We start from the raw sequence: 144,179 nt of genomic DNA on the forward strand, positions 1-144,179 counted from the left end.
CTCTTACCCTGCTCTCTCTCTCTCTCTCTCTCTCTCTCTCTCTCTCTCTCTCTCTCACACACACACACACACACACACACACACACACACAAAAGTCATCCCATGATTTTGAATTCTCCTTGACACCATGAACCCCCAGGGGTGTAACCCTAACTAATAAATGTGGAATTTGGACATCATGAAAAACATCTTATGCCAAAATGTATGACATTAACAACAATTGCTGTGGCTGTTCAGGAAAATATTTGCAGACTATATGGAGTCAGATTTGAAAAGTATCGGTCAAACTGCTGCCAGTGATAGAAGCTGTGTAACACAGCCATTTTTTTTTCTTTTTTGCCTATTTTTTAAAAATGAGGAAACAAATCATTTTTAAAACAAACATATATATTTTTTAATAGAAAGGCAAAGTACATATGCAATAATACCAGAAATAAACATCTTCAACTCTGGGCTCTTTTCAAAAGACACAAGATCATTTTTTCAAAAGATACATGATGCACAGATAAACCACATTCATACCTTACAATGTTAAATAGCAAACAATTTAAATTCATAATGAACAATGACTATTTTTCAGTAGCTTAAAATTTTAGTTATTCATCCCATAATTCTTATGAGTAAAAAAAGAGAAAGCTAATCATGTACCTTAATGTTGTCATTTATGAATTACTCCAAAGTACAAACAACCCTGAAGATAGAGTTCCATGCTTATCATGGGTATTATAAAAATACCAAGACATTTATCAGGCATAACTAATGTATTAAAAGCTATATTTTAGAATATGTTTCACAAACACAGCTCCAACATTTCTCTTTTATTCAAAAAATATAAGAGGTAGGTTCAAATAAATGCCTATTATGTCACTAGATTTTCACAAAAAAAATGTTGGCAATTGATAACCGAAATCTCTAGAAATCAAACTACATTAAAAAGCTACAGAATAACTTCAACTAATAAATATTTGTCTAAGTCTTAATCACACAAATAAAAAAAGATGATTGCCTACAAAAATGCCTTTAGTAAAATAAAAATATGCCATCAATCTTACAAATTTTCTACATTATAATGTGTTCCTAAAACTTGGCACAAGGGAGAATAAGAATGTATATGTTTATAAATTGAGCCTTTCATTTAAACATAGGTACCTAACATATAATATTAATATACACTACTATTAAAATGCACTATTCTCCCAGGTTTGCACTGCCCAAGTTGAGAATTGTAGGTTCAAACAAATTTAACACTGAGGGGAAATGAAGATGTCATTCACCCATGATCAACCTACTTGACATAATTAAGAAATGTTCGATTACCAAGAATGCTCCCTAGAAGCCTTCCTGATTAAAAGAGAATCTGATTCAAGTAGGAAACAAAGGAGGACAAAGATAAGACAGCTGTTCTGCAGATGCTGATATAGGTAAAAGGTTTTGCTTCCTGGTGCTTTTCAAAGCAATGACAGAATAAATAGAATCTTTCAAATAAGTTCCCTTGCATTGATAATTTAACAGCAATATACTGGCAATCAGTGTGTCACTCCAGGAACCAAATAACAGTGCAAGGAAAATGGAAAGGGGCACATTGAAGTAAATACTGTTTCATCACTTCTCCTTATACAAAAAATGTAAATGGACTAGAGTTATTTGCATGCCCTGGAATTCTGCCACTTCAGTTCATTCTCATTCAGCTTAAAGAAACACAGTGATATAAGCCCTATACTTACTTGGCTGCTGTAAGGTATGTTTTCATGCAATGATTTTCTATTAATGGTTCTACAAGGAAATTTTAAGAAGTCTACAAAGACATTCAAAATACATTAAACAACTTAAATTTCAAGGTTTTCTGATCATTTTGTTTTTTAGAAAAAGACATTTAAGTATTAAGGAACTGGCATAAACTTGAACCAACCAAAATAAAGATTAGTAATTTATAATTACCACACAAAACAAATTTAATTAAAGCAATACATTTTTCAGATTTAGGACTCAGGGCATAGCTTTGTCGAAAGGCACTAATATGAAAAGATAAAATACAATTTTGTGGCCTTTTCAAAATTGTGTGAGCTTATCAAAACTATGATTTTTAACATTTCTGTATATATAAAATTGAGCCCAAATATTTGAAGTAATCATTGATATGCTCTTCCTTTTTGTGACAAATATATGGTTTCTTTTGCCATAGACCTGTAATTCTAGGTGGTAAAAGTCACTCCAGAGGACTGATGAAAATTTCAATAATCACCCTAAAGCAAAAATTTCAACATGTCATTTCTGGGTTACTCTTAAAGTTTGCTTCATATTTTCATAAACCACATAACTGATGCCCACAGCAGGGAGCACCTTCATAAAGTTTGGGGTGATGCCTCTGTAAAGTCCTGGTATTCCTTCTTTGGAAATTATTCGTCGAAAGAGGCCAACCATGTTCATTTGTTTGGTTCCTTCTATCATGGCTAGGAAAAGAAGAAAAGAAAAAAGAAAGAAATAAAGAAAGAAACAAGGCTAATTTAATATTCAAATATGTTTTATTTGTGACTCTGAATGATATTCTAGAATATATAAAGTATCCCTTTATATATAAATCTCCTTGCATGGCACCTAACAGTGAGTTCCGTAATTACGGTAACAATGGTAACAACAGTTACTAGTTCAGTAATTGCTATGGGTTAGATACTGGCTTTATTACTTTATATACCAATCCTGCAAGGTAAGTATCATACCTATTTTATAAATGAGGAATTGGAGATTTAGGAAGATGGAGAAACTTGGCCTAATATACTTAGCCAGCAAGTGGCGGGGAGCTAAGAGTAGACGGTCTTTCTGACTCCAAAGTTCACACACTTTCTACCACCCCACACTGCCATGGCCAGCCCTCCTCATTAACCAAGCACTGAAAAGAGAGTAGATCAATCCTTGTAATTAAGGGGAGCATGGGAACACTTTGAGGAGCTTAAGAAAATGTAGGGTTCCTGGGCCTTGAAAATGGCCTCAAGAGTCAAGAAAGGGAGGAAGGGAAAGCCCATGCTGCTGACACCACAAAGAAAAGTGAGGGCACATGGGGGCACTACATGGGGACTGCTGATGTGGTTATTACACAGAGGGTATCCAGCGCTGGAGGTGAGTGAGGCAGGGGTGGGGAAATGGAGAGGAGGAGAAAAAACCAGATTACTAAAGGCTTTGAAATTCCCACTAAGAACTTGGGAATTTATTCTGAGGACACTGAAGAGTCACAAAGATTTCTGAACAGGAATCAAGTGAACAGACCTTGACTTTAAAAACAACAGATCTGGGTGCCTGGCCAGCTCAGTTGGAGGAGCGTGTGACTCCTGAGTCTGGGGTTTGAGTCTGAGCCCCATTTTGAGTGTAGCGATTACTTAAAAATAAAATCTTTAAAAAAAGAAACATAGGTCTATCAGCCACGAGAGGACTGGATTGGAGTTGGCAGATGGGAGAGGGGGACTTGCCAGATGAAGGTTTCAATCAGACTGTCTGGGTTTGAAGTCTAGCTCCACTATTTACCAATGTATAACCTTACGGAAGTTACTTTATCTCTTTTTGCCCCAGTTATTCACCTGTAAAATACAGATAATACTAGTATCAATCCCAAAGATGGTTGTGATGGTTAAATGAGAGAATACAAATGAAATATTTAGTTACTACTTTCCATTTTTCTCTCCAGGCATATGATTTTCTTTCAGCTCCTCAAATGGACCCCATTTTCTCCTGCCTCAGTGGCTTCACATATGCTTTTCCTCAGGCTGTAAGGCTCTTTCTTTTCCACCTCACCCCACCTTTGACCAGCTAACTTCCACCTGTCTTCCCAGGTTGAACTTAAATGATAATGTCCTCTGACTCCCAAGTAAGGTTAGAGCCCCTTGTTCTGTACTCCCCTGACAAAGGGGAGGTGATTTAACGAGTTTGTTTACTTGCTGCATGTGTGTCTTTTCCACTCCACAATGGCAGGGACCACATGTGACTTGTGGACTGCTCTAACCCTAGCATCTGGCAGAGTGTCCAGCACCTGACAATGGCTTTGAAAGTATTGGTTACTTAACGAGTGACCACTTGGTTGGGGGCAGTGGGGTGGTTGGTACTTGAAGGAGAGACTGGGAATAGAGCTGTAGATACCCAGGAGGTACTGTTTAAAGAAATGATAGTAGGTGGGTGAGACTGGCCAGCAAAGAGCAAAAAAAGGAAAGAAAGGCACAGGCTACATACTTTAAATAGCAATAAAAGCCAGCAAATCTTTTAAGAATAGAGAATAATCAGTAAGATGGTAGAAAAGCCAGGGGACACAGTATAATCAAAGCCAAGGGAGAGGACAGGGTCACAATGAGGAGGGATCCCACAGTTCAAAAGTTGTAGGGTCCAATAAGAGCAAACAATTCCAGCCACCATTTACCAACAATTTGCCAAAGGCCAGGTGCTTTACATATATTGTTGCCAGTTCTCACAACATGCACAGTTCTCATTCCCATTTACAGATGAGTAAAGGAAAATCCAAAGAGGTTTGGGGCAAAGAGGAAAGTCCAAAGAGGTCTGAACCCAAATCCGTCTAGATACTTAAGCTTATATACTCTTAAAACATGCATTCTCAATATGGGCAAAACCAAATCTCGCTGTTTACCCATAAAATGCAGATATACACAGAGTACATGTGCAGTGTATTTGTGATATTAAAATTTCATGAAGAGGGAGTGATTAGGAAAATAATTTATGAAAGGGTTCCCTAGGGAGGCAGTAATGAAAAAAATAAATAAAGCTTGTGAAATACTATCTTAAAAGCATATTCTGCTACCTCAGGAGAACCTGAAGCTCCAAAAGCATGTTGCTGATAGAGTACTTTTATCAGCATCATTCATCCATCAAAAACTCACCTTGAGGGGCACCTGGGTGGCTCAGTCAGTTAAGCGTCTGACTGTTGATTTCAGCTCAGGTCACGATCTCATGGTAGTGGGATTGAGCCCCGCATCGGGCTCTGTGCTGAGCATGAAGTCTGCTTGGGATTCTCTCTCTTCCTCTCCCTCTGTCCTTTCCCTACTCATGCACACGTATGCATGCATGCATGCACTCTATCAAAATAAATAAATAAAAACATTAAAAAAAAACTCACCTTGGGCCTGCATGCGTGTTTTCACCAAAGCCAAGGGGTAGCTGGCCAACTGACCGCAAGTACTAGATACGATGCCACATCCCAGCAACACGATGACTCCAGGGTTTACAGAGTCTTTGGCGTAATTATCCAGCCAGTAGGACTTCAAGAGCTGCCAGAGAAACAGAAGAGAAGAAAAACAGTGAACAACTAACATTATAACTGCTTTCGCTCAACATGAACATTTTCACAGACACCCTCATCCTTATGAGAGACAGGCCGCACATCTGTGAGATCAGGTAACACATTCCCAGCAGCGGCAGTCACTGGAAGAGGCAGCAGCTCCGCACACAGGTGTGGTAGCCACTGGGGATTCAGAACACATGAGCTTGCACAGGTTGCTCCTTTTCTTCTGAACAAATGTTAAGATCAACAGCACTCCAAATGTAGGACCTCAAGCACATTTCCAATGGTATTAATAAAAACAATGTAATTCTACTAACTGCATCTAATTGTATACTTTACACACATGTTATTTCATTTAGTCCTTTCCCTGATGTGGAGCTATTCTTCCAATTTTAGAATGAGGAAAATGAGTCTCAGTGGAGTTATTTTTAACAAGAGTGCAGAATCAAGTGTACTGATCCCCCGGCCATGCCTTTTTCCCTGTCATCCTATATCCTTGTAATTCCATTAGAAGGTGATGATTGAGAGTAACTGTATAAAACACATATGCTAACCTACTTTTTAAGTATACAATATTTTAAGTATAAGAATCTATGCACATATGTGGGAAAATTATTGTTATGGTAGCACAAGCATAGTAATACACTACTTAAAGCAATCTAAGGATTCAATGCAATCCCTACTCAAATCCCAAAGGTATTTTTTGAAGAAAAAGAGAAAACTACCCTAAAATTCATATGGAATCTCAAGAGACCCCAACGGCCAAAATAACCTTAGAAAAAAAGAATAAACTTGGAGGCCTCATACTCCCTTATTTGAATAGATACTACAAAGCAACAGTAGTCAGATGGTGTGGTATTGCCATAAAGACAACATATATAGATCAATGGAACAAAAACAGAGAGCCCAGAAATAAATTGTTGAATATATGGCCAAATGATCATCAACAAGGATGCCAAGACTACAGACTGGAGAAAGAACAGTCTCTTTAACAAATGGTGTGGGAAAAACTGAATATCCACATGCAAAAAATAAAGCTGGACCTTTACCTTACACCATGTACAAAAGTTAACTCAAAATGGATTAAAGACCCAAACATAAGACCTAATACTATAAAACTTCTAGGAGAAAACACAGGTTAAATGTTTCAGGATACTGAATTCGGCAATGATTTCTTGGACATGATGTCAAAAGCACAGGCAACAAAAGCAAAAATAGATAAATGAATTTCACCAATTTAAAATCTTCTGTGCAGCAAAGGAAACAATCAGCAGGTGAAAAGGCAATCTATGGAATGGGAGAATATATTTGCAAACCACACATCTGGTAAGGATTAATACCCAAAATATATAAAGAACTCCTATAACTCCACAACAACAATTAAAAAAATTTAAAATGGGTAAAGGCAACAGATATATGAAAAGATGCTCCACATCACTAATCATCAGGGAAATGCAAATCAAAACCATAATGAGATATCACTTTATACCTGTCAGAATGGAATCAAAAAGACAAGAAATAACAAGTGTTGGTGAGGATGTGGAGCAAAAGGAACCTTCATGCACCATTAGCAGGAATGCCAATTGGTATGGCCACTGTGGAAAACAGTACAGAGGTTTCTTGAAAAAATAAGAGTGGAACAACCATATCATCCAGCAATACCACTACTGGGTATTTACCCAAGGAAAATGAAAAGACTAATTCAAAAAGATATATGTACCCGTATGTTTACTGCAGCATTATCTATAATAGCTAAGATATGGAAGCAACCTAAGTGTCCATGGACAGATAAATGTATAGAACAGATACACTGTGTGTGTGTTCACGTGCATGTGCATATACACACATATATACATTCATACATACACACACATACAATGGAATATTACTCAGCCATAAAAAATAATAAGATCTTGCCATTTGCAACAACATGAATAGACCTAGAGAGTATTATGAGGGTATTAAGTGAAATAAGTCATACAGAGAAAGACCCTTACCACATGATTTCATTTATATGTAGAATCTAAAAAGCAAAACAGGGGCGCCTGGGTGGCTCAGTCAGTTTAGCGTCCGACTTTGGCTCAGGTCATGATCTCACAGTCCGTGAGTTCGAGCCCCACGTCGGGCTCTGTGCTGACAGCTCAGAGCCTGGAGCCTGTCTCGGATTCTGTGTCTCCCTCTCTCTCTGCCCCTCCCCTATTCATGCTCTGTCTCTCTCTGTCTCAAAAATAAATAAACGTTAAAAAAAAAATTTTTTTTTAAATAAAAAAATTTAAAAAAAGCAAAACAAATAAAAAAAACAACAAAAAAAGGCAGATACAGACTTTTTAATGTTTATTTATTTATTTTGAGAGAGAGAAAGAGTGCACAAGCAGGGACGAGCAAAGAGAGAGAGAGGAGAGAGAGAATCAGAGAATCCCAAGCAGGCTCCATGCTGTCAGCTTACAGCCTGACACAGGGCTCGATCCCACAAACTGTGAAATCATGACCTGAGCCAAAATCAAGAGTTGGCGGTTCAACTGACTGAGCCACCCAGGTGCGCAGAAACAGACTCTCAAATACAGAGAACAAACTGATAGTTGTAAAAGGGTGGAGGATTGGGGGATGGGCAAAATGGATGAAGAGGAGTGGGAAGCACAGTATGGAATAAATAAGTCACAAGGATGAAAGGTACAGCATAGGCAATATAGCCAATGGTATTATAATAGTGTTGTATGGTGACAGATGACAGGTGACACTACTGGTGAACATAACACACAGAGTTGTCAAATCACCATGTTGTACACCTACAATTAGCATAACATTGTGTATCAACTATACTTCAACAAAATTGGCAAAAATTTGGATAGACATTTCTCCAAAAATATATATAAATGGACAGTAAATGTATGAAAAGATCTTCAACATCGCTTATCATCTGAGAAATGAAAGTCAAAAGCATAATGAGACACTGCCTCATCTCTGTTAGGATGGCCACTATTTAAAAAAAACAAACAGGGGCACCTGGGTGGGTCAGTCGGTTGAGCATCTGACTTCGGCTCAGGCCATGATCTTGCAGTTGACAAGTTTGAGCCCCACATGGGGCTCTGTGCTGACAGCTCAGACCCTGGACCCTGCTTCAGATTCTGTGTCTCCCTCTCTCTCCCTCTCCCCCGCTCATGCTCTATCTCTATCTCAAAAATAAATATAAATGTTAAAAAAAATTAAATAAATAAAATAAACAAACAGAAGCTATCAAGTGTTAGCAAGGATGTAGAAAAATTAGAATTCTTGTGTACTGTTGGTAGGAATGAAATAGGGTATAACCATGGAAACCAGTTTGACAGTTCCTCAAAAAGCTTAACATAGAATTACCATAGGACCCAGCAATTCTATGCCTCAGTATATACCCAAAGGAATTGAAAGCAGAGACTTGACAAGATACCTGTACCCCAATGTTCACTGTAGCATTATTCATAATAGCCAAAAAACAGAAGTGAGCCAAGTATCCACCAACAGATGAACAGATAAGCAAGATGTGGTATATACATACAATGGAATCTTATTCAGCCAATAGGAGTGAAGTTCTGATACGCTACAACGTGGATTAACCCTGAAAACATTATGCTAAATGAAATAAGCCAGACAAAAAGGGACATGATTCCCTTGTAGAATACATGATTCTACTTGTATGAAATAACTAGAATAGGCAAATTCATATAGACAGAAAGTAGATTAGAGGTGACCTGGGGCTGGGAGGAAGGGAGAGTGGGGAGTTATTTCCTAACAGATACAGAGTTTATGTTTGGGATTATGAAAAAAACACTGGAAATAGTGGGGATGGAACACAGTACTGTGAATGTAATTAATATCCCTGAATTATACCCTTAAGGATGATTAAAAATGACAAATTTTATGTTACACACATTTTACCACAATTTTAAATTAAATTTTAAATTCTAAAGGCCACTGAACTGTACACTTTATATGAATGAAATGTATGGCATGTAAATTATATCCTAATAAATCTGTTTAGAAAAAAAGGTAAAGTCCTCTAAGAAAACTTTCATTACACATGCCACCCTTCCTCTCAGCTATAGGTGGGTCTCTTCCAAATGCGCCCAGGCTTACTTCTATCACAGCACAGCTAACCACACTATGCTTTAGTAGTCTGCCTATCTCCCCGACCAGAATTTCAGTTTTTCAAAGGCAAAAACTGAAACTGTTTGTCAGATTCATAAATTGGCAGAGTTGACCCAAATTCAAAAATTTGGCAGAGTTGACCCAAGATTTGCAGTCTAAGTTGTCTTTTCAGTACCAGGGGTGAATCTGTGCCATATACATCAGTCTCTCAGCTTTATCAATGTCAGATTTTAACAAATCAAAGAAAATGCACCCTTCTTGCTTATTTTGTCTCCCCTCAAAAAAAAAAAAAAATCCTTAATACCATCTTCTCAGCTGAATAACTATACTTGAATGTGAGTTTGCTCACTTCATTAATAAAAATAATTTGCAGGGAAAGGCACCTGGGCGGCTCAGTCAGTTACTAAGCTTCCAACTCTTGATTTCAGTTCAGGTCATGATCTCACAGGTTTGTGAGTTCAAGCCCAAGTCTGCACTATCAGTGCAGAGCATGCTTGGGATTCTCTCTTTCCCTCTCTCTCTATGCCCCTCCCCTGCTCATGCAGTCTCTTTCAAAATAAATACATAAACATTAAAAATTTTTTAAAAAATAACTCCCAGGGAAATCTGATACAAAGGTGCCCAGGCCCTGAATCTGCTTCTGGTCACAAACTATTTCCTGGTATATATGTGCTTCTTTATATGAAGTCAAATTCTAACAATAGGAACTATATTAACTACATTTTCAGATTTAAAACATGGCTGCAAACTCACCTCATACACAGCAAGATCTATACCTGCATAAGGTACGATGCCTAATAAATTGGGAATATAACCTTTGTAAAAAGCTCCCACGCCTTCATGTTTCAAAATCTTCTTGGCACAATCAAATATTCCATAATATTGTCCAGTTTTGCCTACAGCCAGCCTGGTTTTTATAACCTAGTTATAAAAGAATATAACAAAATGTTATTATTTATATTAAGTCCATCATGGAATTCCAAGTATTTTACAGAGAACAAATACCCAGCACATAGTGTCCCTCAAATGACTGTCTAGTTTGTTGATGTGTTATCCCTCACATAGCATGACTAGTGAAGGGCTAAGATGACACCCAAGAGGACCTATTTACTTTAAAGAGGATCTGAATGAGGGTAGTGGCAGAGGAAATAGAAAATAATTTACAGAGGTCTTAAAATTAGATATGGAGGGTAAGGGAAATGGTAGCACACAGAATGATCCCAGTGTTTCTAGCTTGAACACAGGAGGGAGGCAGCAGAGAAGTGGGAAAGTGATGCTGTTAACTGAGATGGAGGCTATAAGAGGAAGACTATGTATTCCGTTAGGATATTTTTAAGGGGTTATGGGAAATAATATGAATAACCATATTAAGATGCTTGCAAGGGGGGGCGCCTGGGTGGCTCAGTCGGTTAAGCGTCCGACTTCGGCTCAGGTCATGATCTCACGGTTCGTGGGTTCGAGCCCCGCGTCAGGCTCTGTGCTGACAGCTCAGAGCCTGGAGCCTGTTTCAGATTCTGTGTCTCCTTCTCTCTGTGACCCTCCCCCGTTCATGCTCTGTCTCTCTGTGTCTCAAAAATAAATAAACGTTAAAAAAAAATTTTTTTTAAATAAAAAATAAAAAAAAAAGATGCTTGCAAGGAAAGCTGTATTAATATGCATAGCACAAAGGTGAAAATGAAGGGTATTTTTTGCTTAGATCTTATTATATGCTGAAAACCCCTTTGTCATACCAATAAAGATAGCCACATCTGTAATATTATTTTCGCTCTAAAGCAAGAGTTGGCAAACTTTTCCTGCAAAGGCCTCATGGTAAATATTTCAGTCTTTGCAGCCCTAAAATATCAGGTCTGTTGCATATTTTTTTAACCTCCTTTTAAAAATGTATAAAATCATTCTTAGCTCAAGGGCTATACAAAGTATTACACAGGTACATGGTTTGCCAACCCCAGGCTCTAATGATAGGATGCCTAGTTAGGACTACCATTACCTAGTCGAATCTTGAGGTTCCATTATTAAAAGTATGGTACAGAACCTCTTTGGAGGGAAATGAGTGCTATAATTCTTATCAACACTGTGGCAGCCAGCCTCCAAGAGGGGCCCCAACTATCCCTGCCTCCTTGTGTTCACACGGTGTGTAGTCCCCTCCCATGCTCCACCAGGGCTGGTCTGTGTGACCAACAGAATATAGCAGAAATGACAGAAGATTGCAGCTTCCATCCTAAGTGCTGGCTAAAACATTCTCTCCCTCTCTCTCACTCTCTCATATCACCAACTTGGAGAAAACAGCTACATGTTGTGGGGGTACTCCAACAGCCTATGGAGAGGTCCCTGCGATAAGGAACTGATATCTCCAGCTAATAAACAGGGAGGCCCAGCAACAAACATGTGAGCAAGCTTGGAGGCAGACTCATCTGCAGGTGAACCCTGTGGTGGCTGCGACCCTGACCCACACCTTGACTCTAGGCTCAGAGAAACCCTGGGCCAATGGCACCCGACTAAGCTACTCCCAGACTCCTGACCCACAGAAATCCTGAGATAATAAATGCCCATTTTAAACTGCTAATTTGGGGGGCACCTGGGTGGCTCAGTCGGTTAAGTGCCCGACTTTGGCTCAGGTCATGATCTCACAGTCCCTGAGTTCTAGCCCCACATCGGGCTCTGTGCTGACAACTCAGAGCCTGGAGACTGCTTCAGATTCTGTGTCTCCTTCTCTCTCTCCCCCTCCCCTACTCATGCTCTGTCTTTCTCTGTCTCAAAAATAAATAAAAACATTTAAAAAAATTTAAACTGTTAATTTGGGGGTAACTTGTTACCCAACAGTAGATAATCAAACAAATAGCACCCACACAGTCAGACTTCAGAGTGGTACTTACCTCCATAGGATAAATAATAGTCTGTGCAGTTGCCCCAGCCAAGGAACCAGAAATAAATCTGTCAAAGATTCCTATTTTTTGTCCTTCCACAGTAAGCAACTTCTTGTACTGTATAAATACATATTTAAATGTATATTAATACCTGCTATAGACTGAATCATGTCTCCCCCTCCCAACAAATTCTTATGTTGAAGCTGTAACCACCACTGTGATGATACATGGAGATGGGGCCTCTGGGAGATAAATTGGAGTTAGATGAGGTCATGAGGGTGGGGCTCTTTTAAGCGGCCAACTTCCACTCAGGTCATGATCTCGCGGTCCATGAGTTCTAGCCCCGTGTCGGGCTCTGTGCTGACAGCTCAGAGCCTGGAGCCTGCTTCAGATTCTGTGTCTCCCTCTCTCTGACCCTCCCCTGTTCATGCTCTGTCTCTCCCTGTCTCAAAAATAAATAAACATTAAAAAAAAAAAGAAAAAAAAAAAAAAAGAAAGTGTCCTTAAGAAAGATACCAGAGAGTTTTCTCTCTCTGCCTCTCTTTCTGTTTCTACACACACATGTATGAGAGAAAGGCCATGTAAGCACACATGGCAGCCATGTGCGAGCCAAGAAGAGAGCCCTCACCAGACCAAAACTAACCAAACTGGTCAGCACCCTGGTCTTGGATCCCGCAGTTCCAGGACTGTGAGAAATTAATTTCTGTTGTTTAAACAATCAGTATGGTATTTTGTTATGGCAACGCGAGCTGACTAGGTAAATATCAAAATACAAATTAGCTCCTAAATTGACAATATGATGATGCTTTTCCAAATACATACAGTGCGTTAATACCTCACAGAAAAAAGCAAGGCTCAAATGCTAATACATTCAGTTTACTGGACAGCGGTTTTCAAGTTAGATTTCCACAGAACACAGATGTTCCACAGACGGGACCCAGTTGTTCTTTTGCTAAAACACAATTCATAGCACTCATACAGGGTTGATGAAGTGTTTACAATTTTTAGATGTTTTTCTCATAGTTTTTCTTTTTTAAGATGAGTTTATTTTCACCAGTATAAATAAAATAAGTGACAAATATTAACAAAACAACTTAGAAAGATTTCTGTAGGTAATACATATAATTACTCTACCACATCAACCCCAGAGCCCATCTGGCCCACTGGTACTAAAGCAACCAACACAGCCAATCTGGCCAAGGGTAAAATCTGACCCCGATGCATCCAAAATGTCCACAGACCAGGATGATAATATCACAGGCTCCAGATACAGGCAGACCTGGGGCTGGAACTCCAGAAACATGTGGCCCTGAGCAAGTTCATGAGCATGTTTCCTCATCTATGATAACAACCTATCTCACAAGGTTGCTAAAAGTATTAAATAATATAATACAGCAGAGCGTTGAGGACATGGCAAATGTTCAGCAAATGTGATCACTATTACTCTTTACTTCTTACAACTTGGAAAGAAAAGCTGTGCCCAAACAGACTGTGGTCATAAACCAGGCAAATCAGACTCCTTGTTTTAGAAAGGTAAGGAGAGTCTACAAAGGTAATTATTAACCACCAACCCTGGAGGGAGAAGTGGAATAAATCAACAGAGAGAAGCAGGAGACTAACTGAGCCCTCAAAGCCACACTAAAATCCTTTTGTCTGTCCTTTTCCATGTGTTACAACACCTATTTCAATCGTTTCTATCCTCCTCCGGCTTCCAATACCACTTCCTCCCTCATTCTCAGCGACTGTCCTTTCTTGGGAACTCAAGGAAGAACAGAGGCTACCAGGCAAGGGTATTCCTGCCCATTCTCTGCAAAATTATCCACATCCACATATATCTTCTTTCTTCCCAAAGTGACATAAGAAGAGTCCCCCGTACCATCAAAGCCAATCCTTCCCAGGGCATCTGGATAGCACCTATGTCTCCCCAGCCCTTCCACCCCCATCCCCTCTTCCTGTGAACACCTGCTGCGTTTACCAGCCTCTCCCACCTATACTTTTAACTTCGTTCTTTGTGTTGACATGCTTGCTTCAGCAATAGGCACATTAAAATAAAACATATCAAAACCCCCCCTCTGTCCACCATCTTTCTATCACTCTCCCTCATATCTTCTCCTTCCTTTCACTCAAGTCCAACTTCCCAAAAATGTGTCTACACTGTACAATTATTGTCACCCCCTGGTTTACAGTCGTTTCAGAATGGTTTCTCATCTCTTTACTTCACTGGAACATTTATGCCAAGTTCTCCTGTCTGTGTGTTGATAAATCCTAAAAGACCCTTTCCTTATTGTATTTACCAGCCTATAGCACTTGACCCTTCACAAAACCCTGTTAATCCTCTGACTTCTAGGCCATCACTCTCTGCATTTCCTCCTGTCCTCTGGCTATTCCTTCTCAGTCTTTTCTGCAACGGGCTCCTTTTACTTCTCCCTGGCAGATTCCCAGAATTCTTCCATTCTATAAGCCTTCCTCAGCAATCCATTTCAATGGCTGCAACTCAAAAAAAACCTCTCCATCAGAGATCAAAAGTCCCACTGGACAGCAACCTGCTCGTGTTGCAGAGATGTCCCAAATTCAGCTTGTCCAAAATGGAACATGTCACTTTACCCGAAAATCTATTCCTCTTATTGTATTCTCTATGTATTTTAGTCGTTCAAATTAGGAACCAGAGTATCATCTCTGATTCCTCTTTCTTTCTCACTTCAATATCTAGTCAGTCAGCAAGTTGTGCTGATTCTATTTCCAAAATATTTTTCAGTTCATTTCCTTCTCCAATTTCTCCAGCCACCACCCTGCACTGGTGATCATCATTTCTTACCTGAATTATAGAAATATTTCCTTAAATATTAGTCTCCCTGCCTCCAGTCTGACCTCACTTGCCTCTAATACAGCCTCCATTTTTTCCGGGTTGGTCTTTCTTAAATGTAGATATACTCATTTCACTTCTCTATATAAAATGTCCAATAGCCCCTCACCCTATTCAGGATAAAATCAAAATTCCTGTTACATTTGGCTTCTGCCTACCTGTCTAGCCTGCTTTCATCATTATCTTCCCAGAAACACACTCCACTGCACTGGAGTCAAATGAACCACCTTCAATTTCCTAAGTGAATGATGCTCCCCTGTGCCTCCATTTCTGCTTCTGCTTGAAATACACATTTCCCCTTCACCCTAGTGGACTTGAGATGCAGGCAGGCTTGGGCTCAAATTCCAGCTCTGGGAGCTCTGTGCTTTCACTCATCAGTAAGGACTCACTGTCACCGGGCAGAATACTGGGAATATAAACCTGCAAACAGATATTGCCTAAGGAAGCTCACAGTCTCATTAAGGAGAGAGAGAAGCACTGAGATAATCAGAATTTAGTGTGATAATTCTAATAGAGGGAAACAAAGGAACTGTAACAGTGAAGAAGGTTTCCTGGAGGAAATAACTCCTGAGTAAAGTCCTGAAGGATGTTCACCCACTATATGACACTCATTTACAAACACTTATTGACCACTTCTCACAGGCCAGGCTCCAAGTGCTAGAGTCCATGGAGAAGAAGCCAAAACCCTGCCCTCATGGAGCTTTCATTCTAACTCAACTCCACTTTATGACAATGTCAATATACAACTTAAAAGTTTTCCTCCCAGATCTTAGATTGGGATACTTTCATAAAACATACGTTAACAGGCAGCTTCTGCTCTGAATTCAAAATGAATAAACAAGGGGCACCTGGGTGACTCAGTCAGTTAAGGGTCTGACTTTGGCTCTGGTCATGATCTCACTGTTCGTGAGTTTGAGCCCCGCATTGGCCTCTGTGCTCACAGCTTGGAGCTTGGAGCCTGCTTCAGATTCTGTGGCTCCCTCCCTCTCTGCCCCTCCCCCACTCACACGCTGTCTCTTTCTCTCTCATAAATAAACAAACTTCTTAAAAAAATTAAGAATAATGAATAAGAAAAAATTCTACATTTCTTTTAAGAGCTACTAAGGAAAGAGTACAGAATTCTTTTTGATCACTGAATAATACTCCACCGTATATATATACCACATCTTTTTTATCCATTCATCTGTCAATGAATATTTGGGCTCTTTCCATACTTCTATAAACATTGGGGTACATGCTGCTATAAACATTAGGGTACATGTACCCCTTCAAAACAGCACACCTAACTACATGGCAATGAGAAAGAATGAAATATGGCCCTTTGTAGCAACGTGGATGGAACTGGAGAGTGTGATGCTAAGTGAAATAAGCCATACAGAGAAAGACAGATACCATATGTTTTCACTCTTATGTGGAACCCATGGAGGAGGGGAAGGAAAAAAAAAAAAAGAGGTTAGAGTGAGAGAAAGCCAAAGCATAGGAGACTCTTAAAAACTGAGAACAAACTGAGGGTTGATGGGGGGTGGGAGGGAGGGGTGGGTGGGTGATGGGTATTGAGGAGGGCACCTTTTGGGATGAGCACTGGGTGTTGTATGGAAACCAATTTGACAATAAATTTCATATACTGAAAAAAAAAAAAAAACAGCACACCTATATCCCTTGGAGAGATAACCTTGTAGTGCAATTGCTGGCTCATAGGGTGGTTCTATTTTTAGTTTTTTGAGGAACATCCATACTGTTTTCCAGAGTGGCTGCATCAGTTTGCATTCCTACCAGCAGTGCAAAAGGGTGTTTCTTTCTCTGCATCCTCACCAACATCTGTCATTACCTTAGTTGTTCATTGTAGCCATTCTGACAGGTGTGAGGGGGTATCTCATTGTGGTTTTGATTTGTATTTCACTCATCATCAGTGATGTTGAGCATCTTTTCATGTCTGTTAGCTATCTGGATGTCTTCTTTGGAAAAGTGTCTATTTGTGTCTTTTTCCCATTTCTTCCCTGGATTATTTTTTGGGTGTTGAATTTGAAAAGTTCTTTAGATTTTGGATACGAACCATTTATCTGATATGTCATTTGCAGGTATCTTCTCCAATTCTGTTAGTTGCCTTTTAGTTTTGCTGATTGTTTCCTTCACTGTGCAGAAACTTTTTATCTTGATGAGGTCCCAATAGTTCATTTGTGCTTTTGTTTCCCTTGTCTCTGGAGACATGTTGAGTAAGAAGTTGCTGCAGCTGAGGTCAAAGAGGTCGTTTTCTATTTTTTCTTATAGGATTCTGATGGTTTACATTTAGGCCTTTCATCTATTTTGAATTTATTTTTGTGTATGGTATAAGAAAGTGGTCCAGGTTCATTTTTCTGCTCTATCCTCCAATGGAGTATTACTCGACAATCAAAAAGAATGAAATCTTGCCATTTGTGACAACGTGGATGGAACTAGGTATTATGCTAAGCGAAATTAGTCAGAGAAAGATAAATATCATATGACTTTACTCATATGTGGGATTTAAGATACAAAACAGATGAACATAAGGGAAGGGAAGGGAAGCAAAAATAATATAAAAACAGGGAGGGGGACAAAACATGAGAGACTCTTAAATACAGAGAAAAAACTGAGGGTTGCTGGAGGGGTTGTGGGTTGAGGGAGGGCTAAATGGGTAAGGGGCATTAAGGAGGACACTTGTTGGAAAGAGCACCGGGTGTTATACGAAGGGGATGAATCACTGGATTCTACTCTTGAAATCATTATTGCACTATATGCTAACTTGGATGTAAATTTAAAAATAAATAAATAAAATTTTTAAAAAAGAGAGAAACAGAAGAAAAAAGAATGAAATACTGCCATTTGCAACAAGGTAGATGGAAGTAGAATGTATTATGCTAAGCGAAATAAGTCAGTCAGAGAAAGATAAATACTTGATTTCACTCATATGTGGAATTTAAGAAACACAACAGATGAACATAGGGGAAGGGAAGGAAAAATAAGATAAAAACAGAGAGGAAGGCAAACCATAAGAGACTCTTAAATACAGAGAACAAACTGAGATTTTCTGGAGGGGAGGTGGGTAGAGGGATGGGCTAAATGGGTGATGGGCATTAAGGAGGGCACTTGTTGGGATGAGGACTAGGTGTTGCATGTAAGTGATGAATCGCTAAATGCTACTCCTGAAACCATTATTATACTATATGCTAACTAATTTGGATTTAAATAAAAATTTAAAAATATAAAGAAAGAAAGAAGGAAAGAAAAGAAAGAAAGAAAAGAAAAGAAAAAAGAAAAGAAAGAAAGTCTTTTTTTTTTTTTTTTTTTTTTTTTTAGGGGCACCTTGGTGGCTCAGCAAATTGAGCCTCTGACTCTTAATTTCGGCTCAGGTTACAATCCCAGGGTCGTGAGATCGAGCTTAGGATTCTCTCTCTCTCCCCCTCTGGCCCTCTCCCCAGTTCATGTGTCCTCTCTCTAAAATAAAACAAATAATAATAATAAACGTCTTTTTTAAAATAAATCATATGAAATTAAGAATCCTAGAGTTTAGGGACGCCTGGGTGGCTCAGTCAGTTAAGTGTCTGACTTCAGCTCAGATCATGATCTCACAGTTCATGGGTTCAAGCCCCACATCAGGCTCTGTGCTGACAGCTTGGAGCCTGGAGCCTGCTTGGGATTCTATGTCTCCCTCTCTGTCTCTGCCCCTCCCCTGCTCACGTTCTTTCTCTTAAAAATAAAATAAACATTAAAAAAAAATCCTAGAGTTTAGTCATAAGGAATTTGAGTTTATCTAGTCTAATCTCCTATAAGAGAAATTCTTCCTGGAGTAGATGTGGAAAATTATTATGCATTACAACAAGAACCCAAAAAGCACTGTATGTTCACTGCTATTGAATCAGTTTATTAACTCCTCTTTGTTAACAAATTCCACAGGTGATAACAATTACCTGTTCATATGACCAGAACTTAACAGCTGTCTCAGGAGCAATTTTAAGGACATTTGTACCATTTCCTCTCCAAAGGGAGCGGATACCTCCTTCCTTCACCATCTGTCGAAAGCCATCATATATGTTCATTTTGCCTGATTTTGAACCGTGGACCTAAAAATAAAAGCAGAGTGATACAAAATACTGGTGGCATGTTACTGTTACTATTTCTAAGGTAACCATACAAACCACCCTCTTTATTTCAACACTATTTATTACTGCAAGAAGATATGTTTAAAAATAGAATCTAGAAAAAATAAAAATAGAATATAGAATATAGAAAGCTCAGAAAATATATAATGATGGGAAGAATTATTACCACATTGTAGAGGCTGATTCCAAATCTAAAACTAAGAAAAATCAGTACCCTCAGTGTGGGAAAGCAGGCAGACAGGACATGATCAAAATTAAAATTATTACAGACAACAATAAGATAACATGAACCAAAGTATGTATTAGACTACAGAACTGCCCTTGGAATGTGAACAAGTTCAGTTTAAGAGACTTTTAACCATACACTGCAAGTAATATACTATCTCTCCGCCCCCCCAGAAGCAATACCACCATGAAATATAAATGGGTCTGAAAACAATTTTGTATTTTGTATATCAGAGCCATAGACAATGGAATGCACACAGCCTCCCACCAAAACTTAAAATACCTTCTATGGCTTATCTCAAAGCCTCTCTAGGCAATAAATTCATGGCAACATGTACCACTTGCCTCACCCAGTGACTACTTGGTTTATACCACAGATGTGATCACTATTTAAATACACTAGACCTTATAACTGCCTCTGTATAAAAATGACAAAATCTAATAAGCCAAAAACAGTTATAGAAATCAGCTCTTCTTCTGATCATTTTGGTTATGGTATGAGTGGCTACTGAATGAGTGGCTACTGTAAAAAACAGAAAAACAATATGTGAAGGGCTGAAGAATAAAGGTCAGCCACGTGGGCAATATATGATCGATCCACAATAAAAACTCTGGACATCAAAGACTCAGGCGAACTTTCTTGGTTGGTTTGCAACACTGTGCATATTGTCATACATCAATGCTGGAACATAACACATGGCAACTCTACAGGGAGAAGAAAACAAAAACTCTGCATTTGGTGCTTTCCCAGACTTGTCCTTATATGCTTTTTTCCTTGGCTGATTTGAATCTGTATCTTTCCTTGTAATAAACCACATCCATGAGTATTAAAGCTTCTAGTATATTCTGTGAGCCTTCCTGAATTATTGAACCTGAAGGTAGTTTTGAAAAACCCCACCCACCTACCCCACAGAACTTGCAGGAAATAAAGTCCAGAGATATCCATTTTATTTTAAATGAACTTCACAATAAAATATGACAAAGGAAAAGATGAATGCTTATTCAAGCTCTCTCAAAGTCAATTTACTATCATTCCTAAAGAAAAACACAAACACCAATTCCTTCTTATTCTTCTTTAATGCACTATTTTTACCCCTAAATATATCTTGGGATTTAGGTACATTCTGAATGGATGCTGTTAAAAATATTGTCAGAAATGTTTTTATACCTAAATCTAATGACAAGTATAAAAAATGTTGACCACAGGTATGACAACACAACTTGTAAAAACTCATTTTTAAGCAACTACTATATTCCAGTAGGGTTTTCCAGTTTATCAGGCATTTGCACATACTTTAAATCATTTAATTCTTACAACTAGCCTTGTTAGATATTCTTAATCCCACTCCCAGATGAAGGAAAATGAGACCTCAGGGGTTCCATGCAGTGTGAGAACCACAGCTCTATAGCCAAAGATACTCCATTCCTTGTCTAATTTGCTATAAAGGAAAAATTATTTACTTCTCTGAGCCTCAGGTTCTCCAGAGATAATGTGAGGATATAATACCCACTTGCTATGAAGATTAAATGGGTTACCATAATGAGCACCAAATAAATATCAATTCCTTTCCTTTCTCCTTCTTTCCACTCTGATCAGCCAAAGCCACATTGCAGGTAAATAGCAAAGTCAGTCTATAAATCCAGGTCTTTTCTACTAACCTCATCTTTAGAATGATTTCAAAAATCACATCCCTGTTCCCAGATTCTAAAACTTGGAAACATTCCACTTTGAGAAAGTACACAAAACAGAAGGAAAATATAAATAATTTAAGGAGAATCCTACAATAATGGCCTAGAGATTTTTTTCTCATTAAACATTTGAAAAGTCATAGAATGCCAAAGACTAAAAGTTCATCACACAACAATTTAAGGTTTTACAGAACACTGAAATACTTACATGGACTGAATTCAGGATTAATAGCAACAAAATAGAGCTTTCATACTTTCTTTTTTAAGGTATGAAAGAATATTACTAAGAAATTTTAAAACTTCTTTTTCAAACCAGCACATTTCTCACTGTCTCAGAATATGTAGGAGAAACTTAGACACAAGATCATAAAGTTCACCTGCATCATGACTTTCAGACGGTCCAAAGGGGCAGTGCTTGTTCGAGAGACGGCACCAGCAATACCTCCTGCCAAAAGCTGCCTCCACCACTGTCCGGACTTCTTTTCTTCTTCAGTGAACTCATCCGGAATAGTTAAACTGTCTCCTATGTCAATACCCTGTTAAATGGAAAGATCCCCATGCCCCTTCAATTAAAAATAGATCACTCCAGAAGGTTTCTCTTGGAGAAGAATCATGTGTTAGTTTATAGTTAACATCAACTTCATTCCTTAGAAAGTATACTAAGCCAAAGTCCACAGAAGATGGTGGAGCATCATGGAGACCCTGAACTTGTCTCCTCCCTGAAACGCAGCTAGGTCAGCACCAAACCGTTTTGAACAATTAGGAAACTGATATGGGGACTAACGCAACAATCTATGTAACTTGAGCCACAAAACCCTGCAGGAACGGGGCATGAAGAGGTGAGCTGGGGTCAGAAAGGCTACAGAGGGTAGGGAGCCATTTTCGTGGAAAGAGGACAGAGAGAGAGAGACAGAAAGGGGAAGAGTGTGGTGCATCAGGATTGCACAAGAAAAGCACACCCCTTGAAAGTAGCTGGAGAGAAAGAGAAAGAGTGTAAACACTCACAGGGGACTGAACAAGAAATCTTTTCACCCAAACCATTGATGGGGAGAAAGGAGAGGGTTTCAATACCACTAGGATTCTATAAACAGTGGACCATAGAGTCTGAAGTTTCGTCTGAACTAGAGCTTAGAACCAGGATAATAAGAATACTAGCTGGGGTTGAAAAAAGCATAGAAGACACCAGAGAATCCCTTTCTGTGGAGAAAAAAATAAAATCTAGTCAGGAGGAAATTAAAAATGTTATAATCAAGATACAATCTCGAATGGATGCCATGACAGCAAAGATGGACGAAGCAGAACAGTGAATAAGAGATATAGAAGATAAAATTATGGAGATTAATGAAGCAGAAAAAAAAGAGGAAAACAAAGGCAAAAGATCATGATACAAGACTTAGAGAATTCAGTGACTTATTAAAAAGGAATAACATCCGAATCATAGGAGTCCCAGAAGATGAAGACAGAGAAAAGGCGCAGAAGGTTTATGTGAGCAAATTATAGTGGAAAACTTTCCTAATTGGGGAAGGACACAGACATCAAAATCCAAGAAGCACAGAGAACTCTCATTAGATTCAACAAGAACTGACCATCACCAAGGCATATCATAGTCAAATTCACAAAATCCACAGACAAGGAAAGAATTATGAAAGCAGCAAGGGGTAAAAAGAGTCCTTAACCTACAAGAGAAGACAGATCAGGTTCACAGCAGACCTAACCACAGAAACTTGACAGGCCAGAAAGGAGTGGCAGGATATATTCGACATGCTGACTCAGAAAAATATGCAGCCAAAAATTCTTTATCCAGCAAGGTTGTCATTCAAAATTAGAAGGAGAGACAAAGAGTTTCCCAGACAAACAAAAACTAAAAGAGTTCATGACCATTAAACCAGCCCTGCAAGAAATTTTAAGTCAAACTCTTTGAGTGGAGAAAAGACAAAACAAAACAAAACAAACAAACAAAAAACAGAAGCAACAAAGACCAAAAGGACCAAAGAACATCAGCAGAAACACCAACTCTACAGGCAACACAATGGCACTAAGTTCATATCTTTCAGTACTCACTCTAAATGTCAATGGACTAAATGCTCCATTAGTCCAGTGGACTAAATGCTCCAAAGACATAGGGTATCATAATGGACAAGAAAACAAGAACCATCTATAAGTGCTTACAAGAGACTCATTTTAGACCTAAAGACACCTGCAGACTGAAAGTGAGGGGATGGAGAGCCATCTATAATGCCAATGGTTATCAAAAGAAAGCTGGAGAAGCCATACTTATATCAGACAAACTGGATTTTAAAAATAAAGACTGTAACAAGAGATGAAGAAGGGCATTATATCGTAATTAAAGTGTCTATCCAACAAGAAGATCTAATAATTATAAATATTTATGCCACCAACATGGAAGAACCTAAATATATAAATCAATTAATCACACATAAAGAAACTCATTGCTAATAATACCATAATAGTAGGGGACTTCAACACCCCCACTTACAGCAATGGACAGATCATGTAAGCAGAAAAGCAACAAGAAAACAATGGCTATGAATGACACACTGGACTGGATGCACTTAACAGATATATTCAGAGCATCTCATCCTAAAGCAGCAGAATACACATTCTTCTTGAGTGCACATGGAACATTCCCCAGAATAGATCATATACCAGGTCACAAATCAGCCCTCAACAAATTCAAAAAGATCGAGATCATACCATCCATATTTTCAGACCACTGAAATTCAAAATCACTATGAAATTCAAAATCAACCACAAGGAAAGATTTGGAAAAACCATGAATACTTGGAGATTAAAGAACATCTTATTAAAGAATGAATGGGTTAACCAAGTAATTAAAGAGGAAATTTAAAAATACATGGAAGTCAATGAAAATGAAAACAGGACAGTCCAAATCTTCTGGGATACAGCAAAGGCGGTCATGAGAGGGAAGTATACAGCAATCCAGGCCTTCCTAAAGAAGGAAGAAAGGTCTCAAATATACACCCTAACCTTATACCTCAAAGAACTGGAAAAAGAACAGTAAATAAAGCCCAAAACCAACAGAAGAAGGGAAATAATAAAGATTCGAGCAGAAATCAATGCTTTTGAGGGAAAAAAAAAAAGAGTAGAACAGATCAATGAAACCATGAGCTGATTCTTTGAGTTAACAAAATAGATAAAATCCTATCTAGACTGATCAAAAAGGAAAAGGAAAGGACCCAAATAATAAAATCACAAATGAAAGAGGAGAGATCACAACCAACACTGCAGAAGTATGAACAATAATAAGAGAATATTATCAGCAATTATATGCCAACAAATCGGGCAATCTAGAAGAAATAGACAAATTCCTAGAAACATATAAACTACAAAAAACTGAAATAGGAAGAAATAGAAAAATTTAAGAGAGCCATAACCAGTGAGGAAATTAAATCAGTAATCAAAAATCTCCCAACAAACAAGAGTCCAGGGCTGGATGGCTTTCCAGCGGAATTTTACCAAACATTTAAAGAAGAGTTAACACCTATTCTTTTGAAGCTGTTCCAGAAAAAAAGAAATGGAAGGAAAGCTTCCAAACTCATTCTATGCGGCCAGCACTACCTTGACTCCAAAACCAGACAAAGACCCCGCTTAAAAGGAGAACTACAAACCAATTTCCCTGATGAACATGGATGCAAAAATCCTCAACAAGATACTACTAGCCAAACAGATCCAACAATACATTAAAAGAATTATTCACCACGATCAAGTGGGATTTATTCCTGGGCTGCAGGGCTGGTTCAATATCTGCAAATCACATTAATAAAAGAAAGGACAAGAACCACATGATCCTCTCAATAGATGCTGAAAAAGCATTTGACAAAATACAGCATCCTTTCTTGGTAAAAAACAAACAAACAAACAAACAAACAAACAAAAAACTCAAAAAAGTAGGGATAGAAGGAACATACCTCAAGATCATAAAAGCCATATATGAAAGACCCACTGCTAATGTCATCCTCAATGGGGAAAAACCGAGAGCTTTCCCCTTAAGGCCAGGAACACGACAAGGATGTTCACTCTCACCACTGTTATTCAACATAGTGTTGAAAGTCCTAGCCTTAGCAATCAGACAACACAAAGAAGTAAAAGGCGTCTAAATTGGCAAGGAGGAAGTCAAACTTTCACTCTTCGCAGATGACATGATACTCTATGTGGAAAACCCAAAAGACTCCACCAAAAAATTTGCTAGAACTGATACATGAATTCACCAAAGTCTCAGGGTACAAAATCAAAGTACAGAAATTGTGTGCATTTCTATACACCAATAATGAAGCACAGAAAGAGAAATCAAGGAATTGATCCCTTTTACAATTGCACCAAAACCATAAAATACCTAGGAATAAACCTAGCCAAAGAGGTGAAATATATATACACTGAAAACTATACAAAGCTTATGAAAGAAACTGAAGAAGAAACAAAAAAATGGAAAATTTTCCATGCTCCTGGATTGGAAGAACAAATATTGTTAAAATGTTGACACTACCCAAAGCAATCTACATATTCAAATCAAAATAACACCAGCATTCTTCACAGAGCTAGAACAAACAATCCTAAAATGTGTATGGAACCAGAAAAGACCCCGAATAGCCAAAGTTATGTTGAAAAAGAAACGCAAACCTGAAGGCATCAAAATGCCAGACTTCAAGATGTATTACAAAGCTGTAATCATCAAGACAGTAAGGTACTGGCACAAAAACAGAAACACAAATCAATGGAACAGAACAGAGAACCCAGAAATAGACCCACAAATGTATGGCCAACTAATCTTTGACAAAGCAGGAAAGAATATCCAATGGAATAAAGACAGTCTCTTTAGCAAATGGTGTTGGGAAAACTGGACAGCAACATGCAGAAGAATGAACCTGGACCACTTTCTTACACCATACACAAAAATAAACTCAAAATGGATGAAAGACCTAAACGTTAAGACAGGAAGCCATCAAAATCCTAGAAGAAAAAGCAGGCAAAAACTTGTTTGACCTCAGATGCAGCAACTTCTTATTCAACATGTCTCTGAAGGCATAGGAAACAAAAGCAAAAATGAACTATTGGCACCTTGTCAAAATAAAAAGTTTCTGCACAGTGAAAGAAACAATCAGCAAAACTAAAAACAACCAACAGAATAGGAGAAGATATTTGCAAATGACATATAAGATAAAGGATTGGTATCCAAAATCTATAAAGAACTTATCAAACTCAACACCCAAAAAACAAATAATCCAGTGAAGAAATGGGCAAAAGACACGAATAGACACTTTTCCAAAGAAGACATCCAGATGACTAACAGACACATGAAAAGATGCTCAACATCAATCATCATTAGGGAAATACAAGTCAAAACCACAATGAGATACCTGATACCGGTCAGAATGGCTAAAATTAATAACTCAGGCAATGACAGATGTTGGCGAGGATGGGGAGAAAGAGGATCTCTTTTGCACTGCTGGTGAGAATACAAACTGGTACAGCCACTCTGCAAAACAGTAAGGAGCTTTATCAAAAAATTAAAAATAGAACTACCCTATGACCCAGCAATTGCACTACTAGGTATTCATCCAAAAGATACAGGAGTGCTGATTTGAAGGGGCACGTGTGTCCCAATGTTTATAGCAGCACTATCGACAATAGCCAAAGTATGGAAAGAACCCAAATGTCCATCGACTGATGAATGGATAAAGAAGATGTGGTATATATCTACAATGGAATATTACTCAGTGATCAAAAAGAATGAAATGTTGCCATTTTCAACAATGTGGATGGAACCAGAGGGTATTATGCTAAGCGAAATTAGTCAGTCAGAGTAAGACAAATATATTATTTCACACATATGTGGAATTTAAGAAACAAAACAGATGAACATAGGGGAAGGGAAGCAAAAATTAGATAAAAACAGAGCAGGAGACAAACCATAAGAGACTCTTAAATACCGAAAACAAACTGAGGGTTGCTTGCAGGATGTTGGGTGGTGGATGGGCTAAATGAGTGATGGGCATTAAGGAGGGCACTTGTCAGGATGGGCACTGAGTGTTACATGTCAGGGACGAATCACTAAATTCTATTCCTGAAATTATTATTATACTATATGTTAACTAACTTCAGGATTTAACTTAAAAAAGAAAAACAAATGCAAAAGCTGCAAAAATTTTCAAGTAAATATTTTAGTACAGTAGATTACTAGAAGAGAATAAAAATATTTAGAACTTTTTTATTCAAAAAAAAGTACACTGAACTAATTTGAGCATATAGATAATTATAAATAGACTATCCACACTAAATGAAGTACACTATCACTTCACAGGAAATGAAAGTTAACAGTAATTACAAATTTACAAAACCAAAAACTACAGCTTTCTTTCTGAATGGATTCAGAACAACTTTTCTCTTCTTGGTCTAAGTTAGAATGAAAGATCAGCCTTTTGTCAAGTGTTGTGAATCCTTTTTAGCTACAGAAAGAAATTAGTTTGTCAATTCTTCAAAGGTATTCCCTTTATCTCAAAATTATAGCCACATTATTCTTTATACCATGATATATGCTATAGACCTGTAAATAAAAATTAAAGCTATATATGTGAACACCTCGAAACTCATCTGCTATACAGACTGTCTATAAATATTTTTATAGACTTGTCATTTAAAACATGCAACAAATTCTTTATAAAATTTAGCTAACAAGGAAATACTGTTTAAAAATAATCCTTCATCCTACTCACATCACCATAGATTAAAAATATAGCTTGAGATAAATTGAGTTCTTTTTTTTTTTAATTTTTTTAATGTTTATTTATTTTCGAGACAGAGAGAGACAGAGCATGAACAGGGGAGGGGCAGAGAGAGAGGGAGACACAGAATCTGAAACAGGCTCCAGGCTCTGAGCTGTCAGCACAGAGCCCGACGCGGGGCTCGAACTCACGGACCGCGAGATCATGACCTGAGCCGAAGTCGGACGCTTAACCGACCGAGCCACCCAGGCGCCCCGAGATAAATTGAGTTCTATAATGATAGTATTTCTACAACTTTATCAGCTAAGTGCTTCTGGTGTAAAAGATTTTATAGGTAAGAGTGTAGGGATAAGAGGCTACACTATAGTAGTAACCCTCTCTTTCTTAATTTTACTATCAATAAAATGAATACATGACTGTAGCCTCACCTGTTATCAACTATCTCCAAAGATACAGTAAGAGTCTGATTATGTAAATATAACTTCACATAAGTAGAAAATTTATCTAGGCAACTGAACTACTAATATATTTTCTATACTCATAGAAATGAGGCATTAATCATCAATCATTTTATAATGTTCTATTTAAGTTTAGGCATTGCTACCAGCAGCAATGTGAACCCTAGACTTTATTTATTATGTATAAAATTTACTGAAATCCACGAATAAGCATAGCAGACAAACCCATTAGAAAAATTAAAATTCCCTCAGAGAGTTCCCATTGTTTTAGGGAACAGATTTAACAATAACGTGAACTTCAGGGATGCCTGGGTGGCTTACAAGGAAGTATAATGTAATGCACATAGCATACTTACAGTAGAATGTTTCCAGAAACGGATAATTTCCTCAATGTCTGTAACAGGATTAAATAAGAAATAGTCCCTCCATTCATTCCAGTCTACTGTCATTGTCCCATCAGTATCAATACTGAAAATAAAAAGAAGCAAATTAAAAAACAAAATAAAATTTATAAGTAAAACATTATTGGCCACTTTGCAGAATGATAGTTTCTTTTCAAACTCAGTATTCTTATTAAAAAATTCCAGTTCACAATAATAGATTGTTGGAAATGGCAGCAAGTTTTTGATGTTCTGTTAGATAGTTTTAATTATTTAGATAAAGAAGGGTCCCAAAGTTAGAGAGCTCTCACTGAAGACTACTTTTGGCACTGTGTCAAACTCCAATCAGTGAGCTATCAAACACTAAAGCTTGAAGATTAAATATTGGGAGGGAAATGAATAGATTTATTCATAAGGATCTATCTTTTTTTCTTGCACTGGCTCAGGAAGATATTTCTTTTTTTGTTTAAAGTGTTTATTTTTGAGAGAGAGAGAGACAGAGAGGGAGGGAGGGAGGGAGGGAGAACAAGTAGAGGAGGGGCAAAGAGGGAGACAGAGGGTCCAAAATGGGCTCTGCATGGACAGCAGAGAGCCCAATGCAGGACTTGAATTTACGAACTGTGCGATCATGACCTGAGCTAAAGCCCAAAGCTTAACTAACTGAGCCACCCAGTTGCCCCAGAAAGATATTTCTTAACGCTCTGTTAAAATATTTGGATGTGATTTGGGAATATACGCAAAATATTCTATCAATTTCCTTCTCTAACTTCCTCAAAGCTAAGAAAATTAGCAGTATTTATAAAAAAAAATCTAACTTGCTGATTGGGGCTTTTGAATCTTAAGAAATCTGGGTACCTCATCTTCAACATGTAACATTAATATACTGTAGTCTTAGATATTTGTCATTAACTTTTTGCTTGTTTTACAAGTGTCTTCATAGTGTGTCATTTAACCAGCTTTTTCCTAAGATCTACTCTGTTGCCTGCCAGGATTTTGATTGTTTTGTTCACTATCTATACTCAAGACCTAAAGTGGCTGGCACAAAGAAGGTGCTCATTTATTTGTTGAATTAATGAATGTCTCTGAAGAAAAGTTTGAGTGTCTCCTCCAAACTTTATATTTATTCTATAATTTGTGTGAAAATGATACATAAAGATGGCAGTCAAATAAAAAGTAATTTTCAGGCACTTATTATCATGTTTTCTAGTGCCAATTTCTAATTTTGACCTCCATGTGTGAAATTACACTTAAACTTTCATTTGTCTCAGCACATGGGTATTAACATTCCACATGTGCATGAGAGTCCTAGTTACTACTTATGTTTATAACATTGTTGTGGGCTGCAATACTTATAGCCACTATTTTCCATTTTAATGCAATTGTTTATCATCTGACCCTACCCCTCCACCTCCCACACATGACTTCATAAGTATCTTCCACAAGGCAAAGATTTTTGTTGATTTTGTTCACTGATATGACCCAAGTGTCTAGAACAGCCTAGCAGAGAGAATATTTATTGAATGAATACATGAATTCCAAATTCTGGAGCTTAAAGCAACAGAACACTGATAAACTTAAATAAAATAGTCTCATTGTGGTTTAAATCACATTTCTCTTCAAATCACTAATGATGTCAACCATCCCTTACCGTATTCATTTGCTATTCAGGTTTCCTTTTACTTGAAATGACTGTTTGTGTTTTGCCCATTTTCCTACTACATTAAGTGTCTTTTTCTTTTATATGTACAGTTCTCTATATAGTTGATTCTTATACTTCAAGTTATAAATTAGCAGATACCTTCTCTTTGTCTATTCACTTTGTTTATGGTATCTGTGAAAAGATGCTCTTAATTTTAATATAGCTGAATTTATCAATCTTTTTATTTGCACTACTGCCTTTTGTGTCTTTTTTTTTTTTAATAAATCCTTCCTTACATGAGATAAAGACATTTCCTTTTCTTCCTCTATAAGTACTCCCAGTTAACTTTGACATTTAGGTTGATTTTTGTGTCTGGCGTCAGGTAGGCATCCAGTTTCACATGTGTCTGCACGGACAACCAGATGCATTAGCCCCACATACCACATAGTCTCTCCTTTTCCTGTCTTCTGTCTGACAAATCCTAAATATGGATGGGTCTGATTCTGGGATATTATGTTCCACTAATCACCTTGGCTATCTGTGTACCACCACCACTGTCTTAACTATAGCTGAATAATAATCAGTATCTGGCAGAGCAGGTCCCTGCTTCTCACAGCTCTTCAGGAATGTATTGGTTATTCCTGGGCCTTTGCTCTTTGGTATAAATTTGATGCTCAGCTTGACAAGTTTCTTGACAAGTTTCAATGGCACTGAATCATTATCAATTTGGAAAAAAGGTACAGCTTTTCTGTATCAAGTATTCTAAGAAAAGCCCACAGTTAATATCATCCTAAATGGGGAAAAACTGAGAGCTCTCCCCCTGAGATCAGGAACAGGACACGGATGTCCACTCTCACCACTGTTATTTAACATAGTGTTGGAAGTCCTAGCATCCACAATCAGACAACAAAATGAAATAAAAGGCATCAAAATTGGCAAAGAAGTCAAACTTTCACTTTTCACAGATGACATGATACTCTACATGGAAAACCCGACAGACTCCACCAAAAGTCTCCTAGAACTGATATATGAATTCAGCAAAGTCACAGGGTACAAAATCAATGTACCGAAATCAGTTGCATTTTTATACACCAATAATGAAGCAACAGAAAGAGAAATAAAGAAACTGATCCCATTTACAATTGCACCAAGAACCATAAAATACCTAGGAATAAACCGAACCAAAGATGTAAAAGATCTGTATGCTGAAAACTATACAAAGCTTATGAAGGAAATTGAAGAAGACACAAAGAAATGGAAAAATATTCCATGCTCATGGACTGGAAGAATAAATATTGTTAAAATGTCAATACTACCCAAAGCAATATACATATTCAATACAACTGCCATTCTTCTCAAAGCTAGAACAAACAATCCTAAATTTGTATGGAACCACAAAAGAACCCGAATAGCCAAAGTAATATTGAAGAAGAAAACAAAAGCGGGAAGCATCACAATCCCAGACTTTAGCCTCTATTACAAAGCTGTAATCATCAAGATAGTATGGTATTGGCACAAAACCAGACACATAGACCAATGGAATAGAATAGAGAACCCAAAATTGGACCCACAAATGTATGGCCAACTAATCTTTGACAAAGCAGGAAAGACAGTCTCTTTAAAAAATGGTGCTGGGAGAACTGGACAGCAACATGCAGAAGAATGAAACTAGACCACTTTCTTACACCATACACAAAAATAAACTCAAAATGGATGAAAGACCTGAATGTGAGACAGGAAACCATCAAAACCCTAGAGGAGAAAGCAGGAAAAAACCTCTTTGACCTCAGCCGCAGCAATTCTTACTTGACACATCTCCAAAGGCAAGGGAATTAAAAGCAAAAATGAACTATTGGGACCTCATTAAGATAAAAAGTTTCTGCACTGCAAAGGAAACAATCAACAAAACTAAAAGGCAACTGATGGAATGGGAAAAGACATTTGCAAATGACATATCGGATAAAGGACTAGTATCCAAAATCTATAAAGAACTCACCAAAGTTCACACCCGAGAAACAAATAATCCAGTGAAGAAATGGGCAGAAGATATGAGCAGACACTTGTGCAAAGAAGACATCCAGATGATCAACAGGCACATGAAATGATTCTCAACGTCATGCATCATCAGGGAAATACAAATCAAAACCACACCGAGATACCACCTCATGCCGGTCAGAGTGGCTAAAATGAACAACTCAGGAAACAACAGAGGCTGGTGAGGATGTAGAGAAACAGGAACCCTCTTGCACTGTTGGTGGGAATGCAAACTGGTACAGCCACCCTGGAAAATAGTGTGGAGGTTCCTAAAAAATTAAAAATAGAACTACCCTATGACCCCGCAATAGCACTGCTAGGAATTTACCCAAGGGATACATACAGGAGTGCTGATGCATAGGGGCACATGTACCCCAATGTTTATAGCAGCACTTTCAACAATAGCCAAATTATGGAAAGAGCCTAAATGTCCATCAACTGAAGAATGGATAAAGATGATGTAATTTATATATATATATAATATATATATATTATATATATATTATATATATATTATATATATATATAATTTATATATATTATATATATTATATATATATATTTATATATATATATTATATATATATATTATTATATATATATTTAATATATATAATTATATAATATATATATATAATATATATATATAATATATATATAATGGAATACTACTTGGCAATGAGAAAGAATGAAATCTTGCCATTTGCAGCAACATGGATGGAACTGGAGAGTATTATGCTAAGTGAAATAAGCCAGTCAGAGAAAGACAGGTATCATATGTTTTCACTCATATGTGGATCTTGAGAAACTTAGCAGAAGACCATGGCGGAGGGGAAGGGGAAAAAAAAGAGCTACAAACAGAGAGGGAGGGAGGCAAACTATAAGAGACTCTTAAGTACAGAGAACAAACTGAGGGTTGACGGAGGGTGGGGGAGAGGGGGAAGGGGGTGATGGGCAGTGAGGAGGGCACTCGTTGGGATGAGCACTGGGTGCTGTATGGAAGCCCATTTGACAATAAATTATATTTAAAAAAAAGAAAAATCTAGACACTAATATCTTTTGAACTTAAAAGAAATTTTAAGTTGCTCTTTTAAAAGTATTGATTGTGGTACATTATGCTTTCTATGTACAGTTAATTTTTTTTCTATACAGCTAGCAGGTCACTAATATTTTCTCTAAAATATTTATATTTATATCATAAATGATGCTGGCCTATAATTTCCTTCTTTCATTAGTTGTCAGCCTTTGCTGTTAAAATTATAACGGCCTCACAGAATGGGTCAAATGCTGTTCTTGTACATTCTACATATATTTGTAGATCTGTTCTTTGATAGTTTATGAGAATCATCTAGGGCTAAAGTTTTCTTTATGGGAAAATTTTTAATTACTGGTGTGATGTGTTTGCTTAGGCACTGTTGGCTATTTCTTCTTGATTTAGTTTTGGTAAATTACATGTGTCTGCAAATTCTTCTATTTCATGTTTTCAAACTTATTAGCATAAAATTATCCATGATATTTTATTATCTTTGAAAAATTTCTGACGTGTCTACTTGCAATCAAACATTATTTATATCTCATTTCTCTTTTTCTTTATCAATCTCTCCAGAAGTTTGTCTTTTCCAATAACCAATGTTTGGTTTTGTTCATCCTATTACTATATCTCTACATTCTGTTTCCACTGCTTCCTTAATTATCTCCTCCTTCCTACCTTCTTTGAGAATATTCTGGTTTCTTCCTTTAAATTAGCACACTAATTTTCAGCCTTCATTCTTTTCTTTTGAATTTATTTGTTTATTTCCCTTTCAGGTACCAGACAAAGTAAAAAAGATGGAAAGATGAAGACAGGGACACGGCTGGCCCTGGGGTAGGAGTGGGATGGAAGCGGGGGAGGGGCCCAGTTCACATCACATCTACAAAGAACTTACTAGGGTATCCCATGGCCATGCGGAAGGACTGTGTGCTAGTGGTCAGTTTGGTGGACATGGAGGCCAGGTCTTTGCCTGGAGGGTTCCTGGGGGCCCCAGGGCCATAGGTAGCGGAGGCATCATCAGCATGGGGGAACTGTATAGAAAGAAGGAACGCCATAGGGGGCCGTAGCTCAGATGTGTGCGGTGGCTGCACAGGCTGCTGGTCATTGAGTGCTGGCTGTGGCAGCTATGCTGACCGGGCGCTGGCTCCCACAGCCCCGCAGGCTACTGTGGATTGTGTGGTTCCACTCGCTGCTGTTGCCACCCAATTTCAGGTCTTTCTCCTTCTACCAGTCGCTGCTACTATGGTTGGAGCCACTGTTCCAGCTGTCTTCACTATACTGACTGCTAGCACTGCCCCCACCATAGCTGTACCCCAGCTCTGGGAAGCCCGGGTGCAGGTTGTAGGGGTACAAGGGCAGCAGGTACTGGTAAGGGAATCCATGGATCCAGGAGCAGCCCCCAGATGTGGCAAAGGGGCCCGGCATGTCCTAGTCAGAGGCTCTGCTGAAGCCATTGTGATCATGGAGGGACATGCTGACCATGTTGCCACAAAGGCTGCCAAAGCTGTAGTAGCACTGCCCAGAGAAGTTGACCTTGTTGACAGTGTGGTGGATGAAGTCATTTTCAGCAGGTTGCTGGCATACTTGCTGGTCTCCTACCAGTCAGTGAAGCCTTCCACACTGTGGTACAGTCCCCCACATCCAAGCCAATGAAAGCACTGAGGATGGTAATCTGGAGCCTCATGTGGCTACAGACCTCCAGCCCAGATTCTGGGGAGGCCATGGCTTTGATGATGGCAGCCATGTCACTGTGGATGGACAGGTGTAAGTGGTCCAGACGCTGTGTGTCGGGGTTGGAGCTGGTGATGGAAGAGCCAGTGGAGGTGATGGTGCTCAGGGAGGAGCTCATACCATACGTAGGAAAGGTGTTGGTCATGGCTGCAGCGTGGGAAACTCAGGCTGCAGGGTCAGTGGGTTGCATGGGCTTGCCCCTGGGCATTGTGAAGCAGCCACGTGGACCTGGGTCCTACCACCTTGGCTACATTCAGGGTGATGGGCCTGGTCTGTGCCCAGTCTCCAGAAGAACACGGACCGCATTGTCATTATTCATGTTCTCAAAGTTCATCCAGCTTGCCTATAACAGCGTATCTCCTGGCATGATGTGTTTATCAGCAGCCAGAGCCCCAGCCTTCATGAAAGAGCCAATGTAGATGCCTCCATCACCATGCTTGTTGCCTTGGCCCATAGTGAAGACGCCCAGAAAACTACTTTTCCAGGAGAGTGACTGTGATGATGTTGAGAGACATTGTGGAATCCATGAAGGACTCCTGATCTGCTGAAGGATCAGGACCACTCAAACTGCAAAACCTCCTGCTGCCACTGCTAATGCTGGTCTTCTCATTAGGTATGAGGCGCTGCCCTGCTCTGTGGAGCTGCTGAACCTGCAGGTGCAGTCATCCTCACCCGAATGGAAGAAGGTGGTCATCTCCACATCACTGCTCATAAGGTGGATGGGCTATTCCAACCCCCTGGCTCTTGCCACTGCTCCACCTTTGCAGTTCTGTTTACCTGGGTTGTGCGCTCTGGGCCATCCTTCCTTCATGGCCGCTTATGCTGAGCAGACACCAAAGAGTCTGTCTCTGTGTCCTTGTCCAGGTTTTCCTGGCTGCCCCCACCAGCACAAGAGTGGAAAGACAGGGCCGGGAGTCCCCAGAGTCCCGTGCGCTCCATGGGCAGCAGCAGTTACAGTGGGTTGTCAGCACAGAAGGGAGCTAGCTCTGGGTGTGAGCCATCAGCAGACACCAGCCTCAGCTAGGCACTGTTGTTCAACAGCTCCTCCTTCACCACTCCAAATCCGTGGTCCATAGCCTTGAAGAAGAACATAGAGCTGGTTCACTGCAGAATGCCCTTCAAGTCCGCCAAGGTGACGCTCTCGGAGAGCAGGGGCAGCTCCGCTAGGTACCACATCTCCCGCCCATCCAGGTTGCAGATTATCTTGGTCTCCTCACGGGTCTGGCCTGGCAGCCCACGCACCCCTTGATAATTCTCTAATACAAGCTTTAAGGCTATAAAGTTCCCTCTAAGTACCACCTTAGCTATATCTCACAAGTTTTCATATGTGTATTCTTTCAAGTCGAAGTATCTTTGAATGTCTACTATGATTTCCTCTTTGACCCAAAAATTATTGAGAAGTATATACCATTTCCAAAACCCATGATATTTTTAGAACTTATTTCTGCTATTAAGTTCTAAATACCTATATGTGGTCAAAGAAGATGGTCTTTGTGATACCAATTCTTTGAAATGTATTGAGTCTGGTTTTATGGACTACTATAAAATCAATTTTTATACATGCTCCATACGTACCTGAGGAAAAAAAATTTTCTTTCTAATTTTTTGGTGCAAGGTTCTATTGTACACCCATTAAATCAAGCTTATTTATTTCTCTTCCATCTTGACTAAATTTTTTTTCTATGCTTGATCTAACAAGTACAGGGAGATCTATGTGAAAACTTCTCACTACTATGAAGGATTTGTCAATTTATCCCTGGAATTCTATTAACCAGCTTAAAATTTTACGTCTTTGTGAATTTTAAATGTGGTGACAGTTTATTTCCCACTAATGTTTTTTACCTTATAATTTTATCTGATATTAATTAGCTACAGCAGCTTGTACTTAGTTTGCAGGATTTTGTTTTACTTTTTCTTTCATCTGACAATCTTTCTGTTCAAACAAATCTTATGTTAATTTTTAGTTTGATATACATTAAAAATCCACTATAAGTAGGGAGCATAAAAATATAGTTTCATGTGGGGCGCCTGGGTGGCTCAGTCGGTTGAGCGTCCGACTTCGGCTCAGGTCATGATCTCATGGTCTGTGAGTTCGAGCCCCACGTCGGGCTCTGTGCTGACAGCTCAGAGCCTGGAGCCCATTTCAGATTCTGTGTCTCCCTCTCTCTCTGCCCCTCCCCTGTTCATGCTCTGTCTCTCTCTGTCTCAAAAATAAATAAACGTTGAAAAAATTTAAAAAAAATATATAGTTTCATGCCACTGTGACATTAATATTTTTCAATGAGTGTATTCTGTCACAATAATACTACAAAAATATTGAAATTATTTGTCCCCACCATATTGTACACTAAACTGAGAAAATCCTGACCTATCAGAGGCAATAACCTTCTAACCTACTCTTCTCCCATGCTACACCTCCCAAAAAGATAATAACTTTATTTAACCTGCCCCATTTGGGAATGGAAGTGAAAAGAAAACAGGACCTAACATTTTTTCAGGGTACATTTTGACAGGGTTTTGTTGTACGTGAACTTATTTCTCCCGTCTTATCTTTTGTTTTCTGTCTCATTTTTTTCTTTGAATTGTTTTCCTCCTTTCTTTGTTGAATTGCCTGAAACTAGTTTCTTCCTATACTTTCAAGGTTTACCTTGAATTTTTGCCAGATACATATAACAAAATCTAAAGATACTATTTGATCTCCCTCTTCTAAGAGTAAGGATCTTAGAACAGTTTAAGACAAATTATTCGCTCTGGTCTCACTATTATTGTCTATTATTTCAGCTGTTCTTTTTCTTAAATCCCAGAAATTGTTCATTATTATTATATTCATGGCTGTTTCCAATGGGCCACTCCAACAGCTCACAGACCACTAGCTAAAAGAAAGACCACCAGTGGTCTGGAGAGGATTCTGAAAAGCACTGCCTGACCCATTTCCTGAGTGTGGTGTTCACAAGCTTCCATGTCTGCACAGGTCTCTACCTCTACCTAGAATGTCCTTCCCCCTACTCTTTTTCACTAGGATGACTTCTACTCATTCTTTAACACATTCTTCAATATTTTCTGAGGGCCCACTATTGCAAGGTGCTGAGTGTAGAACACTTAACAAGATGGAAGTGGTCTGTGCCCTCAAAGCTTACAGTGTAGCAGGAAAAACAGACACTGAACAGTAGCAAGTAATAGCTAATATTCATGGAGCATTTGCTAGGCATTGTTCTAAGCACTTCCCAAGTAAGTTCATTTAATCCTTAAAACAATCCTATATACTTTCTATTGTCTCCATCCTATAGACAGAAAGAGACTAAGTATTTTGTCCTAGGTCACAGGCGTGGTAAGTAAAACAGAATATAGTATTTCAACCCAGGCCTTCTAACTTCAGAAACTGTATTTCTAAACACTAAGCTATACAAATGAGCTTATGGTTACAACCTGTACGAGCGATGAACCAGCAACTTCATAAGTTGCACAAATAAATAAAACTGCTGTAGGGTGGAGGGGACTGATTTAGACAGGGTAGATCTCTCTGACATGAAGACTGAAGTCAAACATACGGGAGGCATTTAGTCCCTTAAGCAGTGAGAACTACAAGTGAAAGGCTCCAAAGTTGGAAAAGACTTTTAGAGAATTCAAAGACCTGAAAGAAACATGGTGAGAGCAGAGTCAACAGATTTCATCCATGCCTAGCTGAACTTGTTCTTTGAAGCCACAGAGAATGGACAGAGAGTGGCAGGTGGGAATAGCACGGTAAACATTTAGAATTACTGTGGGGAATGGAAGACAAGGGTGGCCAGGAACACAGACACACAAAGCTTCAGCCTGAATGTCTAGTAGAGAATAAAGGCTGTGCATTTTAGGAGTACTAATCTATACAGTCTCATTTTTCTCTAGAAATGTTTAATAGCCCAAATGTTGGGGCAAAGAAGGCAACTGGTAGGATGGTTTGGGGATGGGAGAAAGGAGGAGTGAAAAAGTGGAAGGAAATGGATCAAGATATTGAGGAACCAGTGTAAACAAAGGGGCCAGAGATCTGTAAGTCAAAAAGCAAGTAGAGTGGGAGAAACACTACGTAAAATTTGGAAGAGGGGTCAGAAGGTAGGATACGGGTGTGTGAGACTTCAGTTTCACGCTTCTCCAACTGAGCCAGCCAGGCACACCCTCCACTCCTATGCTTTACACGTGTTCATACAAAATTAAAAGGAAGACAAAGAAAGATATTGAATGTATATGAGGAATGGTAAGATGTAGGGAGTTTTAAGCTATACTTAAAATGAAGATCTCTAATATAAGATATTAAAATCTTAAAAATAATAAAAAAACATAAAATTAACATCAAGGAACCCCCCACAATTGTCAGTAAGAGAAAGAGCTTACCTTTGAAGAATCAACTCTGCTTGTTGTTCAGAAATAGTTAGACCTAATGTCTGAAGAGACTGGACAATTTCAGAAGCCTCAATTACTCCTTTAAAAAATTAAAAAGAGCATAAACTCAGATTCAGAACTGATAAGGATCTTAGAAATCATGAATTTTACATCTCTCATTTAGTAATGGAAAGTCTTGGACTCGGTAAGGCAAAATTTTTATGAATCTAGGTGAGTTATAGGTTTGCTTAAATACATACTTCCACACCAGCTCAAAATTTAACAAATAGACTAAACAAGTACATAGACATTATTTAATTCAAAAATCATAAAGCCTCATAAGTGAATAATGATATGCCATCTAAAGAAGAAAGCTTATGTGGCATGATCAAGTAGCATTAAGCAGCAGCAGAACTGAGATTCAAATCAAGACACTCTAACTTCGAAGTAAATTACATTAACTAGGATCTATTCATTTCACAACTTTGCACTTCTATACTTTGATAAATGAGTAGGCATCTCATATGCATAAAGATGCATTGCACTGGCTTAAAAAGAAGTAGAAAATGACCAAAAGAAGCCCGAGTGGGGACTATTCCTTTGAGAAATCTGGCAGTAAAAATAAAGAAATCAGGGATAGTAGGACAGTGGAAGAAGGAAAATTATTATTATTAAAGAAATCAGAGCATGTTTATAGACAGAATGAGAGGACTATGAAGAAAGGAACAAAGAGAAAATAGAAGCAATAAACTGGAGCATTAAATACTACTTTCCCCTCAAGCAACTCACAGATTCATGATCCCAACATCGATATACATGAAATAGGATGAAACAAAACAAAGCATGAGAGGGTCCGATGCCAAACTAGTACTAATGGCAAAGTTCTCCAGGAAAAGAGGAGGACAAAAATGACTGTTAGCGATGAAAGGAAAGACTTCATCTAAGAGAAAGACTTTGAAGAAATCCCAGAATTCAGGGGCACCTGGGTGGCTCAGTCAGTTGAGCGTCCGACTTCAGCTCAGGTCATCATCTCGCAGTTGATGTGTTCAAACCCTGCATCAGGCTCTGTGATGACAGCTTGGAACCTGAAACCTGCCTTGGATTCTGTGTCTCCCTCTCTCTCTGCACCTCCCCCACTCATGCTCTGTGTGTCTCTCTCTCAAAAATAAATAAACATTAAAAAAAATTAATTAAAAAAAAAAGAAATCCCAGGATTTGGAGAGTTTTCCTGGAGAGAGGAAAAGAGAAACACGAGAATCTGAACAATGTAAGAACAGTTAGAGGCATCTATTTGTTAGCAATGAAATTCCTTATATACCACTCTGAATATTCTCCTTTATTTTTCATTTTTTCTAACATTTATTTATTTTTGAGAGACAGAGCATGAGTTGGGAAGGGGCAGAGAGAGGGAGACACAGAACCTGAAACAGGCTCCAGGCTGTCACCACAGAGCCTGACGCAGGGCTTGAGCTCACAAATCATGAGATCATGACCTGAACTGCAGTCGGATGCTTAACCAACTAAGCCACCCAGGCACCCTTGAATGTTCCCTTTTATAATTGCACTCTTAAATACAGCCGATTCTCATTATTCATGGCAGTTATGTTCTACAAGGTCACTATAATCCCTGAATTATCAAATACTGAACCATTATTCCTATGGGAAATACAGGGGTAGGTTCCTGTGAGCCTCTGATCACAGTATTTTCACCAATCAATCAATACAAAGCCTTGTCAATATAAAACCTTGTTATATGTGTATATAAATATATGGTACTACATAATACCATATTGTATTGTTGATTCAATACCAATTGAACTCATGGCTATTAGTACTACAACTCATGCCTGAATGAAGTTTATCTAATATACATATTTTCTTCCTAAGGCACATCACAGCCTTCTTGCATTCAGGAATGCTAGACAGCACTTCAGCACCATGCTTGGGCGACACTTTGAACAGCAAAATCACCAACAAAAAGCACAAAAATGCAAAAAACAAAAACAAAAAACCATGGCACTAAGTAGACTGCAGAAGGACACTTGTCTACAGTAGGAGTGCTAAAACAAGAAAGCAGAGCATCACTTTCTTCTTTCTCAGCTAGAAATGTGCTCGTCAAGCAAATGAAATTTGTTGCTACTCTGCACATGTCCGTGAAGGACTGAAAAAATGCTGTAAGCATTGATTTTGGAATTACTTCTGGAGTTAAATTTTAGCAAGTAGACAAATTCTCAAATATAGAACCCACAAATGAGGAAAGACTATGCTTTGCTTTAAGAGGTCTGATAAACAGGGGTGCCTGGGTGGCTCAGACAGTTAGGCAGCTCTTGATTTTGGCTCAGGTCATGATCTCGTGGTTTGTGGGTTTGAGCCCTGCATCAGGCTCTGCACTGACAGGGCAGAGTCTGCTTAGGATTCTCTTTCTGCCCCTCCCCCACTTCACTAGCTCTCTCTCAAAATAAATAAATGAACTTTATATATATATATATATATATATATATATATATATATATATATATATGAGAATAGAGTCTCCAGAGTCTATTAAAAAAAAGAAGCCTGATAAACACAAATATGAACTTACAATAAGAAACTATTTCAAAATCTACAAACAAGATAAATTAAGGGAAAACTGTTTTCATTTACTACAAATGTACCATAAAATTTCACCTTTAATTATTTCCTCTGGATCATTTAGAATTTTCTGGAATGAACAACTGATATGTGCACAACTTACATACTGGGATGATTCACCTCTGCTTATCTGGCAGATGATCCTGAGGGGGTTCCATCTCCCAGCTACTGCCTGCCTTAACACTATACACACAGTCCTACCTATTTGAACTGTAATGGGTTCAACATAGGATGAATGTTTGTAGAGAAGTAAAGCTGATAGTAAGAACTGCATTTTGCTAAAAGATTGGACTAAGGCTAGACTTGGGGACATATAATGTGTAAGGCTTAGAGGAGAAGGTAACAAATGTTCGAATCGGACTAGTTTCCACCACAAATTCAGCTTCTTAGATGACTGTCACAGACTTGAACCATCATCAAATTCATTCAAAGGTTTAGTTGTTTGAAGAAACTTGCTTTATGCCTAACTAAAGTTTATATTCAGTATAAACGAGGGGCCAACAAACTATGACCTTCCAGCCAAATGAGTCCTGTTGCCTGCTTTTATAAATAAAGTTTTATTGGAACACAGTCATGTCCATTCATTTACATTTTGTCTAGAGCTGTTTTTGCACTATGACAGAAAAGGTGAGTAGCTGCAACTGAGACCACATGGCCCACAAAGCGAAAATATTTACCCACTGACCTTTTACCAAAAAAATTGCCCACCCCAACTGTGAACTATATTTTCTCCTCAATATATTTAATGTGTTTCTTGAATAACAAGTCTGTGAATTAAATGGCCCTAACTACTCATATATAGGAAGGGGTTTGAGGATCCATTTCAGCTTTTTTATTAAGTTTCTTATGCATTATAATTTTTAAAAAATAAATTCTCACTTCCTATCAAAGGCTGCCTTGAGTGATAAGGGTTTCATGACCCCTCCCTTTCTCCTACTGTGGCACTTGTTTTTGCTCTCCACACTGGGACTCCATTAACTCCAAACTATTAATCTAAATAGTGAAAGCATAATTCCAGTCAGAAGATACATATTTAGGGGCACCCGGCTGGCTCAGTTAGTAGAGCATGCAATTCTTCATCTCAGGGTGGTGAGTTCAAGCCCCACACTGGATGTAGAATTCACTTAATTATAAAAGAAAAGAAGACACATATTTAAATGTCTATCTAGTACTTTTCCCCAATTTCCATGATCTGAGAACAGATGCTCTAAATTAATTCTTTCAAAAGACTATTAAATGTAAGACAATTTGAAATTTTTTTTTAATTTCAGAATATATAACATTTTATATTTAGAATATATTTAACATTTTAAATTGTAGAATATATATGAATAAAAATAAATATCTCTTGCCCAGAGAGCAAGGAAACATAACTATTTTTAATCTATAACTTTAAGTCAAATTGGCATAATACTCCATAGTGAACATCTTATAAACTGCCCTACTCAGTTTTTAATTCAGTAGACAAAGCTATGTCTTTGTCTTTTCTTCACTAAGACATAAACCCTAAAGAAAATCACATCACTAAGAAAAACAAGTACACACACACTATTAACAATTGTTTGCCAAATAAAAAAAGAGAGACCAAAAACACATTGTTTTATACTGTTGGAAGTATGAGAAGGGATTCTTCATAGCTGGTGATGAATAGAAAATAAAGACACACCATCATTATTTTTGTCCAAACTCTTAAATGCCAATTTCATTTTTTTCTCATGGTCTTTAAGGTACTGCATAAATTCTTCAAAATCCAGCTTCCCATCTTTGTTGATATCACCAGTAGTTAAAATTTTCTACAAAAAAAAGAAAAAAAAAGAGTTTTAAATAGGCTAAACTGCAAAATTATTTGGACATACAAACACTTTGAGCAGATTGCCTGTTTTCCAGAAGACATGCATTTTATAAACTCCAAGATAAAAAACACACACTTGACTTAGTATAGGATTTAAATGTCTAAAATAGTGTTTTTCCCTTTGATTTCCAAAATTAAATAATCTTTTCCAAAAAATGATCCTTATAAAAAGCTGTCATATCAAACTATCTATCTCTATTAATACAAATCATTGCTTTTGAGAAAGAAATAAAATTATGTTATTTGATATTACAAGCAAGCCTTCTACTACCACCACTCAAAATATAAACCTTCTGCCTGTTAAGACACTCATAATCACCCACTCAAAGCTTATAGACTCTATTAGTTTAATGGTCACACTTTGTGGAGAAAATAATGTCTTGGTGTGAAATAATGCCTCGTTGCAGAATGTGAAATGGCCAGACCTCCAAGCTTTGGACTCAAAGAAAAGGATCTGAACTCCATAAGATGTAACAAAAGCCTGGAGGAAAATTTATGATTTTAAATGCATAATTTGAAGGGCACCTGGGTGGGTCAGTTGGTTAAGCGTCCAACTTTGGCTGAGGTCATGATCTTGTGGTTCGTGGGTTCGTGAGTTGTGTTGACAGCTCAGAGCCTGAAGCCTGCTTTAGATTTTGTGTCTCCCTCTCTCTCTGCCCCTCCCCAACTTTTTCTCTGTCTCTGTCTCTGTCTCTCTCTCAAAAATAAATAAACATTTTTTAAAAATTAAATGCCTAATTTGAAATGAAGGAAGGCTAGGGGCACCTGGGTGGTTCAGTCACTTAAGCATCCAACTTTGGCTCAGGTTGTGTTCTCACATGAGTTAGAACCCTGCATTGGGCTCTCTGCCGTCAGCACAGAGCCTGCTTCAGATCCTCTATCTCCCTCTCTGCCTCTCTCCCACTCTTTCTCAAAAATAAATAAATATTAGAAAAAAAAAAGGAAATGGAAAAAGGCTAGAAATCAATGATGAGTCAATGAGGCTTACCTCAATCTCAAAAAATCAGAAAAAAAGTTTGAAACAAGGCTGAAAGAAAAAAATAAAGAGTAAAATGAAGAAAATGTGTAATTGAGACGATCAGTAATATAAATGATGCCTCTTTGGGAATACCAATAAAACTGATAAACCCCTGAAAGTGGCAAATAACGAATGATAGTGACAGTGAAAATCACTAGATACTACAGCTATTAAAGATATTATAAACAATTTTATATCAAAAAATATGAAATTAAGATAAAATAGCCAAATGCCTAGAAAAAAAGAACTTATCAAAAATTGATACAACAGAAAATATGAGGAGGCCTATAAGTATTAAAGAAATTTTAATCTGTAATTTTATTTATTTTTTTTAATTTTTTTTAACGTTTATTTATTTTTTTGAGACAGAGAGAGACAGAGCATGAACAGGGGAGGGCAGAGAGAGAGGGAGACACAGAATCTGAAGCAGGCTCCAGGCTCTGAGCTGTCAGCACAGAGCCCGACGCGGGGCTCGAACCCACGGACCGTGAGATCATGACCTGAGCCAAAGTCGGACGCTTAACCAACTGAGCCACCCAGGCGCCCCTTAATCTGTAATTTTAAAACATTCCCAGGAAAGAAAACTATAAGCAGTGTCATTAGTGAAATAGATGCAAAATCCTATATATTAGCAAATCAAATATGACAATATATAAAATTATAATACTACACATAAAATGGATATTATTTACATATAGCTTTGTATTTACTTATATGTAGTTTTATATATTATATATCATTATATGTGTATATATATGATTATATATATATATATATAGTTGTGCATGATACATATAGTTACATACAACAAGGTGAATGGATTCCAGTAATACCAGGTCAGGTTAATACTATTAAAAAAAATCTTGTAATTTACCACATTACCAGAATAAAAATCATATGATCATCTTAATAAATGCAGGAAACCATCTGACGGATTCAACATCATTCATGATCAAAAACTCTGAGCAAACTAGAAACAGTGTGGTGTTTCCCCAATCTGATAAAAGGTATCTACCAAGAATTCTAGCCTATTTTGTTTAACCTAGTGTGAACAGGATTCTCTCATCTGTAAACTAAATAGCCTGAATTCAAAAACCACCAATTATTGCTTACAGCTTTAAAAACAATTACATTTATATTATCACTGAAAAATAATTATTGCTATTTACTTTTTTATAAATTAGATTGAGGATCATTTTCAAAAAGGAAATACATTTATATTATCACTGAAAAATAATTACTGCTATTTGCTTTTATAAGTTAGATTGAGGATCATTTTCACCTGGAAATTATGTCCTGATTACTCAAATACATATACTGAGATGAGCATAACTCAAGAGAAAATGTCACAGCATTCTGAGGCCCCATGTACATACTCAAGTTTCTTCTAAGAAGTTTGTATTTTGGTCAATGGAAATATCAGGGAACAATTATCATTTCGTAAATTACAAGTTAAAAGACATCCGGACACTATTTTTGAACAGCTTTTTTTTACCCATATTACTTTAACCCTTCTTGTGGTAAATAAGGACTCCAACTTACAAAAATATGAAAGACCAGGGTTTCCCTTTTGAATTTTCTTTTGTATTCCTCTGTAGAAATAAATGAAGACCTATCAAATGAGAAAAGCAAAGGCTATTTGTTCTGAGCTTACTTATAGCAAGGGAATCAGCCATGGTCAGTTGTGGCTGAGACTCAAAGGCAGGCACAGAATGGGCAAGCTTTATAGTGGGGAAAAGGGAGGCTTCGGGTGTGCCCTGATTGGCAGCTCTTGGCCTGGGGAAGCTATAGGCAAGCTAACTAGAAGTGGGGGGCATCCTGTGTGATTGGTTAGGAGTACCTATTCAGCTTTCTGGTCCTAAGTTGGAAATGGAGATAAAAATTACAGAAGCTGTCAGTTATCAACCAATCTGTGGCCATTTGGGGCCATTACAGAAGTTATTATTTTGCTTTCTGGATTGTCTAGAGACCACAATCTGGCCTCCTGTTAAGTCTTAGTTATAGCAGGTTGGTTGCCTGGATCATTTATTATAGAAAATGGGTTGGTTTCCCGAGTGGATTGCTACAAGTTGTGGTCCAAAGTTCAATTTTAAATATGGGCAAACCATTGTCCATACTTGCGTATTCAGTCTCTCCCCCTTCACAGTAAAAAGCCAAATAAAACATTATTCAAAAAACCTATTAGTTATCAGAATAAAAAGTTGTATCTTTTCTTGCTTATCATTACATAAGTACCATTTCTATTTTTTAATTGGTTGAATTATTAATCTATATAAATGAGTTTTCTACTAGGGAAGCTGGAGACATGTGGGAGAAAACTCACATCAGAACCCCCTAAAGATGTCACTGTCACCTGAGGAAAAGCCACATCAGTGTTCCCCGGAAGTATAAGGTTCTGTGTAGTTGCTGAAAGTCCTCCAGAATTAATTCTTCCTTGGTTTTAATATGTGAGCCCTCAGCAATCATCACTGGGTATACAAAGCCTTTATATGGCTCACACCATCTCTTACCAAAAACAAAAGATTTGCAAAAAAAAGTTTTTTGACAAGAAAAAAAATGTTTCAAGAACTGAACTGGTTTATGGCTTAAACCAGAATTTCTTATAAAAGCATAGTTTGTATCAAGTAAACAAACACAAGTCACACTTGAAAATCTAAGTGCAAGAGTGGCTTTAAATAAGCCTAAAAAGGATATTTAGCTTTAAAAAGAAGAATACCTCAGTTTTTGTTTTAGGAATTTAAAAAATTGAGTGAACTTTCCAGAGATAACATGTTGGGTTGGCCTAGTCCACAGACAATACCCAATCCAGGCTTCTGGTGCTACCAATGAAGAAACTAAGGCACAGGGCTTGACATAGAGAACATGCCCAAAGTACAACTGATCTATCACTGGTTGGATGATTCAAATAAAGATTCCCAAAGATCACACAGCTAGTAAGAAGAATTTTACTAAATCTTAACATTGACAGAACTCAGCCAAGAGATTTTTGAGAACAAAATACCAATGATCTGAAATGAATTCAATGGTCCTCATGGTCTTGAATCTGCCATTCTACTGGTGTAGATACCCAAAGAGCAAATATAATTGGAAAGTAATTCTATTCAATACTAATTTCCAAACAGAAAATAATTTGGAAATACAGTGATTGAAACAGGTATAAGGCATCACATACTGAGAAGCAACCTATAATCTAGGCAGCTGGGAAAAAAGAGGGATTCCATGAGGTAATGATGCCTGAGCTCAGTCTTCAAAAGTCTGCTAATTAGGCATGCTATGAGGAAAGGTCAGCAGTGGTGAAACCCCAAGACTACAAGCCACTCAGACTGAATGCCCTCCTTCCAGAAACAAAAACCAAAAGATAATATTAGACGATTTCCAACTACCACTCCCCTCCCAAACATACATATGGTGATTATCCCAGTTCCCCAAAGTGAGGAAGGAACATCATTGGCCAAGATGCCCATTCACCCTACTAATAACAGGTGAGTATATTGAACAAGGTGACCTCCTCAAAACAAGGTTTTAGCCAACATCTTGAGAACAATCTGAATTTTGAAGTTTTATGAGGGCCAGGGGAAATAATGAGAAAGTGCTTGAGAGAAGTTTTAGCTGTGTTGAGTTATTCTTAATATGGTAAAACGTGGGTAATCAGCAGGTCAATTGGGAACGTGTCAATTTGGCTTCCCCAAGCCTGTCCAGAGCTCCCAGCCCCACACCTCTCTTACCATAGCCCCACTGAGGCCCACCTGCCCTTTCTCCGGGAAATCAATGATCCTCATATCCTGCAGGCTTTCCTGAAGCTCAAGGATGTCCAGGGTCCCATCGTCATTATGGTCCAAGTACCGAAAGAGTTTTTCAAAAGGGGATCCATTTGGGATGTCTCTGGCGTCAGGAGTGGACCACGCTGTGCACTCCGGAAGTTTCCCAGAGGTGGAAGTGAGAGGGAGGAAGGAGATACTGCCCACCACATGCACAGCTGGCAGGGACCTATGATAGCAGTGTTCTCCCCAGCCACTCCCCCCAGGCTCCTTGTTCGAGATTAAAACAGGAAGGGGAGGGACCATCGCAATGGCTCCAGGGCAGAGGCTCGAGGTGCATCCGTGCGCGGGAGGTCTCACTGCTGGGGGCCTGGCTCCAGGCAGAGGCCATGGTGCTCCGCCTGCACTGGGCAGTCAGCAGATGAGACGCCCAGGTTTTCACCCCACTCCAGGAGGAGTCTAGAAGGGACAACTCGTGTCCTTCCCCAAACTTCTGGAAGGACCTCTGCATAGGACTGTCTCTAAAGGTAGATATTCTTTTTAGAGAAAAGGTTGGGGCGGGGGGAGGGGGGGGAATCGATGGTTAGGACATGGACTGTAGGGCCACATTGACTGGTGGTAAGGTCCAAAATTTTTTTTAGGTTGTTTCGTCACGCCTTTTTTGAAAAACCTTCTAAGGCTGAGGCACATAATATTGTTGTAAAGATAAGTAATTAGGAACCTGATGAAAATCTGCCCACTTGGGCCTTCCCTCTGTGATTTTACCCCACCCCCGCCCCCAGTTCTTTATCTTCAGCCAGCATTTGCAGTGGCTTGGGGTCAAGGCTACTCTAACTGCCAGGGTCCCAGCTTTACCCTTGCAGATGTTGGCAGCACACTCAGGATAATCTCAAAATGGACAGAAGTTGAGTCAGCTGGGATCCCAGAGGGATGTCAGGAGATCTTCATAAACAATGTGGCTTCTTAATCCCACTCTCCAGAGCCACTGAGGGCTCTGGCTCCCCTATACATATACCTATGGTCCCTCCCCTGCTCTACTGGAAATGTATAAGTGTAGTTTCACAGTAAAAACTCCCATTTTTTATGTAATTTGTTTACTAAATATGGAATACTCTTTAAAAAGTTGAATATTAAAATTCAGGCGGGACGGCAGCAACTCTCTCATTCATTGCCGGTGGGAATGCAACACAGCACAGCCACTTTGGAAGACAGTTTGGCAGTTTCTTACAAAACTAAACACACTCTTACCATACAATCCAGCAATCACGCCCTTGGTATCTACCCAAAAGAGCTGAAAACTTATGTCCACACTGGAGCCTGGGTGGCTCAGTCAGTTGACAGTCTGACTCCTGATTTCCACCCAGGTCATGATCTCTTGGTTCATGAGATGGAGCCCCACATCAGGCTCTGGGCTGAAAATGCTGAGCCTGCTTGGGATCCTATCTCTCTCAAAATAAATAAACTTAAAAAAATTACATTCACACAAAATCCTGCACACAGATGTTTATAGCAGCTTTATTCATAATTGCCAAAACTTGGAAACAACCAAGATGGCCTTCAGTAAGTGAATGGATAAGTAAACTGTGGTACATCCAGACAATGGAATATTATTCAGCACTAAAAAGAAATGAGCTATCAAGCTCTGAAAAGACAGAGGAAACTTAAATGCATATTACATATTACTAAGTGAAAGAAGCTAATTTGAAAAGAGTACATACTATGATCCTAGCTATATGACATTCTGGAAAAGGCAAAACTATGAACACATTAAAAAGATTGGTGGTTGCCAGGGGGTTGGGGGAAAGGGTAGAAGAATGAATAGGCAGAGCACAGGGGATTTTTTTAGGGCAGTGAAAACGATCTGTGTGATACTATAAAGATAGACACATGTCATTATACATTTGTCCAAACTCACAGAACACCACCAAAAGTGAATCCTAAGGTAAACCATGGACTTTGGGTGATAATGATGTGTCAATGTAGGTTTATCAATTGTAACAAATGTACAACTCTGGTGCCAGATGTTGATAATGGGGGAAGCTATGCATGTGTAGAGGGAGGGGGTATATGGGAAATCTCTGTAACTTCATTTTGCTGTGAACCTAAAACTGCTCCAAAAAATTAATTAATTAATTCTTTTTTTTTAATTCACAAAGAAAATTTAATTCAGCCATTATCTGTTAGCTCTTGCTCCATTTATTCACCCTGTCAAGTACTGACAACATAAAGAGGCACATGTCCATGAAACACCCACAGGTTTGCCTCTAGGGGGAAGTTATGCTATGGTTAGTTCTAAGTACCACAGTAGGCTTTGCAATAAACACCCACCCCCCCGACCCCAGCCAGAGCTGTTGAGCAGTGGTAAACATCTAATGCTGTTTCATTAGATGTGCTGTGGCCCTATCAAGAATGAATTCTCCCACAAAAGGAGAACTGCACAGTCCACAGGTTCCCTGTGCACTGCAGAGAAGGCACGTACTCAGTCATAGAAGACAGACATCCAGACAGGACACAAGAGTCCAGTGGTCCGAGGAGAAAAGACAAAAGTAATGGCCAGAGTAATAAGGAAAACTGACATCATCTTACAGAACTGATAGGAGGAAGCAAAACATAGAGCTGATAGTTTCATCTAATAAAAGGGCAACTATTTTTGTTGAATAGCTAGCTCTTCCCACTTTTAAAAATTACCCTGTTCCTTATTTGCTTATAATTACCCCCCACCCATCCATCCAACACAGACCTCCTATATGGAAAGCTGTGAGGACACGGTTGTGGGACCCTGTCTGTCTTGTTCACCACTATATCCCCAGTTCATTGAACAGTGTCTGGCACTACTCAAAAGCATTAATTGAATGATATTAATATTTGTGCTACCTACTATGTAGCTCTTACCATTCTTAGTTTACATTTCAGGTTTCCAGGCATTAAATAGCTCACCCAAGGTCACAAGTGGTCTAACTAATTCCACAGCTCATAATAATAACCACCACACCCATTCCACCAGTGAATGAAATAGGTATGATTGTCTACAGTTCAGAGTGGGGCATCAAACTTTCTCAACAAATCCTTTTGCTGTGTTCATAGGTCCTGTCCGGTAAAGAAATAATTCTGGGGTGCCTGGGTGGCTCAGTCGGTTAAGCACCCGACTTTGGCTCAGGTCATAATCTCACCGTTCATGAGTTCAAGCCCCGTGTTGAGCTCTGTGCTGACAGCTCAGAGCCTGGAGCCTGCTTCAGATTCTGTCTCCCTCTCTCTTCACCCTTCCCCCACTCATTCATTCATTCTCTCTCTCTCTCTCTCTCTCTCTGTCTCAAAAATAAGTAAATGGGGGCGCCTGTGTGGCCTAGTCGGTTGAGCATCTGACTTCGGCTCAGGTCATGATCTCACAGCTCTGTGAGTTCGAGCCCCACATCGGGCTCTGTGCTGACGGCTCACAGACTGGAGCCTGCTTTGGATTCTGTGCCTCCCTCTCTCTCTGCCCCTAACCCACTCGCATTCTGTCTCTGTCTCTCTCAAAAATAAATAAACATTAAAAAAAAATAAGTAAACATTTTTTAAATAAAAAGAAAGAATTCTGAGTGCACTAGGGTAAAATTATACAGGTGAGCTGAAGCCTTGAACAAATGGGTAATAATTTACCAGGCAGAAAAGAGGGAGTGAGAGCAATGCCAAGCAGAGAAAAGAAAATAAAGAGACAAGTGTCCATGGTTGTGGCCCAATCAGGGAAACAGAATGTTGGGGTTTGGGAAGAAGACTAACAGGTAGACTGCTACCAAGATGGAATGGGTATTTTATGCCTTAAGAAAGACTTCTTCCATTTTTTTCATTCTTTCCAAAATAAAGATGTCATCCCTTGAGGGATAAGATTTTAGAATATAAGGAGAAAAAACAAAAGATACAGATGTTATATATTTTAGAACATTTGACATAAATGTATTTGGAATTCATTGTTTTTCTTATACCATAATCTCCCTGCTATGATGTCCTAAAATGTACCTCTATGATTTCTTTATCATATTCTCTTTAGTAATAAAGTTTCCGACAACTGAAATGCTAATGAAATAAATCCCTCTTGTTAACAGAGGAATTATGTCATGGAGTAAAACCCTGAAAAGAAATTGCATGCAAAGCAATACACATTTGCTAAGCTACTGTTTTTGTATGTGACCCTATTCCAACTGTAGTTGTAAATATAAAATTTATGGACAGAGAATCAAAACAATCATAGCATGTCCAAGTTGAAAGACCCCTTAAATCAGGCTGTCCAGTCCAACCACTTGTCAGACACTGCCTAATCATTTAGCATACACTCAAAACCCATTAGGACAGAGGGTCCTCAAGTCCATCATCTAGTACCTGTGACATCACATTTTAAAGGCTTTTCTACATGAACTTTCATATCCAGCCACATGTGATCTTGACAAGAGCTCAGTTGGTTAAGTGTCCAACTCTTGATCTCAGCTCGCATCTTGATCTTAGGGTTGTGAGTTCAAGCCTCATGTTGCGTGTGAAATCTACTTAAAAAAAAAAAAAGATCTCTGTCCAAGAAAGATATTTGCATTTTAAGAATAATGAAAGTAAAGCAAAGGGTTAAGTGACTTGACCAGGACTACACAGTCACACCACATAGGGACCTTGTTGGCCATGCTGCTTCCCTTCCTGCTCTCGGCAGTCTCTGCTATGAGAGTCCTAGACCCCTTATGATGATAAATCTCTCCTAAGAAAGTTACAGTAAGACTTGATGCACATGAAAATATGGCAAACAACTTAGTTTTAAAACTGCCTGTAATTTACCTGGTTAACTAAACACATTTGTTAAATCAGCCAGCTCTGAACCTGGATACAGGAATACCTTCATACTCTATGAAACCTGACCCCCATTCTCCTCCACATACTACTAAAAGAGGAGTCACTAAAATGATGCCGAGATTGGAGAAGGAGGAAAAATATCTGTAAAATCCTTTGGGCAAGATCCCCTTTTTTCATTTTATTGCCTGAATTCAAAATTTGGGGCATTTGTTGTTTTTTTGTTTTGTTTTGTTTTTGGCCCTACACTGTTCCAAATTCTTCCTAATTCTTCTTCTAAATTGAAACAAAATAAGCATAATTCCAGCTAAAACTGCTGACTCTTCCCCATCAGTTTATTTTCCTCAGAATTTCCATTTGGGTAAATTAAAATTCAGATTATTTCCTCTATTCTTTAATGTTCTAAAACTTGTTCCTTAGAGTACCTCAAATGGCATCCAAACATTGGGACTGTATTTTAGAATGCTCTAATGTAGCCTTTGACGAAAAACAATAAGGAGGAGGAGAGGGAGGAGGAAAAAATAGAAAATACTCTAGGGGCGCCTGGGTGGCTCGGTCAGTTAAGCATCCGACTTCAGCTCGGGTCATGATCTCACGGCTGTGGGTTCAATCCCTGCATCAAGATCTGTGCTGACAGCTCAAGCCTGCTTTGGATATTGTGTCTCCCTCTCTCTCTCTCTGCGTCCCCCCCACCCCCACTCATACTCTCTTTCAAGAAAAATAGACATTAAAAAACAATTTTTTTAAAAAAAGAAAATATTCTAAAAAGCAGAACTTGCTTTGAAATCTTTTCCCTGGGTAGTTTTGCAACACTTAGTAATGGTTAGCTGTATTCCTTAAGACTCTCTTCTACACTCTACTTTTATATTCCATATTCTTTCCATTTAAGGTCTAAAAGAACTTAAACAGAAATCTGCTGTCTTCTAATTACTGAATTCATTACAAACGCTTGGAAACATGGAGAGGAGATATTATCAGATGGAAATTTAGAGAGATTTCACTTCATGCTGAATATTTGTCTTAGCTGCAAACTATTAGGCTTCCCTTGAAGAGTCACCTCATAGTTCTCATTTCTAGGTACTCAAGTAAAGAATCTCCCCAATCCTTGACATTATGCAAACCCTTGACCTATGCCTCTGAAACTCTCCCCCATACAGACTGACCATGTGATCCTAATTCCAAGTACTAGGTTAGCTACTGTTTCCCAGGCTTGCTTTAACCCTCTCTTCCTCCACTTATTTCCCACACGGCCACCACAGTGATCTTCCTTTTAAAAACATCAGTCTGCCTGTGTCCCGCTCTTACTTAACACCTCTCAAGGCTCCCATTGCTCATATAAAAGCCAAACCATTCAACAGGCCCAAAATGTCTTTGAGGATCTGGCCTGTCTTCCTCTGATATGACACTAATTTTTCAAGAAGACCAACCAGGCACTAAGCGGAAAGTCAGCTGTACTGAGGCCTTCTGTTCTGGAAGGGGCACTGGCTCATCCTTACAGGAATAGATAACCTCCTCCAGGTAGGGGTTTCACTTTCCCCTATCTGGAGGCTTATGGAATACCTGATTGACAGGCCTGAAATCCCCACATAACATAGCGTCTGACCAGGGAATCTGCTTCATAGTAAAAGAGGTGTGGAAGTAGGCCCATGACCAAGGGATCCACTGGCGTATTACACACCACACTGTCCAGAAGCAGCCATCCTCACAGGATGCCAGAGGGGCCTACTGAAACCATAACTGAAGCACTGAGGAGACAATATTTGGCCAAAGTGAGTTGCCAGCCTTCAGGATGCAGTATATGTATGAGATGAGAGACCTCTGTATGGTTCTGTGCCCCCAACAGGAAGAAAACGTGAGTTCAGGAACCAAGAGGTAGGAGCAAGAGCAGTCACACTTACTAGCATTCCATGTGACCCACTGGGAGACTTTTTGCTTCCTGCTCCCACAACTCTGGGCTTTACAGGGTTAGTTTCTAGTCCCCAAACAGGGAATACAGCAAGGGTCCCCCTGAACCACAGCTACAGCTACCACCAGGACACATGGAACTCCCTGTGTCCAGGGACCAACAGGCAAGAAAAGAAGTCATTGCTTTAGTAGGTTTCAGTTGACCCCGATCAGCAGGAGACAGGGCTGCTTTTATGCAATGGAGACAAACAGGAATAGGTATGGAACTTAGGTGACCCATGTGGACACCACAAACGCTACCTGGTACTCCACTGCCCAATTAGAACTGTGAACGGACACAAGCAGCAACACTGGCTTGAGAAGCTCAGACCCCTCACAAATGAAGGTTTGAGGCACACCGGAAGTCACAAAGACCTGCAGGTATTATTGCTGAGTATGAGTGGAATTTAAAGGAGACAGTCAAGAGGCGCCTGAGTGGCTCAGTCGGTTAAGCGTCTGGCTCTTGACTTGGGTTCAGGTCATGATCTCACGGTTGTGGGAATGAGCCTCACATCAGGCTCCACACTGAGCATGGAGCCAACTTGAGATTCATTCTCATTCTCACTCTCTCTCTCTCTCTACCCCCGCCCTCCGGCTCACACTCTCTCTCTCTCTCTCTCTCTCTCTCTCTCTCAGAATAAATAAATAAACATTGTTTTTAAAAAATAGTCAAGAAGGGAAATGAGTACCAGCTGTGACTGGAATGGAGACTGTAGTTTGTCCCACTGACCTCCCTGAGAAACAGAGGGAGAGAACAATGAGGAAGTATTCCCCACAATGATGTAGAGAAGCAGATTTGCGTGGCACAAGGAGAGGTCTCTGGTGGCTAGGTCAGATCACCCGTGAAGGGAAACTGATGTGGGAGCAGAGCTGACTGACGGCTGGCCTTGCCACACCTTTGGACCCTGCTGCCACAGCTCTGACACCAAGTACGTGCTTGCCCTGGGCTGCTCCAACCAAACACTGGCCACAGCAGGGGACCAGCACAGGGCAGCCTGTGACACAGGACTCCACTGACAACATTTGCCCTGTGACTCCCTATTATCTTAGCTGAGACTAAGAACACTGCTTTGACCTAAAGTTGTTCCAAAATCATTCTTCTTCAACTCTTCTAACAGGGGTTAAATTTATGTCATGGTCTTAAGACCCCCTCCACTTACTCCTTTTTTCGTCCTCCTTACCCTTCACAAGCATTGCTCCCAATAAATCTTTTGCACACTCAATCCCATCTTGGGTTTCTTCCCCTCAGAAGACCAGAACTGACAGTACAAGAGAAGTTCAACACAAGAGGTGATAACATGGGATCTGGCAACTGGCTCACTCATCACCCAACTGGCAAAGAGCCCTGAGTGGAATATGGCACAAGAATAATGTTTTGCACAAGGTGGGAGCCCAATGCTGATGATTTCCCAGTGGTGATTTGGGAAATGACTGTTTGAGGACAACACCCTGGTATAATAATTCAGGCATTTGAAAAATATGCTATAAGGGTAGGCAAGACAGTGTACTGATAAAAGGATCAATTTACCAGGAGGATACCAAAATGCTAAATTTGAACACACCAGTAGTATAGTCCACTATATAGTCTATTTTTAAAATATAAAAGGGAAAATTGACAGAATTATAAAGAGAAGTTGGCAAATCCACAACCACAGAGGAAGCTTTTGACATCTTTCAGTAGAGATTGTAGTAACAATAGTCAATAATTTAAAGGCTAGGGACACCTGGGTGGCTCAGTCGGTTGAGTGTCCAACTTTGGTTCAGGTCATGATCTTGCAGTCCATGAGTTTGAGCCCCATGTCAGGCTCTGTGCTGACAGCTCAGAGCCTGGAGCCTGCTTCAGATTCTGTGTCTCTGTCTCTCTCTGCCCCACCCCTGTCTCTTTGCCTCTCTCTCAAAAATAAATAAACATTAAAAAAAATTTTAATAATAATTTAAAGGCTAATTGTTGGGATGCCTGGGTGGCTCAGTCAGTTAAGCACCCAACTCTTGATTTCAGCTCAGGTCATGAAATAAGGGTCGTAGGATCAAGCCCCATGTCAGGCTCCACACTGAGCATGGCGTGGAGCCTGCTTAAGATTCTCTCTGCCCCTCCCCAACTCATGCTTGCTCTCTCTAAAAAAAAAATAATAATAAATAAATAAATAAATAAATAAAATTTTTTTTAAAATAAAGGCTAATGGCTGATTGCTTATTAGGTACCACGCAGTTTTATAAGTACTTGACATATTTTAATTCATTTATTCTTCACAATAACCCTATGATATAGGAACTAATGTTGCTTCTGTCACAGTTGAGGAAACTGGGGCAAGAGAGGTTAAGAAAATTGTCCAGAAAGGGGTGAAGCCAAAATTGGTAAAGGGGAGTTACAGAATGAATAAGTCACAGAGATGAAAACCACAGTGTAGGGAATATAGTTAATGGTATTGTAATAGTGTTGTATGGTGACAGATGATAGCTACACTTGTGAGCACAGCAGAACATACAGAGTTGCTGAATCACTATGTTGTACACCTGAAACTAATGTAACATTGTGTGTCAACTATACTTCAATTAAAAAAAGAGAGGGAAAAAGAAAATTGTCCAAAGTTAATTAGTAAGTAGCAGAACCAAGATTCAAACCCAGACAGTTTGCTTAGATTTCTCCTATTTTCTTATGCATGTAAAAAGATGTTTATCTGCCAAAACTATGAAGACAATAAAAAGATCAGCAATGGGGGACAGGGATGAGTAGGCAGAGCACAGAATTTTTAGGGCAGTGAAAATTCTCTGTATGATATTGTAATGATGGATACATGTATTATACATTTGTCCAAAACTACAGAATATACATTCCTAGAGTGAACCCTAAGGTAAACTATGGGCTTTGGGTGATAATGATGTGTCAATGTAGGTTCACTCTTGGTTAAAAAAAAGCACCATTCTGTTGAGTGATGTTGACGATAGGGGAGGCTATGCATGTCATGTGTAAGGGCAGAGGGTATATGGGAAATCTCTGTACCTTCCTCTCAATTAAACTTAAAAATTGATCTTAAAAAATAAGTCTTCATTTAGAAAAAAAAAGATGTTTCTCTTATTTTATCCAGGATTTCTTTGTATCTTGCAATAGGAGGATTTTTGGTTATCTTGTCCTACATAGGCTGGAAATACAAGTGCTAACAACTGCTTTACCCTTAAATTTTATCTTTTTTTTCTGCAATTATCTCAAATGGGCCTCTGCCTTGTTTAGGCTGTTTCAAATCACAGGCCTAAATATTTTTGTATTACAGTGTTTAGGTGACTAAGACATGACCCTCATCTTCAAGATGGTTGGTCTTATTGGAGGGCACAGGCAGTAACTGAAAATAATACCTTTTGAAAATGATAACAGTAGTGACATGTGAGACAAATGACTTACACATAGTAGGGTGTGATCAACTCTTCTATAGAGGGTGGTCCAAAAAGGCTCATCTCAGAGGAGGTGATACTTATAAAAACAAAACAAAAACCTCTTTTTCCCCCTAATCATAATAATATACAATTATTTTTAAAAATTGAATACAAAAATTGTGAAGAAAAAAGTAAAAAGGTAATTTAACTCCAGTCATCCATAAATAACCATTATTGACCTTTTTTTTAAAGTTTATTTATTTTGAGAGTGTGCAAGCAGGGTAAGGGTAAAGAGAAAGGGAAAGAGAATCCCAAGCAGGCTCCACACTGTCAGTGTAGAGCCCAATAAGGGGCTTGAATTCATGAGCCATGAGATCATGACTCAAGCTGAATCCAAGTCAGAGTTTAACTGACTGAGTCACCCAAGTGCCACTACCATTATTAACATTTTATTGAAGAAGTCAAGGGGCACCTGGGTGGTTCAGTCAGTTAAGTGCTGGACTTCGTCTCAGGTCATGATCTCAGTCTATGAGTTCAAGCCCCACATTGGGCTCTGTGCTGACAGCTCAAAGCCTGGAGTCCGCTTCAGATTCTGTGTCTACCCCCTCCCTCACTCACGCTCTGTCTCTCTCTCAAAAATAAATAAATATTTTTTTAAAAAGTCAAAAAAGAGTGCTGGGAATAGTTAATAATATCTAGCATAAGCACAGGGAGTAATACTGTATATGTGTATATGTATGCATAAAATACATTTTATGCTTATGTATAATATATGTGTGTGTGTGATAGCGATAAATATATGCCATCCTATTCTATGTTTGCATTCACATAATTTTATACAACTTACTTCATAATTTGTTCATATATAAACTCTGGAAAACTAAAGGTATTTTTTATTTCTGATTTTAAGTTCTTATTTTCTTAATCAACCTTACCAGAGGTTTGTCTATTTTACTGATATTTTCAAAGAACCAACCAAAAAAGTGTATCTTTGGAAATTTAAAGCGCACATTTAAATAATTCATGGGTCTGGGGCACCTGGGTGGCTCAGTTGGTTAAGTGTCCAGCTTCAGCTCAGGTCATGATCTCGTGGTTCTTGGGTTCGAACCCCGCATTAGGCTCTGTGCTGACAGCTCAGAGCCTGGAGCCTGCTTCGGATTCTGTGTTTCCCTCCCTCTCTGCCCCTCTCCCACTCACATACACACACTCTCTCTCTCTCGCTCAAAAAAATTAAAAAATTTAAAAATTAATAAATAATTCATGGGTTAATGATGAAATCACATTGGAAATTAGAAAATACTTGGAACTAAATAACAAAAATACAAATTTGTGGGATGCAGCTAAAAAAAGTGATTAAAGGGATACTGTAGTTCAAAATTAAGTCATCAAGCATTCAACTGAAAAAATTAGAAAAAGAGCACATGAGTAAGCCCCAAGAAAGCAGAAGGAAAGACACAAATTAATGGGGAAAAAAATAACAAAGAAACCATCAGCAAAAAGTACCAAACGTTCATTCTTTCAAAGTATAAATAAGAAAAATCTTTGACAAAATTGAAGGGGGGGGTGGAGATCAATATCAGAAATGAAATTGAGCAAGTTAATGACACATAGTCAGAACTTTTTAAAAACTGTAAGTGAATATTATGAACCTTGGACAAAATAGACAGTTTTCTAAAAATTGTAACTTACTAATAAGCCTGACCTCGGTAAGAAATAGTAAACTAACGGGGGGGGGGGGGGGGGGGGGGCCTGGAACTACTAAAGACATTGAACGAGTAGCTTAAAATGTAACTGTGAAGCAGTTGTTGGCTCTTATGGTTTAATCACCTTCCCTCTTGGGATAGGGAATGTCGAAGTGTCCTCTTACGTTTCGGAGCGGTTGGCGAGGTTCCAAGTATCCCCACCTCGCTAAGGGGGCTGAACTTCAGAGGCACAATCAAAATGACTCATAGGAGTTGAAACTGCTCAGCGACAGGCCAACCCTTTAGGTCAATATATGTACTGAGGACATTAAGAAGGTCTTAAACAAGGGAATGTTGCCTCTCCTCAACAGTTAGCTGGCAGGAAACACACGGTTGGTTGGTTTTCACAAGTTCTGAAATACTAGACAAAACTAGCTGGTGTAACAAAGCAGCTTCTGAGTGTTACAAAGTGTGAGCCTTTTTTACAGAACCTGGAGCCCACGTAAGTCTGAGAACTTGAAAAACAAACAACAACAAAAACCCTAAATAAACAAAAAAACTTAATGAGAGCTAAAAAAAAAAATTCTTTATGATTAAATTTTGCAAAAAGGCAGGTGAAGGAGCCGGGATGCATTCACACAAAAGTACTGCGGTACAGACGTTTTAAATCGTTAGAGCGGGCCACAGTGTTCGCTGCGCTAACTTCCTTTGGAAAAATACCAGGAGGCTTTCAGGTGACGAGCACCGGTCCCGGGGGACCCTGGCCCCGCGCCCCATTCCCGAGCTTCGGCACCCGATTGCCGGCTGGAAGCCGCACAGTTCCGCCTTCCTTGCAGCCCGCACCCAGAATCTCCGCAGCCCTCCTGGCCCTCCCGCTGCGCCCAGCAGCCACCCACCTCCTCGCCATCCTGGCCCAGGGCGACGCCCAGGCCCTTGAGCCCCTCCTGCAGCTCGCCGATGTCCACCACGCCGTCCCCGTTGCGATCCAGCTTCTGGAAGAGGGTCTCGAAGCGCGTCGGCGGCGCCGCGTCCTGGCAGGCCGCCGCGGGCAGCACGAAGCCCCGCAGCCAACGCAGCATGGTCCCGGAGGCGCGGGGCGGCGCAGCCCAGGGGAGTCACCGGGGCGAGGACTTGGGGGGTGGCGGGTGCGACGAGGACCAGCGCCCCGGCCGCCGCCTGGCTGCGAGGAGCCCGCCGGGTGCAGGGCGCAGGAGCAAAGACCCCAACCCAGCCCGGCTTGGCGCGCAGGGAGTGGCCGCTCCAGCTGCTGCTCGGGGAGGAGCTCGCCCGGCGCCGGCCTCCCTTAGAGGCGTGGAGGGGCGGGCCTAGCGCTTCCTAGAGCGGAGCAGGAAGTGAAAGGGCTGCCTTGGGTCTCCGGAGGGGCGGTGGGACCGGGGCTGGGGAAAGGGGGGGAGGGTGGTACGGGGAGGAGGAGGTCTGCTCGCGCCCAGTGGAGCTGTCAGAGAGGCAAGTTCGAGGAGCAAGCCCCCAGAGGCTGGGGGTTTTAGCATCCGCAGGTTAAGTGCTGGGGCGGGGGGAGAGGACGTTCGAAGCTCAGGTTAACTTCACGCCCCCTTTCCCTAACAGCTTGGAGTTTCAGCAAGCTGCCCAGAGGTAGTCCTCTCTGCATGGAAAGTGAGCCATGTCGGTCGGCCCAAATATCTGACTTTTTCGTGTGGCTCCACAGATACTACACTTCCAGGCCTGTTTTCCATTAACAAAAAGGAGGAAGTTGGGTGTTTGCACACCTGGGATGGGAATTCTTTAAGAAACAGAGAAGTTAAGGGGGCGCCTGGGTGGCACAGTACTTTCAGCGCCCCACTGTTGAGTTTGGCTGAGGTCAGGATCAGACGGGTTCATGGGATGGATCCCCTGCGATGGGCTCTGCGACAACAGCACGGAGCCTGCTTCGGATCCTCTGTCTCCTGTCTCCCTCCCTCTCTGCCCCTCCCCCACTCGCTCTCTCTTCAAAATAAACATTAAAAATTTATTTAAAAAAAGAAACAAAGCTGAAAGCAATTTAAAAAAACAAACAACACCTAAAACTAATACAGTATTACATGTCAATTATGTCTCAATACAACTGGGGGTAAAAAAAAAAAAAAGGAGAAACTCAAGGGTCTTTGGCAGAAAAGATCCATGTTCATCCAGGTGGGCAGTGGTAAAAAGAGGGACTACTTTGCTCTACAGCTTAGTAAGATCTGACCCTGACAAATCATAGGGAGCATTTGCCAGTAGCACTTAGCAGGAGGACCTCAGGCCCCTCTCTTTCAAGAGGGGTACAGCTACATGGCTTAGGGCTTCCTTCATAACATGGAATAAGACAAGGAACACCGGGGATAGAGAGAAAGTGGCAGGGTCCTAATTCTTCTGCTGTGCAAACTTGGAAATGTGGCATAGCTTCTCTATCAGCCTCTCATCAGTAACATGAGAGTATGAATATCTGCCTCATAGCAACAGGGTTTTACATTGTATGGGAAAGGTCTTAATACTCTCAAGTGCCAATAAAATGAGATTCACCAATTGTAATAATTCCCTGTTCATCCACCAGCCACTTAATAGAAACTGTTGTTTCATTCCTCTTATCTGCAGGAGCTATAACTCTGTACTTATAAGGCTTTCCCCACATCCTCTGAATAACTAAACAAAGACTAGTTCTTCCAACAAAACCCAGGAACTCAGACCCAGAAATCACTTCCCCTCATGCCATTTTATATATCGAAGGCACAGGCGAATCTAGAGTTTGTAAATTGAGGACTGCCTGTTTAGTTACATCATTGTGAGACCAATCTCTTCATACTACTTCTGAATTCCAATCTTGTTATCAATTATCCTCTTCCTTTGGAAATGCCTTCTAACCACATCAAATTTTCTATCTGTCCTTAAAAACCTCTTTTAACCACCACTGTGGATACACTGTACTCGAAGAGAGGCTGCTTGAAATAGTCCTCCCAGACTTAAATGTTTTTTTCTTTTTTCTTTTTTTGTAGTAACTAGAGGAATTAACTGTCAAAACTTTGAGAAAAATTTTTTTAAACACAAAGCCTTGTACAAGAAAGTTTACAGCAGTTTTATTCATGATCATCCAAACCCAAGAACAAGCAAAGTGTCCTTAAATGAGTGAATGGATGAGCGATCTGTGTTGCATTCATACAGTGGAACACAGTGATAACAAGGAGTGTCTCACTACACCATATAACACGCTATATGGCATTCTGGAAAAGGCAAAACTATAGGGACAGAAAACAGACCAGGGTTGCCAGGGGCTGGGGCGTGGGAGGTGTTGACTATGTAACAGCATAAGGGAGCTTCTGGGGGTAAGGGAGCTGCTTAGGTTTTGATTCTGGTGGTGGTTACACAACTGTCACTTTGTTAAAATGCACAGCAGTGTATACTAAAAAGGTTTACTTTCACTCTGTGGAAATTATACCTCATTAAATCTGACTGTAATATCTGACTTAAACATAAGTAAAACAGAATAAGAATTCTTAGTTCAAAATATCACTGTGAAAATCAAAACAAGTTTGTGACTTATTACACAAAAGTATGGTTGCAGACCAGCAGCATCAATATCACTCGGGAGCTTATTAGGAAATACAGTCTCAGGACCACCTCAGAGTTGCACTTATGCAAAAGCTCCAGTGATCCTTTCCTACATCAAAGTTTGAGAAGCTTTGCTGGTATAAAGTAATGCCACTCAAAGTGCGCTTTGCACACTAGTGCCAGACTACAAGCTCTTCCCTGTTCACAACAAGTTTAGTCAGAGATTAAGAGGAAGCATCCAGAAACATTATAGCAGTTTTGATAGGTACTTTTATATTTGTTGAGTCTAATAATGACTCCTGTATTGTCTTTTTAATTTTAATTCTCTAACAAATCATTTTTACTGTATTTCACAATGGTTTATGTATCCACAATGGATTAAGAAAACACTGTTGGGGCGCCTGGGTGGCTCAGTCAGTCAAGTGTCCGACATCAGCTCAGGTCATGATCTCACGGTTCATGAGTTCGAGCCCCGCGTGGGGCTCTGTGCTGACAGCTGGGAGCCTGGAGCCTGTTTCAGATTCTGTTTCTGTCTCTCTTCCTCTCCCCTATTCACTCTCTGTCTCTCTTTCTCAAATACAAAAAATAAAACATAAAAAAAAATTTTTTAAGAAAACACTGTTACTTGGGGGACCTGGGTGGCTTAGTTGGTTAAGCGTCCAGCTTCACCTCAGGTAATGATCTCATGGTTCGTGAGTTCAAGCCCCACGTCAGGCTCTGTGCTGACAGCTCAGAACTGGAGCCTGCTTCAGATTCCATGTCTCCCTGTCTCTCTGCTCCCTGCCCCCACCCCGCCAATTGCACTCTGTCTCTCTCGAAAGAAAGAAAGAAAGAAAGAAAGAAAGAAAGAAAGAAAGAAAAAGAAAGAAAACACTGTTACCATACAGAATAAAGGTAAAATTAACAATACAACTTCCTGCATGAGAGAATAAAATTTTACACAGACATTTAAACACACGCACGAGAGACAGCATCCCTACCCATTTCTATGTTGATAATTCCCAAAGACAAGTAGCTCCGACAGAGATCAAAAGGAGAAACCCTGAACTCAGATGTCCTTAACCCAATTCATTTCTGTGGTCAGGACAGAAGTTGAGGGTTCAGCCCAATTCAGCTTGCCTCTGTATTTTTCCAGTTTCTAGCTTTCTTAAGCACTACCATCTTCCATTGGGACGACCTTCAAACTTTATAAATTTCATCTATTTTGGTCTTCAAAGACCTTTTTCAGCACCTACCTTGTAGTTAGGAAGAATCCCCTTGAATGATCATTCTAGATGTTCATAGTTTTAGCTGGTAAACAAGTTTACCCTTTTTACCTATTGGACCATGCAGTTACTGTGGGTGCTAAGAAAACCAAAGTCTCAGCCTCTCTACAAGGAATAACTCTGTGTCAAAATTCTGTTCACTGCTGTCTCAAATTTAAGGAATTACAAAGTGGGCTATGTAAGAGAATTCAATTGGTTCAGGGTAAAGCCATCACCATCACCAGAAAGCTAGTTTTATCATATGTATTTTAACCTTGAATATCCAGGTAGTCTTTAGAGAGACAAGAGTTGTTTTAAGTTTTAACTCTATCTAAGCTACGTGAATATTCCCTTGAGGTTTTCCAAGTCATGTACGAGACAGAAATCCAGATAACCAGGAGAATTCTGTGTCTTGCTCACTACCCCTCATTATCCACTACCCCTAACCACCCAAAAAAGTAAATGCAGACATGGCACTTAATTACTGGAAGTTTGACATCATTACTAAATCGTGTAAATACTTCCCATTTCAATACAGTTGTGTCAAGTTCAAACTGGCTTCAAAACCACATCCCTCACTACTTTGAAAATAACTATGTAAAAGACTGTGTTAAGAATGTCTTCAGTTTGTGAAAATTTATGTAAATTTTGTTCTGAAGGCTGATAGATTTAAAATGAAAAAAAAAAGCACATCTATTAAGGAATCAATAATTATGAAAATTAGATCAATATTCTATATATTTTTGCTTGTAAAGCCACCATCTCTCTCTCCTCCTTCCCTTCCATCCTCTCTTCCTCCCTCCCTCCCTCCCTTCCTTCATCACCAGTTAAACGTCATTAGGCGGGCTTGAGGAAAGCTGCCCAGAACGGGTCAGAGCTCAGGGAAAGAAGATGGGCAGGGCAGCAGCCTCCTGGGTTGGGAGGCTGGTTACATATAAGGGGCTTGAGCAAGTAAATAAATATATTGAGGATAGTAAGAGCTAGGCTTCCTGCTCTCAGAGAAAGGAGTTAGAAACATGCAAAAGAGAAAGCTAGAATGAACCCTACAGTGTTGCATTTGAATTAGTGGTATTGGTGCGAACGCACGGTTTTAAATATTCTTGGATACAGAAATATAAAGAGGTCTTTGTTCTCATAGGGCATACAGTTCAGTCAGAGGAAACAGGAAATAATCATACCTCTGGGGTTCTGCAGCTAGAAGTTTGGGTTGTATAAATAACAATAAAATTAAGAATCTATAAAAACAATTTAAAAAATTGCTCCCCTGGCATTTATTTTTAAAGTTATGCTGTGCAGAGGTGTCTGGGTGGCTCAGTCAGTTGGGCATCCGACTTCAGCTCAGGTCATGATCTCACAGTCTGTGAGTTCGAGCCCCACATCGGGGTCTGTGCTGACAGCTCAGAGCCTGGAGCCTGCTCTGGATTCTGTGTCTCCCTCTCTCTCTGCCCCTCCCCCGCTCATGCTCTGTCTCTCTCTCTCTGTCAAAAATAAATAAACATTAAAAAAAAATTTAGTTATGCTGTGCAGAGAGAAATTTCCAATGCACATTTTCCCATTTTAAAATGTTCATCACTAATTTAAAAAAAAAGTTTTTTTGAGAGAGAGACAGAGACAGAGCACAAGTGGGGGAGAGGCAGAAAGAGAGGGAAACACAGAATCTGAAGCAGACTCCAAGCTCTGAAGCTGTCAGCAAAGCCAGACGCAGGGCTGGAACACACACACTTGAGCTCATGACCTGAACAAAAGTCGGACGCTTAACCGACTGAGCTACCCAGGTGCCCCCATCACTCATTTTTAAAACATAAATTTTTGCTGGTTTTTTTTCTTTCATGCCTTTTTGCTATATATATGTATATATATATATATATATATATATATATATATATATGTATATATATATACATATATATATATACATATATATATATTCAAATTTTTGATGTCTTACATTAAAGTTTGCATACGTCTTTGTGATGTCTTCAAACTCATGATCACTTGTATATTTGTACTAATGTGATTGTACTTGTATCTTTGTAGTAAGTTTCAAAGAGTTTGAGAGCAATTCAATTTGCAGAAAGTTCATCTCTTGAGTACATTTTCAGTGTTGTTCTCCCAAAGAAAAAGCCAGCATTGGGGAAAATGGCCACCATGTAATGTTGCTAACATCTCAATAGAGGGTGCTGTTACCTAAAGATGAAGGACGGTCAGAGCTAAATAGAAGCTGGAGTGGGGGGAGTGAAAGCAGAAGGGGATCCAAGGAAAGGAAGAAAAGTGGGTCTTTCTTTTTTGGTCATCAATATAGTTATAGATACCTAAACTACACTAACAAAAGATACAAACTGAAATGTTATTTAAAACCTGGGTGTAACAATATACTTTCTTTCCATTAAAAAAAATACTGTCTATATCCATTCCTGCACTCTAACAAAACTAAAGTAAATCAACAGAACTATAATACATTTACCTTTAAAAGTTATTTTATATATTGCAAAAACAATGCATCACATCGGCATACTTCCTCTGTCAATAACAAAATCTAAGGTTCCTCTGGAGTCTGGAACTTTATAATCCTTGTGAATGATTTCTCAGTGACTCCATCATCTACTTAAGCCCTGAAGTAGATAATGTAACTCCAAATTAGATAATGTGCTCCAAAAAAGGCCAAAAGATGGTTAAAATTCTTTTTGTAACCCTTGACATCTTCTGCTGCCAAAGTGTACCACTTTTTTTTTTTTTCATGTTTCTCACTGCCTTTGATCAGGTCTTTATTCAAAATTAGCTGTCCAAAATGATTTGACTTTTATGGAATTTTTTTTAAGTGTCCCACTTTTTAAAGTTGTTACAGTATTGATACATTTTTGTTGTTGTTGATTTTACTTAACCCTTCCTTTTTATGACTGTACAGCTTCAAAGGTCTCCTAGATGTTGGCTCTATATAAGGCACTATAATACTTGTGTGTGTATATACAATAAATTTATAGTCATATTAAAACTTAATTTTTATATTTTCTGTTTTCAAAACAATTTTTTTTACCAAGACACCTTAGAAGTCTATCAGGAAATAGCGTTTGGAGAGTCAAAATGCCAGAAATCCCACTTGCGTTAACTTAGCAATAGGAGAAAGGACTACAGCTGGAGCTGGGGTGAAATGAGAACCCCGAATTGGAGTAGCCTTGAGATTCTCTCACGTTCTCTGCTCCCATCTGAGCTCTTGTTTCCATCTTTTCCCACAGTTCACCTCTGTGCTCTACACGTGGTAGAAAGCATGCTTGCAACAGCTCTCAGTTTTATGTCATGCCCCCTCAGGCGCCAGAGAGAATCTTTGCTAACACTCTCTGATACAAAGTCTCCAAGTCTTCATGCCGGACTCCTCTTGGGGTTAGGCGCTCACTGCTGGAATAATTAGCCATGGTCCCAGGATTATGTCAATGCTCTGCAGTTCCCAGGGAAACCAGATAAAAGGAAAGGGGAGAAGGGCATTTTCTGGAAGAGGATATAGATGTACAGATAGAGTTTCTTTATTAAATGTAATTGCTTTGGGCTTCAGTATATCAGATTCTATCTAATTTGTCAAACATCCAAAAGTCAGTTCCACTTAAAAACAAATCAGATAAAAACAATAAAGTATCTCTGAAACTATTATTCAAGTCAACGACAAGATGAGATTCAATTAACAAAAGCTAAATTCATACTCAACATATAGGAACACAAATTTTATATAAGGTAATGCAGAATGAACAGGCAGTTAAGTAGAATTTTAGATTAAGATACCAAGACCACTGATAACCTATTTCAAAATGATATGCACGACCATAATGCAGAATTTTCAAAGGAAGTCATGGTGGTAAGTGAGAACCCTCACCGATACTGAGGGTAAAAGGGATTGCATTAGAAGAGGATATTTGGAAAGAGCTGCTGCTGCATTGAGTCCCCTCCTCTACCCAGCCCCACCTTCCACCTGGGGGAAGAGGTACGTGCCCCTCATCTCCAGCTTAGAGCAAAGAGCTTTAGTGAGACTCCCTGAAAATCTGACACGAGTTTTGAGGACTGATGGACTGTGGACAGAGTTACGGTTACAGAATGTTTGCTGACTGTTATCACCAATAAAGTGAAAGAGAAGTTGCTGCCTTAGGAAAGTTACACAGTCTGTTGAAACAAAGAATGTATGAATGTTTCTTCTGTATCAGATGTGAGCTGTGCAAGGTGCCCCAGGGAAGGACTGTGTTGTCTTGGGTCCTGTCTAAAAGGGCTGAAGGGCTGTCTAAATTCAGAGATAAACTTCAGCAGGAAAAAAAAAGTAGAGGCATCATCAGTTGTGTAGAGATGAAGGAAGGAAATATAACTGACCAGCCAGGGAGAGTGCATGATACCCAACAAGAAACTACAGAATAGAGTTTCCTAGTGACTGGGTGGGATAGGAAGTCTCCACGGAAGCCACGAAAGAGCCCCATTAAAGAAAGATGTCAGGGCAGGGAACTCAGTGCAGCTCCTGTCAGCATGTTAGTCACAGAAGAACCGGCCTCCTGGCCTTTTCCTCTCCTTTCTATCCTGTTCACAGGCTAGAGAAAGAATCCTGGAAGGGGAAAAGAGAGAAGCCAAACACGCCCAGCCCCCTCATTGCAGAAGGCCTTAGCAAAGGCAGAGGGAGAAGTTCTTTACCTTCGAGATCGCAGTTGTGATGACTGCACTGCACCCAGCATATTAATTATTTTTTTGAAGAACCTTTTGTTAACTGAAGCAATCAGGAAAGCTGTGGGACTTGCCCCAAATTTCATGTAGAGCAAGAACCAGCCCCACACGAAATAAAGTCAAAGTGACTCTGGGAAACACAGTTAAATGGCTTAGTAATTCCATCCCATAAGTTATGTTTGTTTTCCTACTTAAAATACTCAGCTGCAAGGGTCTTAGTAAATATAGAGATATTTAAGAGAAATGAATGAATACAGCTGTTAGAGTAACATCCTAAATTCCAGATAATCTACTTACATTATTCTCATTTAAGTCTCCTAACAATCTTCCAAAGTAGGAATTAATGACCCCCCCTTTTCAATATTTATTTAGAGTGTGTGTATGTGTGTATGTGAGCGGGGGAGGGGCAGAGGGAGAGGGGAGAGATAAAGAGAGAGAGAGAGAATCCCAAGCAGGCTCCACACTGTTAGTGCAGAGCCTGACCTGGGGCTCAAACCATGAACCATGAGCTCATGACCTTAACTGAGATCAAGAGTCAAATGCTTAGCCGACTGAGCCACCCAGGTGTTCCAAAACCCTTTTTTTACATATGTGAAAACTATCAGCAAGATTGAGTGACTTTCTGACAGATACCAAATGTTTTCACTCATGTGGATCCTGAGAAACTCAACAGAAGACCAGGGGGGAGGGGAAGGGAAAATAAAAATTACAGAGAGGGAAGGAGGCAAACCATAAGAGACTCTTAAATACTGAAAACAAACTGAGGGTTGATGGGGGGTGAGGGGGAGGAGAAAGTGGGTGATGGGCATTGAGGAAGGCACCTGTTGGGATGAGCACTGAATGTTGTATGGAAACCAATTTGACAATAAATTTCATTAAAAAAAAAAAAAGATTGAGTGACTTTTCCAAATGACAGTCATGATTCATGTTCCTATAGATCTGGTCCCAACAACCATGTCCTTTCTAAACACCACCTTAGTTCCCAGGTCCTTCCTAGACATTTTTAATTTCCAGCAAACTTACCTAAAATCTCTGAACTCCGGTTTCTTTGTGGACAAGTCTGGATTAGTAATACTTTTTCTGCCTTTCTCTAAGGGATATTGGAAGAATCGTGAGATAATACACTATAAAGCACTTCATTAATTCCAAAATATTGTTACTGGAGGAGGAGAGCAATATCTTATCATCCCTTCTTCTGCAGACAGAAGAATTATCTTGGAGGCAACCATATTTTGTTTGGGACCGTACATCATCATCACAAATTGGGATATACTACAGCACTAAAAGCCATTATATCCTCTCTGAAAAAATTCAAACCAGAAATGCTTGCTTAAAAAATAAGTTTATTGGTCTAAAAGCCTAACACTGCTACCAATAAAAACCCAAAGTAGAAAATGGAGACCATTCTTTTTTATTTTATCATTGAATTAAAAACATGTATTTGGGTTATACAAATCATCATCAATCTAATTATGACTTGCCTGCAGTAATCCAGAGTGCACATGAATGAATGGAGTAAGGCTGGCCGTGATGTGCACCTGTCTGAATTTTCTTTAGCCAAATTTATTTGTTAAATCTCGGAAGAACTTCCCACTGCCCACGCAACATCTTGCACAGACTTCTTGGTTGCTTTTTTTTTTTTCCTTTGTGACCTGATAGGGTGAGTATATATATACAATATTATGAGCACTTTTTTACCAAACTCTTCCTAGAACAAAGGTTATTTATGAGACAAGACGTGATGGCTGAGAAATCAACTATAATAAAATTACTAAGTTTTAAAAAATGGATTAAAATATGCCTGTTTTATTCTTATATTTTTATTGTTTAAATGCTTTTGAAGGCATTTAATCTTAAAAACAAAGGAGCTTCATTAGCCACCTATGTTGTATTAGAATTTTTTCAGCCACCTTAAAATTCTCTCCTTTATAGGGGCACCTGACTGGCTCAGTTGGTGGAGCGTGCAACTCTTGATCTCGGGGTTGTAGGTTTGAGTCCCACATCGGGTGTGAAGATTACTTAAAAAATAAAATCTTAAAAAAAATTTTTGGGGAGCCTGTGTGGCTCAGTCGGTTAAGCGTACAACTTCAGCTCAGGTCATAATCTCACAGTTCGTGGGTTCAAGCCCCACATCAGGCTCTGTGCTGACAGATCCTGGAGCCTGCTTCAGATTCTCTGTCCCTGCTCTCTGCTCCTCCCCCACTCATGCTCTGTCTCTCTCTTTCTCTCAAAAACAGATAAACATTTTTTAAAAAAGAAAAAAAATTCTCTCCTTTATAATTTCTCTCATTATTTTTAAATGACTTTTGTAATTTCATTTTTTTTAATGTTTATTTATTTTGGAGAGAGAGCACAAGCAGGGGAGGGGCCAATAGACAGAGGGGGACAGAGGGTCCAAAGCAGTCTCCACCCTGACAGCTGAGAGCCTGATGCAGTGCCCAAACCCACAGACTGTAAGATTATAACCTGAGCTGAAGTCGGACGCTCAATGGACAGAGCCACCCAGGAGCCCTGCAATTTCATTTCTGATTATAAAACTGATACGCATTTGTTGTATGAAAAATATAGAAAATCACAGAGGAAAATATACTCATGATCTCACTGTCCAGAGATTTAATTTAGATATAGTAAACTCTATCTCTCTCCCACCCGCACCAACTCTGCTTTCTATGTCTGCTTTATTGCATATTTCTTCTTTAATAAAATAATCTCAAATTACATATAATATTTTGAGTACTGCTTTTGCTAGATGATTTAGTATAAACATCTTCCCATGTCATTAATATTCTCCTATATCAACATTTCAAAGAACTGCTTAATGTTGTAATGTGTTATAGATTTAAACTAAGATTTCATGAATACATATTCATTACAATTCTTTGCTATTATAAACAATAGAAAATATAAACACTCCAGTAGATAAATCTTTTTTAATATCTATGATAATTTCCTTAGGATAAATTTCTAGAAGTAAAATTGCTCAGTTATGGCTTTTTCTTCTGCTGCTAAGTATTGTCAAATTGCCCTCCAGTAAGTTTGGACTAATACACACTTCCACAGGTAGTGTATGAAAGTGCTTTATTTAATTAAAAGATGCAAGTGCTTTATTTAATTAAAAATGCAATTAAATATTAGAATATTATCAACTTTCTCAAATTTTTTTAATTTTTATTTTTCTAGAGAGAGTGTGTAAGTCAGGGAGATGGGCAGAGGGAGTGGGAGAGAGAGAGGGAGAGAGAATCCTAAGCAGGCTCCACACAAAGCGTGGAGCTTGATCCCACAACCTGGGATCATGATCTGAGCTGAAATCAAGAGTCAGACACTCAACAGACTGACTCACCCAGGTTCCCTTTCAGAAACTTTCTCAATTTAAGAGATGAAAATGGTGTCTTAATTTAATATGCAATACTTTGAATGGTAGTGTTTCCACTTTTACATTAAGATATGACCTATTCCAGCTAACTTTTTGTGAATTGTGAAAGGTAGGAGGATCAAAGTTCGTATTACTCCATATGGACATCCAGTTGTCCCAGAGTCATTTGTTGAAAACACTATCCTTTCCCCCCATTGGATACCTTGGCACTTCTATCAAAATTCAATTGACCACATATGCACGGGTCTGTTCCTGGGCTCCCCAGTTTGTTTCATTAATCTGAATGCCTATCCTTATGCCAATCCCATCCTGTCTTGTTACTGTAGCTTTACAGTCGTCTTAAAATCAAGTAGTATAAATCCTCAAACTCTGTTCTTCAAAATTATTCAGGATGGTCTGTTATCAAATGGAGTGAAATTTCTGATTTCACTGCACTGAGATCAGAGAACATACTATGTATGATTTTAATCCTTTTTAATTTATTGAGGTTATTTTATGACCTAGCATATGGTTTATTCTGGAGAATGTTTCATGTGCACTTAAGAAGAAGGTATAGCCTCCTACTGTTGGGTAGAGTGTTCCATATATATTAGGTCTAATATATATTAGTGTATAGTGTTCCTCAAATGTTTTATTTCCTGTTGATCTTCTGCTTAGTTGTTACATCCTTTATGAAAATGAGACTATTACAGTGTCTAAATATTATTATTAATTGTCTCCTTTCAATTGTCAGTTTTTTCTTCAAATCTTTTGGGGCCCTGTTGTAAGGTGCATATATGTTTTTGATTATTATAACTTCCTGATGGATTAACCTATTTATTATTATAAATGTCCCTTTTTATCTCTAGTAACATTTTTTTTGTTTTGAAGTCTATGTTGTCTGATATTAGTATAATCATGCTAGCTTTATAATCATTATTTACAGGATATATCTTTTTCCATCTTTGCATTCACTTGATCTTAGCCAAAAGGCCAAGAAGCAATCCATTTCTTTACTTTCAACCTAGCTGTTATCTTTTGATCGAAAGCATATCTCCTTGTAAACAGTATATAGTCAGATTTTTTTTAAAAAAAAAAGCCCTATGAAAGATTTTTCTTTCATTCACTGACTACTCAACAAGAGTCTCACATTAGGATACTTTATGTTACTCTAACAAATACATCCAAAACTGTAATTGCTCAAACTCAAAAGTAGTTATTTCTCATTCATATAATAGTACTATACAGGTCTTCCAGGTCACAGATAGCTCTCCTCCATGCAGAGTTTCAGGAAATCTCCCTTCAGGTCCAGAAATTGAACACGTCACTTCTGTTCACATTCCATTGGAAAGAACTTAGTCACATGTATACCGTAACTGCAAGGGATGCTGAGAAATGTTTAGCTGCATTCCCACAAAAAGGGGGAGATTGAATATTTTGTGGGAGCTAGACATCTCTAACTCAATACTATGCATAAACTTGAGAAAAAATTTTCCTCTGGAAGGTTCAATAATCTGGCATTAACTGTCCAATTTACAAGCAAAAATCCAAAGGAACTTCTATTAAAAGAAAAAGCATTAAGCAACATATGTTGTTGCAAAAGCAAATTCATAGTAGGCTAAAGTACCGTGATGCCCTAAAAATTTATTAGACGCCCACAAAAATTAGGGTAAGCTTATCTATCTAGGATCACCTGTATAAGCTGTTCACACGCAATCTTCTACATCACCTTCTGTTTCATAATGTGTCTGTTGCACCACTACTTCATGGTATATTTACACTATCCATTCCTGGTGAGGTTTTTGTCTTTCCTCTGACATAATCTACTTTCTAATGGCATACTGTTCTCTTTATCTGACTTTTCTACTGATAAGGGAAAATTTGATATTTTCAGACAGTCTTGTCTTCTTAACAAAAGTCTTCTTTTAGTCATTCACAGAACTCATAGCTTTTATAGAAGCAAGGAACTTTTTATAACCCTCTCTTTCTGCTATGTCCAGTGATTATAGTTCTTTTAAAGGAGATACAGAAAGAATATGTCAGGTTGGAAATTCTTTCCCTTCTCTTAAGGATTGTCTGATTACAGATCAACTATCTTTGTTAAGAAAAAGATTATGCTGAGGCTGGTGTGTATTCTAACAGAATAATACCACTGTTCTAAGAGGCCAGTTTCTACTATAAGCAGCAAAGAAAATGAGCTACACTAATTGCTTATAGGAAAATCACACCAATGACAGTTTTTCCTTGTCTTTCCAGTAGTAAGTCTGAGAATCCCACCCCAACATGTATTACTCTCAATATTAGGATTTAACAAGAAGCCCAACTTGTTCCCCATTTCCCTCTTGAGTTTACCAATATCACTATCATCAATATTATTACTGTAATTAATATCATCATCATTATTATAATTACAAAATGGGCAGCAAACCAAATTACCTAGTGAAAATATTTCACACCAACTCCACGGCAGTGAGACAACGTCCTTATCTATTCCTAAAAAGTTTGTGCATTCCACCTTACCTTCAATTTTTCTAAGTGAGCAAAGAGAGGTAAGACATCAGAGTTTGAAGTATGGGACCAGTTCAGTAGGTTCTCAATGAGAATAATACCATCTCCTAGGGAGCTCTTAGGGATCAAGTTAGAAATTTGTGGAGGTATTTTAAAAACAATTTGTAAATAAAAGTTTAACTTTAGAATAGTTTTAGACTTGCAGGAAAATTGTGAATACAGAGAATTTCCAGGTACCCCTTGCCCAGCATTCCCCTATTATTAACATCTTAAATTAGTGTGATGTATTTGTCACAATTAATTAATACTGATACATTATTAACCAAAATCCATACTTTATTCAGATTTCCTTAGTTTTTAACATACTGCCTCTTTTCTTTTCCAAAATTGCACCCCAGATACCACTTTACATTTAATCATCATGTCTCCTTAGACTCCTCCTTGCTTGGCTGTGACAGTGTCTCAGACTCTCCTTGTGTTTGATGACCTTGACAGTTCTGAGGAGTACTGATGAAGGACTTTGTAAAATGTCTCTCAAGTGAGACTTCTCTGATGTTTTTCTCATGATTATGGGATTATGGGGTTTTGGAAGGAAGAAACAGAGGTAAAGAGCCATTCTCATAACATTATGTCAATAGTATATATTATCAATATAACTTGGCCCATATTGACTTTACCTGGCTGGGGCATGTTTGTTAGATTTCTCCAATAAACCTACTCTTTTTCCAAACCCTTTCCATATTGTACTCTTTGGAAGTTACTATGCCTACACCACACTTAGTGAGTGGAGAGTTGAAGGAGAAGTATCTACATTATTATTTAGAATTCTGCACAGGATATCTGTCTATTCTCTCCCATTGATTTATTTATTCGATCATTTGTTTACATCAGTACAGACTTACAGATATTTATTTTATATGTTGGGTTATAATTCAACACTCCTTCATTAATTTCATTGCTCAAATTGTTCCACTTTTGCTGATCGGGAGCTCTTTCAGCTAACTCCTGTGTCCCTTTTACATATCACCATTAATGTGTGTATGTGTGTGGGTTTTGGTTTTGAATTTATGATCACTTCCTTACTTTCTGGCACTACAAGATGCTTCAAGCTCATCATATATATATTTACTTCCTCAGTCCTAGAATCAATTATTTCTCCAAGGAGTCTTTTATTAGAGAATATCACAAACCAAGATCTGGGCATTAGGTGTGCTGGTTGCCACTGGAGTGTTCTTTTAGGTGTTATTCTCTCAACTGACTAAAGAAATATGTGTATAATAACCTGTGTAAAATACACCTAACTACAAAAAATCCCCTATATGTGACCATCTATATCTATATTTTGAGATAAACATGAGTTCTTACTGATGTCTCCAACACTATTCCTCACCACATGGATCATTCCAGCCTCCTGCTCTTGTTTATCTGTAACCACCCCCACCCCTAGCAGTGAGAAACCTGGCTCCCACCATCTGCCATCATTCGTGTAATTTAGCTCTTATTTCAAAATCTCAATTACAAAGAAAATCATCTAAATATTCAATTGGATATATTTTGTCTTACTTAGAGTTCTGGGTTCCATTGGAATGAGGTAGAAACTAAATTCTGAATTGCACTATTTCTTCTAGAAACCAGAGAAATAGGAGGAGAAAGAAAAATCCCTCAAACTACATTTCAGTGAATACAGGAGACAGGGAAAATCTGAAAACTCAAAACTGGGCATAAGCACTACCAAAGGTAGGGTCGCTAAGAAGCCTGCATAGGAGTTTGTGATGCATGTCTTAGAGAAGAACAGAGGGCCCGGCAGTGGAAGATCTCAGAGATTTCCACAAATGTTACATTCTATAAGGAGAGGATCCTATGTGGAAAAGAAACCATTGTGAACAAGACTGAAGTCTGACAGGATACCAGTGGAGAAGGGCAAAGAGAAATGCTCAGAAAATGCTGGAAGACGGAACCCTGAAGGGGCAGATTTCACAAAGTTCCCACCAACTTTGAAAAGTACATCCTCCTGGAAGGTGATTACTGTGTTTCTTGGTAATGGCAACATACAAAGAATCTGTGGAAGTCCAGGGTCCCTAAACTAGGCTGGGTCCCGAGAACCATGGGAGATAGGACTATATCCACAAAGGCAGCTGTTTTGTTTCCCTGAACTATGAAGCTTGGAAAGCTATCCTGGCTTCCCAACAAACTCCACAGAAACTTCTAATTCTAATCCAGAAATTTCCATCTCATTCAACTATGATTAATAAAAATGAATATGCTCAGCATCTAGACTAAGGCAGTATAAGAAAAAAATAGAGTACCAATTTTCCTATAAATAAAAACTCCCACACACAAAATGCCTACTGCAGGTAGATGAAAACTCTAAGCTAATATTCCTATATATATATTTTAAAAAGAAAAAATATAACAGAGCAATTACAACTGTGAAGGAAGACCATAAAACAGACATAAAAAAATGGAAAAGGGATAGCCAAACAATGAAGATTATGACTAGATAACATGAAAATGTGAAGTGGGAAATGACATAACTCAAGAAAGCAACAAAAGAGAAAAACAGTTTGGAGTTTTAATTTGAAGCCAGTGTTAAATCAATGAAGAGTTTTATGAATGCTTTCAAGATTTATCTTTGGTTTTTGGTGGTTTCGCTGTTATGTGCTCAGGTATAGTTTGTATTTATCTTGCTTAAAGTTCCCTGACCTTCAGTCTACCTCTATTTTTCATGACCATTGTTCCTTCAAATATTTTTTTTTATATCCTACTTTCTCTCTCCTCTTCTCCTGGGCTTTAATTGCATGTATGTTAGATCTTTCAATATTATGTCACAGACCACTGAAGCTCATCTGTCCACCAATTATTTTTTCTGTTCTTCAAAGTAGATCATGGCTACTGACCTATCTTTAGCTCTTCCTTCAGTCATCTCTAATTTGCCATTAACTGCATCCAGTTCATCTTTTTCCAGACATTTTTCAGTGCTATAATTTCAATTTAGTTCTTTCATAGTTTTCATTTCTCTGCCAAAATTCTCCATCTTTGACGTCCTTAAATCCTTTAATTTATTTATAGTAGCTGTCCTCTGTTAATTCCAACACTTATGTCGCCTGTGAGTCTGCTTCTATACGCAAGTTTTTCCTCTTGATTATGAATGATCCTTTCCTGCTTCTTTACCTGCAGTGTTTTTTTGTATTTTGTTTTTTGGTATACTGGTCATTACTGATAATACATTTATGCAATTCTGGATTTTGTTCTGTCTGCTAAAAAATGATGTGTTTTTGGGGTGCCTGGGTGGCTCAGTAGGTTAAGCGTCTGGCTTCAGCTCAGGTCATGATCTCACAGTCCGTGAGTTCAAGACCCACGTCAGGCTTTTAGCCCCACGACAGCTCAGAGGCTGGAGCCTGCTTTGGATTCTGTGTCTTCCTCTGTCTCTGCCCCTCCCCTGCTCATGCTCTGTCTCTCTCTGTCTCAAAAATAAATAAAAAAATTTTAAAAAATGATGCATTTTGTTCTGATGATTTAAAATTATTGTCAGATAACCTTGATCCTGTCTATGGGGACCAGTCTTTACATTTTGTTAGGGGAGGTTTATTTTAGCCCTTAGTCCTAAAGTTCCAGGCTTACTTTTAAGGCACAGCTCTTTGGGGATTTTAATGTGAAGTCCAAGGAGTTTATCCAAACCCTGTCAACTTGGCAAGATTTGAATTTCAAACTCCTAGACTTTCTTCAAACTTTACAGATTTCCTGACTGGAAATGTTATAAACAAAAATTTGTCTTGGAACAAATGATAAGCTGCTTAGCCTCATTCTGTCTCATGTAGTATTGTTCTAAGAGGCTGAGACAGTCCCCCAAGACTTAAGATCATTATACTATTGGGGAAAAAGCATTAATTTTTTTATCAGAAGAACTCAATTTGAATTACTGTGTCCTCTTGGATAAATTACCTGAGTCTGTCTCATCTGTAAAACAGTGGTGATCTATTTTATAGAAATCTTCAGAGAATTAAATGAGACAAAGTATATAAAAAACCTGGTGGGGCTGCAATAAATTGCAATGACCTTATAGTTTACAAAGAAGCAAAAATTACAAAGAAACATGTTTAGTCTATTTAGAGTCAAAACTTAGTTATTTGTGATAAGTGAGCTCAGACTAACAATTTATTTCCCTCAGTCTTTGGGACATTTTAGGACCTCTGTCCAAACTAACTGCTGTCTTGATACATGAGAAGAAACAAAAGAAAAACAGGGGGCCCCTAAGCCCAAGACTTAGACCTCAGCTGGAAAGAACCTTGCAGAAGCTGAAAGAGACACAAAGGTCAGGCTTGAATACTCTGCCGGCAGAGCAGTCCTGATGACACTGGGACCTTCAGAGTGCTCTGACTCCAGTACAGGTCTCCCCTGGGAACACCAGACTCCTTCCTTGCTAGACAACAGCATACCAGGGGGAGACCACCTTTGTACATTATATAAATGATCTGGATTGTAACCAACATTACAGTTTCCTATTTTTGAAGTCTAAGCATATCTTACAAAGTCCACATGTATTCTCTCCAAACTGAATGGATTAATAAACTAAGGCTATTTATAATGGCTGTTCATATATTATGAAGCAGTTTCATATCCCTTATCTCATTTGGTTCTGACAACAATCTTGTAAATAAGGTTTACAAAAGGCAATATTATTGTCCCCACTTTAAAAATACAGAAACTGAGACTCCAAGATTAACTGACCGTCCACAAATTTCAAATACAATGAACGCTAAAGACAGAACTGGAGGTCTTTCTGAATCAAAGTATCCTTACTCTCTACCTTACCACAAACATACTATTTACCCTAAAAATTATAATATTCTCACATAAAGCTCGTGGTTTTTAGAATACTTTCACATCCATCATCTCATTTGAGCTTCATAATAGCAGGCAATGGTCACACAGGAAAAGGATATGAGACCTTGGATCTAGATTGGGTAAAGGGCCAGAACTGTGACTTGTGCATAAAATTGTAAACCTCACAGGGCTGTATTTGAAGATGCAGAGACAGGTTCAACTTATACCTATCTCTCTGAGATAAAGTCAGAAGTTTAAGAGGAGAAAGATTTTCTACAAGCACAGTAGGTCCCAGGTAGTTAGCTGAAGCACAGGACTGGTCTCTTCCCAGCTGCCAGAGCAGAGGGGAGCTACATAGGCAGACTACTCCCTCATGTTGCACCACTCCCATGGTGGTACATGGTGGATAGCTGTCAGCTTAGAGAACTATTGTGTAAATGCTAAGACTTCTGTTGCTCTTTAGACACCTGGCTTAGCATAGTACCTGGCACATACATGTTGAACTATAAACCGAATGTGAGCCCTGGTGGGAGCCTGGTGTTATTGGGGAAAATATTTTAGTTGTTCTGCTAGTCATTCTGCCAGTCTGGACTCCTTTTGTTCTGGGGCACAGTGAGACCACTCATACAAGGCCAATGATCACTTGACAACATGTAAGGTGGGATTAGAACATGGCAGAGATGGACACTCTAAGAACAGCTTCAGGGAAAGTTCACTACTCCATTTCTATCAGTCCACCATGATCATCCTTAAGGATACCCATTCCTATATGAAAAATGGAGGTAAAGAAGTGTGCACTGATTAGTGGATTCATTAGTTCCCTCTACAATTAAAGTGCTTTATTCAAGATTTTTTCTACACACCTGCAACAGATTAATTACTATCTGAAAATTGATCATTGAGAAAATTATACACTAATCTAGAAATGAGAGGAATAGAAATAGTCTGTTTCCTGAAATATTATGAACCCTGAGAACCCACAGATGCTTGTTGGTTTTTGCAAGGATTAAAACCAGCCTTCAGAATGTTATGTTTAACATGCTGGGATTTTCTCAACTGCTCTCTCCAAAGCGAATAGATTAATAAACTGGTTTTTGAATATGCAGTCTGGGCAACAGAATATCCAGAAGTTCTGCGCTGCCCTCAGGAACACAGGGTTTGCATGCAGCTAGAGAAATGAGTGCTCTACAAGAGGCCTCTGGGGATCTGAGGGCTTACTGTTTTGCTGCAGTGGACTGCCAACTAAATTTCTGAAAGGCCTCTGTGATTTCTGGAGAGTCCTTTACCTTTCTGTGTGAAGTCCAGAGATTTATTGGGGTCAAAAATTCAATAGGCACTTATCCCAAGTGTCTCCAGATCATCACTTCTGCTATGGTCCTTCTTTATCTTTAATTCATCATACTAAGTGTTTTCTATAACCCACTCTAACCTATCCAAAAATCTTAGTTATATGGTGTAACATGCTACTAACCCTCTGGAGACCATGAATTTCACTAGTTTGTATCACAGTTCTGCAAGGTAACCCACAAAGGGTGTGATCTTTAAGCTCTAACGGTATCTGAAAAACTACGCAGAGGGTGCCTTGGTGTTAAATTGAACTTCTGACACCACAGATCTTATAATATTGTCCAGTTATTTCTCCTATGGCATTAAGACAGGATCTCTGGTGTTTCTTCAAGATTAACTCCAACTCCCAAGTTTCAATGTTCAAGTAACATTATGATAACCACTTCTAAATAAAAGTTACCATTCAGACATCTCAGTACCTAAGAGCAGGCTTAGATCCAATCTCAGAAAATTGAGAGGCTGTACCCCAAGGACACAGAGCTAAATTATCACTTTAAGATATTTTACAAAATATCCATGACTTCTCCAAGGATCTGGCTAAAGGTAGGCCTTAATGTAGAATGGAGGCCCTGAAGGTCAGGGATGAGCACAATCTTTACTGAGAGAGGAAAGTGTTAGATCTGTTCAAGGCACTTCTCTCTATAAACTTAATTTCCTCATTTGGAAATTGGGAAAATCTCAACCTTCTAACTCCAAATAGCCAAAGCAATCTTGAGAAAGAAGAACAAAGTTAGAGGCATCACACTCCCTGATTTCAAACTATATTACAAAGCTTTTATAATTAAAGCACTGTGGTATTTGGCATAGAAACAGACATATAACGAAACAGATTAGACAGCCCAGAAATAAATCCATGCATATATGGTCAATTAACGTACAACACAGGAGCCAACAATATACAACAGGGAAAGGACAGTCTCTTCAATAAATGGTGTTGGAGGGGTGCCTGAGTAGCTCAGTTGGTTAAGTATCTGATTTTGGTTCAGGTCATGATCTCACAGTTCATGGGTTCGAGCCCCACATCAGGCTCTGTGCTGACAGCTTAGAGCCTGGAGCCTGCTTCAGATCCTGTGTCTCTGTCTCTCTCTGCCCCTCCCCCGCTCGTTCTGTTTCTCTCTGTCTCTCAAGAATAAATAAACAACATTAAAATTTTAAAAAATAAATAAATAAATAGTGTTGGCAAAACTAGACAGCTACATTCCAAAGAGTGAAACTGGACCATTACCTTACACCATACATAAAAATTAACTCAAACTGTATTAAAGACTTGAATGTAAGACCAGAAACCATAAAACAGAAGCAGTAAGCTCCCTGACACAGGTCTTGGCAATTATTTTTTTAAATCTGACACCAAAAGCAAAACCAACAAAAGCGAAAACAAACAAGTAAGATTATATCAAACCAAAAGTTTCTACACAGATACGTGAAAAGATGCTCAACATTAATCATCATCAGGGAAACGCAAATCAAAACTACAATAAGATATCACTTCACACCTGTCAGAATGACTAAAATCAGTAACACAAGAAACAACAATACAAGGTGTTGATGGGGATAAGGAGAAAGGGGGACTTTCTTGCACTGTTGGTGGAAACGCAAACAGGTGTAGCCACTGTGAAAACCAGTATAGAGGTTCCTCAAAAACTTAAAAACAGAACTACCCTATGATCCAGCAGTAGCACTACCAGGTATTTACCCAAAGAATACAAAAATACTAATTCAAAGGGATACATGCACCCTGGTGTTTATAGCAGCATTATCTAAGTAGCCAATGGAAATAGCCCAAGTGTCCACTGATTGATGAATGGATAAAGAAGATGTGGGTATATGTACACAATGAAATATTACTCAGCTGTAAACAATGATAGAATCCTGCCATTTGCAACAATACAGATGGAGATGGAGAGTATTACGGTAAGTGAACAAAGTCAGAGAAAGACAAATACCATATGATTTCACTCATATGTGGAATTTAAGAAACAAAAGAACTGAGTAAAGGGGAAGAAGAGAGAGAGAGAGGGAAGAGACAAACCAAGAAACAGACTCTTAACTACAGAGAACAAACTGATGGTTACCAGAGGGGAGATAGGTAGGGGGATGGGTGAAATAGGTGATGGGGATTAAGGAATGCACTTGTGATGAGGACCAGGTGTTGCCTATAAGTGCTGAATCACTAAATTGTACACCTGATATGGTAGAGGGGGGGAAAGAGGGAAGCAAACCATGAGACTCTTAAATATAGATGAGGGTTGATGGAGGCAGGTGGGTTGGAGATGGGCTAGAGGGGTGGTGGGTATTAAGGAGGGCACTTGTTATGATGAGCACTAGGTGTTGTACCTAAGTGATGAATCACTGAATTATTCTCCTGACACCAATATTGCACTGTATATTAACTAGAATTTAAATAAAAATTTGAAAAAAAGAAAATAAATAAATAAAATAAAATAAATTGTACATCGAAACTAGTATTAAACTGTATGTTAACTAACTGGAATTTAAATAAAAACTTTAAAAAATTTTTTAAGTTTCTGCACAGCAAAGGAAATCATCAACAAAAAGAAAAGACAACTTACGTAATGTGAAAAAATAATTGTAAACCATGTATCTGATAATGGACTAATATCCAAAACATATAAAGAGGTCATACAACTCAACAGAATAAAAAAAGTCCAATTAAAAAAGGGGCAGAAGATCTGAATAGACATTTTTCCAAAGAAGACATGCAGATGCCCAACAAGTATGTGAAAGATGCTCAACATCATTAATCATCAGGGAAATGTAAATCAAAACCACAATGAGATACCACCTCACACCTGTCAGAATGGCTAGTATCAAAAAGATAAGAGATAGCAAGTTTTGCTGAGGTTTGGAGAAAAGGGAACTATTATGCACTGTTAGTGGGACTGTAAATTGGTGTAACCTCTATGGAAAGTTCCTCAAAAAATTAAAAGTAGAACTGCCATATAATTTAGCAATTCCACTTCTGGCTATTTATCCAAATAAAACAAAAACACTAATTCAAAAAGATATATACTCCCCATGCTTATTGCAGCCTTATTTACAATATTCAAGATGTGGAAACAACCTAAGTGTATGGAAACAACAATCAGTGCATGAATGGATAAAAAAATTGTGGTATATATATAATGGAGTATTATTCAGCTGTAAAAGAGAATGAAATCTGGCTGTGACAACACTGATGGACCTCGAGGGCATTATGCTAAGTGTAATAAGTAAGACAAAGACCAATACTGTATGATCTCTCTTATGTGTGGAATTTAAAACACACATAAGCTTACAGATACAGAAAATAGATTGGGGGTTGCAAGAGGCAGGGTATGGGGGTGGGAGAAAGGGATGAACTGTTGTGTTCTATTTACATAAATTGAATAAAAATTTTAAAAAATAATCTCAACTTCCTGTTAGAATTAAGAGAACCTTTAAAAGTGTCCTGAAATAATTCCTGGCACATAGCAGGAACTTGATAAAATAAATTGTACTTTGACTTGTATACCTATTCTAAAGAAAAGCTTACTCAGAAGCCAGCATTTAATAATTATGGCTATGGGAAAAATCCTAATTGGTCTCACTGGCTCTATTATCTCCTCTTTCAATGGTTTCTTCTGTTGTCAAAGTTGCCTTCTTATACCAGAGCATGTCAGCATCACATATAATTCAAAGCTCTCCATGACCTGTCACCAACCTATAGCAGTAGCCTTATATTTCACTGTATCTTCCTATTCACCACACATTTCCAAATGACCAGGCTACTTGTGATTTCCCTAATGCTCCACAAACCCTCTCCCACAACCCCACCACCATTTCCATGTTACCACTCAAGCTATCTCATCGATTTGGAATGCTTTGTAAAAGTCTATCTACACAATTATCACCATTACTTGCTGTTCACACACCCTCCTGGACTTCAGATGAGATTTGCCTTCCTCCCCTCTGGTGATCTGTGGTTTTAGTTAGCTAAAGTTTCATAAGCCTCTCCTCTCTCCCACTCCTCAACCACTCTTCCTTGTTCACAAGCTCCTACCTCTTCGCACCTTAACTGGGATAGGTCTGAGTAAAACAGTCCTCTCTTTGTTCTCATTCTACATCAATCTTCTCATGATTTATTTGGTTTCCCAGGTACCCTGATACCAGGAGACTGTGCCCAAGAGAAGGAAAGTATTCTGGTCAGTGGAAAGTATAAAGTCCACACACACTAATACTTTTGCATTGTGATACCTCTAGATCTCGTGAGTAATTTTAATTAATCTATCACCAAGGAACTGATCACCTTGATGAAATTAATAAAGTCAAATTTTGGAATCAGCAAGGCCAGGTCTCCAAGCCTGGATCAGTCAGTCTAGTGAGGCAGTTCTTCATTTGAAGCTTGTTGTGGCCAACCGGCCCCTTGCCACACTCTCATTCAGTTTCAGCAGGGAACAGGATTCGTTGTTCCATAAAAGCAAGGAGAAGTATTCAGGATTTTCCAGGGTTGACTCAATCAACTCATAAGCTAAAATAAGAATTGCTTCAACAAGTATGAAATAATGGATCTAATCTTTAAAATTCTTCCTCTCAAATGTCTTTCAACCAGAAGGTAAAAAGAAAATTTGTCCAATGGCAACCGGTTCTCAATACTGACCTCCTTATAACAGCTGAAAATATCAAGAATAAAAATGAATGAAGAGTGTTTGTATTTACAAATAAAATAGCTGGAGAAGTAAGAAATATGTTGTTGTGTTATTATTATTCCATCTACCATCTGATAGAAGGAACTATGAAGGAATTAGGAAACCAATGTTCCATTTTGGCTTAAAAAAGAGAAATAAACCATGATCATTTGCTGCAACATTAATTCTAAATGCAGTGATTTTTGTTAAAGTGTATAAAATATTTTCAAGCTCAGATTTGCAAACAATTGTTTAAATAGAAAAAGGTTAACACAAGCTTCTACCAAATGTAGAACATATAAACATATAAATGTTAAAACCAAATACCATGGTATGTATACCTAAACCCAATAAAAACAAGTTTAAAGTTAGGATTCAATGGAGAGTAGTAGAAAACACAAATAGATTTCTGTGGATATTGAGGATTTTAAGTTATTAAAGAACTTTACCAAAATGATTATTTAATTTATAGATTTTATAATAAAAAAATGTTTTAACAATTATTTGGTATATGTTTCCTTTTAGAAAAGGACAGATTTCTCTTTACCACCCAGGTATTATCGTACAATTAAGTGATTTTGGTTATGACAATAATTTGACATTTCACTTTTAAATTAATCCCATATGTTGTGTCACTTTTTCATAAGCTGCACAGCTGATGATTACTGCAGGAAGCACCTTTATGATGTTTGGGGTGAGACCCCTGAAAAATCCCTTTTTTCCTTCATTGTTATGTATCTCTTGAATGAGGTGAATCATAGAAGTTGTTGTTCCTTTTTCCTCCAGTGCTATAAATTGAAAAAAAATCAGAGTAATTCAATATTTAGTCTTTATACATTAAGATAGTCCAATGATTAATGAGAATTTACAGAAGCTAAAATTACTCTAGAATTTACACAAGCTAAAATATAACTCTCTCCCTACCTCTAGAATAGTCTTGTGCTATCCAGTACAGTAGACCCCAGAAACGTGTGTCTATTTAAACTTAAATTAATTAAAATTAATTAAAACTAAAAATCCAGTTTCTTAGTTGCATTAGCAATATTTCAAGTGCCTGACTAGTGGCTTTCATACTGGACAACACAGAGATAAAATATTTCTATCACTGCAGAAAATTCTTTTGGGCAGCACTTGAATGTCTTTCATAAGGGACCTCAACAAAGCATTTGGAATTGGGTATGACACAGTTTGATAGGGCAATGGATGGGTGATTGGATGGATAAAGAGATTCCCCACCTGGATTGCAATCTAAATTAAATCTGAAAATCTTACCAACAAGAGGAGAAAACAAATGTCAAAGAATATCACTTGCCACATGACTCCTTAAATAATTTACTGAGGAATATAAAAATAGAATTAGATAAGGTTTCTTTTTCTTTTTGTAAAGTGATAAAGGTATTTTCTTAAAATCTAAATTGCTAACATTTCACTTGAGAGGAAAAAACCAGACAATCTCCCTTCCACCCAATCTCTCCTTGCTAAGGGGATTATAATGTAAATGCAATTCCACAAATGTATTAAGTTCCTGAGGCAGAATAAAACAATGATAGCAGAACTAGGGGAAAATTGCATGTTTGCATTGAGTAACTGTTGACTTAATTTGAAGAAAAAAATGTTTTCTATTGTTAGACACGGTACTTCCTAATTATAAACTCCTTAAGGAGATCACCGGTAACTAAAAGAAATGTGGGAAGTCCCAAACAGAACTTTGGAGAATAAATAAAATCTAAAATTGACAAAGTCTCTACAATAAAAGAATAAATTCAAGACATGTGCCTTAAAAATCAGAGTCTGCTTTTGATTTATCAATTCTTCAGTTTTTCTGCTTTTGAAATCAGAAACAATAAACAGGAGCAAAAAAGGCATTTTAATTTCTACTCATTTAAAACAACCTCATTTTTTAAAACTGTTTTTAACTTAGTTTTTATTATTACCTCATTAAAGTTATCTTAAATCACTTTTTAACTTATTACTCCATTAAAAAAAAAAAACTCACCTTGAACTTGCATGCGAGTTCTGACAAGGTTCAGAGGGAAGCTGGCTATTTGACCACAAGTGTGAGACAGTGCACTACATCCCAGCAAAATTATTATCCCAGGGTCTACAGAATTTGTTGCATAATGTTCTAGCCAATAATTCTTCAAAAGCTGACAGAGAAGAGAGTAGTAAATATCCTTTAACCATTATGCAAGACTAAGTAGAAAAAAGTGTGCTGCTTGCTCAATTTCAATAAACATACTGGGTAGCTTCTCTTCTATAATGTTTAAGTTCATTTATTTATTTTGAGATAGAGAGAGATCATGTGTGAGAGGGGAAGAAAGAGAGTGAGAGAGAGAGAATCCCAAGCAGGCTCCAAACTATCAGCATAGAGTCCCATGCAGGGGTAAAACTCACAAAACATGAGGTCATGACCTGAGCTGAAATCAAGAGTTAGACGCTTAAACAACGGAGCCACCCAGGAGCCCCTTGAGTGGCTTCTTGATTTGAGAATTACACTGAGCATTTTCACTTAAACCCTTCAGAAACTTGACAAGTCAATACTGTCATCTCCATTTTACAAATTGTATAAATGAAGAACTAATTCAGAGAAACTAAGTTATCAAGTCACAACGCTGATAAATGAGAGGCAACCTTAATCACTTGGTTTTAGTAACTGTTCTTTCCAAAGTCTTTACAAAAGATCGTTCCTACTCCTTGTATAGAGGAGGCTATCCCTACTGTCCTATCATGGACAGGGCATACTGATGTTTTCAAATAAATGTATTCACACAACCTCAGTTTGAGTTTTCCTATGTTCTGTGTCTCTCTGCATGTGTTTTGTTTATTTTGTTTGTTTTGTTTTGTCTAATTGCTTTGGTTTGTACTGACATTCAAAGACCCAAGCAAAATTCTGAAGATTCTCAGAGGGATTAACAGAATAATGTAGAGAAGACTGCATAATCCACTCTAGGCTAACAAAACCACATTTTCTGAACTTTTAAGAAAGATTCATTTTTCCAAATTTGCTTTTCCTTGAATAAAAGTTATTTTAAAATGGTGGGTTTTACTTTATTTTTTTTTTAATGTTTATTTATTTTTGAGAGAGACGGAGACAGAATGTGAGTGGGTTGGGGCAGAGAGGAAGGCACAGAATCTGAAGCAGGCTCCAGGCTCTGAGCTGTCAGCTCAGAGGCTGACGCAGGGCTTGAACTCACAAGCTGTGAGATCATGACCTGAGCTGAAGTCGGACGCTCAACTGACTGAGCCACACAGGTGCCCCTAAAAACAGTGGGTTTTAAATATCACTAAGTGCTTTTAGAACTGTTCATTTATTAAAGGATACAGCTTTACCATTATACTGAGGCAACTATTATGAAATGTATAATTTGATGCTTCTGACAAAAATACATTTCAAAATGTCTTTACTCAGTGCATTTATTAGTCATGCAACAATAAAAAGAGAAATATGCAATGTCAATCTGGCAAGAAAGCAAAAGATATTGAACTATAAAAATAAAAGAATGGAGGGAGCCCAACATAAACAGGAGCAATAAAGGCATTTTAATAAGACGCAAGACAACAAAGAAGAAAAGAAATACATGCTATTGTATTCAATACTTTAAGCTTCTATAAAAGGTATGTACATTTTTTTAATTGCTAAACAAAATTGGCTATCTTTTGTATGATGGTGGTACCACCTGCCAAAAATACCACTGGACCCATGGCTACAGAGCTGTCCTTCCTGCACTGAGAATGAATTGAAGTTCTGCTAGTCACTTACTCTCACCTGGTTCTTATGACCAAATGGTATATATTGTTAAGAGAGTCTATCTAAAACACATGTGTGGTCATAAAAATGAAATGATTGGTTGGAAGGGGAATAACCTGGAACCCTACCTGATCAGCAAGCACTACACTATTAGGATATTTGGCCTGTCTCCATGCTGTCTGCCCCCCCCCCCCGCTGCCCCCCCTGGAGCCCCCTATTACTCCTTCCCTCGATTCTCATTTTCATAATGGGGCAGTAACATCTCAGCTTTCTCAATTTTAACTGTACATCAGATTCTTCTAGAGAGTAAAAAACCTAAACCCTAGGCCTCCCCCCAGAATAGTTAAATCAGAAGATCTTAGATGTAGCCCAAGAATCTTATTTTTTAAAGAGGTGATTCTGATATGCATCTAGAGTTGAGAACCAATATTTTATCAGCATTTAGGTCTATAATTATTATCACTGAAACCAAATTAACAAAGAAATACCAAACAAAAAGTTATTATTAGAATACAAGACAACTAATATATAAAATGAAAAGCAAGCCAAATAAAAGCATTCAATTCAACCAAACTTCTATCAGAAGCTATTCCATGTAAAGTCATTTATAATCTGATTTTTAGAATGAAGACTATTATTATACCAAATTTTCAAATCTAACACATAATGTCATAGTAATGAGAATAAATTCACCTCATAAACAGCCAAATCTATGCCTGCATAAGGTAGAATACCTAGAAAGTTAGGAATATAACCTTTGAAAAAGGTTCTAACACCTTCTTGTTTCAGAAGCTTCTTGCCACAATCAATAATCCCAGAATACTGTCCAGTTTCACCAAGAATCATTCTGGTCTTTAGAACCTAAATGTGAATAATATTATAAAAATATATTATATTCACTCAACTCATCTAGAAATTCAATAAACTGTATTATATTACAATTTTTACTATCATAGAAATACAAAAAGAAAGCAATTTTAAATAATGATTTTAACCTCTCCCTAATTGACTATTTTTTTAATGTTTATTTATTTTTGATACAGAGAGACAGAGAGAGTGCATAAGTGGGGGAGGTGCAGAGAGACAGGGAGACAGAATCCCAAGCAGGCTCTGTGCTTATCTGCACAGAGCCCCATACAGGGTTTGAACTCATGAGTCATGAGATCATGACCTGAGCCAAAACCAAGAGTTGGATGTTTAACCAAATGAGCCACCCAGGTGCCCCGGCTATTTTTTTTAAATATTTATTTATTTACTTAAGAGAGGCAGGAAGGGCAGAGAGAGGGAGAGTGGAGAGAATCCCAAGTAGGTTCCATGCTGTCCACACTGTCTGCTCAGAAACCTCACAAACCATGAGATCACAAACCATGAGATCTCACAAACCATGAGATCATGACCAAATCTGAAATAGAGTCAGATGCTTAATGGACTGAGCAACCCAGCCACTCCCTCTCTAACTGACTTTTAATTATAAACAGTTGACACAGTACAGAGTTTTTAAAAATCATTTAAATAGGAAAATACAATTAATCACTGTGGTTTTGATGGATAACATCTGTCCAAACTTCTTTAATGTGCTGTAAGGTAACATATTCTAAAACAAACTCATTTGAGGTAACATTATTGCTTCAAAATAAAGCAACTGTAGACAAATTCCAAGTTTAACAAAAGTAAATGGTCATGTTAAAGTGAAGAACCAATATGGAAAAAAATTTTTTGTGTGTATATTTAAAATACATACTCTAAGAACTCTTGTAACAGTGAAGTGTATTAACTATAATTATTAGATATGACAGGCTCATTTTGTGCCCATAAAGTAATAACATAACAGGAGCTATGAGGGTAATAGTAGGCTTCAGTAGTCTGTCTGTGATCAACATTCCTATGCAGTTCTCCTTATAGAACATTTCTGTTTTCTTAAATTCCATTAATTTTTTTTTTTTAATTTTTTTTTCCAACTTTTTAAATTTATTTTTGGGACAGAGAGAGACAAAGCATGAACGGGGGAGGGGCAGAGAGAGAGGGAGACACAGAATCGGAAACCGGCTCCAGGCTCCGAGCCATCAGCCCAGAGCCTGACGCGGGGCTCGAACTCACGGACCGCGAGATCGTGACCTGCCTGAAGTCGGACGCTTAACCGACTGCGCCACCCAGGCGCCCCAAATTCCATTAATTTAATGTAAGGAGCTCCATATATACTTAGAGAAATGGCTCTCCAAAACAGCCAAGACAAAAAACAGCATAAACTTTTTCTTGATTGGGCAAATTGTGTTATCTTGTTGGAGCTGCCTCTGAGCCATGAGTTAGAAGGCTTTGCTTGAAGAAGTTCTCTGAAGGAGGCACACTTTGGATAATCCCATTCTTAAAACTCTCTGCCCTCTCCAGGGCAGTGAACTCTCCTTTCTTACCCAAGTAAATCTTTTCTGTCTGCTTCACTGGTAGGTTTTTTTCCCCACTCACTCCCTAAATTAAGGTCTTCTCCAAAGTTTTCTTCTCAGTGTAAAAAAAAAGTAAAGAAAAGAAAAGAAAAAAGCACCACACACTACTTTTTTCTAAGTAATCTCATGGTTTTAACTAGCACTTCTTTGCAGATGACACATCAAGACTTGAAATCTCTCAAGTCTCGGTATCACATTTGCAACTGCCCGCTGAAAATCATAACCTGGTTGTCCAACAAAAACTCAAATATGTGCAAACCTGAACTCATCATCTCTCACCACCTGGGCCACTTCTACCACTCTGAAACTCCATTAGAGGTGTAACTCAGATGTAACTCTCCTAAACACTTAAGCACAGAACCCGGACAGAGCTTCACCTTCTTCCTTTCCCTCTCTCCTTCCTGCCACATCTCGCACTGTCGGTTCTTGTGACAACTCTAAAAGGACTCAGTTTCCTCCAGTCAATGTCATACTCCAAGTCTTTACCATCACTCCCCAAATGATGGCAGTATCTTGTTTATCGTCATCTCACGTCTCTCTCACTCTAGAAAACTTTACCAAGATTATATTTCAGCTTCCAAAGTCTTAAATGGCTTATTTTTTAAGCCATTTTTTAAGAAATTAAAATTATATTTCTTACATTGCATTCAAGAGTCTTTCTGATCTGCCTCCAACCCATTATCCATGGTATTATCCAGTGTCCAGTCCAAACTAAAAATCTGCTCCTTTGCCTCCATTCCTTTAAGTCATTATTTCCACCTAAAATGCTCTTCCTCATTATCTCTAAATGTCCAAAATTTAAGCCAAACTCACATATTCTATTTATGTCTTTCATGAAATCACTAACTGGAAATCATTTCTCCCCCGCTAAATTTCCATAGTACTTTATATTGATCTCTCTTCTAGAATTCAAATTTTCTATTATGGATCATTGTTATTGATGTACATTTTTATCTCCTCTTCTAGACTGACCAAATGACCAAATCATGATTATTGATGCACATTTTTATCTCCTCTTATAGACTGACCAAAATGCCTCTCTGGCTTATCTCTGGATCTAGAAAAATGCCTTAAACTTAGTGACTATGCAATACAAATTTGACATGATTAATGATTAAGTGATTCTATCAATCAAGCAAGCAATCAATGAAATTTTTTTCTTCTTGATACATGTATGTATCTTCTTGATAGGTCTACAACACTACCTTGATCCTAAATAAACAAAAGAAAACATTTACTAGGTCCAACTAACACTCACTAGTGTGAGATTTAAATCCTGTAGCTAGAAAGCTGTTTATTGTACAAAATCCTGATCTGGGATTCATTTACTTTAAAAAGTTATAATTTGCACTGAAAACATTACTTTACTTACAGTTTTATAATAATACATACCTCCATGGGGTAAATACAGGTCTGGGCAGTTGCACCAGCCAATGAGCCAGATACAAATCTCTCAGTAATTCCTACTTTAGCATCATCAAAACTAAGCCATTTTTTATACTGTATAAATAAAAGCATTGAAATATATAATATTACTGAAATGGAATATATATATATATATATATATATATATATATATATATATATCTCCATATATTGTTTCTAAGTTTATAATGTTAATTAGTAATATAAAATTATTTGAAAAAGTATTCCAGACACCTAACATTAGCATCTAGAGAAATACTTGATTTTAATTTTTATGCAATTAGTTGTCTAAAATAATAAGTAAGACTTCTATTTGGCCTCCTTTTTCCTTTTTCTTCCCCACAGAATGAGTTAGCAACATTAAATCACGTAAGCATATTAATGAATGTACTATTTCATAAAGGGCATGCAAATGACAAAAAGGGACAGAAATTGCATCTGTTATCTCTTTTTAGCCCCATGTCTTAGATACGCAAGGTACTTAATATTGCTTGGTTACTGGATAATCAAGAACAGTAACTTAATGTGAGAGGCTCCTTTTGTTACAAGGAACAATGGTTTACTCTGGTTAGCTTAAACAGAAGGGAGGTTATTGCAATAACACATGTGGAAATAAGGAAAACAATAGCGTAAAGGTCAGGCTTCGCAGGAAGTAAAGTAAGTCAAGTTTCATGGAGACTGAAACTAAACTCATTTAGGATCCAAGACAGCCTTAGCAAACTGATTATCTTGTCACCTGTTAGGTAAGATGTCTTCCTGTTTGCTTTTCCTAGAGGTCTATCATCAATATAATTCAACTAACTCTGGTTCTCAAATCAGTAACTCCCCATCAGAAAGTGTGATTGATTCAGTGAAGGCAGAGACTGCTACATGTTCCCAGCACCTAGCACCCACCACCTTCTTCTTCCTTTTAGTAGCACAGCTGACTCAGTTGCCAACTACATTTCCCTCTTCTTTCTTGCAATTAGGTTGTGTGGCTAAGTGGCTAATTTTAGCCAAAGAGATATGAGGAGAAGCTGAGTGTGCAAACTCTGACATCTTCTTCAAGTTGCCTGTCCTGGACACCTCTTTCCTCCACCTCAGGAATGGCAAAGACGGAAGAAACCTCTGAAGCCAGGCATTGAAGATGGAAGAGATGTGCTGTTAGCCATGGACCACTTGCCTCTATCTCATTTAAGTTGTTGTGTTTTGGAATCTGTTTGTTAAAACAGCTTAGAATGAACCCCAACAAGAACGGAAATTGGTTACTAGATGTAGGGTACTACCATAACTAAAACCTAAAATCTGTGGCACTGGCTTTATTGTTAGGACACAGATATTACAGTCTAAGCAGATGATGATCTTTCTAATGCTTTGTGGAAATGCTTGATAAAGCGTCTGCTGTGATAATGTGGGAGGCAGATGGTGTGCTTTTTGAGCCTGAAGTTCTAGGAAAACTGATTGTAAAATCTCAGAATATTGGTCAGTGTTGCATGTTCCTTGCTGCTTTTGGCACAATCTATAAGATATGAGGTAATGTATCTCTCTGCTTTTCTGCTCTCCAAAGCCAGTTTGCAAGCAGAAATGGAAGGGAATGGAGCTCTGCTATGGGAGTTTTCTGAGCCTGGCTTTGTATTCAAGAATGGTGGGTTTCCAAGTTGGAAAGGCCACCTGCTTCTGTACCCCAAAAGAAGGAAATAAGATTGTCCTAAAGCACTTGCCTATCTGAAAAAAATCATATTACGGGCTCTGTCATTTGATTTCAGTTTATTGTTTCAGTTCACATCAACATAGCCTACTATAAAAATGAGAGAGAAGGGGAATGACTAAGCACAGGAGCTAGAAAATAAAATATCAGAGAAGAGATTTTTGGATGTGGTTATGCTATGTGGTATTGACTGGAAACAAACAAAGAAGAAGTCTAAGAAACTTCTGAAACAATTGTATACTAGAAAACCCATAGCAAAGCCTACAAGACCCTATGTTCCATTGATCTCTAAAGCAATTCTCAGGCCCCCAAATGTAAGCAGGCAGACACCTGGCCGTGGCAGACACTTCCAGAGCTCTGCATCACATTTGGACAGTTCTGTACAGACTCACAGACTCACTTCACTGACAGAACACCATCAAAAACAAAAGCCTTTCATCTCTCTGTTTTGCTGCCTCAGGGCCTTCTCTGAAGCTGTAGGAGACTGTCCAGCCCAGAAGTCTGGGGAAGTTAAAGTCATAAGAGCAATCCTCATATAGTATGGGATATAAACTGGCAGATAAATAGCTCAGCTCTCTTCTTTCAGGCAGATAATTCTGAGAACCATTCTGTATACTTCCTAGAAGTTCCCTCAGAATCAAGCCCCTACTTCCTGTAGCTGAAACCTCATTTATGTACCCTTATATTGGCTTTTCTTCCTTCCATGTCTCACTGTCCCTGCTTCTTCACAAATAAGCTAGCTGTACCCAGACTCTGTTTGAGGGGAGCGGGGGAACCCAAATTAAAACAGTTGGTATTACTTCAAAAGTGGCCCTATGCACCAATTGAAAGCCAGAAATTGTCAGAGTAGATCAAAAAAACAAGACCCAACTATATGTTATCTATAAGAAATCCACTTTAAATATAAAGACACATACAAATTAAATGTGAATGGAGAAAAATATACCATGCTGACACCAACCAAAAGAAAGTGGGGTAACTATATTAATTTCAGACAGACAAGACTTCAGACCAAGGAAAGTTACCAGGGATAAAGAAGGGCATTACATAATAATAAAGGGGTTAATTATCTAAGAAGACAAAACAATCTTTAACACGTATGTGCCTTACAACAGAGCATCAAACTACATGAGGCCAAAACTGATTGAAGTGCAAAGAGTAGTAGATGAATCCACTATCATAGCTGGAGATTTCAATATCCTTTATTAGAAATGGGCAGATCCAGCAAAAAAAAAAAAAAAAAAATCAGTAATGACATAACTGAACCAACACCACCATCAATCAACTGTATATAACTGACATCCAGATTGTTTCATCCAAGAATAGCAGAGTACACATTTTTCTCAAGCTCACATGGAACATTCACCAATAAAGACCACATTCTGGGCCATCACACACACCTTAACAAATTTAAAAGAATGGGGATGCCTGGATGGCTCAGTTGGTTAAGCATCCGGTTAAGCGTCCAACTTCGGCTTAGGTCATGATCTCACAGCTTCTGAGTTCAAGCCCCCATGGGTCTCTGTGCTGACAGCTCACAGCCTGGAGCCTGCTTCGGATTCTATGTCTTCCTCTCCCACCTGAGATCTGTCTCTCTCTCTCAAAACTAAATAAACATTAAAAACAAAAAGTTTAAAGAATGGAAAGCATACAATGGCTGCTCTGAGACCACAGTGGAATAAAGTTAGAAATCAGTAACAGAAAAACTATTTTTAAAATATCTACCAAATTTACCAAAATATGTGGAGATTTAAAAACACACTTCTAAATAACACACAAGCCGAAAAGGAAACCTCAGGAGGAATTTTAAAGTATTTTGAACCAAATGAAAATAAAAACACAATTTATCAAAAGGAGTCAGAAGCAGTACTAGAAGGAAATTTATAGCATTAAATACATATATTAAAAAAGAACAAAGACTAAAAATCAATAGTCTAAGTTTCCACCTTAGAAAACTAGAAAAAGAAGAGAAAATTAAATCCAAAGTAAGCAGAAGAAAATATGCAATAAGAATTAGAACAGAAAGCAATGAAATTGAAAATAGGAAATCAATAGAGAAAATTAATAAAATCAAAAGCTGGTTCTTTGAAAAGTGGTCCTAGAAAGTAGATGTAGAGAGTGGATCACTCACCAGTTACTGGACAATTATGGGATCTTGGTTGGTAAATGGGATGATGATAATCTATGGTAAGCTATGGCATTACAATTACTAAGATTCATAGTCATGGTGGGTTGGGATGAGATATTCATAGGCAGCAAAGCATTATATTATGCAGTTGCCCTGATACTTGAACAGCACGGGGAAAATTACAAGATTGTAGAGGTGGCTGACTCTAATTCACTGTCTTAGAAACTTTGTTTTTGGGGGTTTTTGTTTGTTTTTTCTTATTTTCTTTTTCCTTCCAAGATTTTATTTAAATTCAAGTTAGCTAACATATAGTGTGGTATTATTTTCAGGTGTAGAGTTTAGTGATTCATCATGTCTTAGATCCTTTTTTTTAAAATTATTTATTTTTAAGAGAGAGACAGAGACAGAGTGCGAGTGTGAGAGGGGCAGAGAGAGAGGGTGACACAGAATCCAGCACAGAGCCTGATACGGTGCTCAAACCCACAAACCATGAGATCATGACCTGAGCTGAAGTTGGACGCTTAACCGACTGAGCCACCCAGGCACCCCATGTCTTAGATACTTTGAAGGCAGATAATGTCAAGGTTAGATCAGCTGATTATCACCTTAAATCATATTATGAACACCATAAGGCCTTCATATAAGCATTTAAAGAGAGCCTCATGGATAACTACAAATCAGGCCCAGGATATAAATGTAAAGGTAACAGTTACTAAGGAAACCATGTAGAGTCTCAAAAGGTCTCCTATGGTAAAGTGAAGACCCTCGCTGGGGAGGAGTAAGACCCTGACACATGGGATGGGGACATTTGGATGTATATGCCTAGAAAATGTAGTCTCTAGCACCCTCCAATTTGGCAGAAAGTTGCCTCCTTCCTAATCCTAGAGCAGAGAAGCTTCTCTTTGTCCAGAGGCAATGTAAAGGCCTCAAAAAGGCAGATACCTAACAAGAGGATGTTTGCTTTTCCCACAATCTGTCCCACCTATGACTGCCTCTTACTGCCTCTCAACCAATAACTTATATAGGGTCAGTCCTCAGACAGCCCAAGGACCTGGCTACTATGGGCTGGAAGGAACCAAGGGAATGGTGTGAGAGTGGATCACAAGAGTACTGACCGGGGGTTATGAGAGGTGGGATGTAATGCTGGATAGAGAAGACTTTACTGATGTGGAACACTCTCTCATGACACAGGACTCCTAAAGCCGGTTGGAATATGCTACTGGGACTGCTCTTTAAAGCTTGGACACAACTACAGCTGGCAGCAAATGAGATAGAGATGTTAAAGTCTTGACAGATTGTTGAGGAAGGGGTCAGCAGACTCAGGAAGGTAGAAATATTACAATGAATTTTATCATGCCTGGAGAACCTACCAGTAGACTATGTTTCTAAGAGAAGAAGGGAGTCCTTGTTGAAAGACCCAAAGATGACTGTCTCAGGGTTGACAGCAAGGGACTATAGCTGCCATAGATTCCTCTGACAGATCTACAGAAGGTAAACAGAAAACCTTCGGGAAAGGATTCACCTTTCTAGATGTCATTAAGAATTTTCATGATTCATGGGAAGAGGTCAAAATATCAATTAATCAATTAATAAGAGTTTGGAAGAAGGGGCTCCAGACTTCAGTGGAGGAAGTAACTGCAGATGTGATGGAAACAGCAAGAAAACTAGAATCAGAAGTGGAGCCTGAAGATGGGACTGAACTGCTGTAATTTCATTATAAAACTTTCACAGATAAAGTTTCTTCTGATAGAAGAACAAAAAAAGTGTTTCCTTGCGATGGAATCTACTCCTGGTGAAGATGCTGTGAAGTCTGGTAAAATGACAACAAAGGATTTAGATTATTATATAAAGTTAGTTGATAAAACAGTGGCAAGTTTGACAGGATTGACTCTAATTTCGAAAAAAGTTCTACTGTGGGTAAAATGCTAATAAACAGCATCACATGCTACATAGAAAATGTTTATGAAAAGAAGAGTTCATCAATGGGGCAAACTTCATTGCTGTCTTATTTCAAGAAATTGCCACAGCCACCCCAACCTTCAGCAACCACCACCCTAATCAGTTAGCAACCATACCCATGAAAGCAAGACCTTCCATCTGCAAAAAGATTAGAACTCACTAAAAGTTCAGATGATGCTTATAAAGTACTTTTACTTAGAGTAAATACATAGTTGGTTTTTTTTTTGTTTTTTTTGATTTTTGTTTTAGATACAATGCTATTGCACACTAAATAGACCACATAACTTTCATATGCACTGGGAAACCAAAAACATATTTGACTCCCTTTATTGCAGTGATCCAGAACCAAACCCACAATATCTTCAAAGTATCATTTACACAATGATATCTACTGCTTGTGCACATGCCAGTTTTCTCTCTCATGAAAGTCTAAATTTTTTAATTAAATTTAAAACCTGATCTTTATCATAAAATTCCACAAGAAGTAACATTTTACCTGTTCATAGGCCCCAATCTTGAGTGTTGTCTCAGGTGCAATTTTAAAAACATTTACACCATTCCCCCGCCAAAGAGAATGAATTCCTCCTTCTTTTACCATCTGCTCAAACCCACCAATCAATCTCAGTCTCCTTGACTTTAAACTATGAACCTAGAAATGAACAAGAAATTTATTTTTTAATTTATTTTGTTGGTAATATGACAATGATGTTATTATTGCTAATAAAATAATGATATATAAATATAAATATCTATGATATTCAACACCATTTTCATTTTTGTTTGGAGACATATAAAATTGATATATTAATTCTTTTGTTTTACCAAATACATACTTTAATCTCATATATCAAAGAAAAGAACAACTTAAAGAAAACAGGAATGACTTACCAGAAAATTTTTACACACACAAAATGTGTTGCTGTTAATATATCACAAGATTATTAAAAAGTACACTGAAATATGCACTGAAAAAGGAATGGATGAGAATATGTCAAACTTTCAAAAGTGGATACTTCTGGGTAGCAAGGTATTGTGGGATGAACTGCGTCCCCCTAAAATTTATATGTTGAAGTCCTAATGCCTATTACCTCAGAATGTGACCTTATTTGAAGACAGGGTCTTTATACAGATAATAAAATTAAAGTAAGGTCTTAAAGTGGGCTCTAAAATCTAATATGATTAGTATCCTTATAAAATGAGGAAATCTGAACACAGAAATATGTAGAGAGGGAAGACAATGTGAAGAGACACAGAGAAAAGACAGTCATCTCCAAGCCAAGGAGAAAGGCCTGGAACAGATCCTTTCCTCAGTGCCCTCAGAAGGTGCCAACACCTTGATCTCAGATTTCTAGCCTCCAAAACTGTGAGACAATAAAATTTGGTTGTGTAAGCCAGTCAGTATGTGATATTTTGTTACAGCATCCCTGGAAAACTAATACACAAGGATTACAGGTCATTTTAATGTCCCCCTTTATACTTTTCTTTATTTTCCCATTTTCCTAATGTTTTATTTTATAATAGGAAAAATGTTATTTTTAAGAGAGTGAAAACTAAAACAGTAAAATACCCTCCTGGCTACGATATAAGAGAATAATAATGGGAGAGCAGGGTGAAATGGGTATTCTCACCTCCTATGGGAAGAAGTCTGGAAAAGAATTTAACACTAAGCACGTGCACCCACACAGCTTTTTAAATGTTCAAATCATTACTTAATTTCTAGGAACTGTTTCTAAATAAATAATCCTAAATATGATAAAAATATTCATAAATAATGATGTTAATAATTATGAACTATTATGAATTATAATTTTAAAAGAATTTTAAAACCACCTACATGTCCAAGAATAGAAAAAAAAACAAAAATAATAGGACATATCCACTTGAAATAATACAGTCATTAAAACCTGTATTTGAAGAATACACAAATATTTGAAATATTTGAAGAATATCTGAAATAACATGAAAACATGCTCACATTATCCTGTTCATTACAAGAACAAAAAACAGTATATAAATTATTCATATATACTGCTACTTAGTAAGAGGCATTCCTGCTATAGATGCAGAAGAGCTGGAGAAAGAAAGTGCAAATATGTTTAGGGTTGCATTATGGATACAGATCTGAGTGTTCTCAACTTGGTTATTGTAAAAAAAATGGGAGAAGGATATTCCTAGGCTGCTACTACTGTGCCTCATCACCTAGCACCCATAAGAGGTAGCAGGATCTGCAAACTTTTCATTCTGTCTGTAGAAGATGATGTCCTCCAACATGTTGTCAGAAAGCCCCTGAACAAAGAAGGCATGAAACCCAGGACCCAAGTGCCTGAGATTCAGTATCTCATTGTTCCACGTGTCCTGCAACACAAATGATGGCTCTGAAGAGATAGCATACTAAGAAAAATAAGGAAGAGGCCATAGAATATGGTAAACATTTGGCAAGAGAAGGAAGGAAGCCAAAGGAAAATAGCAGGAACAGATTGTCAGGAGATGGGAGCTATCCCCTCTGAGAGCTTCCAACGTGTACATCTGAGTCTGTCAGAAATAAGATTTTCTAGGGGCGCCTGGGTGGCGCAGTCGGTTAAGCGTCCGACTTCAGCCAGGTCACGATCTCGCGGTCCGTGAGTTCGAGCCCCGCGTCAGGCTCTGGGCTGATGGCTCGGATCCTGGAGCCTGTTTCCGATTCTGTGTCTCCCTCTCTCTCTCTGCCCCTCCCCCATTCATGCTCTGTCTCTCTCTGTCCCAAAAATAAAATAAAAAACGTTGAAAAAAAAAAAAAAAAAGATTTTCTAAGAGTAACAAGTAAGATCAGCCATCAACCAAAAAACACTATTCATAATCCATTACCAAATGTCACCAATGTTACCAAAAAAACAAAAGACAAAACAACATCCAGTATGTAAGTTTAATTACAAATTTAAACTCACTAGACTGTGAATTATAAATTTTTATATCCTTGCAAAGAAAGTATTTTGCAAATATTAAATTTGAATTATGATAGTTAACAGACTAAACTATGCACTATTTTAAAACTATCATTGATAATCCTTACTCGGTAAAATAAAAATAATTTGACATTACCTCTAGTGAAGTATCAGCCACTAGTAAACTTTAAGTAACTTATTTTCCAGTTCTTAGAAATATGCTTAACACTTCATTAGTAGAATACAACTGTGTTATTATGTAGGTGCTAGAGTCTAAAGATAACCAATAAATAAGACTAGTGGTGTCTTATCACTTCTTTGGTAGATTTAGTTATATTTCTGGGGAAAAAAAACCTCTAACAGAGTGTTCTATTATTATTTCCAATAAAAACTAATTCAAATAGCACATAAGCATCTGTAAAAAATTAAGAAATCTTTTAATATTGAAATAAGAAAATTTACATTTTCAGAAAAAGTAAAACTTTAATGGGAAATAGGATGAAATGTGTCAAAATATTTCCTTTTGAAAATTAAGGAGGGTTTTTCAAGTTATGTTAATGATTAAGGGGTAAAGTGTGCAATCTACCTGCATCATGACTTTCAAGCGGTCAAAAGGTGCCGTGCATGTCCTTGCAACTGCCCCGGCTATACCTGCTGCCACCAAATGCCTCCACCAATCTCCAGAACGCTTCTCTTGCTCAGTAAATTCATCTGGAATAGATATACTCTCCCCTATGTCAATTATCTGATACGATATAAATGTGAATTACATAATAAGGAAAAGTATAACCACTTGATAAATTAAAAAGATAACTTTTTACAAAGACCAAAAACCCAAAGATTTTTTTTTCATATCTCACCGCCTGTTAATGAAGACTGACAATTTTCTCAGCACCTGTACTAGACCAAATGATTTTTAATAATACATTCACATATAGGTTTAAAATCTGTAAAATCAATTACCATTAGAGTTATTAATTTTAAATTATCAACCTATTTAATCTCTTCCATGAAAAATGTAAATAATCAGTGCAGTGACCACGTCCTAGTCACACACCACAGTGCCTGCCACACAATAGGTAAGGAATAAATGCTTAATTAAGTTTCTTTACTTTATTTAAAATTCTCTCAAATTCCACTGTGTACTTACCTAAGTCAGAATTCAAGAGCAGCATTTTATATGCTTTAATTTCTTTATTACTGACATCAATTCTTTCCTCAAATGACAATTTTCTTTTTAAAAATCTGAACTCTGACAAGTTTTGCATTTCACTTTCTTTTCAGTAATCATACATGCTTTTGCTAAGCTTGTCCGTTTTTGCTAAATGTTGAGGCAGTGTGACTCTCTGGAAAGAGCATCACACTGGACTCAGGGGATCTAGGTTCCATTACTTGTCAATCATGGTGGACAAGTCACTTCTCTGGTTCTTAGTTTTCCCACCTTCAGTTTATTCATTCATCGAATGCCCCCTTTCCAAACACCATTCCACCTCAAAACCATTGTACTTGATCTCCCCTCTACCTAGAACAATCCTCCTTCGCTCTTTCCATGAATTCTTCTCTAACACTTAGCACAATTTTAATTAGTTCATTTCTATCTATTGGTTGCTTCCTCCTTTAGAAATTAATCCTGATAAGAGCTGCAAACTAGTCTTTCTTGCTCACTGTTGTCAACCTTGCACCTTGGTCTATGGAGATAAGTGTGCTCAGTAAATAGGTGTTAAATTAATAAATTAACATGCCACGTGCTGGGCTGTGTATTCATAATATTATGGTTCAAAAGTTACTTTCTTCCCTCTGGGAGTTTATAGTATAATGAGAAAAATAGGAAAGGAAACAAGCAATTATAATACAGAGGAATAAGTACAATAATAAGGGTAGCAAAAAAAAAATGTCTTAAGAACATAATACAGGGGTGCCTGGGTGGCTCAGTCAGTTAAGTGTCCAACTTCAGCTTAGGTCATGATCTCACAGTTTGTGGGTTTAAGCCCCATGTTGGGCTCTGTGCTGACAGCTCAGAGCCTGAAGCCTGCTTCAGATTCTGTGTCTCCCTCTCTGTCTGCCACTCCCCTGCTCACACACACTCTCTCTCTCAAAATAAATAAATAAACATTAAAAAAAATAACATAATATAGAGACACTGAATGGAGTATAGAATTTTTTTTGGCAGGGGGGAGAGATGAGTGGAACTGTCAGGGAACATTTTCCACACAAAGTGACTTAGAAGTAGCAAAGCAATATGAATCCAGGTATCCTGACCTCAAAGGTTAACTTCTTGTCTATCACACTCTACTATCTCCCTATAGAAGTAGGCATTAACCTAGGGAATGTTCTAGGCAAAGGAAATAATTTCTTCAAAGATACTGCATATTCTAAGAACTGCAAGACTGTATAAAGGGATGGAAGGAGGATAAAGAAAAGCTCAAGACCTCAGAATAATGTTGACATTTCTGGCTTGGGCAACTAGGAAGTTAATGACACCATTCAGCGAAATGGAAAAAGAAGGTCTAGGGAACAGATGATGTTGTGTTTATGTTTGAGGTGTCTCAATTGATGTCCAATGAATGCTTGTACATGCAGAAGGAAGGTATGCTCTAGATGGAAGAGTAAGTGGGACTGCCTAGGAAAGAAAATGTACAGAATGAGACATAAAGAAAGCTTAAAATAGAATATAGAAGAAAACATATAAGAAACAAACTGTGGAAGAAGATCCTCAAGAGATATGGAAAAGTAACGATAGAGAAGTGGGAAGAAAACCAGGAGAATGCAGTGTCAAGGAAGCCAGCTGAAGAGAACATTTAAAAAGAGAGAGTGGTAAGATCTAGAAAATATACATTGAACTAACATTTGGGAGACTGGCTTAGTAAAATAATTTTTATAAAGTGCTAAAAGCAAAGCCAGTTAGTTGAGAAGTAAATGGAAAGTATAGCCATGAAGACTGTAAAAAAGATAAGGTAGCTAGAGGGAACATCAGTAGGATTATACTTTTTTTAAATGATACTGACTTAAATATGTTAAACGTTTAAATGCAGGATATTTAAATACAAAAAATAAAGGAGATAAGGAAGAGAATAAGGCCTCTGAATGGGTCAAAGATTAAATCAAAGGGGAAATCAAAACAATATCTTGAGACAAATGAAAATGGAAACACAACATACCAAAACTTATGGCATGCAACAGAAGCAGTTCTTAGAGGGAAGTTCATAGTGATACAGGCCTACCTCAAGAAACAGGAAAAACCTCAATGTAAATTTATACCTTAAGGAACTAGAAAAAGAAAAACAAACTAAGACAAAAGTTATAAGAAGGAAAGAAATAATAAAGACCATAGCAGAAATGAAGGAAATAGAGACCAAAAACAAAGCAAAAAAAAAAAAAAAATCACCAAAACTAATAGCTGGTTATTTTGAAAAGATAAACAAAATTGGGAAACCTTTAGCTAAACTAAAAAAAGAGAGAAAACCCAAATAAAATCAGAAGCAAAAGAGGAGATAATATAAAGGATACCACAGCAATACAATGGGTCGTAAGACACTACTCTGCACAATTATACACCTATAAATTGCATAATCTAGCAGAAATGGATAAATCTCTAGGTACATACAATGTACCACACACGACTGAATCATGAAGAAAAAGAAAATGTAAACAGACCAATGAGAAAGCAGACTGAATCAGTAATCAAAAATCTCCCAACAAATAAAAGCCCATGATCAGATGGTATCCCTAGTGAATTCTACGAACATTTAAAGAAAAATTATTACCAATCATTTTCAAACTCTACTAAAAATCTGAAGAGTATAGAACCTTCCAAACTAATTTTTACAATACCAGCATTACCCTGATACCAAAGCCAGACAAGGACACTACAAAAAAAGAACACTATAGGCCAATATTCCTGATGAATATAAATTCAAAAATCTCAACAAAATATTAGCAAATAAAATTCAATAGCACATTAAAAGGATCATGATAAATGGGATTTATTTCTGGGATGCAAAGATGGTTCAACATACACAAATCAAAAAATGTGACATCACATTAATAGAATTAGGGATAAAAATCATATGATCATATCAATAGATGCAGAAAAAGCATTTCACAAAATTCAACATCCTTTCATGATTAAAAAAAACTATCAAAAAATTGGGTAGAGAATGAATATAACTCAACATATTAAAGGCCATATATGACAAGCCCACAGCTAACATAATACTTGATGGTTAAAGGTTGAAAGCTTTTCCTTGAAGATCAGGAACAAGACAATGTTGACCATTCTTCCCACCAATCCTATTCAACACAGTACTGAAAGTTCTAGCTATAGCAGTTGAGCAAGAAAGAGGAAAAAAAGGCATCCAAATCAGAAAGACAGAAGTATAATTGTCTCTGCTGCAAATGACATGATCTTATATATAGAAAATCCCAAAGACTCCACAAAAAAACCTGTTAGAGTTAATCAATGAAATCAGTAAAATTGCAAGATACAAAATTAATATATAAAAATCAGCTGCATTTCTATACATTAACAATAAAATATATGAAAAAGAAATACAGAAAACAAACTCATTCATAATAGCATCAAAAACAATAAAATACTTAGGAACAAATTTAACCAAGGAAGTAAGAGACCTACAGATTGAGGACTAGATGACATTGATGAAATAAAATGAAAATGTGGGGCGCCCGGGTGGCTCAGTGGGTTAAGTGGACGACTTCGGCTCAGGTCATGATCTTGTGGTTTGTCAGTTAGAGCCCCACATCAGGCTCTGTACTGACAGCTCAAAGCCTGAAGCCTGCTTCCAATTCTGTGTCTCCCTCTCTCTCTGCCCCTCCCCTGTTCACGCTCTGTCTGTCAATAATAAATAAACATTAAAAATTTTTAAAAAACAAATTAAATATGACACAAATATATGGAAAGATATACCATGCTCATGGTTTGGAAGAACTAATATTGTTAAATGTCCATATACCCAAAGCCATCTATAGATTCAACACAATCCCTATCAAAATTCCAATTGCATTCTTCACAGAATAGAAAAAAAATCCTGGAACGCATATGGAAACACAAACTCCAAATAGTCAAAGCAATCCTGAAAGAGAACAAAGCTAGAGGCATCATACTCTTTGGTTTCAAGCAATACTACAAAGCTCATAATGAAAATGTATGCTACTGGCAGAAAAAGAGACACATAAACCAATGAAACAGAATTGAGAGCCCAGAAATAAATCCTTACATATAAATTCATATTTGACAAAGAAGCCAAGAATATTCAATGGGCAAGATAGCCTCTTCAAAGAATGGTGTTGGCAAAACTGGATAATCACATGCAGCAAAATGAAATTGGACCTCTACCTTAAACCACTCAGAAAAATGAACTCAAAATGGATTAAAAACTTAAAATAAGACCTCAAACTATAAAACTCCTTAAAGCAGACAAGGAAAAATCTTCTTGACATGGGTACCATCAAGGACCTTTTGGATATGACACCAAGAGTATAAGTAACAAAAGCAAAAATTAATTAGTGGGTCTACATCAAACTTCAAAGTTTCTACACAGTAAAAGAAACAATCATATATCTTATTTAGGGTTAATATCCAAAATATATAAGGGACTCATACAACTCAATAACAAACAATCTAATGAAAACAAATGAGCAAAAGAACAAAACAGACATTTCTCAAAAAAAAAAAAAAAAGACCTATAAATGGCCAATGTGTATATGAAAAGATGGTCTACATCAGGGAAACACAAATCAAAATCACAATATTACCTCACACTTGTTAGAATGGCTACTACCTACAAAACAAGAGACAAGTGTCGGTGAGGATGTAGACAGAAGGGAACCTTTTCTGCAATGTCGGTGGGAATTTAATTGGTGCAGCCACTATGGAAATCAGTATGAGGCTCCTCAAAATATTAAAGACAGAACTATCATATAATCCAGAAATTCCACTTCTTGGTATAAAGCCAAAGAAAATGAAATCAGGATCTCAAAAAGATATCTGTACCTCCATGTTCATTGCAGCATTATTCACAATGGTGAAGTTACGTAAATAACCTAAGTGTAAGATGTGATATATATACATATACACAATAGATTATTACTCAGCCACTAGAAAGGAGAAAATCCTGCTATTTGCAACAATATAGATGGACTTTGAGGGCATTATGCTAAATATGAAATAAGTCAGATAGAGAAAGGCAAATACTGTATGGTCTCACTCATATACAGAATCTAAAAAAAGCCAAATTCATATAAACAGACAGTAGAATGGTGGTTGTTAGGGGCTGGGGAATTAGGGAAATGAGAAGATGTTGGTCAAAGGACAAAACCACCAGTTATTAGGTGAACAAATTCTGTGGGGATCTAATTACAGCATGGTGCTTATAGTTAATACTGTATTATATACTTGCAAGTTGCTATGAGGGTTCTCACTGCAAAAAAGAAATGATAATTATGTGAGGTAACAGAAGTGCTAACTAACTAACCCTACTGTGGCAGTCATTTCACAATACATAAGTGTATCAAATATTATGTGGTACACCCTAACTTACACAATGTCATATATCAATTATATCTCAACAAATCTTATAAGGATATAAATAGATAATTCATAGAAAAAGAACATGTGAATCTCTAGTATTTCTATGAAGAGATGTTTAAAATGGACTAAAATCAAAGAAGTGCACATTAAAAGAAGATACCACTTTGTACCCAACAGAGTGGAAAGTATTAGAAAACTGGACAATACCAAGCAATACGTAGAGAAACAGGAATTTTCAGGCATTGCTGGTGGGAATGTAAGCTACCATAGCAAGTTATCCTGGGAAATAACATGGATATATTTTATAAAATTAAGACTGGATAACCTACTGAAATTTGCAAATGCATATTATTTCTGACTCAGAAATTCAGGTGAAATTCCCTAAGCTACAGTAGAGGAAGGCATTTTGCTTGAAGTTGAAGAAAACTATTTCTTATCAGTTCCTATTACTAGGAAAATGGATAAAGAAGATGTGTTAAATGTATAGCATGCAGTAGTTAGAAGCAATAAACTAGATGAATGCATAAAAACAAGGACAAATCTTAAAATCATAATATTGAGTGAACAAAGCAAAAAATCAGCTGTGGCCTTTAGCAGAATACTATCTATGTAAAATAAAAGCACACACATGAAACACTACATGATTCCTAAGATCATATACATATCCAAGACACAGAGGAAACATATTAGAATAAGTGCCTATCATAATAAGTAACCTTTACTGAAGACATGTATTACCTGCTCCGCCCTTTTCTACATTTATTAACTAATGTACTAATTTAATTCTCAAAACTCTTACCATTATTATACCCAGTATATAATTGAGAAAACCTGAGGCACAGAGGGGTTATATAGCTAGTGGATGGCAGAAGCGAAGTTCAAACCTAGGCATCTGACTCCGAAGCCTATGCTCTTGGCCCTCCCTTATATTGTCTATGGAGAGGAGGATTTGCAAATAGTATACCATGAATAAATGATTAACTTAACCCCCTGCATCAGAGATCTAAAAAAGAAAAAAAAATGTTTTCAATTATAAAACCTCATTTCCTCCTCACAACTGAGTCAAGTGCTTATATAAAACGAATAGGTAGATTACACAGTTGATCGTTTCTGATTCTGAAATTTTGCATTTTAATGATTGACTTTGCATTTCCTATGATAGAAACCTAACTGAGTATATCATTTCTGTGAAAAGAATTAAAGTATATTATTTTTCCACTTTCCTAAGATAGTTAACTATATCGGAATAACTTATTCTCAATGCAAATAGCAGATAAGTATCTACTTTAAGTTCTAGGTTTTACCAAACAAAGAAATTGTGGTAGCTGTCTTTGTACATATAATACTAACACTCCTTGCTAAATTAGTAGAACACTATTAGGAGAGAATTTTGCTATTTTAGCCACTGAGGCTGGAAGTAGTATAGGGATTATGTGATCATAATAACAGCTATGGCATTTGTGACAAAATAAAAATATAGTAAAATACAAAGTAATCTTACGGTAGAGCGCTTCCAGAAATGAGCAATTTCATCAATATTTTTTGCAGGATGAAGTAAAAAGTAGTACTTCCATTCATCCCAGTCTATTGTCATTGTTCCATCACTATCGATGCTGAAATTTACAACAGAAATAGTGCTTATAACATTTATAATAAATCCTCTAAGAATAAGTACTAAGTGTAAGAATACTCTGTTGGATATTTAAAAATTTTCTAAGACAGCAGATTTATGTTAGTTGTTCTTACATGGAGACAACCTAAGTGTCTACCAATGGATGAATGGATAAAGAAAATGTGGTATGTGTGTGTACACATACACGTGTGTGTGGAATATGGAATATCATTCAGCCATAAAAAAGAAGGAAATCTACCTATTTGAGACAACATCGATGGACCTTGAGGGAATTTTGCTAAGTTAAACAACTCAGACAAGGACAAATACCGTATGATCTCACCTATAAGTGAAATATTAAAAAAATAATAATAATAAAAAAGCTCATAGATACAGAGAACAGATTAGGGTTGTCCAAAGTGGGGGTTTAGGGAATGAGTGAAATGGGTGAAAGAGGCCAAAAGGTACAAACTTCAGTTATAAAATAGGTAAGTCATGGGAATGTAATGTACAGCATAATAACTAGAGTTAATAATCGTATACTGCATAATTTTGAAACTTGCTAAGAGAGTAAATCTTAGAAGTTCTCATTGTAGGAAAAAAATTTTTAACTATATATGGTGACAGAGGCTAACTGGACTTACAGTGATTATCATTTCCCAATATATGCAAATATCAAAACATTACATTATATGCCTGAAACTAGTGTTTCATGTCAGTTACACCTCAGTAAAAAAATAAATAAGTTGAAGTTTTAACTACAAAAAGTATTCTTATCAGAAAAAATAATAGTAGTAAATAAGAGGGTAGGAGGAAACTTTTGGAAGGGATGGATAGATTTATGACACAGATGTGGTAATGATTTCCTAGGTGTTCACTTATCTCCAAACTCACCAAGTTGTGTATATTAATTATGTACAGTATTTTGTATGTCAAAAAAATTAAAAAGAAACGTGTTAGGTCAATTGCTTAAGAGAATTACATCTGTTCTTTGAACTAGAAGCAGGAAGGATTTTATCCTAGGGACTTTGTGAAGTGTAAACACTTCATGATTTAGTCAACAGCATTCTCACAGTTCAATAAATTTCTCAGGGACTCTTCTTATAACACTGTCAATAAAAGATGATGTTATAAAGGCAGGCAGGCAGGAAATGAGGGAGGCAGGGAGGAAGGAAGGCGCTACATATATAGCAATTAGTTTCTAACATGGAACTAAATAAAAACTGTTAAAAATAAGGATGAGGACTGACCTTTGTAGAATTTTTTTTGCCTGAGCTTCAGAAATATTCACACCCAGTGATTTCAAAGCAGCAATTATTTCTGAAGTTTCTATTATTCCTTTAAAAAGTGAAAAAATGTCAAATTAAAGTATCTGAAAAGATAAGGCAATATACTTAGAACATAATAGTCTTTAAAAAGTCCATGTTTTTTAGGCCTATAATTCCATATTCACAACACAAAGCTTAAAAGCTCTGAAAACTAAAAGACTTCTTGTATATTTGTCATCAAAATTCATTTGGTAGTCAATTATTTATGATTCTATATAATTATTCATTTGTTTCATTGAAGAAATACTCACATATATAATTGCACAGTGGTACCCCAAATCTCACTTGTAGTTATCACATAATATATCATACAGGAACTGTATTGCTTGTCTAAAACCCAAATTCTAAATTTCTAAACACATCTGACCCTAAGGATTTCCAGTAAGAGATTGCAGATCTACAACAGATTTAGATTATGATACCCACTTGGAAAAAATTTAAAAGCTAACTCTGAAGATCTGATTCAGGCACATGAAAATAAGGCAACCCAACATTTTATAAGGTAAACTAAAAAAATAATAACATACCTAAATTATAATACAACACAAAATCTTTTTTAAGGTGCATTTTTTAAAGTTTATTTCCTTTTGAGAGAGAGAATGAGAGCAGGGGAGGGGCAGAGAGAGAGAGAGGGATAGAGAATCCCAAGCAGGCTCCATGCTGTCAGCACAAAGCCCAACATGTGGCTTGATCCCACATAGTACAAGACCATGACCTGAGCTGAAACCAAGAGTCAGACATTTACCCAACTGAGCCACCCAGACACCCCCAACACAAATTCTTTTTAGCACAACCATATCCTATGTTATAACTCAAATCAACTGATATATTGAATACAAGCCTACTATGCATCTCAATCTCATGTTGCAGGATGTTATAAAGGAAAAATTAAGTATTCCATTTTCTCCTCAAACTCTAAAACACATAACTCATCATGGTACTATCCAAGTCCAAAGAACCTTTGATTCCTCCTCTGTGTAAAACAAAGAGTTGAGGATACTCAGTCTTTTAAAATATGAGGACATTTCTATATTAAAAAAATCAACTTAATGTCACCTAGTTGAAAATATGTAACATCAAAAATATATGAATTCAGTCACATCTTTAGTTCATATTTTATGAGCCATAGCTGCACCTGTATACATTTATAAATAGTGCACATATGTATGAGATATATTATTCATTTAGCCTATAGATAAAGCCCAGTATTCATGCATAGAATTTCAGACTCTTTGCAATCATTCCAAGGCCCCTAGCGTTCCAAGATTCACAGGGTGGAATTTACTGGTCTATTCCTCAGCCTAGAAATCAAACTTTTCTTCAACTGGGAAAACTGAATCCTCTGCCTTATATCCCATTACAATCTCTGAACACTATGCTCATTAATTCAATAGTTTAAAAAATGTATTTTGAAAGCATACTATTAAAATCACTATGCTAAATGTGAGAGAAGCCAGAGATTAATAAAACAACAACCCCTGAGAAGCTTGCCAGCTTGTATGGATGAACTACTTATTTCAAAATTATATCACACTGTGCCAAATGTATGTTATAGGATAGTTATAAATAAAGTGTAATGGAGGCATAAATAAAGGAGTGAAAAACAAAAGTCACAAATGAAGTACAATAAAGGATAAACAAGATACCACCAAAGAAACAAAAAAGCATTTCAGCAAGAGATACAGTATGAGCAAGGTACACTTACTTGTTTAACAAAGATTGATTGAGGACTTACATACAGTACTAGAAAGCAGGATAATAGCTACTTTAGTGGGCGATAGTGATTTGGCAGGGATATAAAAGGGCTGCTTCTGAGATACTACTAATATTTTGCTTCTTAATCTGGATGCTGTTTTCATGTTGTGTGTTTGCCTCGGGAAAATTCGTAGAGCTTTTAACTTAGAATGTGTGCACATTGATGTATATGTTATATGTCAGTGAAATTTCCCCCAAAAAATAGTAAGTTAGGGCCAAACTTGAAAAGCCATATTAACCAGTTCTGACCTTGACTGACAATTTCCTAATTTTGCCTTTGTTCAAACTACTTACTCTCTTTGCTCAAGAAACCCTTTCTTTTCCATTCTATTTACATATTGATCCAGCACAAATCTGAAGTGTCCCTTGGCACAATTAAGCTCTCCTTATATCGCTTCTAGAGCAATGATCATAGTCTGTCTTCTGTATGTTTATTCTTAATTCACCCCAAATGGTGTGCTTCTGAAGACCTTTGTTCACACAGTTCCTAGTGCAATAACTCACATATAGTGCTGAAAAACTGTTTGCTTCATTTAACTAAAATACATTAAGTAATTTTTACCCTGAAGAAGCTAAAATTACAAGCTAAGATGTAGAAAAAATTAGGTAATGTGTTCCAGAATATAATCAAGGCATGTGACCTGAAAAAGAGATTCAAAGTTGTTTTTAATTATATGCAGCAAGCATATAATGGACTTGAAATAAATTCAATGGAATAACAATAGTTAGATGGATGGAGAGGAGGAACACAACCATTCCAGCATTGCAATTCCAGGGAGAAATACAAAATATTCCATTCCCGTACCAGTGATTTATTGCTAAGTAACAAACTATTCCAAAATTTAGTGGTTTAAAAAGGATATATTTGACTATGAGTATGCAATCTGAGCTTGATTCAACTCATTGGTTCTTCTTGTGTTGCCTGGGCCACTCCTGTGAATTCAATCATCTGGAGGTTCAACTACAGCTAGAAATCCAAGATGGCTTCACTCATATCTATTACCTCAGATGGAAATGTAAAATAATTGATTACTAAATGAGCATTTCTCTCCATGCGATCTCTCCAACTGGGTAGCTAAGACCTCTTTTCTGGTGGCTCAGGATGTTCAAGAAAGAGTATTCCAAGAGGACAAGTTCCAATGTACAAATACTTATTAAGCCTTGCTAATGTGCTAATGGCTGAAGCAAGTCAAATGGCCAAACACAGGTCTGTGTGGTATATGGCTACACCAAGGCATAAGTGCTGGGAGATGTGGTTCACTGGGAAAGCCAATGGAAGGCAAAATTATTTAACCTTCCTTAGCCTCAGTGTTCTCATCTGTGAAAAACAGCTGCTACGAAGACTTGTGTGAGACAAAAATAAGATATAGAAGATAAAGTCCAATAAATGTTAATTTCTTTCCCACCATTTCCTCAGCCTCCAAAAAACTCCATCTAAAAAATAATCTTAATGATAAAATTATGTTCAATAATTACTTCATTCACATTTTTACAACAGCATTCCATGGACATTTTGGCTGAATAACTGAGCAGGAGCTCAGATACTACTTGGTGAACGAAGTTAAATAGATGAGATTACACTGGGGTTTGAGCACTTCCTGCTAATGAGTTTGATAGTACAGCAGCCCACATGCATCCTCCTGCCTCCACTGATTGGCATAAGGCCTGGAAAGCCTCCTGGGGGACAGAAAGCAGGTGGTAAACATTGAATCCGGTATACTATTAATGTTTAACAAATATAATGTGTGATGAGCTGGGAGAGTCCCATCAGGAACAATGATGTCAGGAAGGAAAAGCGTGGGAAGGTATGATGCAGTGAGCCAGATCCAGTAATAGAATTCAGAAGGAAATGTCAGCTCCAGGGTCAATGATACACACCTGACAGCAGAAACTACCCTATCCCAGCCAATCTGGAAGCATTTGTACACTCTGGAAGAAAGTGACTGCATATTCACATGAATCGAGAAAGCTGTACTTTGAGGCCCAAAACATTCTGGTATTGTCAGACACTTGATAAAGCATAACAGAAGGGAGGAGTTTCCTGGGGCTGCCGTAACAAAGTACCACAATCTGGGTAGTTTAGAACAATAGGAATTTACTGTTTCACAATTCTGGAGGCCAGAAGTCTGGTCGTTTCACATCATCTTCCTCTGTGCACATGTGCCTCTGTGTCCACGATTCCCCTTGATGTGACACCAGTCATATTAGATATTGGGCATTACCCTAATGACATAATTTTAACTTGATTACTTCTGTAAAGAACTGTTTCCAAATAAGGTCACAGTCTGAGGTACAGGAGGCTAGGACTTCAACGTATCTTTTTTAAGCTGCACACCTCTCAACCCATAACAGAGGATGTGCTCCCTTTTCCACACACAAAAAGCATGCTGGCCAAAGTAAACTGGCTGAGCTCTGCAAGGTGGTCACTGAAGCGGCAACAATGATGACACAGGGAACAGGCAGCTCCGCCAGACCTGGTGCTCCTGCAGGGCTCCTGGAGCCTGAGCTCTGCAGGTCAGGTGGGCAGTAGCCCCGGTGCCCACAGCAGAGCCTCACACCAACTGTTGCAGCTCAGGTGTTCGAGACACGTGAAGCCCGTGAGAACTGGGACTGTGGCTCTCAGGACTTTGGGGGCTGAGTCCTGGCAGTTTGACTAGACAAGGCAGAAATTAAAAGATCTATATTGCCAATCACTATATTACTTTCGGATATCCATCTTTCCTCAGAAAAAGTATTCTCTATTATTACCAAGAGCTACAAGCAGTGATTTACAGCCTACCAGAGATAGTGATATCATTATATTTTACTAATGGCATTCTAATTCCGCTGATTATCTGACACGGTGGATTTTCAGCTTACAAATGATGATCATGGCGGTAAGCAGTAGTAAGAGAGTGAAATTCCAGAATAGCACAAGAACAGAACTACTGGTCTAAGATCAGCAGCAACCGATGACCAGGTCTAATTTACATAAATTAGTAAGTGGTACCTTTAAAGCTTCTGGGTACTATTTCAGTAGCAGAACCCAGAAAGGCCTAAACTTCTTTCTGGAAAGTGAATGGAAGCATAGAGCGCTGCAGTATGGATATCACAGGTCACTAAAACCTGTGACATGGGGCGCCTGGGTGGCGCAGTCGGTTGAGCGTCCGACTTCAGCCAGGTCACGATCTCGCGGTCCGTGAGTTCGAGCCCCGCGTCAGGCTCTGGGCTGATGGCTCGGAGCCTGGAGCCTGTTTCCGATTCTGTGTCTCCCTCTCTCTCTGCCCCTCCCCCGTTCATGCTCTGTCTCTCTCTGTCCCAAAAATAAATAAAAAAATGTTGAAAAAAAAAAATTAAAAAAAATAAAATAAATAAATAAAACCTGTGACATTCAGGTTACATTTTGTTTTACCCAAGAATCTTTCAGTACAATCCTTTAAATAGCTTTTCTGGTACAGTTAGAATTTTTCAATTAACAAAAACCAGATTTCACAAAACTTAAAAAATCAACACATATGTTTCTTAAATAGCATATAATTAGGTTCTAATTACCTGTGGTGGATTAGCCACATATGGATGCAGAAATGGTACTCTACTTTTACCTATAGTCTTTCTGATTTAAAGGTTTGTAACAAAATATACCTTTTCTCTGTAAATCAGCATGGATATTGATTGCAGCACTATGAATAAAAGATTGGAAACATTCTAAATGTCTAACAATATAGGAATGATTCATGTACTCATAAATAGAATATTTCAGAGTCATTAAAAACTATGTGAAGAATACTAAATGAAATGAAAACGCTTACATTGTAACATTCAGAGAAAAAAAATAGGACACCAAACTATATATACAGCGTGACTACAATTTCATTTAAAGAAAGAAAGAGAAACAAAGAAAGAAACAGAAATAAAAAGTCTAGAGGGAAATATAAAAATATATCAAGGGACACCTGGGTGGCTCAGTCAGCTGTGTCCGACTCTTCATTTCAACTCAGGTCACAATCCCACAGTCTCAGGATCGAACCCCACACCAGGCTCTGTGCTGTGTGTAGAGCCTGCTTGAGATTCTCTCTCTCCCTCTCCCTATGCCCCTCCCCATTGCTTGCACACACATGAGCATGCGCTCTCTCTCAGGTAAAAACAAACAACTACATATTTGTGTGTGTGTGTGTGTGTGTGTGTGTGTGTGTGTGTGTTAAACCTGACATCTACACAGCAGAGTTACAAGTAACTGTTACTTTATTTTAGGATCTTTTCTGTGTTATCTAACTTTCCTGCAACCAAAATATTTTCAAAATCACACAAAAATTATAACACTAATAAATATAGTTTATATATTATTTTTAGAAATAAAAAATTACTGCTAGACAAGTAATAGAAATAACTGAATCTTTGATGACAGGAGTAAGTAAAAGCTAGTAAAAAAAATCCCTTTAATACTGACAATTATTATTCATGTTAAGCTAATTGTGAATAAAACACAAACACACACACCATCATTATTTTTGTCCAGGCTATTAAATGCCAGCCTCATTTTTATCTCATGGTCTTTAAGGTACTGCATAAATTCTTCAAAGTCCAATCCTGAATCATCATTGGTATTTCCAGCTTCAAAAATGTGCTACAAAAAAGTAGAAACTCATTTCAGAGATGTATTACAAATAAAGCCACTGTAGCATGCTAACATTGACACATTTCATACTAATTATCATTTTCATCAGCATCCATTGTCCTAGTTTTTCAGTCATAGCTACAAGGCTAAGTACATTTGTGATTTTTAAACTTGTGCAATACTAGAGTCAATAGCCACCATGTCATTCCAAATAATTCTGAATCTTATAAGTCGGTAAGTATTTACCAGAGGTAAACAATGAATGCCAAGTACCTTGAGGGAAGAAAGGTACTGAGATACATAGTCTTTGCCATCAGAGACCTCACACTCTATTAACCAGATGAGATAAAATACTTAAAATTTTGGTATGACTCACAGCTTAATGGTTTGAGACTCAGCCTTATGGAATAAGAGTGTATATTCGAATCTCACTAGGTTGTTACAGTTTTTTAAATAAAAAATTAATAATCATAATTCTTAAATATACATCATATGTATTTCCAACAGACTCCTACCTCAAAGAGATAGGCCATGTCTTGTTCATCTTTGTACCATCCATGCCTAGCATAAGGTATGGCATACTAAGGCTCTTAATCCATATTTATTGAATTAAAAAATACTGTGAGGGGTGCCTGGGTGGCTCAGTCAGTTAAGCATCCGACTTCGGCTCAGGTCATGATCTCGCGGTGCGTGAGTTTGAGTCCCACGTCGGGCTCTGTGCTGACAGCTCAGAGCCTGGAGCCTGTTTCAGATTCTGTGTCTCCCTCTCTCTCTGACCCTCCCCCGTTCATGCTGTCTCTCCCTGTCTCAAAAATAAATAAACGTTAAAAAAAATTTTTTTTTAAATACTGTGAGCTGGACACTGGTCTAGGTGCTAGGGTTAAAAGACAAGAAGATGCAGTGCCTTCCCTGAAGAAAGTTACAGACCACTCACATAACCAAAGAGAATATTTCAGGTGTTATACTGGGAATGTATTCAAGGTATAGTAGAGTTGGGGGGGGGCGGGATTCAGGAGAGGAAGACTGTATGAGCTGAGACTTGCAGAAAAAAAAACAAAACAGGCATTAGCTGAGCAAACAAATGTGAAAAAACATCCCAAGAATACATCACAGTGTCTGCAAGCAGGCAGAACACATGTTAATTAGAAAAAACACATTAATAACGATAGTGATGACAACAGCTAATATTTATGGAGCACTTACTTCTAATCACCTTATACATATAAACTCATTTAATCTTCATAACAACCCTACATTGTTCCAATTTGCTAAGGATAAAATGCAAGGGAGAAAAGTAGGAGACACCATAAGCACAGGGAGATCGTAGAGAACTTACGTGCCACAAAAAGGATTTCAAATGAATTCTATAGTTAGTATTTCCAAATGAGTGGAATACATGTGGTGCTTATGTTGAAGTAGTATTAAATAACACTAAATCACAGTGTGAGAAAATTATTCTCATTTCAATTATCTTTCAGTCCTTCTGGTAACATCATGGGCAACATTTCAGTTTTGTGCTAATGTTCCTGAATACTTGCCAACTTAAAAAAAAGGGAGGATAAGTAACAGGATAATTTTATCAAATAATACAATATTTAGCCAGCAATTCACAACACTAATTTGTTTTTATTTTACGCTTAATTTTATTTTTTATTTTTTTAATGTTTATTTATTTTGAGAGAAAAAGAAAGCACAAACTGGGGAGGGGCAGACAGAGAGAGGGGGAGAGAGAGAATCCCAAGCAGGATCTGTGCTATTAGCACGGAGCACATAGGACTTGATCCCACAAACCATGAGATCATGACCTGGGCTGAAATTAAGAGTGGATGCTTAACCAACTGAGCCACCCAGGCGACCTGTATTTTATGCTTACTTTTAATCAACTAGCTTTCTGTCTATGGTAGTATTAGAAAATTTTATTTTAAAGTAAATTTCTTGACATATAAATGAATCCACTCTTAAAATAATTAGAGTACAGTCAGTTCTTGATTATAGCAAACTCATGAAGTTGGGAAATACTGATATAAATAATGGTTCTCTGGGGCGCCTGGGTGGCGCAGTGGGTTAAGCGTCCGACTTCAGCCAGGTCACGATCTCGCGGTCCGTGAGTTCGAGCCCCGCGTCAGGCTCTGGGCTGATGGCTGGGAGCCTGGAGCCTGTTTCCGATTCTGTGTCTCCCTCTCTCTCTGCCCCTCCTCCGTTCATGCTCTGTCTCTCTCTGTCCCAAAAGTAAATAAAAAAAAAACGTTGAAAAAAAAAATTTTTTTAAATAAAAAAAAATTAAAAAAAATAAAAAAAAATAATGGTTCTCTGCTGACAAATTTGGGGGTTTTTAAAAAAAATTTTGAGTGTAGTTGACACACAACATTACATCAGTTGCAGGTATACAACATAGTGATTTGATAACTTTATATGTTATGCTGTACTCACCAAAGACTAGCTACCATCTATTGCCATACAATGCTAGTACAATACAATTGACTATATTCTCTATGTTGTGCCTTTTATTCCCAAGACTTCTTCATTCCATAACTAGAAGTCTGTATCTCCCACTCCTTTTTTTTTCCTACTGATGAATTTTGAGCAGAGAAGTGACATGATCGGTGTTAGAAAAAGGTTACTCCAGTGATAAACTTTGGTGAGAAGGAGAGAGAAAATATTAAAAATAGAAAGAACAATAAGAGGGTTATTACAAAAATCCAGAAGAGAAATGAATCTCCGAACTAGGGGGAAGGTGGTAGGAATGGCAATGCAGAGCAAAATACAAAAGATCTTTAGCAAGTGGGAGGTAACTTGATCACTGACACAATATAGAAGGTAAGGGAAAGAGAGGAATCTAGAACTCTGAAGGTATTATTTGGGTTGCCATGTGTATAGGCAGGGTCTTACTCTGACAGTCATCAGGTTTGCGAGAAAAAGAGTTTGGGGCATTCTGAGTTAAGGAATAGGCAAAGAAGCAAAGAGATAACGCAAGACTGAGTTCTAGAGTTTAAGCTTCAGTGACTATAAAATGGTGAGAACCCCAAAATAGGAAGTTGGAAGGAACACTGTGATGAGGGGGCAGTCAGGAAAACATGTTGACTTCGAAGTATTAGTGAGGCATCTTCAAAATGTCTAGCAGACAGTAGACAGTATTTGCAGATCCTCACATACAGGTCTTGGAGATGTGAACTTCAACATCAGTAGAGGGACAGGGCAGAAGCTATGGGAGTAGATAAAATCACTGAGAGATATCGAGAATGAGAAAAGGGCTGGTGTTGACCCTGGTAATACCTACCCTTGAGGAAGTGGTTTTTTTAGACATTTATGTCATCTTCAAAATTTTTGCCACAACAAAATGATAAGTGATAATCTTTTCCTTAATATATTTCACTTAATTGATATACTTTTTAAAAACCAACTATTTTTAAAATAAACTTTGTATCACTACCATAACTAGGAAAGCAGTTTAAGTTGCCAGAAATTAAAAGTAACTACAAATAAAAATTCACCCAACCAAAAAAATGGACAAAAGATTTAAACAGACAATTCAGCAAAGAATATGAAAGAAAGGTTATAACCACATAAAAAGATGCTCAGAAACATCAGTCATTAATGAAATGCAAATTAAAAACACAGTGAGACAGCACCACTCATCCACTAGAATGGCTATAGTCAAAAAAGTCAAGTACTGACAAGGATGTAGAGAAGTTGGAATCATCACTGATGGTGGGAATATAAAATGGTATAGCCACTTTGCAAAACCGTGGCAGTTTCTCAAAAAGTTAAACATATACTTAGCAAATGACCCACCAATTCCACTCCTAGGCATCTAACCAAGAGAGATTAAAGCAGCTATACAAAAACTTAAGCACATATATTCATGGCAGTATAATTCCCAATAGCTAAAAACTGGATACAATCCAAATGCCCATCAACAAAATCGGACAACCAAGAATCACCACCAGCATGGAAAAAGCACCATACTCTGTAAGTGGAAGAACTACTCCTGAGAAAACCCTTAGTAGTGGAGATATGTATAAGATTTGAGGGAATATTATATCCATTAGGAAAAACAAAAACCAACAGTTCTTATAAGTAAAAAATTATAGTAATAAATTATTCAGCAATGTTTTATTAACGAAATACACATAGCTGAACAGTTGAAGACTAAGCCAAGAAGGTCTCCTAGAATGCAATGCAAAAAGAGAGAGGTGAAAAGGATAAAAAAAGTAGAATTGGGAGAAAGATCCAAGAGATCTAATATTCATTTATTTGAAGTTCTATAAAGAGCTTGAAAGAAAATGATTAGAAGAAAGACAAAAGTCTTCAAACAGAAGTTGTATTATGATCTAGACATATCTGAGTAAAGAGAAAAACCCTAAGGCCTGAGAGAGAGAGAAGAAGGAATGATTAGCATCAAACTTAATTATCTGCAACACTGAATATTAACAATTGAGCAAACATAACATAACTTATACACTTGTCAAATCATTATGTTATACACTGAAACTAATATAACACTGTGTGTGTCAACTGTACCTTAATTAAAAAAAAAAAACCTGAGCAATATCTTCAAAGTTCTCTTGGAAAATGATTCAGAAGCTAAAAGCTGACACCTAGCCAAACTAGCATTCAAATATGATCAAAGTAAACCCAGTTTGGGATATACTCCGTTTGTTACCCTTAAACTCTGGAGAGGCTTCTTGAGGATGCAGTTGCAGTAAAATGAAAAAAAAAAATCCAAGAAAGAGGAAAACATGGAATAAAAGGAACTTGATGAGAAATGGAAGAGTATAGCATATAATTTAAAGGTAAGCAACTGTTTATAACATGGCCAGAAAACTTAATGCTAATGTTAAGAATTCAATTCAGCAGTAAATCCTGGTCAACATGTGCCCATGGAGAGAGGCTGAGGTGACTGAATTGTAGCCCCAGGAGCCCTGGCGCCAGGACGGGGAGGATGTTGGCTTCATTATCCTAGGTCACCTTCCGGGCTGTGAGCAAGAGAAAGCACATCCAGGTACCCTCGCCCTGGCACCTTCAGCAGTAAATTAAATAAAGCAATTTTTTCTTTTTTTGAGAGAGAGCACAGGCACACAGGGGAGGGGCAGAGGGAGAGAGAATCTTAAGCAGGCCCCATGACCGAAGATCATGACCTGAGCCGAAACCAAGAGTTGGACGTTTAACCAACTGAGCCACTCAGGCACCCCAAGATAAAACAAATTCTTAAAGATAAGCCTGAACATCATGTCCAAACCAAGGGTTGTAATGGCCTTTCTTATACTTTTAGAACACACAAAAACAAAAGGAAATTCTGATGGAGGAGTTCCTCATGGAGTCAGAGTGTTCCCTGAAAAGAAAATACACACATACACAAAAACAAATAATCCAATTTAAAAATGGGCAGAAGACATGAACAGACATTTCTCTAAAAAAGACATAACAGATGGCCAATAGACACATGAAAAGATGCTCAATATCACTGATCATCAGGGAAATGCAAATCAGAACTACAAGGAGATATCACCTCACACCTGTCAGAATGGCTAAAATCAATAACACAAGAAACAACAAGTGTTGGCGAGGATGTGGAGAAAAAGAAACCCTCTTGCACTGTTGGTAGGAATGCAAATTGGTGCAGCCACTGTGTACCATGGCCGGAACAAGAAGGAATGATTAGCCTCATAGAGGCTCCTCAAAAAAATTATATAGAGGTTCCTCAAAAAAATTAAAAATAGAACTATCTTATGATCCAGGAATCAGACTACCAGGTATCTACCCAAAGAATACACAAACACTAATTCAAAGGGACACATGTACCCTTGTGTTTATTGCAGCATTATTTACAATAGCCAAACTATGGAAGCAGCTCAAGTATCTATCAATAGAAAAATGGATAAGGAAGATGTAGTACTTTTTGCAATGTAATTATTCATCCATAAAAAAGAATGAAATCTTGCCATCTGCAATGACGTGGATAGAGCTAGAGACTATTATGCTAAGCAAAATAAGTCAGTCAGAGAAAGACAAATACCAGGTGATTTCACTCATATGTAGAATTTAAGAAACAAAACTAAACAAAACAAAAAAAGAGACGAACCAAAAAACAGACTCTTAAATATAGAGAACAAACTAATGGTTTCCAGGGAAGGGGATGGGTGAAATAGGTGATGGGGATTAAGGAGTGCTCATGTAGGGATAAGCATCAGGTGTTACAAGGAAGTGTTGAAACACTATATTGTATACCTGAAACTAATATTACACTGTATGTTAACTAACTGAAATTTAAATAAAAGCTTAAAAAGGCAAAACAAAACAAAACAATAGAAACCAGCAAACCAAGAATTAGAGAATGAAGAAGATGAGATCCTTCTATAGTTACAATCACTTGTGTGATTTGAAATGTGACATTGGATGATCAATTAAAATTATTTTTAAAAAGCTTCTTAAAAAAGGGAAAAAACCCTCTATGAGTGAGTAGAGATTAGTCCCTTCTTCTTCAGGGTCACCACTGTGCTGGATAAAGCTACTTAAAAGTGAATTTTGTCACCTTGTGAAGACAAGTTCTTCAGTACCCTAAGTGTCTTTCAAAGTATGATTTATTACCTCCAATAATGCTTAAATATAAGATGAAATTATCCAATAAGTTTTCAAATAAATTTATCAAGAAAATATAAATCATAGCTCAATAAAAGACAAGGAAATTCATAATATCCTGTTCTGTATCCATTCAGAGTATGAATCAGTCAATCATGCTCAGGATGAAATGAACAACTTACGTTCCCACATGCTATTTAAAATAACTTTACTTTGTGGGGGAAAAAAGAATGAAATCTTGCCATTTGCAACAACATGGATAGAACCAGACACTATAATGCTAAGCAAAATAAGTCAGTCAGAGAAAGACAAATACCATATGATCTCACTCATATGTGGAATTTAAGAAACAAAACAAATGAGCAAAGAAAAAAGAGAGAGACAAACCAAGAATAGATTCTTACTATAGAGAATAAACTGATGGTTACCAGAGGGGAGACGGGTGGGGGGATGAGGATTAAAGAGTCACTTATGATGAAGATGAAATAAAACAATAAAAGAAAAGGAAGAAAAAGGAAGAAAACATAGCTAACACTTTAATGCACAATGCAGAAGACAAGTTATCCAGTGAGTTTGTGTTCAATAACCCAAACATCAAAGGAATGTATGGCTGTGAAGAAAGTTTTAATCTTTGACTCCCTGGACTACTCCGGCTCTAAACTCCAGAAAAGCTTGTGGAAGCCCTAGGCTTACTGAAGAAATCATGTAACTATCACATGCTTAAAGTTTATAATTTATGGCTGCATTTGAGGAAAATAAAATGATTCACTTTGAAAATGAAGCCAGTGTTAGATTCCAAAAGAAGTGATATGTGTATTCTTTTTAGGGCACAAAAAAGGAGAGACTACTATTCTTTGGGACATCTTTCTGTTCTGTAAAGAAAAAATATCCTACCCTGCACTTAACTCTCTTGCATCCTTTCTGTTAAAAACAGTTTCTTTCAAGTTCCCTTCCTGGGAAGATTTCAGGAAACATATTCTTCCCAATTTTAGTTTGTGTGCTGCCGAAGCAAGCACCAGGAAGCATATTTTTAATCGATGTGCACTCGTTTGATCTTGGTGAATGGCTTGAATGCACGTCTCCTGACCAAGTTGATGGCTCTTAAAATTCAGAGGCAGGAAGTCCTAACTGCTGGTGTGATGTGGTGGTGCGTCATTTTTCTAACCAAACTTGGCACAGCCTCTATATTTTTATTAAAAATTTCATTGTCAGATGCTTCATTTATTTGCTTACCCTTTAGCAGTACCAGCCATTAGATGAAAGTATGTGACACAGATTCCTTGAACTGTAATGTGGAATAGTTCTGAATGATGGGATCAAAAGGCAAAAAATACTTCACCCACCATTTGTAATCTATTTCTTTTGCCACTCTAAATGTCTGCTCAAAGACAGGGATCTCGAACTGACCTGGATCCTTTTAGTTGAAAGGTCTCTTAAAAGCCACCTAGTCTGCTCCCCTCAATCCTACACCTGGGGAAACAAAACCTCAGGAAAGCTGAAGGGCTTTTTTGTCCACCCTCACACTATGGGGATGCAGAGATACAGCCAAGACTCTGTTCATGCTACCTCTGCACTCTGAGGCAGCCAGTGAAGGTAACTGGTTTCTTTGTCTGGTCAACATTTTGATAAGATTTCTTTCTGACCTGATAAACATCATATTTAGTTTCATTTCATTTTGAGTAAGGAGGCTCTTATAACCCCCTTTTATGTGAATTACCATCTAGTTTCTTTAGAACTATGAAAGAGTGGTTTATATTAGCAGGGAAGACATTGCGGCAACGCAGAATTATTTTTTTTGGTTTGTGGTAGTAATCACGAAGCAGACCATGGGGGTCTTTTCTTAGAATTCCTAATTTTCACACACTTTTTGGAGCCAAAGTCAAATTGCTAAAATTGTGAAATCTGATATTTTAACCTAGTATTTTTATTACCGACTTCTCTTTAGCAGTATTCTTTTTGTCACTTAGTTACTGATTTTCCTGCGTTTGATTATTTTAAGTGTTCTATGAGTGATATACACCTTTTTATGAAAGCTGAGTCTCATGAATTGAAGTAGCTGAGGTCCTTGATGTCTGTCATCCTTACCAAAGTACCTGACACAAAACTCACCAGAACCTAGAGCCATAGCTTTATGTAAATGTTCATGAGAGTCTGCCTAGGATGTGTTTGGAAACGGCAAGAATGGCAACAATGCTGGAGCAATTATAGCTCACTGTAATACAATCAGCAAAGGAGAGAGGGAGTGAGAAATGGAAGAAAACAAGAGACAAGGCCAGAGAGGTGTATGTAGTCAGGGAATATCATAAAATTATCTTGTTTGTCTTTTTACTGCCTGCCTCTGCTACTAAAACATAAGCTCCAAGAAATAAGGACTTTGTCTAGTTCATCACTACACCCAAGCACATAGAACAGCTTCTGACATACAATGGGTAATCAATTAACACTTGTTGAATAAAGCTTAAAAATGACATAATATAAAGAAAACATATTCTGTGAATTTTATTTAATCATTCTATGGCCTACTTAAGAATATAAGTTCACCTAGAAGTTTTATAGTTTCAACTTAAGTTGGTCCCAAGTTTTAACTATTTACAAGACATGCTACAATGAATAATCTTGTAAAATTATAATTTTTGAATCACAATTGTTTGTAACATAGATTCCTAGAGAGAGAATTGCTGAATTAAAGGACATGTAGATTTTCTAAATTTTATACACCGCCAAATTATCTTCCAAAAAGGGAATGTCAAAAAACTAAGATTGTCAAAAAAGGGGGGGTAGGGGAAGTAATGTCAAAAACTGATAGCTTTTCTTCTAAGATCAAGAACAAGACAAGGATGTCCACTCAAGCCACTTTTATTCAATATATTACTGGAAAGTCTGATCCATGGCAATCAGACAAGAAAAAGAAATAAAAGGCATACGTATTGGTAAGTTAGAAATTAAACTATCAGATGACATGATACTATACATAGAAAATTCTAAAAGCTCCACCAAAAAACTATTACAAGTAATAAATGAATTCAGTAAAGTTGTACAATATAAAATTAACACCCAGAAATTGGTTGTTTTTCTATACACCAATAACAAAGTAACAGAAAGAGAAATTAAGAAAACAATTCCATTTACAACTGCACCAAAAAGAATAAAATACCTAGGAATAAACTTACCTAAGGAGGTGAAAGACCTATACTCTGAACACTATAAAATAATGACAAAAGAAATTGAAGGCAACACAAATGAAAAGATATCCCATGGAATATTAATATTCTTGGAAAAATTAATATTGTTAAAATGTCCATACTACCAAAGTAATCTACAGACTCATTGCAATCCCTACCAAAATAACAACAGTATTTTTCACAGAACTAGAACAAATAATTCTAAAATTTCTGTGGAACTACAAAGGACCCTGAATAGTCAAAGCAATCCCGAGAAAAAATAAAGCTGGTGGTGTCACAATACCAGATTTCAAGATATACTACAAAGCTGTAGTCATTAAAACAGTATGGTACTAGCATAAAAAACAGACACATAGATCAATGGAACAAAACAGAGAGTCCAGAAATAAACACACACTTAGGTGGTCAATTAATCTATGAAAAAGGGGGCAAGAATGTACAGTGGAGAAAAGACACTATCTTCAATAAATACCCCCTGGGAAAACCGGACAGCTACATGCAAAAGAATGAAAGTGGACCACTTTTTTACACTATACACAAAAACAAACTCAAAATGGGTTAAAGATCCAAATGTGAGACCTAAAACTATAAAACTCCTAGAACATAGGCAGCAATTTCTATGACATTACAATAGCCATATTTTTCTAGATTTATCTCCAGAGGCAAGGGAAACAAACCAAAAATAAACTATTGGGACTACACCAAAATAAAAAGCTTTTTGCACAGTGAAGGAAACCATCAACAAAACAAAAAGGCAACCTACTGAATGGGAGAAGATACTTGCAAATGATACAAAAAGGTGTTAACATCCAAAATATATATAGAACTAATACAACTCAATACCAGCAAACAAATAGTATAATTAAAAAATGGGCAGAGGACCCAAATAGACATTTTTCCAAAGAAGACACAGAGATGGCCAACAGACACATGAAAAGGTGCTCAACATCATTAATCCTCAGGGAAATGCAAATCAAAACCACAATGAGATACCACCTTACACCTGCCAAAATGGATAGAAGCAAAAAAGACAGAAATAACAAGTGTTGGGATGGATGTAGAGAAAAAGGAACTTTTGTGCACTGTTGATGGAAATGTAAATTGGTGCAGATGCTATGGAAAACAGTATGGAATTTCCTCAAAAATTACAAATAGAACATACCATATGATCCAATAACTGAACTACTGGGTATTTGCCTCCCCCCAAATGAAAACACTCATTTGAAAAGATATACACCTCCCTATGTCTACTGCAGCATTATTTACAACAGCCATGGTACAGAAACAATCCAAGTGTGCACTGACAGATGAATGGGTAAAGATGTGGTAGATATAGACAATCAACATTACTGTCATAAAAAAGGATGAGATCATGCCATCTGTGACAACATGGATGACCCTAGAGGGTATTATGCTAAGTGAAATAAGTCAGACAGGGAATGAATAATACCATTCGATTTCCACTTATAAGTGGAATCTAAGAAACCAAACAAACAAACAAAAAGCAGAATTAGACCTACAAATACAGAGAACTGATGGTTGCCAGAGGGGACAGAGGTAGGAAAATGGACAAAATGGGTGAAGGAGAGTGAAAGATAAAGGTTTCTAGTGATGAAATAAATAAGTCACAAGAATAAAAGGTACAGCATAGGGAATACAGTGAATGGTACTGTAATAATAGCATTGTATGGTAATAGATGGTAGCTACACTTGTGGTGAGCATAGCATAACATATACAGAAGTTGAATCATATGTTGTACACCTGAAAACTAATGTAACATTGTATGTCAACTATACTAAAATAAATAATTTTTTAAAAGGGAATGTCAGGGACACCTGGGTGGCTGAGTCGTTTAAGTGTCTGACTCTTGATTTCTGCTCAGGTCATAATCTCACAGTTTGTGAGATGGAGCCCCGTGTCGGGATCTACACTGTCATCAGCACAGAGTCTGCTTAGGATTCTCTCTCCCTCTCTCTCTGCCCTTCCCCTGGTCATCTGTGCTCTCTCTCTCAAAATAAATAAATATTTTTTTAAAGGGAATGTCAATTTATATTCTCATCAAAAATATTACAGTGTGCCTACTTCCCCACATTATGACAAATACTAAATACTATCAAACTTTTCAAATGTTTGCCAATCTCACTGATAAGGAAGGAAGGGAAAAAGAAAAGAAGGGAGAGAGAAAGGGCACCTGGGTGGCTCAGTCAGTTGAACAGTCAACACTGATTTCAGCTCAGGTAATATCCCAGAGTCATGGGATCAGGCCCCACGTTGGGATTCTCTCTTGAGACTCTCTTTCTCTCCCTCTGCCCCTCCCCACTGCTCATACTCTCTCTCTAAAATTAAAAAATAAATCTTTAAAAAAAAGGAAGGGAAAAAGGAAGGAAAGAAATATTAAATTATATTTTTGTTTCAATTTGCATTATTAATGAAATTAAACATCAAGTTTGTTGGCTTAAATATTATTTCCCATATCTGAACCTAACAATCTGTGCTGGTAGAAATTGGATACAAATCACTAAGGGACACAAGAAGATTAAAAATTACTACTGACATTACATTAACTATTTAGAATCAAACTCAGACAAAAGAAACCAAAAAACAGAAGACTGATTACATATAAAAGAAAAGGGGGAAAAAGTACAGGTCAAAAAACATTGCAAGTAAAAATTTATCTCTGCTATTGAGACCAGATGGCATGATAAAATAATTTATCATTTTAAATTATTAACATGCTGGTTGTCACACTGAATTGGAAATATTTTTTTTTTACTTACCTATTGTTGCTGACCATGTAGGGAAACAAGCACTCTCATTTATGGCAGTAAATGAGACAATCTACTTAGATAATAGTACAATCTAACTACACAATAATTTTGCAGTATGTATTAAGATCTTATTCATACCTTTTGACCCTGAAATTACTCACCTAGAATTTTATTCTAAGGAAGATGAAAATATAAGGGGAAAAAAACTGCACACATCATTTACATTGCAGGAAAGTTTGTTAAAATGATGCTTTGTTCTCATAAGAGGATAGCTAAGTCTTTATACCTTTAAGAAGTGATGGGGGTAGTTATAATTTATGTCTTTCTTTGATTCCTTATCTATATAATACTGACATTAATTTTAAAGAGGTGAAATACTCTCTTATCATCATATGGCATAACATCTATTCACTGCTAAGTGAAACAAAACACATTTCAACTAGATTTTTCCTCTACTTTAATATTGGAAAACCTACTAGAAATCCAAAACATCTAGAAATGTGAATATAAATTGGCAAAATTACCATTATTTATCAGTATAAAGTTCTCTAATTTTTCAATTTCATAATAAAACCTAGGATATCACAGCCAAATTTTAAAGTTCCTCCCTAAATTTTTCCATACTTTATAAATGTATGCTTGATATATTTATAATACTGAAAAAAAACAATACTATATAAGATTGAAAAATCTCTTCCATCTATTCACTTTCCTGAAATTTTTAGTCCTTCTCTACCAATTTCACTTATTCCTCTTCCATTCCCTTTGCAGGACAAGTCTTCCAAAGCAATTTACAATTTCTTATTGGAACGTTTGTTTAATGAAGCTCCAAGATGTATATATTTTGCTGCTTTGGAAAGCAAGCCAACTTGTAGTATTCCTAAGATGTTATATTGTGTGTACAGCACAGAATTCAAATAGGCATTGAGGTTATTGGTAGACATATAAGAAAATAACTTCTTCTCCTTCAGAACCTTTTAAACACTTTTATATCAGAATCATTACATAGCATTTTCTACCAACTGGCTTCAAAGACTAATTTTTCCTCTTTTGCCAATAAAGACATTTTTTCCTACTACAGTTAAATTTATAGAAATTATTCCAATTATTGCATAAGTTTTTTGCCATACTTCATTTGCATTCCATCATTAATCACACCTGCTCACTCAATACATTTTAATTGTACATTAAAATCAATTTAAAGTCATATGCCAATTTCAAGAAAAAATGTAGGAACCATATGCTTTCCTATGCATGACATTTGCTAGTAAGTCACAAAACAACTGGAGGCTAAAATGAAGAAAGTTTTTGAAGTAGTACAAGGAAAGCTCACAGTGAAGGACAACAGTTTTATTTTTATAAAGCATATAAAAATGCAGAAATATGTTGTTTTCAAAAATAAGAGTCTGCTGGGGCGCCTGGGTGGCTCAGTCGGTTGGGCGTCCGACTTTGGCTCAGGTCACGATCTCGCAGTCCGTGAGTTCAAGCCCCGCGTCGGGCTCTGGGCTGATGGCTCAGAGCCTGGAGCCTGTTTCAGATTCTGTGTCTCCCTCTCTCTCTGCCCCTCCCCCGTTCATGCTCTGTCTCTCTCTGTCTCAAAAATATATAAAATGTTAAAAAAAATAAAAATTAAAAAAAAAAATAAGAGTTTGCTCATTTTTCCAAGGGTCAATGAGGTTCATTTCTCCAGGTGATTTACTTATGTAAATCCTGAGAATTCAAATGAGAATCAGAATTTTGTTTTTTTTTTTTTTAAACACAGGGCTTGAACTCTCAACCCTGAGATCAAGACCTGAGCTGAGATCAAGAGTCGGACATTTAACCCAGTGAGCCACCCAGATGTCCCTAGAATCAGAATTTTGAAACTTAGAACTCTCTTGTTTTTTATACATGAGAAAACACAAGTTTAAAATGAAATGGAAAATGTAAACTACCTAAGGCAGTACTTAACACATGGTAAAAAATCAATAAATAGTTCTGTCACTCTTCTGCTTGCCTTGTCAATGGTCAAATGACTAGCCAGTGGCTTATCTGTATGGTTTGTAACATTACTAGACAAGAGGTAGCCTAATTCAATATTTTATATCAAGTATTCCATTTCACAAAGTTGTGGGTAAACTTTTCAATTCACCTATTTTTAATTAAAGTCAGTGTGTATGTATATGCCCTGTGGGCTCAGTCGGGACCACTGCCTGGGAGAGAGCCGCTCATATCATTGGGCCTTCTCAGACACTCCCAGCCATACTCCCATTCTAGTGTTTCAGAATCTCCCACATTCCTAGTGAAATCTGTAGAAATGGAAATCTTTTTTGCTCTGTTTTCACCACCCTCCAACCCTATGGATATAAATTAGTGCAAAAACAGCTAACATCTGCTAAATGACAATTATGTGTCCTCGCTGTGCTAAAATAAAGCCTTACCTAGTTTAATCCTAACAGCTACCCTATAAGGTGAGTTCTAGTCCTATTAGGAAAATTTACCCAAGTGGGGCCCAGAGAGTGAGATGCTGAAGTGTTGTGAGGTGAAGGTCACTGGACATATATAGCCAAGGAAGTAGGAAGTCTGGATGTTGTATGGATCATATGCAGAAGTGGATGAGGAAGTCACTCAGGATGATATAAAGATCTGCAGTAGAGATGGAGACCATGAGCAGGTGGTAAGTCTTCAGTGACCAAGAGGTTTATACAGAAGTTCAGTGAGTAGCAAAGAATAAAATGGTTAGGTCAGAGGGTAGATGGCATGGACCTCAATGAAGCGGGTAATTAGAAAGGAGAAAGAGGAGGGACTTCAGCCCTGAGAGGGCTGCAAGGAGGCTCCTCAGAGGAGAGCTGCTTCAGTAAGAAGCAAGGCTCTACGAAGAGGTTTAAGTGCTGAGAAAGGTTGTTAACCACAGAATAAAATTTCCAGAGGTGACAGAGGGTTCAGGGAGAAGGAAAGCTTTCTTCCTGCTACTTTACTATTCTTCCTCAAAGAATAAGAGCACTGATATAGATCAAAAACAATTAGGCCCGTGCTAAAACAGGGGAGTTTTGCTGGGAGGAGTAAAAGGATTATAACTCCAACAAATGCACATTTCTTTCTGCTTGGTAAACTCCAAACCGGTTTTCTAGGCCCTGTCCCCCACCCTTCCCCTTAGAAGGTCCTGTAGGAAACAGGGTGGAGTCCAGAGGAAAAGAGACAGGGCTGTGGCAGCTTAAATCTGCCTATAATCTAGGTAAGTATTTCTTATCCTGAAATCCATAAACTCCTACAGGTCTGAGTATCTTTTGTGAGAATTTCCTAATTTTGTGTTTTCCTTTTAAAGATAATCTGAAGACAAATAGCATAAGCAACCAGACAGCCACCTTATAACTAAGGCCTAATATTTATTTCATTGCCCCTGTGTAATCCAGTAATCAAGGATTAAAATGATACCACTTTGTTGAAGGCTAATGAAAAACAAAAAACAAAAAACAGAGGTTCACCTCATAGGCAATAATGTATTTTTTGTTAAGTAAAATCCAGTGACATCAGAGCCCACATATATATAACAATTTTCATAGTATTCATACAAAAAAAGAAAGTGGGGGAGAACTGGGCAAACACGTGATAATTTCAGAATGTTTAACTCAAACAAATGTACCTGTCAGCAGAATATTCATAAGAAAATGGAAATTTAGTTTTAGCCAAACACTATTAGTTATCTCATTAAATAAATGTTATTAATTAGAATTTTGGTGGTTTTTATAATCTTTAATTTACATACCTGTTAGGATCTATGGTTGTATAAGAGCTATAAGCATAATGATTTTATACTTTCTTTATATTTATAAATATATCTAAGTAACATGACAAAAATGATTTAACTCAATCCTTAGGAGTACAAGAATTGTTTTTCTTTAAAAGATAATATTTGGCCTATATTTTCAAGTTTTGAGATCCACTAGTCTGGATTGTGTTCAAGGCAACAAGACCAAGACTCACCTGTAGTTCAGCACAACTTCCCTCATCACAGAAGGGAATAAGATGGGGATCTAGTGTTCAACGTCGCTCCTTATCAGGGAAATACAAATCAAAACCACACTCAGATATCACCTCACGCCAGTCAGAGTGGCCAAAATGAAAAATCAGGAGACTATAGATGCTGGAGAGGATGTGGAGAAACAGGAACCCTCTTGCACTGTTGGTGGGAATGCAAATTGGTGCAGCCGCTCTGGAAAGCAGTGTGGAGGTTCCTCAGAAAATTGAAAATAGACCTACCCTATGACCCAGCAATAGCACTGCTAGGAATTTATCCAAGGGATACAGGAGTACTGATGCATAGGGGCACTTGTACCCCAATGTTTATAGCAGCACTCTCAACAATAGCCAAATTATGGAAAGAGCCTAAATGTCCATCAACTGATGAATGGATAAAGAAATTGTGGTTTATATACACAATGGAATACTACGTGGCAATGAGAAAAAATGAAATATGGCCTTTTGTAGCAACGTGGATGGAAGTGGAGAGTGTGATGCTAAGTGAAATAAGCCATACAGAGAAAGACAGATACCATATGTTTTCACTCTTATGTGGATCCTGAGAAACGTAACAGAAGCCCATGGGGGAGGGGAAGGAAAAAAAAAAAAAAGAGGTTAGAGTGGGAGAGAGCCCAAGCATAAGAGACTCTTAAAAACTGAGAACAAACTGGGGGTTGATGGGGGGTGGGAGGGAGGAGAGGGTGGGTGATGGGTATTGAGGAGGGCACCTTTTGGGATGAACACTGGGTGTTGTATGGAAAACAATTTGACAATAAATTTCATATATTAAAAAATAAATAAATAAATTAAAAAAAAAGAAATAAACTATCAGTTCAGTAAATAAATAAATAAATAATGATACTTCTCCCTAAAAAAAAAAAAAAAAAAAGATGGGGATCTAGGACCAAAGCCCCAGGTCAAGTGTAATCTGTGTTGTATACCTTCTACGTCTATAACATGTATCACTAGCAGAAGAAGGTGGTAAAGCATTGAGCAATTCAGGATCCTAGCCCTCTCACTTTCCTCAGAGACACAGCCAACAACAAGGTACATGTATACATGGAATTACTCAAGGTTAGAAATTTCCTCCATTGTGACAAACCCCACAGTTAAATTCAGTCTTCATCTTACAAGATCTCTCAGCAGATATCTCAGTTCTATATAATAACTACCTCCTTGAAATACTTGACTCAAATTGGCCCCAAGAGACCTTACTCTTCTGATTTCCCTTCTACTTCATTAACTGCTTCCTTTTAGTCTCCTATGTTGGCTCTTTCCTGACCTCAAAATGTTGCAATGATTCACAACTCAGTCCTCAGACCAACTCAGTCCTCAGACCCCTCTACCTAGGGGATTTCACCCAATAAAAAGCTTTACCGATACAATGCTGATGATGTACATCTCTAACCCTTGAGATTTAGATTTATCTAAATTTAGATTTAGATTATCTCCTTGAGATTCACACTCAAATACAAAACTACTACTTGCTATATCCACCTGGATGTCTCTAACGAACCTCAAATGTCCAAACCAAGAACTCTCGATAATCACTCACCCCACTTCACTACTCTCCAATTCTGCCTGATCTTAGCAAATGGCACCACCAACCAACCAGTTGTTCAAACCAAAATTCCTGGAATCATTCTTGAATTCTTCCTTTACCTCACACTCCAGATCGAATTAATTTGTCCTGTCAGCACTATTTTCCAAATGTTTCTCTGCAGTAGATGCTGTGGTGCATTGCCCACATTCTCAGGACTGACAGTAGCTGGGAGTACTGGTGACTGACAGTTCTCAGTTGAGCTCCTCCTTCATGCTTCTCTAGGCTGAAAAGACTCACCTTGCCTAAAGTCACTCCCTGGAGGCAGCCAATGTTCAATAAGTAGGGGAGGGGGCATTAAGAGACAGGGGTAGGTAATAAAGCCCTGGCGCTCTTGCCTCAAGGAAGGACAACTCTTAAAGAACTACCCGAGATGCAAAGCTCCTTTTGAATTGTCTGAAGCTTCTGTTGCAATTCTATCACAGTTCAACTTCCCCCTCTGTCCAATCCTGCTGTCCAATCCTGATACAGTGACAGAAAATAAGTGGTTTGCTTCCAAGTGACAGGTTGGAGATGATACCTTTTGAGAATGAGATACCATTCTCTAAGGCATAGTGTATACCTTAAATCAGTACTCATGCTAATATAGCTATATCCCTACCATTCCTCTCTGATTCCTACCCTACTCTCTCAGGTTTCTTCTCTGATATCCCTTCTCAAATAAGCAGGAGCCAGAGATACTTGATAGGCTGAGGTCCAGTGTCCTGGAGTTGTGGACTAAGTAGAAGGAAGTAAAGCAGAGCGGGAAGACAGAGGTATGAGATAAAGAGATAATAATCAAATCAGAGCAATTGGTTCTGGAGCACAGACCCTTAAGGAATTTCCTGACCCATGAGAATATTCTGGACTTCTAACACACATCTCACCAGAGAGCTGAAACAAGTGGGGAGATAATCTGAGGACTGGTTAGCACTAATAGAGGGGAAACATGATTGTTTTCTCTTGGTATTTTGAAACTTTCACCTAACCAGTATTTAAATAATCAAGACTGGTCCAGAGAAGGAAGACATCCCTAATCTAGGCAAGGCACTAAATCAGTCAGCTGAAGCGTAAACCCACGGATCTGGGTCTGATTTCCCCCCAAGACATTTGGTGTCGATTTAAGAATGAGAAGAGGGACGCCCGGATGGTTCAGTCGGTTAAGCAACGCAACGCTGGGATTCTCTCTCTCCCTCTCTCTCTGCCCCAGCCTCGCAAAATAAATAAACTTTAAGAGAAAGAGAGAGCAGCTCTGGGGACCTACCTGCTCTTGCCTTTTATGCAAGACCCTGAAGCGTGAACCTAGGCTGTGAACATCCTGGGAAAGGAGAAAGTCTCTTCTACGAATTCACAAAGGCTAACACAGCCCCTGAAATTCTGTGCGGGTTCAGTAAATGTTGAGTCACTAGACACCCACTCAGCATCTCCCAAAAAGTCCAGGAGAAGGCTCTAGTCATTGTGGAAAGTGACTGTTGTAAGGCCGAGAACGTGTTTAGCTGGGCTGGGCTCCGTTATTCTACGTCGCGGGTGAGAGGGGGCGCTCACGGAAGAGAACCCCACCCTTCCAACATGGTTCTTGGAAAGAAGCTTTGCAAAGAGCAAATGTGGCTTTAACCTCCGCCCAACGTCTCCCACACTCCCGGTGCCACGTTCCCTTGGTCACTCACCTTCTCCGAGTTCTGGCCGGACGATAAGCCCCAGTTTTTCAGCCCCTCCTGGAGCTCGACGATGTCCACCAACCCGTCCCCGTCGCTGTCCAGGTCTTGGAAAAGGATCTCGTACCTTAAGTCATCTTCGTCTTTCTGGCAGGCCACCCCCGGCAGCACGAAGCCCCGAAGCCAGCGCAGCATGGCCCCGGGCGGGAAGGCGGGGGCCGTTCGGCCGCCTCTCCTCCCGGCCGGATGAGGGCGACCCGCCGGACCCGCCCCCACTCCCGCCTCCGGCTGCGCCACCTGCCGCCGCCTCGACGACGCCCGCCTGCGTGGGACCTCGGAGACAACGGCTCGACGGGGCCTCCGGAGCGAGCCCGCCCACACCGCTGGGCTCTCGGGCGCCGCTGGGAGCAAGTTCGGAGGACCGCCTCGTGGGAAACCGGGCCCAGGCGCCTCGCGAGGGTCGCTACGCCCCAAAAGTTGCAGGTTGAAGCACCAAACGTGGCGGCAACCTGCACCCAGGACCTCCCCGGGCCCACGAGCGACCCGGGAGTCCAGGAAAGTTTAAGCAGAAGCAGAGAGGGCGCGCGTTCCCCCTGGCGGCGTCGAAAGAGCTTCTGGGTGTTTCCCTGCGCAAACTGAGCGGCTCCTCAGGTGAGTGCTCCGACCTGCGCCTCGCCTCTGACGGGAGCATCTCGTGCCCCCGCGCCACCCCTCCTTCTGGGGGCGTCTGAAGAGGGCAGCCCTCCCAGAGGGGCCTCCACCCTTGGTTCCAGTCTCCCTCCTCCCAGCCCACTCCCAGGGATCTTGGGGTTGCTTCCGGGAGCCCCCTCTTCCTCACCTCCAGCTTTCTCCTAGACCCCCCCGGCAGCCTTGTAGCCTCGCCGCAGCCTCCACCACCTACCTCTACAGAACTCCCTTCTCACAGAAACCGAAGGACCCTTTCAAATCCTTGTCCTATTTAATGCTGGTCCTGTTCAGACACTGCTGACCACACCCTTTTCCTTTGTCTTGTGGGACGCCACACATTTCTGCCCCTCCTCAGCCTCTTTTACAGGCTCCCACAAAGGAGCCTGAGATCTTCTAAAATTGAGGCACTAGACAATGGCAGTAGACAGGGTTGAGGGATTATGTAAAAACCGAGTTCTGTAATTCATTGCACTGAAACTTTGTGTCCTCAATCTCTGGTCACATCTTTTGAAAGTCAGTGGTACAGTCTAACGACAGGCCCAGACCAGTGTTTTAGAAAGTAATTTTTCATGTAAAATCCTAAATCTTGGACCACAGAATAAAGTTCACTTATTTCTTTAAATAATGCTATTAGATATACTTTACAATGTCATTTATTTCATATAAATTTTATACTATTTTGTTAAATGCTAGATAAAAATAAGAACATTGGGGCCCCCCGGGGGGCTCAATGGGTTGAGCGTCCAACTTTGGCTCAGGTCATGATCTCACAGTTCTCAAGCCCCCTGTGGGGCTCTGTGCTGACAGCTCGGAGCCTGGGGCCTGCTTCAGATTCTGTGCCTCCCTCTCTCTCTCTGCCCCATCCCCACTCATGCTCTGTCTCTCTCTGTCTTAAAAATAAATAAGACATTAAAAAAAATTAAAAAAACAAAACAAAACAAAACATTGGACCTGCTAACATAGAAGCTCACCATCTAGTGTGCTCTGGGTCTGTAAACAAATAAAGTCAACTTAAGTGCTATAATAAAAATGTGACCAAATGTCATGAAATATGTATTATTTAAATGAATGGGTTTTAGGAATTAATAATAAACAGAAAGCTATTTATACAACTTATACAAAATGTTGTAAGTGCTGACATTTATTTTTTTTTTAATTTTTTTTTTAACGTTTATTTATTTTTGAGACAGAGAGAGTCAGAGCATGAACGGGGGAGGGTCAGAGAGAGAGGGAGACACAGAATCTGAAACAGGCTCCAGGCTCTGAGCCGTCAGCACAGAGCCCGACGCGGGGCTCGAACTCACGGACCATGAGATCATGACCTGAGCCGAAGTCAGACCCTCAACCGACTGAGCCACCCAGGCGCCCCAGTGCTGACATTTATAAATATAAAAGACTTCTTTAAAAGATCATTAACTGTTAAAAGCAAATATACTAATATATTGTGAAGCTTATAACATGTAAAAGTAAAATGTATGACCAGCAATTGTAAAAAGGATGGGAGAGAGGACGTGGAAGTCTACTGCTAATAAGTTCTTGCATTATATGTGAAGTAGTATAAATTTAAAAATGTATGTGGGAAGGGGGACCTGAGTGGCTCAGTCGGTTAAGCATCCAGCTCTTGTTTTAGGCTCAGGTCATGATCTCACAGTTCCTGGATTGGAGTGCCATATGGGGCTCCACACTATCCATGCATGGCCTGCTTGGAATTCTCTCTTGCTCCCTCTCTCTGTCCCTCCCCCACTCGGTCTCTCTCTCTCTCTCTCTCTCTCCCTCAGAATGCTTTTTTTTTTTAACTTTAAAAAGTAAAATAAAATAGTATAAAAATGTATGCAGGAAACCCCAAGGCAACCATTAAAAAAAAAAAAAAACAAACATGGAATTGTAGCTAATAAAACAATAAAAAGAGATAAAATAGAATGCTAAAAAGTACTGTATTAGTCCAAAAGAATGTAAGAGGACAAGAGAAAAAAGAACAGTTGGTACAAACAAAACAAATAAGATACCCTTAAAGTTAACTGATATATAATTACATTAAACATAATATTCTATACACTCCAAGTAAAAGGCAGAACAAGCAAGACCTGTATATACACTTTTTACAAAAGTGAAATATAATATACATATAGGCTTAAAGTAAAAGGGTAGATAAGGAAATCCCATGTAAACATTAATTATGAGGAAGCTGGCATAGCTATATTAATATCAGCCAAGGAAGACTTCAAGACAAGGAAGATATTTTATAATGTTAGGAGGATTGTTTCAAGATGGCATAACAACCATAATGTGTATGCGCCTAATAACAAAGCTTTAAAATATATGAAGCAAAAATGGATAGACTGCAAAGAGAAATAGACAGATCCACAATTGGAGTCAGAAATGTCAATAGCCTTCTCACAGCAGTTGATAAAATAGGAAACAAAGTCAATAATGGTATAAAGACTTCAATAACATGATTGACTAATTGATATTAATAGAGCAATATACCCAGCAACAGCAGAATACCCATTATTTTTACCTGCACGTGTAGAGTTTGCTAACAAAGACCATATGTCAACAGATTTGACAGCCTAAATAAAACGAGAACATTACTTCAAAAACATATTATGAAAGTTGACAAAAGAATAAATAGTAAATCTGAATAGCCATCTACATAAAACTAACATGAACATTCGTACTTAATGGTGAAAGACTAAATATTTTCTCCCACTAAGATGGGAAATAAGGCAAGAATGACCATTCTTACCCCTTCTAGTCAGTATTGTACTAGATGTCTTAGCGAGTGCAATAAGAAAAGAAAAAGGAAAAGCATACGTATTGGAAAGAGGCAAGTCAAACTTTACTTGTTCTCAGATGACATGATCATTTACATAAAAAATCCTAAGGAATCTACAAAAAAAGCTACTTGTATTGATAAGTGAATTTAGCAAGGTTGCCAGATACAAGGTCAATATAAAAAGAGGAAGTAAGACAGCTTCCTTTTGCTGTTTCAGCTGGCACGCAGGGTTATGAATAATAGGGGTTAGACCAGTTTTTGTGCCTGGACTCAGCATTCCAATACTTACTAATTTCACTCATGTCTTGAAGCTGATTTGATGGTGGTGGTAGCTATACCCACTTTCTGATCTCTGAATTGCAGCTATGTTCAATTCATTAGTCTAGTTCAGGGATCATCTTTATTTTTTCTACATAGGACTAGAGAGTAAATATTTGAGGCTTTATAGACCACATATGGTCTCTGTTCATTATTTTTTGTTTGTTTTTACTGCACTAACCATGAAAGGAAACTGAGAAATTGGGCCTCATCAACCTTTAAAACATCTGTTCATCAAAAGACACAATTAAGATACTTGATATTCAATTCCCAGACTGAAAAAGTTATTCGTAATACGTATAGCTAACAAATGACTCCTATACAGAATTTTTAAGAACTCCTACAAATCAGTAAGAAAAAGGGAAACAATCAAATTAAAAGTTTAGCAATTAGAAAAAGACTTGAACAGGCATTTCACAAGAAAGAATATCTGATGGCTTCTTAATTTATGTGTTAACAATGGTGGGGTTTTTAAACTGGATTCCAGTTAACTTAAAACAGGCTTTTGCTATGTTTTTAACTCTTGAAAGTCTGTGGTTAAGATAAATCTTAAATAGTAATTTATTGCCCTAATAACAGATTGACTTCTCTGTTTTCTGAAATGTAAAGTACTTGTTCAAGCTTCTTTGTTTCTTTAATAATTCAGAAGAGACCTTTGGAAGTTCCTCCATCCTTTCTTCATAAAGATATAAAAATCTCTAACATGATAGAATATTTATTAAAATAAGTTTAAGAATCTATTTCCCATTTGAATTAACTGCCCACCAGAAGATTAAATAAATATACTTACTTACATTTATGTATGTGATGGAATACTACATAGGAGTAAACATGAATGAAATAGTTATGTCAATAAATGTAACAGTGTTAAATTAAAAGCAAGCTTTAGAAGATACATACAAAATATAGTTATGAAAAATATTTATGAATATACTTACATAGAAAAAATTTTAAATGTGCATAAGAATGAAACACACCAGTGGTGCCTGGGTGGCTCGGTTGGTTAAGCGTCTGACTTCAGCTCAGGTCATGATCTTACAATTCTGTACGTGAGTTTGTCTGGTTCTGTGCTGACAATCAGAGCCTGGAGCCTGCTTCAGATTCTTTGTTTCCTTCTTTCTATGCTCCTCCCCCACTCATGCTCTGTCTCTCAAAAATAAATAAACGTTAAAAAAAAAATTAACAATGAAACACACCAACTTCAGGATAAAGATTACTTCTCAGGAGGGAAGAAAAGGAAAGGTAGTGTTTGAAGCACAAGGTAGTATCTGAAGTCAAACAGTATGGGGAGTGCATACCTGATTTATTTCTTTGTGAAATGCTACATATTTAATTTTTAAATATATTTATATATCTGTATATGTATATATGTTTAATGACATATATAAAGACAGAACCAGTTTACTCTTTTTTTAGTCAAACTGACAAAAACTGGTCATGGAAGCATTTAATAAATGATAGAGATTAATTCAGTTATAATTGTTCCCTTCCCAAATATCCATGTTTTTATATTACTTTCAGAAATGGTCCACAATTTAAAATGATGTTTGAGGGGTTCCTGGGTGGCTCAGCTAATTAAGCATCGGACTCTTGATTTCAGCTCAGGTCATGATCTCAGTTTGTGGGTTTGAGCCCCTGTTGGGCTCTGTGCTGATGCTGAGGGGCCCGCTTGGGATTCTCTGTCTTTCCCTCTCTGTTTGCCCCTTCCCTG

General features: G+C 38.0%; 2 protein-coding genes and 2 pseudogenes across 4 annotated transcripts; 1 reads left to right on the forward strand and 3 right to left on the reverse strand.

Moving 5' to 3' along the window:
• Positions 1 to 378: 378 nt before the first annotated feature.
• On the reverse strand, positions 379 to 61,886 carry LOC122228244 (calcium-binding mitochondrial carrier protein SCaMC-1). Of its 2 annotated transcripts, none has more exons than XM_042953191.1 (10): positions 61,505 to 61,886; positions 43,846 to 43,972; positions 39,558 to 39,645; positions 28,732 to 28,843; positions 21,534 to 21,692; positions 19,051 to 19,203; positions 12,271 to 12,378; positions 10,151 to 10,318; positions 5,111 to 5,261; positions 379 to 2,450 (listed from the first exon to the last, which is right to left on the reverse strand). In XM_042953191.1, exons 1-10 carry the CDS (start codon positions 61,685 to 61,687, stop codon positions 2,266 to 2,268), a joined length of 1,434 nt encoding a protein of 477 aa, XP_042809125.1. In that variant the 5' UTR covers positions 61,688 to 61,886; the 3' UTR covers positions 379 to 2,265. The 2 variants fall into 2 exon arrangements, with proteins under 2 accessions (XP_042809125.1, XP_042809126.1); XM_042953192.1 differs by lacking the exon at positions 61,505 to 61,886 and adding an exon at positions 48,796 to 49,297.
• LOC122227836 lies at positions 33,662 to 38,150 on the reverse strand (annotated as a pseudogene).
• Positions 61,887 to 87,267: 25,381 nt separating the features above from the next.
• On the reverse strand, positions 87,268 to 138,951 carry LOC122227080 (calcium-binding mitochondrial carrier protein SCaMC-1-like). Of its 2 annotated transcripts, none has more exons than XM_042951278.1 (10): positions 138,700 to 138,951; positions 118,807 to 118,933; positions 112,498 to 112,585; positions 111,137 to 111,248; positions 103,675 to 103,833; positions 100,664 to 100,816; positions 94,361 to 94,468; positions 91,224 to 91,391; positions 88,779 to 88,929; positions 87,268 to 87,570 (listed from the first exon to the last, which is right to left on the reverse strand). In XM_042951278.1, the coding sequence occupies exons 1-10, from the start codon at positions 138,880 to 138,882 to the stop codon at positions 87,392 to 87,394; spliced, it is 1,428 nt and encodes a 475-aa protein (XP_042807212.1). In that variant the 5' UTR covers positions 138,883 to 138,951; the 3' UTR covers positions 87,268 to 87,391. The 2 variants fall into 2 exon arrangements, with proteins under 2 accessions (XP_042807212.1, XP_042807213.1); XM_042951279.1 differs by lacking the exon at positions 138,700 to 138,951 and adding an exon at positions 121,618 to 121,694.
• On the forward strand, positions 123,867 to 126,138 carry LOC122228246 (annotated as a pseudogene).
• Positions 138,952 to 144,179: the final 5,228 nt, after the last annotated feature.

The sequence above is a fragment of the Panthera leo genome, chromosome C1 (genome assembly GCF_018350215.1).
Source record: "Panthera leo isolate Ple1 chromosome C1, P.leo_Ple1_pat1.1, whole genome shotgun sequence".
In the NCBI taxonomy this organism is placed as follows: domain Eukaryota; kingdom Metazoa; phylum Chordata; class Mammalia; order Carnivora; family Felidae; genus Panthera; species Panthera leo.

Excerpts from the sequence above, each read along its gene's own strand:
- LOC122228244 (XM_042953192.1), bottom strand. The coding sequence starts at position 49,113 with ATGGTCCCTCCCCTTCCTGTTTTAATCTCGAACAAGGAGCCTGGGGGG. Across the intron at positions 21,693-28,731 it reads GTTTCTGGAAACATTCTACT|GGTATTGACATAGGAGACAG; the intron begins GTAAGTATGCTA and ends TCCATTTAACAG. Across the intron at positions 19,204-21,533 it reads GTCTGAAAGTCATGATGCAG|GTCCACGGTTCAAAATCAGG; the intron begins GTGAACTTTATG and ends TTTTATTTTTAG.
- LOC122227080 (XM_042951278.1), bottom strand. The coding sequence starts at position 138,882 with ATGCTGCGCTGGCTTCGGGGCTTCGTGCTGCCGGGGGTGGCCTGCCAG. Across the intron at positions 103,834-111,136 it reads ATTTCTGGAAGCGCTCTACC|ATAATTGACATAGGGGAGAG; the intron begins GTAAGATTACTT and ends ATATCGTATCAG. Across the intron at positions 91,392-94,360 it reads CCTGTATTTACCCCATGGAG|GTTCTAAAGACCAGAATGAT; the intron begins GTATGTATTATT and ends ATTCACATTTAG.